General features: G+C 42.7%; 1 protein-coding gene and 2 long non-coding RNA genes across 4 annotated transcripts; 2 read left to right on the top strand and 1 right to left on the bottom strand.

The window, feature by feature from the left end:
* The first annotated feature begins 73,967 nt into the window (after positions 1-73,967).
* On the top strand, positions 73,968-110,959 carry LOC123732521 (low affinity immunoglobulin gamma Fc region receptor II-a). 2 transcript variants are annotated; one of them, XM_045711745.1, is made up of 7 exons: positions 73,968-74,043; positions 83,986-84,030; positions 101,254-101,514; positions 102,683-102,925; positions 109,229-109,342; positions 109,876-109,908; positions 110,328-110,959. In XM_045711745.1, exons 1-7 carry the CDS (start codon positions 74,019-74,021, stop codon positions 110,348-110,350), a joined length of 744 nt encoding a protein of 247 aa, XP_045567701.1. In that variant the 5' UTR covers positions 73,968-74,018; the 3' UTR covers positions 110,351-110,959. The 2 variants fall into 2 exon arrangements, with proteins under 2 accessions (XP_045567701.1, XP_045567700.1); XM_045711744.1 differs by having other exon boundaries at positions 109,208-109,342.
* LOC123732524 (uncharacterized) lies at positions 106,750-107,790 on the bottom strand. Its single transcript, XR_006763193.1, has 2 exons — positions 107,362-107,790; positions 106,750-107,309 (listed from the first exon to the last, which is right to left on the bottom strand). It is a non-coding gene; the product is annotated as an uncharacterized lncRNA (long non-coding RNA).
* Positions 110,960-119,321: 8,362 nt separating the features above from the next.
* LOC123732529 (uncharacterized) lies at positions 119,322-131,286 on the top strand. Its single transcript, XR_006763197.1, has 3 exons — positions 119,322-119,728; positions 119,840-119,932; positions 131,070-131,286. It is a non-coding gene; the product is annotated as an uncharacterized lncRNA (long non-coding RNA).
* The last annotated feature ends 9,565 nt before the right edge of the window (positions 131,287-140,851 follow it).

Raw genomic sequence — 140,851 nt, 5'->3', positions numbered from 1 at the left:
TGATCATCCCCAAAGCCAACACTTCCTTTGGCAGCCTTTCCTTACAATTTCTCTGCTGACAATGACTGGAACGAATTGCAAAAATCACTGAAGCTGGAGTCTTATATAGAGTCTTATGTCTCCCTATCTAACTTTAAACGTCATTGCATTATCTCTTTCATTAAAGCGAAGACTGTTATTTTATCAAATCAATAATAAATTATTCTTTACCTCACGTATCGGCACGAACCCAGTCTTCACTATGAATAATCCATACATCAATTGTCTTAATCATTTATTTACTAACTAAATAATCACAGAAATGCACAAACAACACAGTAGATATGGTTACAATGAACCACAACTAGTTGCCAATGCTATACTTCAATCAAGTGATCTGGATACACTTATTGTGATGGTGGATTTTGTAGAATTTATATCCACAGTGATTAATTGCACAGGACAAGTGTCCAAGAAGTCCAAGAATCTGGACATCATTATATCTGAAGTCGGGAAGTTTTTGGGCCTCCAAGACTTAATGGCAGAAGTACTGCAAGGACTGTCCCTCTATCACATGATCCTTCTGAGCCTGTGTAGGGACCTGATTAAAACAGAAAAGATGATTTAACATTTCGTTACTGATAGTTTGTATGGATTAATTTTTAAATCCTTATTACCCAGCTGTACAGTAGGTGGCGGAATGCACATATCATTGTTGCGTTGTAGGTCAAAACATTTCTCTCCGTCTGGGCTGGAGAAGAGGGAAGATTCACGCAGGTGAAAAAGATGGCGGAAGCGGATGATGAGGTCTGAATCTAATGGCGGTAAAATCAAGGAGAAGTGGAGTCCAAAACAAAGGAAAAAGGAGCAAAGTAGAGAAGACAGAGAAGAGAATGTTACTTCGTATCTTGTAGGAGTACGGTTTGTAAATGAGGAGCAGCTGAACCAATTACCAATCTGGAGGAATCCATTTGAGGTATCCAAACTGGTGGAGAGAGTTCTGGGTAGAGTGAGGATCACTGGAGGCTGTCTTGTTGAGATTTTTTGTGCTTCTGAGGAACAGAAGAAATGTGCGTTGCGTCTCACCAGTTTGAAGTGTCGTGTTTCTTAGGAAAAGGGCACCTCTCAAGGGGGTAATATCTGGAGTCTAGTGGGAAGTCGATGTTGAAGAGATGAAAAATATTCCTGGAGTGATTGATGCACGGCGGATGAATCGCATGGTGAATGAAGAAAAAGTGAAGAGTTGATCTGTTCTTTTGTTTTTTGATATGGAGTCTCTCCAGTGCAGTTAGGGTATATTAACTTCTCTAGGGCCGGCGGGACGAAATCGTCCCACCTACGTAACAGCCAGTGGAATCCTGTGGCGCGTTATTCAAATACCTTAGAAATGCTATTACTTCAATTTCTCAAACATATGACTATTTTACACCATTTTAAAGACAAGACTCTCGTTAATCTAACCACACTGTCCGATTTCAAAAAGGCTTTACAACGAAAGCAAAACATTAGATTGTCAGCAGAGTACCCAGCCAGAAATAATCAGACAACCATTTTTCAAGCTAGCATATAATGTCACAAAAACCCAGAAGACAGCTAAATGCAGCACTAACCTTTGATGATCTTCATCAGATGACACACCTAGGACATTATGTTATACAATACATGCATGTTTTGTTCAATCAAGTTCATATTTATATCAAAAACCAGCTTTTTACATTAGCATGTGACGTTCAGAACTAGCATACCCCCCGCAAACTTCCGGTGAATTTACTAAATTACTCACGATAAACGTTCACAAAAAGCATAACAATTATTTTAAGAATTATAGATACAGAACTCCTCTATGCACTCGATATGTCCGATTTTAAAATAGCTTTTCGGTGAAAGCACATTTTGCAATATTCTCAGTAGATAGCCTGGCATCACAGGGCTAGCTATTTAAACACCCAGCATGTTTAGCACTCACCAAAGTCAGATTTACTATAAGAAAAATGTTATTACCTTTGGTGTTCTTCGTCAGAATGCACTCCCAGGACTTCTACTTCAATAACAAATGTTGGTTTGGTCCCAAATAATCCATAGTTATATCCAAATAGCGGCGTTTTGTTCGTGCGTTCAAGACACTATCCGAAATGTTAAATAAGGGTTACGATCATGGCGCATTTCGTGACAAAACATTTCTAAATATTCCATTACCGTACTTCGAAGCATGTCAACCGCTGTTTAAAATCCATTTTTATGCCATTTTTCTCGTAAAAAAGTGATAATATTCCGACCGGGAATCTGCATTTAGGTAAACAGACGAAAGAAAATAAAGCATGGGGTTGACTCGGGCACGCGCCTAAGCCCATAGTACTCTGATCGGCCACTTGCCAAAAGAGATAATGTGTTTCAGCCAGAGGCTGCCTCGATATCGTTCAGCTTTTTCCCGGGCTCTGAGAGCCTATGGAAGCCGTAGGAAGTGTCACGTTAGAGCAAAGATCCTCAGTCTTCAATAAAAAGAGCCCAGATGAACAACAACTTGTCAGACAGGCCACTTCCCATATAGAATCCTCTCAGGTTTTTGCCTGCCATATGAGTTCTGTTATACTCACAGACACCATTCAAACAGTTTTAGAAACTTTAGGGTGTTTTCTATCCAAAGCCAATAATTATATGCATATTCTAGTTACTGGGCAGGAGTAGTAACCAGATTAAATCGGGTACGTTTTTTATCCGGCCGTGTCAATACTGCCCCCTACCCCCAACAGGTTAACTACAGAGGCAGAGCATTTATCCCAAGACCAATGCAGTGGGATCATTGTGAAGCTTTTGGTCATGTAACAAGTGTTTGCAGAAGGGAGAAGCCGAGATGTCCAAGTTGTGGAAAGGATCATATTATGTGTTATAAAAGTGATGAACATGTGACATGTTGTAATTGTGGTGGGAACCATGAAGCCACGTCTTCCTAACGCCCCACAAGGGGGAAACAGAATGAGGTGGCCAAAGCCAGGGCTGTCCAGAGCATTTCAGCAGCTGGGAAAAGGGTAGAGGGGTTGAATGGTGCATCAGAAGAGCCCATGGTAGTGGATAGGCCTACACTGCAGGATGCAGACATTTTAAAGGTTAAGAAGGTGAACTTTGTGGTTTTTATGGCTATGGTGATTAATGGCACTGCCAAGGTGGAGAGAAGGTCCAGGAAAATTGAAATCATAGTGGATATGGCGGAGCGGTTCCTGGGACTGAAAGATTTCTCAGCGAAGGAGTTACATGGAATATTGGCACAAGCCGTACCACCCTCTCAGGTCCTAGAGCCGTACCACCCTCTCAGGTCCTAGAGCCGTACCACCCTTTCAGGTCCCAGAGCCATACCACCCTCTCAAGCCCTAGAGCCGGACAACCCTCTCAGGCCCTAGAGCCGGACCACCCTCTCAGGTCCTAGAGCCGTACCACCCTTTCAGGTCCTAGAGCCGTACCACCCTCTCAGGTCCTAGAGCCGTACCACCCTCTCAGGTCCTAGAGCCGGACCACCCTCTCAGGTCCTAGAGCCGTACCACCCTCTCAGGCCCTAGAGCCGGACCACCCTCTCAGGCCCTAGAGCCTGAAAAGGGAGATATGGGGAACTACAAGAAGGAAGAAGTGGGAGTTTTGGCAGTGTACTATTTTTATTAGGATGGATTAAGTTAGTTTACCTATTCCTCATGGATTTTACATTTTGGGGTTTCAAACCGTCAATTTGGTGGCATGAGCAGAACTCTGGAAGGGGAAAATGGAGTCCCTAGAGAAAGCAAGTCCAAGATGGGTGTCAGGGATGGAGCAGCAGTATTAACATAAGGAGACGTGAACGTGGAAAACGGAGAAGATGAGGAGGGAAAAGAGAGGGAGAAGAGGCCTAAGAGAGGGAGGGAAGAAGAGGGGGAGCTGGAGTCGTATATACATGGTGAGAAAAAGGGAGATGGTTTGTTAAAGAAGAATGGTAGGAAGTGTAAGCAGAGGGAGCTGAAGACAGGAGGAGAAATGGAAGTGAATGAGGGTGAAGTATCGGAGGTGGTAGGTGTAGTAAAGTTATCAGACACTGAGGTAGTAAGAGTTGGGTCTGGTGTAGCAGTAAATAGAAAAGTTGACCAGCTGAGGGGAAAGAGTCCCGGTGTATGTGATGCTCGTCGTTTGATGCGACGCAGACAGGGTGGGGAGAGTGGGGAAACAGAAGAGTCATTGTCTGTTATTTTGAGTTTTGATGTTGAGTCTTTGCCCGACAAAGTGAAGTTAGGATATATAAGTTATCCTGTAAGAGTGTATGTTCTGAATACATTACGATGTTACAGGTGTCCAGCTGGTGGGCATGTGGCAGCAGTGTGTAGGAGGGAGGGTCCAAGGTGTGAGAAATGTGCAGAAGGGCACGAGACAAAGGAATGTGTAGCCTTGGGGAAAGTAGTGGTATGTGTTAATTGTAGGGGTGCCCATGGAGCTGGGGATCAGAAATGTCCCGTGCGAGAGAGGCAGGTTGAGGTTTCCAGGGTTATAGTAGTGTAGAAGTTGTCATATGCTGAGGCAGTGAAGAAAGTAGAGGAAGATGGGTTAAGGGGGAGGAGTGGTGAGAGTAGTAGAGATATACCAGTACAGAGGGATAGGGCAAAATGTGAAATTCATTTCAGTAAGATTGGATTTTTAGCATTTATAGCAATGGTTATGAACTGTACAGCAGGGATGGATCTGAAGTCTCAGGAAATAGAGGTTGTGGTGGCAGCTGCAGAGAGGGATTTGGGTGTGTGGGAGACTTGACAATAGAAAGAGTAACAGGGTGTGTCAAGTGGTGATGTCCCATCCTTTCAGGGTGATGGCATGAGGTAGGAATAAATACATTTAATTAGTGGAGTAGGGGGGTGTTAATTCTATTCTATATAATTTTGAAATTAGTGAGTATAGTGTTAGATGGTAGGGTATTTATTCAGTACATTTGTTTCTTTTTCAAGTAAAGTATAAGGGAGTTGTACTCCAGGCTAGTAGGTGGCGGTAATGCAACAAATTGGATGCCAACCGCCGTTAAACCTCAGAAGAAGAAGATTGTTTGGAACGTCATTAGACGGAAAAGGAAGAACGTCATTAGACGGAAGAGGAAGGAAAGTGTGTTTTTTTTTTTTTTTTTTGCACAAATCTTTATTTAACTTGTTGTAAATAACAGTAACATGCAGAACATAAACATAACATAACAGCCAGAGGGAATCCAAAGAAATTAGAGAAAAAAAATATATATATTATATCAAATCAAATACAGACATATATCGAATACATTTTTTGGACATATTGTTTTGTATACGTTTTAAAGATTCTAAGTACTGTTCCAAATCAGATAAAAAAATTAAGAAAAGGGGCTTTTTCTTCATAAATTTTGATTTGTGGATGAAAGATTTTCCTAATAAAATAAAGAGATTTATGACATACTCACGTTCAATTGTGGAATCAGTGTAGTAAAATAATATGTCAAACTTAGTAATATCAATGGTTGTATGCAATTTGCGGCTAAGATATAGTTTTACATCAGTCCAAAACACTTCACTATATAAACAATTACAGAATAAGTGTTCAATAGATTCAGTTTCTAGTTCACAAAAACTGCATTCACTGGTAACGTCAAATATATATTTAGAGATCAAGCTATTACACGGATAGCATCTATGGATTATCTTAAAGGAGATGGCATGTGACTGGTTTTCCCCCATCACTTGTCCCATGTTGGCTGGCCTACTATGCAGTTAAATGGAAAGGTTTTTCCCCAGCACTTGTCCCATGTTAGCTGGCCCACTATGCAGTTAAATGGAAAGGTTTTTCCCCAGCACTTGTCCCATGTTGGCTGGCCCACTATGCAGTTAAATGGAAAGGTTTTTCCCCAGCACTTGTCCCATGTTAGCTGGCCCACTATGCAGTTAAATGGAAAGGTTTTTCCCCAGCACTTGTCCCATGTTGGCTGGCCTACTATGCAGTTAAATGGAAAGGTTTCTCCCCACTACTTGTCCCATGTTGGCTGGCCCACTATGCAGTTAAATGGAAAGGTTCTACAGATGTAGACGTGACATGTGAATTGGGATGAGGGGAAATGACAATCAATGACAACTGAAATAGCAAACATTATCTGTATATCGCTATATTTGTTCTTGTAGATGTACTTTGAATATGTTTAATATGTGGGGGAAGCATTTCATTTGTAGTCTTTCTTAATTTGTCGTTTTCAGTGGCCTGTGAATATTTGTACATAATTTGGTCGGATGTCTGTGTAACTAATAACTAATTATCATGATTTCAATTCAGTTTAATGACATCACTCACTTCTCCTGAAGGGTGCACATAATACCATTCACTATTCACCATAAATGTAAAAGCATTAGATTGGCTATGCATTAGTATATATGTTATATATTAGTATATATATATATATGCATTAGTATATATGTTATATAGTATATATGTTATATATTAGTATACCAATTCTCTCAACCAGCTTCATGAGGTAATCACTTGGAAAATATATTTTGATTCGTTTAACACTTTTTTTGGTTACAACTATACAGTATGAGTTATTTCATAGTTTTCATGTCTTTACTATTATTCTGTAGAAAATAGCATAAATGAAGGAAACCCCTTCCCCTCACACATGGTTTAGATGGTAAATATTTATGTTCCCTTAGAGGTTCATCACGTCAGCTAAAGGGAAGATGTTCCATCATCTATGTTTATTTACATTAGTGCAAATGGTCCACTGATATTGGTGTAATTTCTCACCCCTTTTGGCTGGAAGTTAATTTCCCCTCAGGGGGACACATTTGTTATTATGAAGGTAATTTGTGTAGAATGTACTTTTCCCACTCATTCACCCCATCTCTTTACATTGCTGATTTATATGCAGTGGCCCAGACCTCAAACCCAATGAAAGTCATGGGGGAAATGAGGCTGAATGCTACGCACACACACACACACACACACACACACACCCGCGTAAACACACCAGCACACACACACACCAGCGCACACATCTACAGGAAGAGAGAGGGAAAGAGTGTCTGTGTGTTTACACGTGCACTTGTTTTATGTCTGTGCCTTTTCATGTGTGTACACGTGTTAGACTTCCTGTTTGTCCTCGTTCAATGCTGTTGTTTCCCCTTCTAGCAGATACTGTGTGAACTAATTTAAATACTATTGGTATATAAATTAGAGTAGTGTTTAACCAAAATGTGATACAGCACTGTGTGTAATTGCAAACTGTATGGAGAAACAGTCATGTAGAAAACGCTACAGAAACAAACAACTATTTAATAATTGGGATGCACTGCTATCTGGTGGTTTCAAAGAGAACACTAGTGTTTCCCCCAGACATCCCTGTCTGATGCTAGAGGTGATACTATCCTACGTTATATAATCTCTACCAGCTCATTAAATATCTCTGTAAATTGCAGTTGACCAACAAGGCTGTAATTAAGTATATACTAGTTTAATGGCTCTCAATAATATAGTCATCCTCAACCACAGGTACACTCTCATACATGCATAGAACAGCTCAAGCAAACCTATAAACACATACCGTATGTACAATCATGCTGCATACACACATACAAAATGGGAGTCCTGCAGTAGACAGTTAGCCGATACAAATGGGGGCTGGAACGAGCTGCAACAAACACTCAAAACAGGACAGTTTTATCTCCGTCTCTTCATTCAAAGACTCAATCATAGACACTCTTACTGACAGTTGTGGCTGCTTTGCGTGATGTATTGTTGTCTCTACCTTCTTGCCCTTTTGCTGTTGTCTTACATATAGTAAATAACATTTAAAAGACAACACTGACAGGACTCTACACACTGACAGGACTCTACACACTGACGGGACTCTACACACTGACGGGACTCTACACACTGACGGGACTCTACACACTGACAGGACTCTACACACTGGCAGGACTCTACACACTGGCAGGACTCTGACAGGACCCTACACACTGACAGGACCCTACACACTGACAGGACTCTACACACTGACAGGACTCTACACACTGACGGGACTCTACACACTGACGGGACTCTACACACTGACGGGACTCTACACACTGACAGGACTCTACACACTGACAGGACTCTACACTCTGACAGGACTCTACACTCTGACAGGACTCTACACACTGGCAGGACTCTACACACTGGCAGGACTCTGACAGGACCCTACACACTGACAGGACTCTACACACTGACAGGACTCTACACACTGACGGGACTCTACACACTGACGGGACTCTACACACTGACAGGACTCTACACACTGACAGGACTCTACACACTGACAGGACTCTACACTCTGACAGGACTCTACACTCTGACAGGACTCTACACACTGACAGGACTCTACACACTGACAGGGCTCTACACACTGACGGGACTCTACACACTGGCAGGACTCTGACAGGACCCTACACACTGACAGGACTCTACACACTGACAGGACTCTACACACTGACGGGACTCTACACACTGACAGGACTCTACACACTGGCAGGACTCTACACACTGACAGGACTCTACACTCTGACAGGACTCTACACACTGACAGGACTCTACACACTGACACTGGGGATAATGGGGAAGATGGGCGGCACCTGGAGGGGGGGTGGAGACAATCACAAAGACAGGTGAAACAGATCAGTGTGTGACAACGAGAGGAAGAGGAGGAAGTCTTGGCGCCCGTCTGGGCATCTTGGCGCCCGTCGTTATATAGTGGACCTTACTGGTGTTCTATAGTAGACCTTACTGGTGTTCTATAGTGGACCTTACTGGTGTTCTATAGTGGACCTTACTGGTGTTCTATAGTGGACCTTACTGGTGTTCTATAGTGGACCTTACTGGTGTTCTATAGTGGACCTTACTGGTGTTCTATAGTGGACCTTACTGGTGTTCTATAGTAGACCTTACTGGTGTTCTATAGTGGACCTTACTGGTGTTCTATAGTGGACCTTACTGGTGTTCTATAGTAGACCTTACTGGTGTTCTATAGTGGACCTTACTGGTGTTCTATAGTGGACCTTACTGGTGTTCTATAGTGGACCTTACTGGCGTTCTATAGTGGACCTTACTGGTGTTCTATAGTGGACCTTACTGGTGTTCTATAGTAGACCTTACTGGTGTTCTATAGTGGACCTTACTGGTGTTCTATAGTGGACCTTAAACTGGGATAGCTTGGTAACATCAGGGGGGGTGAGTTTAAACAGGGATAGCTTGGTAACAACAGGGGGGTGAGTTTAAACAGGGATAGCTTGGTAACAACAGGGGGGTGAGTTTAAACAGGGATAGCTTGGTAACATCAGGGGGGGGTGAGTTTAAACAGGGATAGCTTGGTAACAACAGGGGGGTGAGTTTAAACAGGGATAGCTTGGTAACATCAGGGGGGTGAGTTTAAACAGGGATAGCTTGGTAACATCAGGGGGGGAGTTTAAACAGGGATAGCTTGGTAACATCAGGGGTGGTGAGTTTAAACAGGGATAGCTTGGTAACATCAGTCAACCACGAGGCCTGCTCCTACATAGTGGACAGGTACAGTACACACCCTACCTAGTACCCTACCTAGCACCCTCACTAATGCACTACCTAGCACAATACCTAGTACTCTATCTAGATACCACTCCATGTCTACTATAGATATCAGACCACTAGAATATCAGACCACTAGATACCACTCCATGTCTACTATAGATATCAGACCACTAGAATATCAGACCACTAGATACCACTCCATATCAACTATAGATATCAGACCACTAGAATATCAGACCACTAGATACCACTCCATGTCTACTATAAATATCAGACCACTAGAATATCAGACCACTAGATACCACTCCATATCAACTATAGATATCAGACCACTAGAATATCAGACCACCAAATACCACTCCATGTCTACTATAGATATCAGACCACTAGATACCACTCCATGTCTACTATAGATATCAGACCACTAGAATATCAGACCACTAGATACCACTCCATGTCAACTATAGGTAAATTCATTAGCATGAAGTTTGATACCCATATGACCCCACTCAACCCCAGGGGCCAAGTGTCAACATTCAATCTAACCTGGGGCCTGACGTATCAACATTCAATCTAACCTGGGGCCTGACGTGTCAACATTCAATCTAACCTGGGGCCTTACGTATCAACATTCAATCTAACCTGGGGCCTGACGTATCAACATTCAATCTAACCTGGGGCCTTACGTATCAACATTCAATCTAACCTGGGGCCTGACGTATCAACATTCAATCTAACCTGGGGCCTTACGTATCAAATCAAATTCAAATCAAATCAAATGTATTTATATAGCCCTTCGTACATCAGCTGATATCTCAAAGTGCTGTACAGAATCCCAGCCTAAAACCCCAAACAGCAAGCAATGCAGGTGAAATAACACGGTGGCTAGGAAAAACTCCCTAGGAAAAACTCCCTAGAAAGGCAAAAACCTAGGAAGAAACCTAGAGAGGAACCAGGCTATGAGGGGTGGCCAGTCCTCTTCTGGCTGTGCCGGGTGGATATTATAACAGAACATGTTCAAGATGTTAAAATGTTCATAAATGACCAGCATGGTCAAATAATAATAATCATAGTAGTTGTCGAGGGTGCAACAAGCACGTCCGGTGAACAGGTCAGGGTTCCATAGCCGCAGGCAGAACAGTTGAAACTGGAGCAGCAGCACGGCCAGGTGGACTGGGGACAGCAAGGAGTCATCATGCCAGGTAGTCCTGAGGCATGGTCCTAGGGCTCAGGTCCTCCGAGAGAAAGACAGAAAGAGAGAATTAGAGAGAGCATATTTAAATTCACACAGGACACCGGATAAGACAAGAGAAATACTCCAGATGTAACAGACTGACCCTAGCCCCCCGACACAAACTACTGCAGCATAAATACTGGAGGCTGAGACAGGAGGGATCAGAAGACACTGTGGCCCCATCCGATGATACCCCCGGACAGGGCCAAACAGGCAGGATATAACCCCACCCACTTTGCCAAAGCACAGCCCCCACACCACTAGAGCGATGTCTCCAACCACCAACTTACCATCCTAAGACAAGGCCGAGTATAGCCCACAACGATCTCAGCCATGGCACAACCCAAGGGGGGGCGCCAACCCAGACAGGAAGACCACGTCAGTGACTCAACCCACTCAAGTGACGCACCCCTCCCATGGACGGCATGGAAGAACACCAGTAAGCCAGTGACTCAGCCCCTGTAATAGGGTTAGAGGCAGAGAATCCCAGTGGAAAGAGGGGAACCGGCAAGGCAGAGACAGCAAGGGCGGTTCGTTGCTCCAGCCTTTCCGTTCACCTTCACACTCCTGTGCCGGACTATACTTAATCATAGGACCTACTGAAGAGATAAGTCTTCAGTAAAGACTTAAAGGTTGAGACTGAGTCTGCGTCTCTCACATTGGTAGGCAGACCATTCCATAAAAATGGATCTCTATAGGAGAAAGCCCTACCTCCAGCCGTTTGCTTAGAAATTCTAGAGACAATAAGGAGGCCTGCGTCTTGTGACCGTAGCGTACGTGTAGGTATGTACGGCAGGACCAAATCGGAAAGATAGGTAGGAGCAAGCCCATGTAATGCTTTGTAGGCTCGCAGTAAAACCTTGAAATCAGCCCTTGCCTTAACCAGCCCGTCTGGTGTTCAACCTTCCCAATTTCTCTCACGTCACCCCGCTCCTCCGCTCTCTCCACTGGCTTCCAGTTGAAGCTCGCATCCGCTACAAGACCATGGTGATTGCCTACGGAGCTGTGAAGGGAACGGCACCTCCATACCTTCAGGCTCTGATCAGGCCCTACACCCAAACAAGGGCACTGCGTTCATCCACCACTGGCCTGCTGGCCCCCTACCTCTGAGGAAGCACAGTTCCCGCTCAGCCCAGTCAAAACTGTTCGCTGCTCTGGCACCCCAATGGTGGAACAAGCTCCCTCACGACGCCAGGACAGCGGAGTCAATCACCACCTTCCGGAGACACCTGAAACCCCACCTCTTTAAGGAATACCTAGGATAGGATAAAGTAATCCTTCTAACCCCCCCCCTTAAAAGATTTAGATGCACTATTGTAAAGTGGTTGTTCCACTGGATATCATAAGGTGAATGCACCATTTTGTAAGTCGCTCTGGATAAGAGCGTCTGCTAAATGACTTAAATGTAAATGTAAATGTAAACCTCTTACATGTAGACGTTCCGCTAGCGGAACACCTGCTCCAATATCCAATGATAGGCGTGGCGCGAATTACAAATTCCTCAAAAATACAAAAACTTCAATTTTTCAAACATATGACTATTTCACAGCATTTTAACCTGTTAGGGCTAGGGGGCAGCATTGACACGGCTGGATAAAAAACATACCCGATTTAATCTGGTTACCACTCCTACTCAGTAACTAGAATATGCATATACTTATTACATATGGATAGAAAACACCCTAAATTTTCTAAAACTGTTTGAATGGTGTCTGTGAGTATAACAGAACTCAAATGGCAGGTCAAAACCTGAGAGATTCCTTTACAGGAAGTGGCCTGTCTGACCATTTCTGGAACTTCTTTGCCATCTCTATCATTTACTAAGGATCTCTGCTCTAACGTGACACTTCCCACGTCTTCCATAGGCTCTCATAGCCCGGGAAAAAGAGAATGTCGTCATTCCAGCCCCAGGCTGAAACACATTATCGCCTTTCTCAAGTGGCCCATCAAGAGACACTAGCTTATGCGCGTGACCCCGACCGCCCCGCCTTTGGGATTTTTTTCCTCTGTTTGCCGAAAAGGAGATTCCCTGTCGGAATTTTATCGCTTTTCTACGAGAAAAATGACGTAAAAATTGATTTTAAACAGCGGTTGACATGCTTCGACGTACGGCAATGGAATACTTTGAATTTTATTGTCAGGAATTGCGCCAAGCGCCGACACTTCTTTACTATTTCGGATAGTGTCTGGAACGCATACGAACAAAACGCCGCTATTCGGATATAACGATGGATTATTTTGGACCAAACCAACATTTGTTATTGAAGTAGACGTCCTGGGTGTGCATTCTGACGAAGACAACAAAAGGTAATGACATTTTTATAATAGTAAATATGATTATGGTGAGTGCTAAACTTGCCGGGTGTCTAAATAAGCGAGCCCGTGATGCCTGGGCTATGTACTTAGAATATTGCAAAATGTGCTTTCACCAAAAAGCTATTTTAAAATCGGACATATCGAGTGCATAGAGGAGGTCTGTATCTATAATTCTTAAAATAATTGTTATGCTTTTTGTGAACGTTTATCGTGAGTAATTTAGTAAAATGTTAGCGAATTCCCCGTAAGTTTGCGGGGGTATGCTAGTTCTGAACGTCACATGCTAATGTAAAAAGCTGGTTTTTGATATAAATATGAACTTGATTGAACAAAACATGCATGTATTGTATAACATAATGTCCTAGGGTTGTCATCTGATGAAGATCATCAAAGGTGAGTGCTGCATTTAGCTGTCTTCTGGGTTTTGGTGACATTATATGCTGGCTTGAAAAATGGGTGTCTGATTATTTCTGGCTTGGTACTCTGCTGACATAATCTAATGTTTTGCTTTCGTTGTAAAGCCTTTTTGAAATCGGACAGTGTGGTTAGATTAACGAGAGTCTTATCTTTAAATGGCTGTAAAATAGTCATATGTTTGAGAAATTGAAGTAATAGGATTTTGAAGATTTTGAAAATCGCGCCACAGGCTGGCAGTGGATGTTACGTAGGTGGGACGAATTCGTCCCGCCGGTCCCATAGAGGTTAAAGACAAGACTCTCCTTTATCTAACCACACTGTCCGATTTCAAAAAGGCTTTACAACGAAAGCAAAACATTAGATTATGTCAGCAGAGTACCAAGCCAGAAATAATCAGACACCCATTTTTCAAGCTAGCATATAATGTCACAAAAACCCAGAAGACAGCTAAATGCAGCACTAACCTTTGATGATCTTCATCAGATGACACACCTAGGACATTATGTTATACAATACGTGCATGTTTTGTTCAATCAAGTTCATATTTATATCAAAAAACAGCTTTTAACATTAGCATGTGACGTTCAGAACTAGCATACCCCCCGCAAACTTCCGTGGAATTTGCTAACAATTTACTAAATTACTCACGATAAACGTTCACAAAAAGCATAACAATTATTTTAAGAATTATAGATACAGAACTCCTCTATGCACTCGATATGTCCGATTTTAAAATAGCTTTTTGGTGAAAGCACATTTTGCAATATTCTAAGTACATAGCCCAGGCATCACAGGGCTAGCTATTTAGACACCCGGCAAGTTTAGCACTCACCAATATCAGATTTACTATTATAAAAGTTTGATTACCTTTTGTTGTCTTCGTCAGAATGCACTCCCAAGACTGCTACTTCAATAACAAATGTTGGTTTGGTCCAAAATAATCCATCGTTATATCCGAATAGCGGCGTTTTGTTCGTGCGTCCCAGACACTATCTGAAATGGTAAATTAGGGTCGTGCGCATGGCGCAATTCGTGACAAAAAAAATCTAAATATTCCATTACCGTACTTCGAAGCATGTCAACCGCTGTTTAAAATCCATTTTTATGCAATATATCTCGTAAAAAGCGACAATATTCCGACCGGGAATCTCCTTTTCGGCAAACAGAGGGAAAATCACAAAGACGGGGGCAGCCAGGGCACGCGCCTAAGCCCACAGTCCCTTGATCGGCCACTTGAGAAAGGCGATAATGTGTTTCAGCCTGGGGCTGGGATGACGACATTCTGTTTTTTCCCGGGCTTTGAGCGCCCATGGAAGACGTAGGAAGTGTCACGTTAGAGCAGAGATCCTTTGTAAAAGATAGAGATGGCAAAGAAGTTCAAGAAATGGTCAGACAGGCCACTTCCTGTAAAGGAATCTCTCAGGTTTTGACCTGCCATTTGAGTTCTGTTATACTCACAGACACCATTCAAACAGTTTTAGAAACTTTGGAGTGTTTTCTATCCAAAGCCAATAATTATATGCATATTCTAGTTACTGGGCAGGAGTAGTAACCAGATTAAATCGGGTACGTTTTTTATCCAGCCGTGAAAATACTGCCCCCTAGCCATAACAGGTTAACTTGTTAGGGCTAGGGGGCAGTATTTGCACGGCTGGATAAAAAAAATGTACCCGATTTAATCTGGTTACTAATTCTACCCAGTAACTAGAATATGCATATACTTATTATATATGGATAGAAAACACTCTAAAGTTTCTAAAACTGTTTGAATGGTGTCTGTGAGTATAACAGAACTCATTTGGCAGGCAAAACCCTGCGACATTTTCTGACAGGAAGTGGATACCTGATGTGTTGTATTACCTTTAAACCTATGCCATTGAAAAACACAGGGGCTGAGGAATATTTTGGCACTTCCTATTGCTTCCACTAGATGTCACCAGCCTTTACAAAGTGTTTTGAGTCTTCTGGAGGGAGATCTGACCGAACAAGAGCCATGGAACAATGATGGCCCATTAGACACCTGGCGCCGAGTTCATGTTGGGTACCCTCGTTCCAACACGTTATAAAAGTGTATGCATTCGTCCACCTTGAATATTATTCATGTTCTGGTTAAAAAAGGCCCTAATGATTTATGCTATACAACGTTTGACATGTTTGAACGAACGTAAATATATTTTTTTCCCCTCGTTCATGAAGTGAAGTCCGGCGGGCTTAGATCATGTGCTAACAAGACGGAGATTTTTGGACATAAATGATGAGCTTTTTTGAACAAAACTACATTCGTTATGGACCTGTGATACCTGGAAGTGACATCTGATGAAGAGAATCAAAGGTAATGGATTATTTACATAGTATTTTCGATTTTAGATCTCCCCAACATGACGACTAGTCTGTATCGCAACGCGTATTTTTCTGGGCGCAGTGCTCAGATTATTGCAAAGTGTGATTTCCCAGTAAGGTTATTTTTAAATCTGGCAAGTTGATTGCGTTCAAGAGATGTAAATCTATAATTCTTTAAATGACAATATAATATTTTACCAATGTTTTCTAATTTTAATTATTTAATTTGTGACGCTGACTTGACTGCCGGTTATTGGAGGGAAACGATTTCCTCAACATCAATGCCATAGTAAAACGCTGTTTTTGGATATAAATATGAACTTGATAGAACTAAAAATGCATGCATTGTCTAACATAATGTCCTAGGAGTGTCATCTGATGGAGATTGTAAAAGGTTAGTGCATCATTTTAGCTGGTTTTATGGTTTTGGTGACCATGTCTTTGAATTGACAAAACATTACACACAACTCTTGTAAATGTACTGTCCTAACATACTCTAAATTTATGCTTTCGCCGTAAAACCTTTTTGAAATCGTAAAACGTGGTTAGATTAAGGAGATGTTTATCTTTCAAAGGGTGTAAAATAGTTGTATGTTTGAAAAATTTGAATTTTGACATTTATTTGGATTCAAATTTGCCGCTCTTGAAATGCACCTGCTGTTGATGGAGTGCACCACGGGTGGCACGCTAGCGTCCCACCTAGCCCATAGAGGTTAAACCATGTGAAGGGATGGTGTGATTAATGGGGAACCAATTACTTGTCTCCACAATGTCTGTGAGCAAGTCACTCCCTCCTTTGGCATTGGGGGAGGTGTATGGCGGTGTCTGGACCATTGGATGTCCTCTGATGTTGCACTTATCCTGGGATAGTGTATGACCTAGAGGCTCACTCTCCTCAGTGAGCTTGTCCAGGAGAGGGGTCAAGAAGGGGTTTTACTTGAGATGGGAGTATCTAGAGTTGACAATTGAGTTATGCCATTGGATGAGTTGGTGTTTTTGTGCTATGAAGTACCAGGAATGAGATTAGAACCTCGTTTTAGGGACCAAACTGAACGATCATTTATAGTGAATGCTATCTGGCTACGGGATACTCCTTTCTCATTATAAAGTCTTCCTTTGTGAACTGTTCATTATATCTGTGGTTTGTTATGTCGACTAGGGGGGGGTGGATCTTTGCTATAAAATATCTCAGTAGCCGTTGTGTTGTCACTCTAAACGGATCATTCGAAATGGTGAATCGTTGAAAGTCATTGCTATTGCAAAGCTCTTCTTATTAAAGATCTAGTTATAAGTATAACTCTGACTGTGTGAAGTTTGTTTCTCCTCATTTGGTAATGCAGAAATGAACCACCACATGTCTCAGAGTAGAAGTGTTCCTCTCGGATCAGTTTTGCAGTTTACAACAAGAATGAGATTATAGACACATCCTAGATCAGCAATTACTGTGAGATGATTTGTGGATGAAGTCCCAGGTCCCCCTCTGTCCATGTTCTGATGTTCATTTGGATCTTAACATGCCTTTTGGGGGCCCTAACTGAGATTTTGTTGGGGTGCCCCCCACCTCACTGGCAAAACATTTTACCTCCCCCTCCCTCCTGACGGTGGAGTGAAATAGACATTTATAATACATTTCATGCAATTAGACTCATTTTGCCATGGAGCAGTATTGCAGGGAATTTCCTGCGATTCTACACATTTTGCCAAGACTTATGTTTGTTAACCATATCTGAGAGTGACTTAACAAAATTGGTATTGGGGCATTATTACCAGAAGTTTAGACAACTGGCTAGACTAACTTACCAATCTAAATGTTTGTAGCTGACATGTGACTCAGTGACTTACACAACTTGTTCTGATATTTATTATATACATTTTTAAGATTGTGTTTTCTATTGTTAGGTATTACTGTGTATGTGGGAGCTACAAACAAACCTTTTGTTGGGTATTACTGTGTATGTGGGAGCTACAAGCCTTTTTGAAATCGGACAATGTGTTTAGATTAACGAGAGTCTTATCTTTCAAATGGTGTAAAATAGTCGTATGTTTGAAATATTGAAATTATAGCATTTTTGAGGTTTCGAATTTCGCGCCACGCTCTACCACTGGCTGTTGAATAGAGTGGGACGCTCACGTCCCACCTAGCCCAGAGAAGTTAAAATGTAACTAAATGACTGCCAGCTCCAATATTTTATTAGCTAGGAGGCTTGTACACAACAGCCTACTCGTACTACAGAAACATACAATGTATTTTGCCAAGTTCTCTCTGTGTTAATCCTGTTGCCCAAATATAGCAGGTAACTTATGTCTGTGTTGAAGATGTTGTTGAGTTGTATTTAATATATGCTTTGACCCATTTCAGGTAACCTCAAGATACTTCACTCACTACAGCTGCTTTTGAAGAACTTTCCAGGTGTTTGTGATTTACATTCCGACTTTTGAAATGTCTCCTTGATTGGACATATTTAGCTAATAAAAAAGAACAATATATAAAGCATGCATCTGTTTTAAGGTTATTGTGTTTGTGTGTGTGAGGTGTAGTTCCTCTTGGTGTCCACTAGGTGGCATTACAGTTTCAATATTGTCACACCAGGTTTTCATGTGTAACAATGTTCCTTTTATGTCCAGTGGTGTAAATTACTGAAGTAAAAATACTTTAAAGTACTACTTAAGTCGTTTTTTGGTGTATCTGTATTTATATTTATAAAATGTATATTTTGACAACTTTTACTTTTGCAAAAATTCTAGATCACCTTTACTCCACACAGAGACGCGTACAAAGCTCTCCCTCGCCCTCCATTTGGTAAATCCGACCACAACTCTATCCTCCTGATTCCTGCTTACAAGCAAAAATTATAGCAGGAAGCACCAGTGACTCTGTCTATAAAAAAAGTGGTCAGATGAAGCAGATGCTAAACTACAGGACTGTTTTTCTATCACAGACTGGAACATGTTCTGGGTTTCTTCCGATGGCATTGAGGAGTACACCACATCAGTCACTGGCTTTATCAATAAGTGCATCGAGGACGTCGTCCCCACAGTGACTGTACCTACATACCCCAACCAGAAGCCATGGATTACAGGCAACATTCGCACTGAGCTAAAGGGTAGAGCTGCCGCTTTCAAGGTGCGGGACTCTAACCCGGAAGCTTACAAGAAATCCTGGTATGCTCTGCGACGGACCATCAAACTGGCAAAGCGTCAATACAGGGCTAAGATTGAATCATACTACACCTGCTCTGACGCTCGTCTTATGTGGCAGGGCTTGCAAACTATTACAGACTACAAAGGGAAGCCCAGCCGTGAGCTGCCCAGTGACACGAGTCTACCAGACGAGCTAAACCACTTCTATGCTCGCTTCAAGGCAAGCAACACTGAGGCATGCATGAGAACATCAGCTGTTCCGGAAGACTGTGTTCACGCTCTCCGTAGCCGACGTGAGAAAGACCTTGAAACAGGCCAACATGCACAAGGCTGCGGTGCCAGACGGATTACCAGGATGTGTGCTCCGGGCATGTGCTGACCAACTGGCAGGTGTCTTCACTGACATTTTCAACATGTCCCTGATTGAGTCTGTTATACCAACATGTTTCAAGCAGACCACCTTAGTCCCTGTTCCCAAGAACACCAAGACAACCTGCCTAAATCACTACAGACCCGTGGCACTCAGGTCCATAGCCATGAAGTGCTTTGAAAGGTTGGTAATGGCTCACATCAACACCATTATCCCAGAAACCCTAGACCCACTCCAATTTGCATACCGCCACAGATCCACAGATGATGCAATCTCCATTGCACTCCACACTGCCCTTTCCCACCTGGACAAAAGGAACACTTATGTGAGAATAATATTCATTAACTACAGCTCAGCGTTCAATACCATAGTACCCTCAAAGCTCATCGCTAAGGATCCTGGGACTAAACACCTTCCTCTGCAACTGGATCCTGGACTTCCTGACGGGCCGCCCTCAGGTGGTGAGGGTAGGTAGCACATCTGCCACGCTGATCCTCAACACCGGAGCTCCCCAGGGGTGCGTGCTCAGTCCCCTCCTGTACTCCTTGTTCACTCACAACTGCATGGCCAGGCACGACTCCAAATCCATCATTAAGTTTGCAGACGACACAACAGTGGTAGGCCTGATCACCGACAACGACGAGGCAGCCTATAGGGAGGAGGTCAGAGACCTGGCCGGGTGGTGTCAGAATAACAACCTATCCCTCAACGTAACCAAGACTAAGAAGATGATTGTGGACTACAGGAAAAGGAGGACCGAGCACGCCCCCATTCTCATCGACGGGGCTGTAGTGGAGCAGGTTGAGAGCTTCAAGTTCTTTGGTGTCCACATCAACAACAAACTAGAATTGTCCAAACACACCGAGACAGTCGTGAAGAGGGCACGACAAAGCCTATTCCCCCTCAGGAAACTAAAAAGATTTGGCATGGGTCCTGAGATCCTCAAAGGGTTCTACAGTTGCAACATCAAGAGCATCCTGACTGGTTGCATCACTGCCTTGTATGGCAATTGCTCGGCCTCTGACCGCAAGGCACTACAAAGGGTAGTGCGTATGGCCCAGAACATCACTGGGGCTAAGCTGCCTGCCATCCAGGACCTCTACACCAAGCGGTGTCAGAGGAAGGCCCTAAAAATTGTCAAAGACCCCAGCCACCACAGTCATAGACTGTTCTCTCTATTACCGCAATGCAAGCAGTACCGGAGTGCCAAGTCTAGGACAAAAAGGCTTCTCAACAGTTTTTACCCCCAAGCTTTAAGACTCCTGAACATGTAATCAAATGGCTTCCTGGACTATTTGCATTGTGAGCATAATGTCAAAGAAAGTAAATTCACGTGAGCACCACAATGCCTTCTACACCCATGCTCTACCAAGGTTTTCCAACACACAGATTTCACCTACTACGGTAGCTATGTTGGTCTATTTTACTTCAAACAATGTGTTGGCAGGTTGCTTAGGATTCAAACCTTCTCAGATCATGCTAATACCCACCAGACATTTCTAAACCAAGAGGCACAATATCGCCAGACTTTGGGGAATGCTTGTGAAACAGACCAATGAGACCAGGTTGGGGTTTGGGGTTAGAGAAGTCACAAAGAGAAGTGAAACATTCTTCCTGAGTTGTTCATTTTCTCTAAATATAAAGGCACAACCTAGATTAGAGCCAATGTCTTCAGTAGTGGAACATGTTATTACTCTAAACTCATGAAAGTGACAAACTGACTGTAACGGCTGTCGTAGAGAGGGGACCAAAGTGCAGCGTGTTGATTGCTCATGATGAATATTTATTTTAACTCAGAACACTAAAGAAAAAATAACGACAAGAAAACAAAAGCACACAGTTCTGTCAGGTACAGAAAACTAAGCAGAAGACAACTACCCAAAAACACAGGTGTAAAAAAAACATACTTAAGTATGATCTCCAATTAGAGACAACGAGGACCAGCTGCCTCTAATTGGAGATCATCCCAAATAAACAACATAGAAATACAAAACATAGAAAAACACAACACCCCTTGTCACACCCTGCTCTAAAAATAACATCTTACTATGGTCAGGACGTGACATTAGTATAGTTGTGACACTGACACATTCTCTAACAAATTTTAGGAAGCTTAATTTGACAAGTTAGCAACCATACAATGGTGTTGCTCAAGGTAAACACACACAATGACATTACATCATGGACATAACACTACAACTTTCCTTCTGTTAGTAGTAATGAAGCCTTTTCATCATGGACATAACACTACAACTTTCCTTCTGTTAGTAGTAATGAAGCCTTTACAACTGATACTGTCAGCTGGTTCCAGTCAGTGGTGTCTGTATGTTCTCATGATAAACTAACTCTAACTCTGTTGATGGAGGTCAAGGCTGCAGCATCTAAAGAGAAGTACATGATAAACTGACTCTAACTCTGTTGTGGAAACTTCACACCTCTCTGTTGCTGATACTGTTGATGGAGGTCAAGGCTGCTGCATCTAAAGATAAGTGTGCTGGTGTGAAAAGGGAAGGGGGAGAGAGAAAATAAGAGAAATGAGAAGTAAAGAGATGGACTGACAGGGTTGTGGTTATTCACCGCTGCTGAAGAGAGCATCTTTTTCCACCCACCATGACGTTCTGATGAACAGGGTCACTAGGTAAAGAGAGAGGAGAGAGAGATGAGTGAGGGACAGAGGAGCTGATCCAGTCTACTACAGTGAAGACCTCCAACACCACAGGAACATTGATACACCCCTACAGGTCTCAGTGTTTAATGTGTAGTTAGATACATTTATACACCCCAACATACAGTCCAATTATAATGACTGATTCAATCAGATGTTTGACTGGTGTTTTAAGTGTTTAGAACTCTGAATGTACATCATACAGAATACGTACAGTTGAAGTTGGAAGTTGACATACACCTTAGCAAACTACATTTAAACTTAGTTTTTCACAATTCCTGACATTTAATCCCAGTAAAACGTTCCTGTCTTAGATCAGTTAGGATCACCACTTTATTTTAAGAATGTGAAATGTCAGAATAATAGTTGAGAGAATGATTTCTTTCAGCTTTTATTTCTTTCATCACATTCCCAGTGTGTCAGAAGTTTACATCCACTCAATTATTATTTGGTTGTTTAAATTGTTTAACTTGGGTCAAACGTTTCAGGTAGCTTCCCACAATAAGTTGGGTGAATTTTGGCCCATTCTTCCTGACAGAAATGGTGTAACTGAGTCAGGTTTGTAGGCCTCCTTGCTCGCACACACTTTTTCAGTTCTGCCTACACATTTTCTATAGGATTGATGGCAGGGCTTTGTGATGGCCACTCCAATACCTTGACTTTGTTGTCCTTAAGCCATTTTGCCACAACTTTGGACGTATGCTTGGGGTCATTGTCCATTTGGAAGACCCATTTGCGACCAAGCTTTAACTTCCTGACTGATGTCTTGATATGTTCAATATATCCACATAATTTTCCCACCTCATGATGCCATCTATTTTGTGAAGTGCACCAGTCACTCCTGCAGCAAAGCACCCTCATAACATGATGCTGCCACCCCGTGCTTCACGGTTGGGATGGTGTTCGTTGGCTTGCAAGCCTCCCCTTTTCCTCCAGACAAAACAATGGTCATTATGACCAAACAGTTCTATATTTGTTTCATCAGACCAGAGGACATTTCTCCAAAAAGTACGATATTTTTCCCCATGTGCAGTTGCAAACCGTAGTCTGGCTTTTTTATGGCGGTTTTGGAGCAGTGGCTTTTTCCTTGCTGAGCGGCCTTTCAGGTTATATCGATATAGGTGTAACGCCCTGGCCATAGAGAGGGTTTTTTGTTCTCTATTTTGGTTAGGCCAGGGTGTTACATGGGTGGGCGTTCTATGTTTATTTTTCTATGTTGGTTTGTTTCTTTGGTTAGGCCGTGTGTGGCTCTCAATCAGGAATAGCTGTAGATCGTTGTTGCTGATTGAGAGTCATACATAGGCAGCCTGTTTTTCCTTTGGGGTTTGTGGGTGATTATTTTCTGTCTAGGTTTGTGTTAATCCTGACAGGACTGTTTGGCTGTCGTTTCTTTTCGTGTTTTGTTTGTAGTGTTCATTCGTTTATTAAAATCCTTTATGATGAACACATCCTCCGCTGCACCTTGGTCTCATTGCGACGACGGTTGTTACAGAATCACCCACCAGAAAAGGACCAAGCAGCGGAGGAAGGAGCTGCACCAGGAGAAGAGCATGGTCTCCAGTGCGCCGTTTCGGTCCAGGTTATCCTGCGCCGGCTCTGCGCACTGTGTCTCCGGGGTGCTGGGAGGGCTCAATTCGCCCTATGCCTGCGCTCCGCCCGTGCCGGCCAAGAGTGGGCATTCAGCCTGGAGTATGGGTGGCAAGCCTACGCACTAGAACTCCAGTGCTCCCCCACAGCCCGGTTTATCCTGTGCCTCCTCCCAGGACCAGGCCTCCAGGGGGTCTCACCAGCCTGGTCTATTGTGTGCCTCCTCCCAGGACCAGGCCTCCTGTGGGTCTCCCCAGCCTGGTGAGTCCTGTGCCTGCGCCCAGAGCCAGGCCTCCTGCATGTCTCCCCAGCCTGGTGAATCCTAGTCCGAGCCGCCAGAGCCGCCCGCCAGTCCGGAGCTGCCAGAGCCGCCCGCCAGTCCGGAGCCGCCAGAACCGCCCGCCAGTCCGGAGCCGCCAGAGCCGCCCGCCTGTCCGGAGCCGCCAGAGCCTCCCGCCAGCCGGGCACAGCCAGAGTCGCCCGCCATCCGTGCGCGGCCAGAGTCGCCCGCCAGCCGGGCGCGGCCAGAGTCGCCCGCCAGCCCGGAGCTGCCAGAGCCGCCCGCCAGCCGGGCGCGGACGAATTTGTCCCACCTACGCATCAGCCAGTGTAATCCAGTGGCGCGATTTTCAAATACCTTAGAAATGCTATTACTTAAATTTCTCAAACATATGACTATTTTATAGCATTTTAAAGACAAGACTCTCGTTAATCTAACCACACTGTCCGATTTCAAAAAGGCTTTACAACGAAAGCAAAACATTAGATTATGTCAGCAGAGTATCCAGCCCAGCCAGAAATAATCAGACACCCATTTTTCAAGCTAACATATAATGTCACAAAAACCCAGAAGACAGCTAAATGCAGCACTAACCTTTGATGATCTTCATCAGATGACACACCTAGGACATTATGTTATACAATACATGCATGTTTTGTTCAATCAAGTTCATATTTATAGCAAAAAACAGCTTTTTACATTAGCATGTGACGTTCAGAACTAGCATACCCCCCGCAAACTTCCGTGGAATTTGCTAACAATTTACTAAATTACTCACGATAAACGTTCACAAAAAACATAACAATTATTTTAAGAATTATAGATACAGAACTCCTTTGTGCAATCGAGGTGTTCGATTTTAAAATAGCTTTTCGGTGAAAGCACATTTTGCAATATTCTCAGTAGATAGCCCAGCCATCACGGCTAGCCATTTAGACACCGACCAAGTTTAGCCCTGACCAAACTCCGATTTACTATTACAAAAGTTTGATTACCTTTGTTGTCTTCGTCAGAATGCACTCCCAGGACTGCTACTTCAATAACAAATGTTGGTTTGGTCCAAAATAATCCATCGGTATATCCAAATAGCGGCGTTTTGTTCGTATGCGTTCCAAGACACTATCCGAAGTGTAAATAAGGGTTACGAGCATGGCGCAAATCGTGACAAAAAAAATTCTAAATATTCCATTACCGTACTTCGAAGCATGTCAACCGCTGTTTAAAATCCATTTTTATGCCATTTTTCTCGTCAAAAAGCGATAATATTCCGACCGGGAATCTGCGTTTAGGTAAACAGAGGAAAGAAAACAAAGCATTCGGTCGACGCGGGCACGCGCCTGAGTCTCACAGTACTGTAACCAGCTACTACCCAAACGCGCTACTTTTTTTCAGCCAGAGCCTGCAAAGCCACGATTCAGCTTTTTTCCTCCTTCTGAGAGGCAATTGGAGCCGTAGGAAGTGTCACGTAACAGCAGAGATCCTTTGTTTTGGATAGAGATGACAAAGAAGGCCAAGAAATGGTCAGACAGGGTACTTCCTGTACAGAATCTTCTCAGGTTTTGACCTGCCATTTGAGTTCTGTTATACTCACAGACACCATTCAAACAGTTTTAGAAACTTTGGAGTGTTTTCTATCCAAAGCCAATAATTATATGCATATTCTATTTACTGGGCAGGAGTAGTAACCAGATTAAATCGGGTACGTTTTTATCCAGCCGTGTCAATACTGCCCCCTAGCCCTAACAGGTTAATCTCTAGGAAACAGAATGTGTCTCCATCCTGAGCGGTATGATGGCTTCGTGGTCCCATTGTGTTTATACTTGCGTACTATAGTTTGTAGAGATGAACGTGGTACGTTCAGGCATTTGGAAATTGCTCCCAAGGATGAACTAGACTTGTGGAGGTCTTAAATTTTGTTTCTGAGGTCTTGGCTGATTTATTTTTATTTTCTCATGATGTCAAGCAAGGAGGCACTGGGTTTGAAGGTAGGCCTTGAAATACATCCACAGGTAATCCTCCAATAGTGTATGTAAACTTCTGACCCACTGGAATTGTGATACAAGTAATTATAAGTGAAATAATCTGTCTGTAAACAATTGTTGGAAAAATTACTTGTGTCATGCACAAAGTAGATGTCCTAACGGACTTGCCAAAACTATAGTTTGTTAACAAGAAATGTGTGGCGTGGTTAAAAAATGAGTTTTAATGACTCCAACCTAAGTGTATGTAAACTTCTGACTTCAACTGTACGTTCCCATTCAGACTAAAATAGACCTGCTGCAACAGTCAGCAAAGGCAAGAAGAGGGAGGTACATGTCTGGGCCTGTGCGTGTGCGTGTGTGTGTGTGTGTGTGTGTGTGTGTGTGTGTGTTTTTGTTTCTCTGCATGTGTGTCCTGTGTGGCTCAGTTGGTAGAGACTGGTGCTTAGAAAAGTACAAAAATGTATCCGCTCACTTCTGTAAGTCTCTCTGGACAAGAGCGTCTGCTAAATGACTCACTAGTGTAAGTCGCTAAATGACAAAAACATATAAAAATACATGTAAAATGTGTGACAGAGGGACAGAGGTGTTTAACAATGGGTGATGTTGTTCACATACAGCTATAACCTCAAACATACACAGATCTCCTGCTCTGATAAGTATCTATATGTGGTGGGGTGGAGACAGCCTCTATTTTTACTAATGCTTTCAGTTGTTCGCCTAGCTTCCTGAAACAGGTCACATCTGTGTGTGACAAAGGGACATTGGTGTTTAACTATGGGTGATGTTGTTCACATAAAGCTACTACTAATGCTCTCAGCTGTAAGCATCATGTTATACTGTTTAAATGTCAGCCACCAGACCAGAGCATCATGTTATACAGTTTAAATGTCAGCCACCAGACCAGAGCATCATGTTATACTGTTTAAATGTCAGCCACCAGACCAGAGCATCATGTTATACAGTTTAAATGTCAGCCACCAGACCAGAGCATCATGTTATACTGTTTAAATGTCAGCCACCAGACCAGAGCATCATGTTATACAGTTTAAATGGAACCAGTTATTACCATTTGGCTCTACTGGCTTTCTACTGGGCCCACCCATAACCACAGCCATAAAATAGACCTGGTTATTACCAAGGGGCTTTCTACTGGGCCCACCCATAACCACAGCCATAAAATAGACCTGTTTATTACCAAGGGGCTTTCTACTGGACCCACCCATAACCACAGCCATACTCTGGACCTGGTTATTACCAAGGGGCTTTCTACTGGGCCCACCCATAACCACAGCCATACTCTGGACCTGGTTATTACCAAGGGGCTTTCTACTGGGCCCACCCATAACCACAGCCATGCTCTGGACCTGGTTATAACCAAGGGTGTTTCTACTGGGCCCACCCATAACCACAGCCATACTCTGGACCTGGTTATTACCAAGGGGCTTTCTACTGGGCCCACCCATAACCACAGCCATACTCTGGACCTGGTTATTACCAAGGGGCTTTCTACTGAACCCACCCATAACCACAGCCATACTCTGGACCTGGTTATAACCAAGGGGCTTTCTACTGGGCCAACCCATAACCACAGCCATACTCTGGACCTGGTTATTACCAAGGGGCTTTCTACTGGGCCCACCCATAACCACAGCCATACTCTGGACCTGGTTATTACCAAGGGGCTTTCTACTGGGCCCACCCATAACCACAGCCATACTATAGACCTGGTTATTACCAAGGGGCTTTCTACTGGGCCCACCGATAACCACAGCCATACTCTGGACCTGGTTATTACCAAGGGGCTTTCTATTGACATATCCTCTATTGTTGATGTTGCTTTCTCTGATCACCACTGGGGATTTTTTACTAGCTTGTTGCCAGTCAACGTTAGTTAAATAAAAACATTGTAAATGAAGGGAAAACATTGATGCCATAGATCCAGTAAAGTTGAAAAAGGAGAGGCCCTTGGATGACTGAGGAAACTAATAAATTAAAGAGAAACTGCAGAAAGACGGAGTGGAATTGGATGAAGTCAAAGTTGCAGGTCCATTATGATATTCTGAGAGAGCATCATATATAACAAGGCCATTAGAAATGAGAGAGCATCATATATAAATCCTCTTACATCTAGACGTTCCGCTAGCGGAACACCTGCTCCAATATCCAATGATGGGCGTGGCGCGAAATACAAAGTCCTCGAAAATCCGAAAACTTCCATTTTTCAAACATATGACTATTTTACACCATTTTAAAGACAAGAATCTCCTTTATCTAACCACACTGTCCGATTTCAAAAAGGCTTTACAGCGAAAGCAAAACATTAGATCATGTCAGCAGAGTACCCAGCCAGAAATAATCAGACACCCATTTTTCAAGCTAGCATATAATGTCACAAAAAACAAAACCACAGCTAAATGCAGCACTAACCTTTGATGATCTTCAGCAGATGACACTCCTAGGACATTATGTTATCCTGTTAGGGCTAGGGGGGCAGCATTGGCACGGCTGGATAAAAAACATACCCGATTTAATCTGGTTACCACTCCTACTCAGTAACTAGAATATGCATATACTTATTACATATGGATAGAAAACACCCTAAATTTTCTAAAACTGTTTGAATGGTGTCTGTGAGTATAACAGAACTCAAATGGCAGGTCAAAACCTGAGAGATTCCTTTACAGGAAGTGGCCTGTCTGACCATTTGTTGAACTTCTTTTCCATCTCTATCATTTACTAAGGATCTCTGCTCTAACGTGACACTTCCCACGTCGTCCATAGGCGCTCAGAGCCCGGGAAAAAACAGAATGTCGTCATTCCAGCCCCAGGCTGAAACACATTATCGCCTTTCTCAAGTGGCCCATCAAGAGACACTAGCTTATGCGCGTGACCCCGACCGCCCCGCCTTTGGGATTTTTTTCCTCTGTTTGCCGAAAAGGAGATTCCCTGTCTGAATATTATCGCTTTCTACGAGAAAAATGTCGTAAAAATTGATTTTAAACAGCGGTTGACATGCTTCGAAGTACGGTAATGGAATACTTAGAATTTTATTGTCACGAATTGCGCCAAGCGCGTGACACTTCTTTACTATTTCGGATAGTGTCTGGAACGCACGAACAAAACGCCGCTATTCGGATATAACGATGGATTATTTTGGACCAAACCAACATTTGTTATTGAAGTAGCTGTCCTGGGTGTGTATTCTGACGAAGACAACAAAAGGTAATGACATTTTTATAATAGTAAATATGATTATGGTGAGTGCTAAACTTGCCGGGTGTCTAAATAGCGAGCCCGTGATGCCTGGGCTATGTACTTAGAATATTGCAAAATGTGCTTTCACCAAAAAGCTATTTTAAAATCGGACATATCGAGTGCATAGAGGAGGTCTGTATCTATAATTCTTAAAATAATTGTTATGTTTTTTGTGAACGTTTATCGTGAGTAATTTAGTAAATTCACCGGAAGTTTGCGGGGGGTATGCTAGTTCTGAACGTCACATGCTAATGTAAAAGCTGGTTTTTTATATAAATATGAACTTGATTGAACAAAACATGCATGTATTGTATACAGAAACTAAAACAGGAAACGCCCGTGCTCAGGTCTGTTCAATGTTGGTCCGACCAATCGGATTCCACGCTTCAAGATTGCTTCAATCACGTGGGCTGGGATATGTTCCGGATAGCTTAAGACAACAATATTGATGTATACGCTGTTTCGGTGAGCGAGTATATTAGCAAGTGCATCGTTGATGTTGTACCCACAGTGAATATTAAAACCTTCCCCAACCAGAAACCGTTTATTGATGGCAGCATTCGCGCAAAACTGAAAGTGCGAACCCCTGCTTTTAATCATGGCAAGGCAACTGGAAACATGACCGAATACAAACAGTGTAGCTATTCCCTCCGCAAGGCAATCAAACAAGCTAAGTGTCAGTATAGAGACAAAGTAGAGTTGCAATTCAACGGCTCTGTCACGCCCTGACCTGAGAGAGACGGTTTATTTCTCTATTTTGTTAGGTCAGGGTGTGGGGTGGGCAGTCTGTGGTAAATTTCTATGTTACATTCTATGTTTTCTTTTTCTTTGTGTTGAGCCGAGTATGGTTCCTAATCAGATGCAGCTGCCTACCAATCATACTTAGGCAGCCCTTTTTCCACCTTCAGTTGTGGATCTTGTGTTTGTACAGCTCAGTAAAGCCTGCAAGACTGCAGTTGTTTCGTTATTTTGCTTTAGTGTTCTGAGTTACAATAAATATAAATATGACAACTTTCCACGCTGCACCTTGGTCTCCTCCTTACGACGTTCGTCCCACCACAAAAGGACCAAGCAGCGTGGTCAGGAGAAATGGACCTGGGAAGACATCCGGGATGGCAAGGGATCCTGGACGTGGGAGGAGATCCAGGCTGGATGGGATCACCTCCCATGGGAACAGGTGGAGGCAGCGAGAGCAGAACGGCAACGTGACGAGGAACTAGCACGGCAACGACGGAAGCACGAGAGGCAGCCCCAAAAAATGGGGGGCACACGGGTAGATTGGCAGAGTCAGGGTGGAGACCTGAGCCAACTCACCGTGCTTACCGTGGGGACCAGGTGAACAGCCAGGCACCGTGTTATGCTATGATGCGCACTATATCTCCAGTGAGCATTCATAGCCCGGTACGCGATGTGCCTGCGCCCCGCATTTGCCATGATAGAGTGGGCATTCAGCCAGGATGGATTGTGCCAGCTCAGCGCTCCTGGTCTCCAGTGCGCCTCCTCGGTCCAGGATATCCTGCTCCAGCTCTACGCACTGTGTCGCCAGTACGCCTTCACAGCCCAGTTCGTTCTGTGCCAGCGCTCCGCCCTTGCCGGGCTAAAGTAAGCATCCAGCCAGGACGGGTTGTGCCAGACCTAAGCTCCAGACCTCCAGTGCGCCTCCACGGCCCAGTATACCCTGTGCCAGCTCTGCGCATCCGGTCTCCAGTGCGTCTCCCCAGTTCGGTGAAACCGGTTCCAGCTCCACATAAGAAGCCTCCAGTGATGATCCATGGTCCGAAGCCTCCAGTGATGATCCATGGTTCGAAGCCTCCAGTGATGATCCATGGCATGAAGCCTCCAGTGATGATCCATGGCCCGGAGCCTCCAGTGATGATCCATGGCCCGGAGCCTCCAGGGATGATCCATGGCCCGGAGCCTCCAGGGACGATCCACGGCCCGGAGCCTCCAGGGACGATCCACGGCGCGGAACCTCCTGAGACGGCCCACGGCGCGGAACCTCCTGAGACGGCCCGCGGTCCGGAACCTCCTGAGACGGCCCGCGGTCCGGAACCTACTGAGACGGCCCGCGGTCCGGAGCCTCCGGCGACGGTCCGCAGTCTTCGGCGACGATCCGCAGTCTTCGGCGACGGTCCGCTGACCGGAGCATCCGGCGGCGGCCTGCAGTACAGAGCCTCTAGCGATGATCTACGGTCCGGTTCCTCCGACAACAATCCACGGTCCGGTGGCACAAAAGCAGAGGGATCAGCGGGCGGAGCGGGAGCTACGCCCCGAACCGGAGCCACCACCATGTGTAGATGTCCACCTTGGTCTCCTCCTTACGACGTTCGTCACAGGCTCAGACACAAGACGTATGTGGCAGGGTCTACAGTCAATCACTGATTACAAAAGAAAACCAGCCCCGTCGCGGGCACCGACGTCTTGCTCCCAGACAAATTAAATTGTTGTTTTGAATTGTTGTGAAATTGTTAGTTAACTTGTTAGATATTACTGCATGGTCGGAACTAGAAGCACAAGCATTTCGCTACACTCACATTAACATCTGCTAACCATGTGATTTGAACAAACGCAACATGCCACATCATTCATACCACAACATGCTACATCATTCATATCAAACACAACATGCTACATCATTTATAACAAACACAACATGCTACATCATTCATAACAAACACAACATGCTACATCATTCATAACAAACACAACATGCTACATAATTTATAACAAACACAACATACTACATCATTAATAACAAACACAACATGCTACATCATTCATAACACAACATGCTACATCATTCATAACACAACATGCTACATCATTCATAACACAACATGCTACATCATTTATAACAAACACTTCATTTTGAAGTTAAGGATGAATTTAGGGTTATATATACATCTGGACCTGGACCTACCTCAGTCTGTACATTAAGGTTAGTGATACAGTGATATGGACCTACCTTAGTTTGTAAATTAGGGTTATTGATACAGTGATCAGGACCTACCTCAGTCTGTACATTAGGGTTAGTGATGCAGTGATCTGGACCTACCTCAGTCTGTACATTAGGGTTAGTGATACAGTGATCTGGACCTACCTCAGTCTGTACATTAGGGTTAGTGATACAGTGATATGGACCTACCTTAGTTTGTAAATTAGGGTTATTGATACAGTGATCAGGACCTACCTCAGTCTATATTACAGTTTGGTGATACAGTGATATGGACCTACCTCAGTCTGTACATTAGGGTTAGTAATACAGTGATCAGGACCTACCTCAGTCTGTACATTAGGGTTAGTGATACAGTGAACTGGACCTGCCTCAGTCTGTACATTAGGGTTAGTGATACAGTAATATGGACCTACCTCAGTCTGTACATTACTTCCCTGGGTCCAGATACAGCTCTACCTATAGGACACATAGATTTAATTAGTTAAACTGGCAATATGTTATTTTTGGGGCGACCTGACAAAATTCACATAGAAATGTGTGTTATAGATCTTATAGTAGCAGTAGATCTGTTCTATGTGAGCAATGATATACGTTCCCTTATGTTTTGTTTTTGCATCTTTTAGAAACAGCTGAAACAACAATATTCTTGGTTATAGAATATATATTTCACAGTGGTTTTGAGGGTACAATGATTCTCTACACTATGCACAGAAACTGATGGGTGTTGCTGAGCCCTCTGGCACAAAATGGCTGCCATGATCTCTACTTCTCATCATCATCATTGAGCCTGACCTGTATCTCTGTCTGTCTGTCTGTCTGTCTGTCTGTCTGTCTGTCTGTCTGTCTGTCTGTCTGTCTGTCTGTCTGTCTGTCTGTCTGTCTGTCTGTCTGTCTGTCTGTCTGTCTGTCTGTCTGTCTGTCTGTCTGTCTGTCTGTCTGTCTGTCTGTCTGTCTGTCTGTCTGTCTGTCTGTCTTCACTGCTGAGTAGACAGGGTCTGGAACGACGTTCTCTGAAAGAAACATATAAACAGGTTACAACTAGTGACATGTTAAAACACTAAAAACATATTTTTTACTTCAGAAAGATGAGCGGAGTGTTGTTGGCCTCTCCCTTCTTCCTACCTCTCCTCCTGTTGTGTTGTCTTTTTGTGTGGTTGACGTCAGCATAGGTCACATCACCTGGACCGGATCCACCTGGAACTAAACACAGGAGAGAGCGAGGATATTAACACAGACTGGACCAGATCCACCTGGAATTATAGTGTTGGAGTGTTTTACAGTAGTACAGTACCTGTGGTGTTATACAGTATTACAGTACCTGTGGTGTTATAGTGTTATTCAGTACTACAGTACCTGTGGTGTTATAGTGTTATACAGTATTACAGTACCTGTGGTGTTAGTGTTATTCAGTACTACAGTACCTGTGGTGTTATAGTGTTATACAGTATTACAGTACCTGTGGTGTTATACTGTCGCAAAGTTAACTAAAAAGCAGCATTCCCCAGGAGAGGATAGCTTTCACTTCAGCAGTGATGAATTTATGAACTTCTTTGAGGAAAAGATCATGATCATTAGAAAGCAAATGACAGACTCCTCTTTAAATCTGCATATTCCTCTAAAGCTCCGTTGTCATGAGTCTGCACAACCCTGCCAGGACCTAGGATCAAGGGAGACACTAAAGTGTTTTAGTACTATATCTCTTGACACAATGATGAAAATAATCATGGCCTCTAAACCTTCAAGCTGCATACTGGACCCTATTCAAACTAAACTACTGAAAGAGCTGCTTTCTGTGCTTGGCCCTCCTATGTTGAACATAATAAACGGCTCTCTATCCACCAGATGTGTACCAAACTCACTAAAAGTGGCAGTAATAAAGCCTCTCTTGAAAAAGCCAAATCTTTACCCAGAAATTATAAAAAATATCGGCCTATATCGAATCTTCCATTCCTCTCAAAAAAATTGAAAAAGCTGTTGCACAGCAACTCACTGCCTTCCTGAAGACAAACAATGTACACGAAATGCTTCAGTCTGATTTTAGAACCCATCATAGCACTGAGACTGCACTTGTGAAGGTGGTAAATTACCTTTTAATGACGTCAGACCGAGGTTCTGCGTCTGTCCTCGTGCTCCTAGATCTTAGTGCTGCTTTTGATACCATCGATCACCACATTCTTTTGGAGAGATTGGAAACCCAAATTGGTCTACATGGACAAGTTCTGGCTTGGTTTAGGTCTTATCTGTCGGAAAGATATCAGTTTGTCTCTGTGAATGGTTTGTCCTCTGACAAATCAACTGTAAATTTCGGTGTTCCTCAAGGTTCCGTTTTAGGACCACTATTGTTTTCACTATATATTTTACCTCTTGGGGATGTCATTCGAAAACATAATGTTAAATTTCACTGCTATGCGGATGACACACAGCTGTACATTTCAATGAAACATGGTGAAGCCCCAAAATTGCCCTCGCTAGAAGCCTGTGTCTCAGACATAAGGAAGTGGATGGCTGCAAACTTTCTACTCTTAAACTCGGACAAAACAGAGATGCTTGTTCTAGGTCCCAAGAAACAAAGAGATCTTCTGTTGAATCTGACAATTAATCTGGATAGTTGTACAGTCGTCTCAAATAAAACTGTGAAGGACCTCGGCGTTACTCTGGACCCTGATCTCTCTTTTGAAGAACATATCAAGACTGTTTCAAGGACAGCTTCTTTCCATCTACGTAACATTGCAAAAATCTGAAACTTTCTGTCCAAAAATGACGCAGAAAAGTTAATCCATGCCTTTGTTACTTCTAGGTTGGACTACTGCAATGCTCTAGTTTCCGGCTACCCGGATAAAGCACTTAATAAACTTCAGTTAGTGCTAAATACGGCTGCTAGAATCCTGACTAAAACCAAAAAATGTGATCATATTACTCAAGTGCTAGCCTCCCTACACTGGCTTCCTTTTAAGGCAAGGGCTGATTCCAAGGTTTTACTGCTAACCTACAAAGCATTACATGGGCTTGCTCCTACCTATCTTTCCGATTTGGTCCTGCCGTGCATACCTACACGTACGCTACGGTCACAAGACGCGGGCCTCCTAATTATTCCTAGAATTTCTAAGCAAACAGCTGGAGGCAGGGCTTTCTCCTATAGAGCTCAATTTTTATGGAATAGTCTGCCTACCCATGTGAGAGACGCAGACTCAGTCTCAACCTTTAAGTCTTTACTGAAGACATATCTCTACAGTAGGTCCTATGATTAAGTGTAGTCTGGCCCAGGGGTGTGAAGGTGAACGGAAAGGCTGGAGCAACGAACCGCCCTTGCTGTCTCTGCCTGGCCGGTTTCCCCTCTTTCCAATGGGATTCTCTGCCTCTACCCGTATTACAGGGGCTGAGTCACTGGCTTACTGGTGTTCTTCCATGCCGTCGCTGGGAGGGGTGCATCACTTGAGTGGGTTGAGTCACTGACGTGGTCTTCCTGTCTGGGTTGGCGCCCCCCTTGGGCTGTGCCGTGGCGGAGATCTTTGTGGGCTATACTCGGCCTTGTCCCGGGATGGTATGTTGGTGGTTGGAGATATCCCTCCAGTGGTGTGGAGGCTGTGCTTTCGCAAAGTGGGTGGGGTTATATCCTACCTGTTTGGCCCTGTCCGGGGTTTCATCGGATGGGGCCACAGTGTCTCCTGACCCCTCCTGTCTCAGCCTCCAGTATTTATGCTGCAGTAGTTTATGTGTCGGGGGCTGGGGTCAGTCTGTCACATCTGGAGTATTTCTCTTGTCTTTTCCGGTGTCCTGTGTGAATTTAAATATGCTCTCTCTAATTCTCTCTTTCTTTCTTTCTCTCTCTCGGAGGACCTGAGCCCTAGGACCATGCCTCAGGACTACCTGGCTTGATGACTCCTTGCTGTCCCCAGTTCACCTGGCCGTGCTGCTGCTCTAGTTCCAACTGTTCTGCCTGCAGATATGGAACCCTGACCTGTTCACCGGACATGCTACCTGTCCCAGACCTGTTGTCCCAGACCTGCTGGAACCCTGACCTATTCACCGGACGTGCTACCTGTCCCAGACCTGCTGTTTTCAACTCTCTAGAAACAGCAGGAGCGGTAGAGATACTCTCAAAGATCGGCTATGAAAAAGCCAACTGACACTTACTCTTGTGTTACTGACTTGTTGCACCCTCGACAACTACTATGATTATTATTATTTGACAATGCTGGTCATTTATGAACATTTGAACATCTAGGCCATGTGCTGTTATAATCTCCACCCGGCACAGCCAGAAGAGGACTGGCCACCCCTCATAGCCTGGTTCCTCTCTAGGTTTCTTCCTAGGTTTTGGCCTTTCTAGGGAGTTTTTCCTAGCCACCGTGCTTCTACACCTGCATTGCTTGCTGTTTGGGGTTTAAGGCTGGGTTTCTGTACAGCACTTTGTGATATCAGCTGATGTAAGAAGGGCTATATAAATACATTTGATATGATGAATGAAACCGGGGATGCAGTAAAGGGGATCTCTGACCAATTATCCGCCACCTCCTTCATGACCTGGCAAAATAGGCTGGCTCTTGATATGTCATTGGCAGAAAAGGGCGGGGTATGTAGAACAATAGGGGTTCGTTGTTGTACGTTTATTTCTAATAAAACTAGAGCTCTAGCAGGGTTAATGGCTCTAAGTGAAGAATGGGCTGAGAACTCAGGGGTTAATACATCTGTGACAGGGTGGTTCGATAGTATGTTTGGGAAGTATGTTTTAGTATGTTTGGGAAATGGAAAAATGTTATAAAAATGTTATAATCACCGTGTTGCCGCTTTAGCCTGTATGAGTGTGTTGATGTGTGTGGATATGTTTGAGAAATTGAAATTATAGATTTTTTGAGGTATTTGTATTTCGCACCATTCGACACCATTGGCTGTTGGCTAGAGGTTCCACTGGCAGAACGGGGTTTAATATCCAAATCTACTAATAATATGCATATCCTACCTCCTGGGCCCGAGTAGCAGGCAGTTTAATTTGGGTAAATTTTTCATCCGGCCATGAAAATACTGCCCGTACCATAGAGAGGATAATGAAGATTATAATGAAAATCCTAAAAAGAAGAGTTATAATTGGATATAGGCCTAGAACAGTCGTTGATGAGTATGTGATGTAAATACATGTATTGGTTTTGTTTGATTTGGTATGACTTTATTTTCTAATAAAGACTGAAGTATCAGTGTGTAATATTTAGTAAAAGGGTGGATTGATAAAGGAATTCATATGTTTAACCTGTTGGGGGTAGGGGGCAGTATTGACACGGCTGGATAAAAAACGTACCCGATTTAATCTGGTTACTACTCCTGCCCAGTAACTAGAATATGCATATAATTATTGGCTTTGGATAGAAAACACCCTAAAGTTTCTAAAACTGTTTGAATGGTGTCTGTGAGTATTACAGAACTCATATGGCAGGCAAAAACCTGAGAAGATTTCATGCAGGAAGTGGCCTGTCTGACAAGGTGTCGTTCTTCTTGTCTCTGTTTATTGAAGAGTGAGGATCTTAGCTGTCCCGTGACACTTCCTACGGCTGCCATAGGCTCTCAGAAGGCGGCAAAATGCTGAATCATGGCTTTGCAGGCTCTGGCTGAAACAAAGTAGCGCGTTTGGGTAGTGGCTGGATACAGTACTGTGAGACTCAGGCTCGTGCCCGCGTCGACCGAAAGCTTTGTTTTCTTTCCTCTGTTTAGCTAAATGGACATTCCCGGTCGGAATATTATCGCTTTTTTTACGAGAAAAATGCAATAAAATGGATTTTAAACAGCGGTTGACATGCTTCGAAGTACGGTAATGGAATATTTAGAATTTTTTTTGTCATGAATTGCGCCATGCGCACGACCCTGATTTACCATTTCGGATAGTTTCTGGAACGCACGAACAAAACGCCGCTATTCGGATATAACGATGGATTATTTTGGACCAAACCAACATTTGTTATTGAAGTAGCAGTCCTGGGAGTGCATTCTGACAAAGACAACAAAAGGTAATCAAACTTTTGTAATAGTAAATCTGATATTGGTGAGTGCTAAACTTGCCGGGTGTCTAAATAGCTAGCCCGTGATGGCTGGGCTATGTACTTAGAATATTGCAAAATGTGCTTTCACCAAAAAGCTATTTTAAAATCGGACATATCGAGTGCATAGAGGAGTTCTGTATCTATAATTCTTAAAATAATTGTTGTGCTTTTTGTGAACGTTTATCGTGAGTAATTTAGTAAATTGTTAGTGAATTCGCCGGAAGTTTGCGGGGGGTATGCTAGTTCTGAACTTCACATGCTAATGTAAAAAGCTGGTTTTTGATATAAATATGAACTTGATTGAACAAAACATGCATGTATTGTATAACATAATGTCCTAGGGTTGTCATCTGATGAAGATCATCAAAGGTTAGTGCTGCATTTAGCTGTCTTCTGGGTTTTTGTGACATTATATGCTAGCTTGAAAAATGGGTGTCTGATTATTTCTGGCTTGGTACTCTGCTGACATAATCTAATGTTTTGCTTTCATTGTAAAGCCTTTTTGAAATTGGACAGTGTGGTTAGATTAATGAGAGTCTTGTCTTTAAATAGCTGTAAAATAGTCATATGTTTGAGAAATTGAAGTAATAGGATTTTTAAGGTATTTGAAAATCGCGCCACTGGATTAGACTGGCTGTTGCGTAGGTGGGACGAATTCGTCTCGCCTAGCCCAGAGAGGTTAAGATAATGAATAAACTCTTCCATCCTGAAACCATATAATTGTATGAAATGTGTGTGTTTGTGACCAGGCCATTGTGTTACTTTGTAGCAATGTGAACTACACATGACCTACTTATAACTCTGAAAACTTACGACAGGAAAGAGGCCCCTTCCAAGGCCCCTCTAATCTAGGTAGGAGAGGAATGGCTAGAAACTGCCAGGCTGGTAGAAAAGTGATAACCTGTTTGGGACAGGGGCAGTATTTTCACGTTCGGATGAAAAGCGTGCCCAGAGAAAACTGCCTGCTACTCAGGCCCAGAAGCTAATATATGCGTATTATTAGTAGATTTGTATAGTAAACACTCTGAAGTTTCCAAAACTGTTTGAATGGTGTCTGTGAGTATAACAGAACTCATTTGGCAGGCAAAAACCTGAGAAATATCCAACCAGGAAGTGGGAAACCTGAGGTTTGTAGTTTTCAAGTGATTGCCTATCCAATATACAGTGTCTTGGGGTCATATTGCACTTCCTAAGGCTTCCACTAGATGTCAACAGTCTTTAGAACCTTGTTTCATGCTTCTACTGTTATAGGGAGAGAATAAGAGCTGTTGGAATCAGGTGTCTGGCAGAATGCAATGAGCTAAGTCACGCGCACAACCGTGAGAGCGAGCTGAGTTCCTTTTCATTTCTAAAGACAAAGGAATTGTCCAGTTGGAATATTATTGAAGATTTCTGATAAAAACATCCTAAAGATTGATTATATACATCTTTTGACATGTTTGTACGATCTATAATATAACTTTTTTGACTTTGTCCGCTCGCGCATTGTGCATTTGGAATAGTGACCTGAACGCGCAAAACAAAAAGGAGGTATTTGGACATAAATATGGACTTTTTCGAAACAAAACTAACATTTATTGTGGAACTGTGATTCCTGGGAGTGCATTCCGATGAAGATCTTCAAAGATAAGTGAATATTTATAAAACTATTTCTGACTTTTGTTGACTCCACAACATGGCGGGTATCTGAATGGCTTGTTTATGTGGATGAGCGCTGTGCTCACATTATTGCAAGGTGTGCTTTCGCCGTAAAGCTTTTTTTAAATCTGACACAGCGGTTGCATTAAGGAGAAGTTTATCTTTAATTCTATGCATAACACTTGTATCTTTTATCAACATTTATGATGAGTATTTCTGTAAATTGATGTGCTCATTCACCGGGTGTTTTGGAGGCAAAACATTTCTGAACATTATGCGCCAATGTAAAATGGGGTTTTGGGATATAAATATGAACTTTATCGAGCAAAACATACATGTATTGTGTAACATTGAGTCCTGGGACTGTCATCTGAAGAAGATCGTCAAAGGTTAGTGATTAACCTCTATGGGCTAGGTGGGACGCTAGCGTGCCACCCGTGGTGCACTCCATCAACAGCAGGTGCATTTCAAGAGCGGCAAATTTGAATCCAAATAAATGTCAAAATTCAAATTTTTCAAACACACAACTATTTTACACCCTTTGAAAGATAAACATCTCCTTAATCTAACCACGTTTTACAATTTCAAAAAGGTTTTACGGCGAAAGCATAAATTTAGAGTATGTTAGGACAGTACATTTACAAGAGTTGTGTGTAATGTTTTGTCAAGTCAAAGACAGGGTCACCAAAACCATAAAACCAGCTAAAATGATGCACTAACCTTTTACAATCTCCATCAGATGACACTCCTAGGACATTATGTTAGACAATGCATGCATTTTTAGTTCTATCAAGTTCATATTTATATCCAAAAACAGCGTTTTACTATGGCATTGATGTTGAGGAAATCGTTTCCCTCCAATAACCGGCAGTCAAGTCAGCGTCACAAATTAAATAATTAAAATTAGAAAACATTGGTAAAATATTATATTGTCATTTAAAGAATTATAGATTTACATCTCTTGAACGCAATCAACGTGCCAGATTTAAAAATAACCTTACTGGGAAATCACACTTTGCAATAATCTGAGCACTGTGCCCAGAAAAATACGCGTTGCGATACAGACTAGACGTCATGTTGGGGAGATCTAAAATCGAAAATACTATGTAAATAATCCATTACCTTTGATTCTCTTCATCAGATGTCACTTCCAGGTATCACAGGTCCATAACGAATGTAGTTTTGTTCAAAAAAGCTCATCATTTATGTCCAAAAATCTCCGTCTTGTTAGCACATGATCTAAGCCAGCCGGACTTCTCGTCATGAACGAGGGGAAAAAATATATTTACGTTCGTTCAGACATGTCAAACGTTGTATAGCATAAATAATTAGGGCCTTTTTAACCAGAACATGAATAATATTCAAGGTGGACGAATGCATACTCTTTTATAACGTATTGGAACGAGGGTACCCAACATGAACTCGCGCGCCAGGTGTCTAATGGGACATCATCGTTCCATGGCTCTTGTTCGGTCAGATCTCCCTCCAGAAGACTCAAAACACTTTGTAAAGGCTGGTGACATCTAGTGGAAGCAATAGGAAGTGCCAAAATATTCCTCAGCCCCTGTGTTTTTCAATGGGATAGGTTTAAAGTCAATACAACACATCAGGTATCCACTTCCTGTCAGAAAATGTCTCAGGGTTTTGCCTGCCAAATGAGTTCTGTTATACTCACAGACACCATTCAAACAGTTTTAGAAACTTTAGAGTGTTTTCTATCCATATATAATAAGTATATGCATATTCTAGTTACTGGGTAGGATTAGTAACCAGATTAAATCGGGTACATTTTTTTTATCCAGACGTGCAAATGCTGCCCCCTAGCCCTAACAGGTTAATTAGAGCTGTATTTCTGGTTTTTGTGACGCCTCTCCTTGCTTGGAAAATGGCTGTGTGGTTTTTCTTGTCTAGGCGCTGTCCTAACATAATCCAATGGTATGCTTTCGCTGTAAAGCCTTTTTGAAATCGGACACTGTGGTTGGATTAACGAGAAGTGTATCTTTAAAATGGTGTATAATACTTGTATGTTTGAGAAATTTGAATTATGAGATTTTTTGTTGTTTTGAATTTGGCGCCCTGCTATTTCACTGGCTGTTGGCGAGGGGTTCCGCAACAGGATAAACTAAGAATGTGAACTGTGGAAAAAGATACGGCCCACCTAAAGAGAGGTGGAGTTTCTACTAATGTGTGTGTGTGTGTGTGTGTGTGTGTGTGTGTGTGTGTGTGTGTGTGTGTGTGTGTGTGTGTGTGTGTGTGTGTGTGTGTGTCTGTGTGTGTGTGTGTGTTATAAATGTATTGTTTTTATTTTGAAGGCATAGGTATAAATAATAGAGAATAAAGAGTAAAGGATGAACCTTTTGCAGAATCTGAGACTAATTATTATTAAACACAGGGTCTTACAAACATCGGGGAATTTGTCAAAGCTTAAATTATTGTTTAGTTATCATCATTGGGATTAAAAATTCTCGTGACAGTTCGCTTCCAAGTTGGGAAATGAGCAAGTATATAAAAATATAAAAATAAAATAAAATAGTGTTATATAGTAATACAGTAGATGTGGTGTTATAGTGTTATACAGTATTACAGTACCTGTGGTGTTATAGTGTTATACAGTATTACAGTACCTGTGGTGTTATAGTGTTATTCAGTACTACAGTACCTGTGGTGTTATAGTGTTATTCAGTACTACAGTACCTGTGGTGTTGGAGGTCTTCACTGCAGAGTAGACTGGATCAGCTCCTGGAGACTTCTCTGGAGGAGACGAGACAATGGGTTAAAGACATAAAGACACTGTACTGTGTGTGTGTGTGTGTGTTTTTTTTTTTGTGTGTGTGTGTGTGTGTGTGTGTGTGTGTGTGTGTGTGTGTGTGTGTGTGTGTGTGTGTACCTCTCCTTCTCCTGGGTTCTGGGTCCTGTGTGATTCTAACGTCAGCATACGTAACATCTCTGGGTTCAGCTGCTACATCTTTGTTCCTCTTCTTGCAGAACAGGACCAGTAGAATGATCAGAGAGATGGAGAGAGCAGCCACCAACCCAGAGACAGACAGAGGGAGGAGGAGAGAGGAGGTAGGAGAGGATGGGGTGGGGGTAGATCCCTTAGCTTGAAAAACACAAGAAGAAACAACACAGTAAATAGTTAGAAACTGTGATCTGATTAATGTTATCAGTATTAATGTACCTACATCTACAGAATTACGTCTATTGTCCATGCAGAGATTATAAGAACTATTATGAATGTAATGTCTCACCCTATGAACCTGGATCCACCCAGTTTATAATGTAGGTTTTAGCACCACTTAACAGTGTAAAGAAGGACCAGATAATCTGAATGTCAAGGTTTCTCATATTCTCACCTGTCACAGTCATCCAGCTCTCTGGTGATTCTCCTTCAGAGTTGGTACACTTGTAGAGTCCTTCATCTGACTTGGATACTGCAGGGATGGTCATCTCTCCTGTAGTCTCAGTCCTGATGAGGGATCCATCTTTGTAGAAATCATCTGTGAGGTTAGAGGGAGTTCCCTGATATCTGCAGCGCAGAGTCACAGAATCTCCCTCAGTCACAGGAAGGGCAGGGCTCTCCAGGATCACAGCTCCAGCTGTATATAATATATAAACATCATATATCAACAGGTCTCTCCAGGATCACAGCACCAGCTGTATATAATATATAAACATCATATATAAACAGGTCTCTCCAGGATCACAGCACCAGCTGTATATAATATATAAACATTATATATAAACAGGTCTCTCCAGGATCACAGCTCCAACTGTATATAATATCTTAACATCATATATAAACAGGTCTATCCAGGATCACAGGTCCAGCTGTATATAATATATAAACATCATATATAAACAGGTCTCTCCAGGATCACAGCTCCAGCTGTATATAATATATAAACATCATATATAAACAGGTCTATCCAGGATCACAGGTCCCGCTGTATATAATATATAAACATCATATATAAACAGGTCTCTCCAGGATCACAGCTCCAGCTGTATATAATATATAAACATCATATATAAACAGGTCTCTCCAGGATCACAGCTCCAGCTGTATATCCTCTTCAGCGTCTCGTCCCGCAAGCGGGATCAAAATCCAGGGAAAACTCCTAGCGACATTAGCATAACGAAATGTAATATATATTTTTTTCAAATATAGGACTGTCTCATATCGTTTTATAGATACACCTCTCCTGAATCGACCCACGTCGTCCGATTTCAAAAAGGTTTTACAGGAAAAGCAAATCATTAGATTATGTTAGAGGAGTCCATCGTAAAAGCAGCAACATGAAAATTTTCCGACCAACCACATGCATCACAAATAACCCAAAAACAGCTAAATGCAGCACTAACCTTTTACAAACTTCATCAGATGACACACCTAGGACATCATGTTACACAATGCATGCATTCTTTTGTTCAATAAAGTTCATATTTATATATAACAACAGCATTTTACATCGGTGCGTAACGTTGACTAACTATTTTCCAGTCAAATGCAATCCGGGGAAACAGAGCTACAATTTACTGAATTACTATTCGAAAACATGTTTAAAATGTAAAATTGTCATTCTAAGATTTATAGATGAATATCTCTTGAAAGCACCTGTCATACCAGATTTAAAAATAACTTTACTGGGTAATCACACTTAGCGATAAAAGGGGATGCGATACTCAGAAAATGAGCTAGTAAATACAGCTCGGCGCCATCTTGGAACAATCGCATATCACATCTAATGTTGTATAATATTGTCAATAATCCCTTACCTTTAGTTGTCTTCATCAGAAAGCACTTCCAGGAATCCCAGGTCAACAACAGATGTATTTTCGGTCGAAAAAAGTCCATCCTTTATGTTCCATTAGCTTGCTGTTGTTAGCGCGTCTGAAGGCTGTATCCAAAAGCTCTGCCGGCCGCGGACAGCCGTTTCGGATTTTTTTTTTTTTCCCATTTAGGTTCGTTCAAACATGTCAAACGTTGTATAACATAAATCTTCATGGCCGGTTTCAACAAGAGAGCCAATAAGATTCGAGGGGGACGATTTCATTGTGTTTCAAAACGTTTCCAAAGGTGGGGGTAGACAGGGCGTCATAATGGTGATGGCCCTCCCCTGTGACCAATTTCCAATGCGTCTCATTCACTGAGTTTCGACAGTAGAAGGCTCAAAACACTTTGTAAAGACTGGCGACATCTTGTGGAAGCAATAGGAAGTGCTCAAATAACGATAGCTCACGGTGTGAAAAATAGGCAACGACGTGAAGTTGAGTCCACAATTCAGAATTCCACTTCCTGTTTCAATCGGTCTCGGGGTTTTGACTGCCATATGAGTTCTGTTATACTCACAGACACCATTCAAACAGTTTTAGAAACTTTAGGGTGTTTTCTATCCACAGGTATTAATTATATGCATATCCTAGCTTCTGAGTTTGATTAGTAGGCCGTTGAAAATGGGCACGAATTTTTTCCAAAATGCGCTGTGGCGCCCCCTATCCTAGGGTAATGTCAAGAGGATATAATATATAAACATCATATATAAACAGGTCTCTCCAGGATCACAGCACCAGCTGTATATAATATATAAACATTATATATAAACAGGTCTCTCCAGGATCACAGCACCAGCTGTATATAATATATTGTAATGACCCGGCTGGGTCATAAAGGGAAAAGAGACGGACTCTAGGTGTGCAGGTCAGAACACAGGTTTATTCCTAAACTGGGCTATTGTTCAGGCCACAGCCCATGCCGCTTAATGCCGAACGTACACAATTATACCATGTCGAGTTAACTGTCTCTGTTGTCTCTCATCCAGACCCTGACAGTTCTTCAGCCACACAGCCTCGACGGCGTCGATAGCTTCCTCCTTCCCCCCGTCGGGCTGATGGGGTGAAGGAGCCAGTGTGTTTTGGGCTACTGAGCTGCCTGTGCTTGCACCATGATGGGGAGTGAAGGCCGTCGCCGCCGGAGACAGCTGCTGGAATGGCACAACGACCAAGGGAGCAGCCGGGATGACCGGTGGAGTTTCTGCAAGCTTGGAGGAAGACGGAGGGACAGCCCTGCCCCCTGCTGGCTCTCCCGAAGGCGACATTCCCACTGTGGGCCCCCCCGACAGCCTCAAAGTGCCCGACGCTAAGTCCAACTGAGCCCCACAGTTTTTCAAAAAGTCCATTCCCAGTATACAGGGGTCCTGCACCGCTGCTACCCACGCCAGACACCCCACAGTTCTCCCCCCACAGTCACAGATAGCTGACACTTCCCTAACATGGGGGCTAGCTCCCCCGTGACAGTCCGTAGCTGGACAAGGGTCGGCTCCACCCGCACCCCAACAGGTAGTATGTCTGGTCTCACCAGGGTTACTGTAGAGCCCATGTCGACCAGGGCCAAACATTCCACCCCCTCTACCTTGACGATGACATTGCAGAAGTCCCCAACGGTGGTACGTCCCACCACAACTACCGGACTAGGAAGCACGGTGGCAGCTACACCCTGGGGGAGCAGGTCCCCACCCTCTTGTCTGCGCTGCTGGGTACCTCTTTTGCTTACAGTGGGTTCGGGCGGGGGGTGGGTCTGCGCTGCCCCCTGCGCGAGAACCCGCCGTCGTTTCCCTGGTGACGGGGGAATCTGCCACACTCCCGCTGAATGTGGCCAGGCTGGCCACAACCCCAGCAGACAATAGGAGTTGAGCTGACACTGCGACGCTGCCTGGAGCCCCTCTCCATGACAAGCGAAGCAGTCTTGACTAGCCCGCCCAACTCGTTGACCCACTCTGGTTTCGTGACCCCTGGCACCCCAGCCACCGCTGCTCTCACCTCTGGTTGACTGGCGACTTCCACTCCCACTCCCTCACCCCAGATCAGTTCCCTCTTCCTGGCTATCTCCACTGCAGCCCGCAGAGATGGTGGGTCCGCCATCTGAACATGCTTACCCAGTTCGGTGGAAGAGAGCGCTCTAATAAAACTGTCCCGTGCCAGCTCGTCTTGCACCCCAATCGGCATAGTTGCATAAGCCCGCCTGGTCAGGCTCAGAATACCACTTGCCAACGCCTTTAATGATTCCCCCTGAAGTCTCTTTTTGTTACTCAGTTCAATCCGCAGCATGTTGGGCTGCGCGTCGCTGCCGAAACGGCCGCCCAATGCCTCCACTAGCGCACCGTAGTCGCCCCTCTTGTCCGGGGCTAGCGTTAACAGGCATTCCGACACCTCCTCTGCCAGGCTCAGGGCAAGCTGTAACGCTTTCGTCTCGTCAGACCACCTCCCGGCTCTAGCCAACAACTCGAATTGAGTGAAAAAAACTTCCCATTTACCTTGTCCATTGAACTTTGGTAGTTTAGCCGCTACCGTGGCTAATGGCAATAGGCCGCTGCCATCTCTGTTTACATAAGCAGGCCTCGCCATTTCCGCACCCGGTGACGTCGATATCCCCGTCGCCGTGACGTCTGCTCTCGAGCGGTGTGAAGGAAAACCCGCCAGTTCTGCCATCTTGCTGACTGACAATTTAACTCCCGCCATGTGGCCCTCCAGCTCTTCTACGGCAGTCGCCGCCCGACACTCCCGACCGGGTACCCCCGAGCCCACAATGGACACATTGTCCGACTCTTCCTTAATTTTCCGCCTCGCCCCAAGCATCATGACCGTAGATGCGAGTCACGCTAAAGCCAACCCAGGCTATACTGAACAGCTAACTCGCCTAGTCTCGATCCCGTAGTTCGAAAGCACTTATGACGCCAATGTAATGACCCGGCTGGGTCATAAAGGGAAAAGAGACGGACTCTAGGTGTGCAGGTCAGAACACAGGTTTATTCCTAAACTGGGCTATTGTTCAGGCCACAGCCCACGCCGCTAAATGCCGAACGTACACAATTATACCATGTCGAGATAAGGGTCACTCCCATAGGAACAGATCAAGGCCCCAAACAGAAAGAAAGAAGATGAGACAGTAATCCCTATTTATGCATTTCCAAATCCTGCGGGATTACCCATCATACCCCCCCAACCTTTCCCTCTGTCCTGACATATTTAACCCCTGCTAGTAGCCATGAGAACCATAACACACCCACAAACACAGAGCACAATACCGGGTCGTTACAATATAAACATCATATATAAACAGGTCTCTCCAGGATCACAGCTCCAGCTGTATATAATATATAAACAGGTCTCTCCAGGATCACAGCTCCAGCTGTATATAATATATAAACATCATATATAAACGTAACATCAGTTTTCTGAAACCAGATGAACCACTAAACACTATAATGTTAGTAGATGGTGTTTGTGGACATACCATGTACTGTGATGTTGACAGCATTGCTGTGTTCTCCAGACCCAGACACACACCAGTACACTCCACTGTCTGATGGTATTAGTGGCACGATGCATGAAGACCCTTGTGGTTTTCCCCAGGTAGTATTACACTCTGAAAGGATTCCTTTCTCTGCATTCCTCACCACTCTCCATCCAGCAGAGTTCCCCTGAACCTCACAGCTCAGAGAGACAGACTCATATTTAAAGAACTGAGATCTGTCTGGGGTGATGCTCAGAGAGGCTGGAGGAGAGAGACAGACAGACAGACAGACAGACAGACAGACAGACAGACAGACAGACAGACAGACAGACAGACAGACAGACAGACAGACAGACAGACAGACAGACAGACAGACAGACAGACAGACAGACAGACAGACAGACAGACAGACAGAGACAGTGAGAAAGAGAAAGTAAGAGAGAGACAGAGACAGAGAGAGAGAGAGAGAGACAGAGAGACAGAGAGACAGAGAGAGACAGAGACAGAGAGAAAGACAGAGAGAGAGACAGAGAGAGACAGACAGAGAGAAAGACAGAGAGAGAGACAGAGACAGAGACAGAAAGTAAATGATTAAATATAGGCCCTCAAGAGCAGTAAAGCCTTTATTGGAACAGAGATGCTGAAACACAGGAGAGAGAGGCTATTCTCTAGCTGTTTAACGTGGTGATGAGGGTAGGATACTATCCTGAGATCTGGAGACAAGGCTTTATCACACCTAGATACAAAATGATGACATGTTTGACCCGGTAACTGTAGAGGAATCTCTGTTAGTAGTAACTTAGGAAAGGTTTTCTGTAGCATAATAAATGAGACAGGTAGCGGCAGGAGGCGACCTCAATCCCATAGAACATTTGTGGGAAGAACTGAAAAAGTGTGTGCGAGCAAAGAGGCCTACAAACCTGACTCAGTTACACCAGCTCTGTCAGGAGGATTGGCAGGGTTAGTGTAGGGGTAGGTAGGGTTAGTGTAGGGTAGGTAGGGTTAGTGTAGGGGTAGGTAGGGTTAGTGTAGGGGTAGGTAGGGTTAGTGTAGGGTAGGTAGGGTTAGTGTAGGGGTAGGTAGGGGTAGTGTAGGGTAGGTAGGGTAAGTGTAGGGTAGGTAGGGTTAGTGTAGGGGTAGATAGGGTTAGTGTAGGGCTAGGTAGGGTAGGTAGGGTTAGTGTAGGGGTAGGTAGTGTTAGTTTAGGGTAGATAGGGTTAGTGTAGGGGTAGGTAGGGTAGGTAGGGTTAATGTAGGGGTAGGTAGGGTAGGTAGGGTTAGTGTAGGGGAGGTAGGGTTAGTGTAGGGTAGGTAGGGTTAGTGTAGGGGCAGGTAGGGTTAGTGTAGGGTAGGTAGGGTTAGTGTAGGGGTAGGTAGGGTAGGTAGGGTTAGTGTAGAGGTAGGTATGGTTAATGTAGGGGTAGGTAGGGTTAGTGTAGGGGCAGGTAGGGGTAGTGTAGGGTAGGTAGGGTTAGTGTAGGGGTAGGTAGGGTTAGTGTAGTATAGGTAGTGTTAGTGTAGGGGTAGGTAGGGTTAGTGTAGGGGTAGGTAGGGTTAGTGTAGGGGCAGGTAGGGTTAGTGTAGGGCTAGTTAGGGTTAGTGTAGGGTAGGTAGGGTTAGTGTAGGGGTAGGTAGAGTTAGTGTAGGGATGGTTGGGGTAGGTAGGGTTAGTGTGGGGTAGGTAGGGTTAGTGTATGGGTAGGTAGTGTTAGTGTAGGGGTAGGTAGGGTTAGTGTAGGGGTAGGTAGGGGTAGTGTAGGGTAGGTAGGGTTAGTGTAGGGTAGGTAGGGTTAGTGTAGGGGTAGGTAGGGTTAGTGTAGGGTAGGTAGGGTTAGTGTAGGGGTAGATAGGGTTAGTGTAGGGGTAGGTTGGGTTAGTGTAGATTAGGTAGGGTTAGTGTAGGGGTAGGTAGGGTTAGTGTAGGGGTGGGTAGAATTGGTGTAGGGTAGGTGGGGTTAGTGTAGGGTAGGTAGGGTAGGTACGGTTAGTGTAGTGTAGGTAGGGTTAGTGTAGGGTAGGTAGGGTTAGTGTAGGGTAGGTAGAGTTATTGTAGGGGTCGGTAGAGTTAGTGTAGGGTAGATAGGGTTAGTGTAGGGTAGGTAGGGTTAGTGTAGGGTAGGTAGGGTAGGCAGGGTTAGTGTAGGGTAGGTAGGGTTAGTGTATGGTAGGTAGGGTTAGTGTAGGGTAGGTAAGGTTAGTGTAGGGGTATGTAGGGTTAGTGTGGGGTAGGTAGGGTTAGTGTAGGGGTATTTAGGGTTAGTGTAGAGGTATTTAGGGTTAGTGTAGGGGTAGTGTAGGGCAGGTAGAGTTAGTGTTGGGGTAGGTAGGTTTAGTGTAGGCTAGGTAGGGTTAGTGTAGGGTAGGTAGGGATAGTGTAGGGTAGGTAAGGTTAGTGTAGGGGTAGGTAGGGTTAGTGTAGGGTAGGTAGGGTTAGTGTAGAGGTAGGTAGGGTTAGTGTAGGGGTAGGTAGGGTTAGTGTAGGGGTAGGTAGGGTTAGTGTAGGGGTAGGTAGGGTTAGTGAAGAGGGTAGGTAGGGTTAGTGTAGGGTAGGTAGGGTTCGCGTGGGGTAGGTAGGGTTAGTGTAGGGTAGGTAGGGTTAGTGTAGGGTAGGTAGGGTAGGTAGGGTTAGTGTAGGGTAGGTAGGGTTAGTGTGGGGTAGGTAGGGTAGGTAGGGTTAGAGTAGGGTAGGTAGGGTTAGTGTAGGGGTAGGTAGGGTTAGTGTAGGGGTAGGTACGGTTGGTGGCAGGGTAGGTAGGGTTAGTGTAGGGTAGGTAGGGTTAGTGTAGGGGCAGGTAAGGTTAGTGTAGGGGATTTAGGTTAGGCATAGGGTAGGTAGGGTTAGTGTAGGGGTAGATAGGGATAGTGTAGGGGGAGGTAGTGACAGTGTAGGGGTAGGTAGGGTTAGTGTAGGGGTAGGTAGGGTTAGTGTAGGGGTAGGTAGGGTTAGTGTAGGGTTTGGTAGGGATATTGTTGGGGTAGGTAGGGTTAGTATAGGGGGATGTAGGGTTAGTGTAGGGTAGGTAGGGTTAGTGTAGGTTAGGTAGGGTTAGTGTAGGGTAGGTAGGGCTAGTGTAGGGTAGGTAGGGTTAGTGTAGGGTAGTTAGGGTTAATGTAGGGTAGGTAGGGTTAGTGTAGGGTAGGTAGGGTTAGTGTAGGGTAGGTAGGGTAGGTAGGGTTAGTGTAGGGTAGGTAGTGATAGTGTAGGGGTAGGTAGGGTTAGTGCAGGGGTAGGTAGGGTTAGTGTAGGGGAGGTAGGGTTAGTGTAGGGTTTGGTAGGGATAGTGTTGGGGTAGGTAGGGGTTAGTATAGGGGATGTAGGGTTAGTGTAGGGTAGGTAGGGTTAGTGTAGGTTAGGTAGGGTTAGTGTAGGGTAGGTAGGGGTAGTGTAGGGTAGGTAGGGTTAGTGTAGGGTAGGTAGGGTTAATGTAGGGTAGGTAGGGTTAGTGCAGGGTAGGTAGGGTTAGTGTAGGGTAGGTAGGGTAGGTAGGGTTAGTGTAGGGTAGGTAGGGTTAGTGTAGGGTAGGTTGGGTTAGTGTTGGGCAGGTAGGGTTATTGTAGGGTAGGTGGGGGTTAGTGTAGGGTAGGTAGGGTTAGTGTAGGGTTAGTTAGGATAGTGTATGGGTAGGTAGGGTTAGTATAGGGGATGTAGGGTTAGTGTAGGGTAGGCAGGGTTAGTGTAGGTTAGGTAGGGTTAGTATAGGGTAGGTAGGGTTAGTGTAGGGTAGGTAGGGTTAGTGTAGGGTAGGTAGGGTTAGTGTAGGGGTAGGTAGGGTTAGTGTAGGGGAGGTAGGGTTAGTGTAGGGTAGGTAGGGTTAGTGTAGGGTAGGTAGGGTTAGTGTAGGGTAGGTAGGGTTAGTGTAGGGGAGGTAGGGTTAGTGTAGGGTAGGTAGGGTTAGTGTAGGGGTAGGTAGGGTTAGTGTAGGGTAGGTAGGGTTAGTGTAGGGTAGGTAGGGTTAGTGTAGGGTTAGTGTAGGGTAGGTAGGGTTAGTGTAGGGTAGGTAGGGTTAGTGTAGGGGTAGGTAGGGTTAGTGTAGGGTAGGTAGGGTTAGTGTAGGGGTAGGTAGGGTTAGTGTAGGGTAGACCATTTAAAAATATATACTTAAAATGTATTTTAGAAAACAATAGAAAACATGAAAAATAGACAGAATAAAACCTTTACTAGTAATCATTCACATTAGACACATTTCTATAAAACACAAAGGGCATATTCTACTTGCCGTTGCAATAATAAATAGATTTCACACAGAGTTAATATTAAAGAAAAGAGTTCTTAATAACAGGTGTGATACCACATCTGAGAGAGCCTGGTTCACTACAGCACCGAGGACAGTTACCAGCTGATCATGAGGCTGTGATGATGAAGACCCTTATTATCCCCATTCTTGTGAACACCACTGACACCCATCTACAAAAGGACCTGGTTGATGAATCTTATGATATCCCCTATCACGTAACCGTCAGATTTTGGCAGACAAACATCGGCCAATAGCACACTAGATAACCTGGATGAGGCTGAGAAATAACCACAACTCCCACTATTGGAACTCCCACTACTGGAACTCCCGCTACTGGAACTCCCGCTACTGGAACTCCCACTATTGGAACTCCCACTATTGGAACTCCCACTACTGGAACTCCCACTATTGGAACTCCCACTATTGGAACTCCCACTATTGGAACTCCCACTATTGGAACTCCCACTACTGGAACTCCCACTATTGGAACTCCCACTATTGGAACTCCCGCTATTGGAACTCCCACTACTGGAACTCCCACTATTGGAACTCCCACTATTGGAACTCCCACTACTGGAACTCCCACTATTGGAACTCCCACTATTGGAACTCCCACTATTGCAACTCCCACTATTGGAACTCCCACTATTGGAACTCCCACTACTGGAACTCCCACTATTGGAACTCCCACTATTGGAACTCCCACTATTGGAACTCCCACTACTGGAACTCCCACTATTGGAACTCCCGCTACTGGAACTCACACTATTGGAACTCCCACTATTGGAAGTATGATGCTCCCCAAAAAACTTCCCCATGTACCGAATGTGGAAGACAACCACATGACTAAGACTAAATCATCTGGATCGTAATCATGATATTTAACGCCTTCAGTCCTGATCTTTTGGATAAGGTCAGTTATTTCCTCAGAATGATCAGGAATGTATGTACAGCATTCAGCACAAGTTTGGTCACCAGGAATAGACATAGGATCCACAGATAAGGTAAGTTCCATTAGGAGCTCTCATACCATTATTGATGATATTACCGAGAGTCAATTCAACAGACATTAGACATTCCACAACCTTAGACCTGTCCCAGACAGATGGGTCTGTTGTCTGCTCACACTTACTCTGTCCTACTTTGACAAACGCGTCCTGGTGCAGTTGAGACAGATCCCGAGCGAGTGACCTATTAAAACATACCCACCCAACAGGGGCATGTGTAATAACTAGGTCAGGTGGTCTCTGATTAGTGTCATTGTTAATCTCAAGTGAAGGAAGGTACCTGTCACTCCAGGGTGTCAGCTCCACCCCCAACTCATCCACATGTTGTTGAATGGACACACTTCCAGGAGTATCAGGCCTCCTCCAGCACCTATCTGCAGAACCAGGTACTCTCGCATGTTGATGATCAACATTCACACCCCAATTAGTGACCCAGTCTGTAATATCGACCTGTTTCAAGCAGACCACCATAGTCCCTGTACCCCAAAACACCAAGGTAACCTGTCTAAATGACTACTCACATCTGTAGCCATGAAATGCTATGAAATGCTGGTCATGGCTAACATCAACACCATCATCCCAGAAACCCACTCCAATTTGCATACCGCCCCAACAGATCCACAGATTACACAAATTCTATTACACTCCACACTGTCCTTTCCCATCTGGACAAAAGGAACAGAATGCTATTCATTGACTACAGTTTAACGTTCAACACCATAGTGCCCTCCAACCTTATCACTAAGCTAAGGACCCTGGGACTAAACACCTCCCTCTGCAAATGTATCCTGGACTTCCTGATGGGCCACCCCAGGTGGTAAGAATAGACAACAACACATCCGCCACGCTGATCCTCAACACCGGGGCCCCTCAGGGGTGCATGCTCAGTCCCCTCCTGTACTCCTTGTTCACCCATGACTGCATGGCCAAGCCCGATTCCAACACCATCACCTAAACTATTTACACTGACCTCCTTTTGCCAACTAACTATCTAGTACAGGCTCCACCCACACTACGCCGCACTCTACCCACACGCTACACTGGACTCCACCCACACTACACGGACTCTACCCACAATACACGGACTCTACCCACAAACTACACTGGACTCTACCCACAAACTACACTGGACTCTACCCACAAACTACACTGGACTCACACAATCATACAAACTAACTACTCACACACACTACAGTGGATAATGCCCACTCATAGACAATACACTGGACTCTACCCACACACTAAACTGGATAGTGCCCACTCACAGACGCCGCACCAGACTCACGTGCTCACAGACGCCACACCGGACTCTACCCTCGCGCCACACCGGACTCTACCCACACGCCACACCGAATCCTACCCACACGCCACACCGGACTCTACCCACACGCCACACCGGACTCTACCCACACGCCACACCGGACTCTACCCACACGCCACACCGGACTCTACCCACACGCCACACCGGACTCTACCCACATGCCACACTGGACTCTACCCACACTAGACTCGTCTCTACCCACACACTCACACTATATTATTACACATAGCACAGACCCTCTCCAAAAAGCTTTCGGAGCAATCATCGACTCAGTGGGTTTTGTCCAGCATGTCTCTGGACCTACTCACTGCCACAGTCATACTCTGGAGCTAGTTTTGTCCCACGGAATAAATGTTGTAGATCTTAATGTTTTTCCTCGTAATCCTGGACTATCGGACCACCATTTTATTACATTTGCAATCGCAACAAATAACCTGCTCAGACCCCAACCAAGGAGCATCAAAAGTCGTGCTGTAAATTCTCCGACAAACCAAAGATTCCTTGATGCCCTTCCAGACTCCCTCTGCCTACTCAAGGACGTCAGAGGACAACAATCAGTTAACCACCTAACTAAGGAACTCAATTTAACCTTGTGCAATACCCTAGATGCAGTTGCACCCCTAAAAACTAAAAACATTTGTCATAAGAATCTAGCTCCCTGGTATACAGAAAATACACGAGCTCTGAAGCAAGCTTCCAGAAAATTGGAACGGAAATGGTGCCACACCAAACTGGAAGTCTTCCGACTAGCTTGGAAAGACAGTACCGTGCAGTATCGAAGAGCCCTCACTGCTGCTCGATCATCCTATTTTTCGAACTTAATTGAGGAAAATAAGAACAATCCTAAATTTCTTTTTGATACTGTCGCAATGCTAACTAAAAAGCAGCATTCCCCAAGAGAGGATGGCTTTCACTTCAGCAATAATAAATTCATGAACTTCTTTGAGGAAAAGATGATGATCATTTGTCAGGATCGTCAAAAGGAGTAAGATGTACTTAGAGTTCCATTTAATAAATACAGACGAAAACGAAACGCAACGTTCTTCTACACAAAAACAAGATCCACAACTGAAGGTGGAAAAAAGGGCTGCCTAAGTATGGTTCCCAATCAGAGACAACGATAGACAGCTGCCTCTGATTAGGAACCATACTCGGCTCAACACAAAGAAATATAAACCATAGAATGCCCACACTAAGGATTTTTTTTCTTGCCACTGTGCTTCTACACCTGCATTGCTTGCTGTTTGGGGTTTTCGGCTGGGTTTCTGTACTGCACATTGATATATCAGCTGATGTAAGATGGGCTTTATAAATACATTTGATTTGATTTGATATGCTCATACAACCTTATTTTCTAAGAGATTTGAATAAGGACTGCAGATTGACATCAAGTCAAAACCAATAAAGAGACCAGAAAGAAATGATGAATATAGAGAGATGTTACTATTATAGAACAGGTGATGAATATAGATAAATGTTACTATTATAGAACAGGTGATGAACATAGAGAAATGTACTCACCTCCACCTTGAACTATCACTATGGTACATGATGTAAACACTGAAACACACAGAGAGAACTATCACTATGGTACATGATGTAAACACTGAAACACACAGAGAGAACTATCACTATGGTACATGATGTAAACACTGAAACGCACAGAGAGAACTATCACTATGGTACATGATGTAAACACTGAAACACACAGAGAGAACTATCACTGTGGTACATGATGTAAACACTGAAACACACAGAGAGAACTATCGCTATGGTACATGATGTAAACACTGAAACACACAGAGAGAACTATCGCTATGGTACATGATGTAAACACTGAAACACACAGAGAGAACTATCACTGTGGTACATGATGTAAACACTGAAACACACAGAGAGAACTATCACTATGGTACATGATGGAAACACTGAAACACACAGAGAGAACTATCACTATGGTACATGATGTAAACATGATGTAAACACAGGGCTGTACAACAGATACTAACACAGATAATAATGTCCTTATTAAGAGTCTATTGACGCATGTATGTGTCAATCTAACTAACATAATACAAAAATCCCCAACCAAATCCTCCAGTTTAAGAGAGATCTGTTTTTCAATCCACATCCACCAATGTCTTCCGCATCTGTGGTGGAAAGTTTTTCTCCACAAGTGTCAAGGGAAAATTCTGAAGTTAACCCATACAAATTAATGGAAGTATGGAGATATATATAGACATTAAACCTTCATCTGAAGGTAACCCATACAAATGAATGGAGGTAGGGAGGTAGTTTTGGGCCAACAAAAAAAGTTAAATATGTTTCCAAAAAACCAAAATGTGTAACGCCCTGGCCATACAGAGGGTTTTTGTTCTCTATTTTGGTTAGGCCAGAGTGGGAGGGCGTTCTGTGTTTCTTTTTCTATGTTGGGGTTATTACTTTGGTTCGGCAGTGTGTGGCTTTCAATCAGGAACAGCTGTAGATCGTTGTTGCTGATTGAGAGTCATACATAGGCAGCCTGTTTTTCCTTTGGGGTTTGTGGGTGATTATTTTCTGTCTAGGTTTGTGTTAATCCTGACAGGACTGTTTGGCTGTCGTTTCTTTTCGTGTTTTGTTTGTAGTGTTCATTCGTTTATTAACCTGTTAGGGCTAGGGGGGCAGTATTTGCACGGCTGGATAAAAAAAATGTACCCGATTTAATCTGGTTACTAATCCTACCCAGTAACTAGAATATGCATATACTTATTATATATGGATAGAAAACACCCTAAAGTTTCTAAAACTGTTTGAATGGTGTCTGTGAGTATAACAGAACTCATTTGGCAGGCAAAACCCTGAGACAGATTCTGACAGGAAGTGGATATCTGATGTGTTGTATTACCTTTAAACCTATGCCATTGAAAAACACAGGGGCTGAGGAATATTTTGGCACTTCGTATTGCTTCCACTAGATGTCACCAGCCTTTGCAAAGTGTTTTGAGTCTTCTGGAGGGAGATCTGACCGAACAAGAGCCATGGAACGATGATGTCCCATTAGACACCTGGCGCGCGAGTTCATGTTGGGTACCCTCGTTCCAATACGTTATAAAAGAGAATGCATTTGTCCACCTTGAATATTATTCATGTTCTGGTTAAAAAAGGCCCTAATGATTTATGCTATACAACGTTTGACATGTTTGAACGAACGTAAATATATTCTTTCCCCTCGTTCATGAAGTGAAGTCCAGCGGGCTTAGATCATGTGCTAACAAGACGGAGATTTTTGGACATAAATCATGAGCTTTTTTGAACAAAACTACATTCGTTATGGACCTGTGATACCTGGAAGTGACATCTGATGAAGAGAATCAAAGGTAATGGATTATTTACATAGTATTTTCGATTTTAGATCTCCCCAACATGGCGGCTAGTCTGTATCGCAACGCGTATTTTTCTGGGCGCAGTGCTCAGATTATTGCAAAGTGTGATTTCCCAGTAAGGTTATTTTTAAATCTGGCAAGTTGATTGCGTTCAAGAGATGTAAATCTATAATTCTTTAAATGACAATATAATATTTTACCAATGTTTTCTAATTTTAATTATTTAATTTGTGGTGCTGACTTGAATGCCGGTTATTGGAGGGAAACGATTTCCTGAACATCAACGCCACAGTAAAACGCTGTTTTTGGATATAAATATGAACTTGATAGAACTAAAAATGCATGCATTGTCTAACACAATGTCCTAGGAGTGTCATCTGTTGGAGATTGTAAAAGGTTAGTGCATCATTTTAGCTGATTTTATGGTTTTAGTGACGCCTGTCTTTGAATTGGCACAACATTACACACAACTCTTGTAAATGTACTGTCCTAACATACTCTAAATTTATGCTTTCGCCGTAAAACCTTTTTGAAATCGTAAAACGTGGTTAGATTAAGGAGATGTTTATCTTTCAAAGGGTGTAAAATAGTTGTATGTTTGAAAAATTTGAATTTTGACATTTATTTGGATTCAAATTTGCCGCTCTTGAAATGCACCTGCTGTTGATGGAGTGCACCACGGGTGGGACGCTTGCGTCCCACCTAGCCCATAGAGGTTAAAATCCTTTATGATGAACACATCCTCCGCTGCACCTTGGTCTCATTGTGACGACGGTCGTTACAGAAGGACCAAGCAGCGGAGGAAGGAGCAGCACCAGGAGAAGAGCATTCAGGATCCCTGGAATTGGGAGGAATTACTGGACGGAAAAGGACCATGGGCTCAAGCTGGGGAGTATCGCCGCACGCAGTGGGAGATCGAGGCAGCGAAAGCTGAGAGGCGCTGGTATGAGGCAAGGGAGCGCAACATTCACGAGAGGCACCCCCCCAAAAAAATAGGGGGGGCACACGGGGAGTGTGGCAGAGTCAGGTTGGAGACCTGAGCAAACTCCACCTGCTTACCGGAAGCAGCGTGGTACTGGTCAGGCACCGTGTTATGCTAGGAGGCACACGGTGTCTCCAGTGCGCACTCATAGCCCGGTGCGCTATAGGCCAGCCCCCGCAAGTGCCATGCGAGTGTGGGTATCGAGCCAGGGCGGATTGTGCCAGCTCAGTGCGTCTGGTCTCCAGTGCGCCGTTTCGGTCCAGGTTATCCTGCGCCGGCTCTGCGCACTGTGTCTCCGGGCGCTGGGAGGGCTCAGTTCGCCCTATGCCTGCACTCCGCCCGTGCCGGTCAAGAGTGGGCATTCAGCCTGGAGTATGGGTGGCAAGCCTACGCACCAGAACTCCAGTGCTCCCCCACAGCCCGGTTTATCCTGTTCCTCCTCACAGGACCAGGCCTCCAGTGAGTCTCTCCAGCTTGGTCTATCCTGTGCCTCCTCCCAGGACCAGGCCTTCAGGGGTCTCTCCAGCCTGGTCTATCCTGTGCCTCCTCCCAGGACCAGGCCTCCTGTGGGTCTCCCCAGCCTGGTGAGTCCTGTGCCCAGAGCCAGGCCTCCTGCATGTCTCCCCAGCCTGGTGAATCCTAGTCCGGAGCCGCTAGAGCCGCCCGCCAGTCCGGAGCCACCAGAGCCGCCCGCCTGTCCGGAGCCGCCAGAGCCGCCAGAGACGCCCGCCAGTCCGGGAGCCGCCAGAGCCGCCCGCCAGTCCGGAGCCGCCAGAGCCGCCCGCCTGTCCGGAGCCGCCAGAGCCGCCCGCCTGTCCGGAGCTGCCAGAGCCGCCCGCCAGCCGGGCGCAGCCAGAGTCGCCCGCCAGCCGGGCGCAGCCAGAGTCGCCCCCCAGCCGGGCGCAGCCAGAGTAGCCCGCCAGCCGGACGCAGCCAGAGTCGCCCGCCAGCCGGGCGCAGCCAGAGTCGCCCGCCAGCCTGGAGCTGCCAGAGCCGCCCGCCGGCCGGGCGAGGCCTGGGTCGCCCACCATCCGGGCGAAGCCAGGGTCGCCCGCCAGTCCTCTGGCGCAGCCAGGGGCGCCACCTAAGTGGGCCAAGCAGAGGGTGGAGCGTGGTCCACGTCCCGCACCAGAGCCGCCGCCATAGGAAGGCCCACCCGGACCCTCCCCTTTAGAGTCAGGTTTTGCGCCGGAGTCCGCACCTTTGGGGGAGGGTACTGTAACGCCCTGGCCATAGAGAGGGTTTTTTGTTGTCTATTTTGGTTAGGCCAGGGTGTTACATCGGTGGGCGTTCTATGTTTATTTTTCTGTTGGTTTGTTTCTTTGGTTAGGCCGTGTGTGGCTCTCAATCAGGAACAGCTGAGGATCGTTGTTGCTGATTGAGAGTCATACATAATCAGCCTGTTTTTCCTTTGGGGTTTGTGGGTGATTATTTTCTGTCTACGTTTGTGTTAATCCTGACAGGACTGTTTGGCTGTCGTTTCTTTTCGTGTTTTGTTTGTAGTGTTCATTTGTTTATTAAAATCCTTTATGATGGACACATCCTCCGCTGCACCTTGGTCTCATTGCGACGACGGTCATTACAATAGGTCTCGTTTTACTGTGGATATAGATACTTTTGTACCTGTTTCCTCCAGCAACTTCACAAGGTCCTTTGCTGTTGTTCTGGGATTGATTTGCACTTTTCGCACCAAAGTACATTAATCTCTAGGAAACAGAATGTGTCTCCATCCAGAGCGGTATGATGGCTTCGTGGTCCCATTGGGTTTATACTTGCGTACTATAGTTCGTAGAGATGATCGTGGTAGCTTCAGGCATTTGGAAATTGCTCCCAAGGATGAACTAGACTTGTGGTCTTCAATTTTGTTTCTGAGGTCTTGGCTGATTTATTTTTATTTTCTCATGATGTCAAGCAAGGAGGCACTGGGTTTGAAGGTAGGCCTTGAAATACATCCACAGGTAATCCTCCAATAGTGTATGTAAACTTCTGACCCACTGGAATTGTGATACAATTAATTATAAGTGAAATAATCTGTCTGTAAACAATTGTTGGAAAAATTACTTGTGTCATGCACAAAGTAGATGTCCTAACGGACTTGCCAAAACTATAGTTTGTTAACAAGAAATGTGTGGCGTGGTTGAAAAACGAGTTTTAATGACTCCAACCTAAGTGTATGTAAACTTCCGACTTCAACTGTACGTTCCCATTCAGACTAAAATAGACCTGCTGCAACAGTTAGTAAAGGGAAGAAGAGGGAGGTACATGGCTGGGCCTGTTTGTGTGTGTGTGTGTGTGTGGGTCTCTGTGTGTTTGCATGTTTGTGCGTTTGTGTGTGTGTGTGTGTGTGTGTGTGTGTGTGTGTGTGTGTGTGTGTGTGTGTGTGTGTGTGTGTGTGTGTGTGTGTGTGTGTGTGTGTGTGTGTGTGTGTGTGTGTGTGTGTGTTTGTTTCTCTGCATGTGTGTCCTGTGTGGCTAAGTTGGTAGAGACTGGTGCTTAGAAAAGTACAAAAATGTATCCGCTCACTTCTGTAAGTCGCTCTGGACAAGAGCGTCTGCTAAATGACTCACTACTGTAAGTCGCTAAATGACAAAAACATATAAAAATACATGTAAGATGTGTGACAGAGGGACAGAGGTGTTTAACAATGGGTGATGTTGTTCACATACAGCTCTAACCTCAAACAGACACAGATCTACTGCTCTGATAAGTCTCTATGTATATCCGTGTGGTGTGTGGGGGAAACAGCCTCTATTTTTACTAATGCTGTCAGTTGTAAGGACATTTGGCTTGATGACTTTGGGTCTTTTGAGCATCATGCTATACTGTTTAAATGTCAGCCACCAGACCAGAGCATCATGTTATACTGTTTAAATGTCAGCCACCAGACCAGAGCATCATGTTATACTGTTTAAATGTCAGCCACCAGACCAGAGCATCATGTTATACTGTTTAAATGTCAGCCACCAGACCAGAGCATCATGTTATACTGTTTAAATGTCAGCCACCAGACCAGAGCATCATGTTATACTGTTTAAATGTCAGCCACCAGACCAGAGCATCATGTTATACTGTTTAAATGTCAGCCACCAGACCAGAGCATCATGCTATTCTGTTTAAATGTCAGCCACCAGACCAGAGCATCATGTTATTCTGTTGTATCATAACCCCGCGTTACTAATTTATCTGAACTATTGTCTGTTGTCCTTGAAAACTATGATAAAATCATTGTGTTGGGTAATTTTGATATTCATGTTGACAGAGACTGACTCCAAGGCCATAGCATTTATAAATATTTTGCGCTCTATGGACTTTAACCACAGCCATACTCTGGACCTGGTTATTACCAAGGGGCTTTCTACTGGACCCACCCATAACCACAGCCATACTCTGGACCTGGTTATTACCAAGGGGCTTTCTACTGGGCCCACCCATAACCACAGCCATACTCTGGACCTGGTTATTAGCAAGGGGCTTTCTACTGGACCCACCCATAACCACAGCCATACTCTGGACCTGGTTATTACCAAGGGGGCTTTCTACTGGGCCCACCCATAACCACAGCCATACTCTTAACCTGGTTATTACCAAGGGGCTTTCTACTGGGCCCACCCATAACCACAGCCATACTCTGGACCTGGTTATTACCAAGGGGCTTTCTACTGGGCCCACCCATAACCACAGCCATACTCTGGACCTGGTTATTACCAAGGGGCTTTCTACTGGGCCCACCCATAACCACAGCCATACTCTGGACCTGGTTATTACCAAGGGGCTTTCTCCTGGGCCCACCCATAACCACAGCCATACTCTGGACCTGGTTATTACCAAGGGGCTTTCTACTGGGCCCACCCATAACCACAGCCACTTTCTATTGACATATCCTCTATTGTTGATGTTGCTTCATCTGATCGCTACTTGTCATGGTTGTAAAGGAGTGAACCAAAGTGCAGCGGATAGAAAAGACTCTAAAGTTTCTAAAACTGTTTGAATGGTATCTGTGAGTATAACAGAACCCATATGGCAGGCCAAAACCTGGAGAAGATTCCATACAGGAAGCGCCCTCTCTGACAATTTAGTGTTTTCTGTTTAGTTTGTTCCTGACAGAACTGTTACTGGTCGTTTTTTTGGTTATTTTGGTATAGTGTTCATTCGGTTATTAAAATCTTGTAAGATGAACACATCCTCCACTGCACCTTGGTCTCATTTGAGCGACGGACGTTACAAAATGTTTCCATAACCTGAAAGCAAGGAAGAAAGCCACTGCTCCAAAACAATAACCACCATAAAAAAAGCCAGACTACGGTTTGCAACTGCACATGGGGACAAAGATCGTACTTTTTGGAGAAATGTCCTCTGGTCTGATGAAACAAAAATAGAACTGTTTGGCCATAATGACCATCGTTATGTTTGGAGGAAAAAGGGGGAGGTTTGCAAGCTGAAGACACCATCCCAATCGTGAAGCACGGGGGTGGCAGCATCATGTTGTGGGGGTGCTTTGCTGCAGGAGGGAATGGTGGGCAGAACTGAAAAAGCGTGTGCGAGCAAGGAGGCCTACAAACCTGACTCAGTTACACCAGCTCTGTCAGGAGGAATGGGCCAAAATTTACCCAACTTAAGCTTGTGGAAGGCTAGCCGAAACATTGAACAAAGTTATACAATTTAAAGGCAATGCTACCAAATACTAATTGAGTGTATGTAAACTTCTGACCCACTGGGAATGTAATAACAGAAATTAAAGCTGAAATAAATTATTCTCTCTACTATTATTCTGACATTTTACATTCTTAAAATAAAGTAGTGATCCTAACTGACCTAAGACAGGGAATTTTTAATCTGATTAAATGTCAGGAATTGTGAAAACTGAATTTAAATGTATTTGGCTAAGGTGTATGTAAACTTCCGACTTCAACTGCAAGTATTACAGACTCGGTCTTTTTGAAAATATCAGTGAAGACACTTGCCAGTTGGTCCGCGCATGCTTCGATTAGTACACGTCCTGGTAATCCATCTGGCCCTGCGGCCTTGTTGCTATTGACCTGTTTAAAGGTCTTGCTCTCATCGGCTAACGAGAGCATTATCACACAGTCATCCAGAACAGCTGGTGCTCTCGTGCATGCTTCAGTGTTGCTTGCCACAAAGTGAGCATAAAAGGTATTTAGCTTGTCTGATAGACTCATGTCACTGGGCAGCTCGCGTCTGTGTTTCCCTTTGCAGTTTCCCTCAGGATAGGCTGAGTGCACATATTTATAATTTACCTGAACGAGAGCCAGTCAGCCTGAGTATGCGTGTGCCGAGCCTTTCGCCAAATGCATTTCTTGAGGTGGATCAACTCACGGTCGAACTGAATGGGCTGAAGCTTTTTTTTTTATTCTATTTTTTTCATGGCCGATAAAAAAAATTACTTTCAATTAATAAGCTTCTAATGTTAATGTGCAGAAAACCCAGGCTTTTACGAGTGACACAGATATCAGAGACCAAGTCAGAATTGGGGCCTAGCAACAGTAAATGGGTGTACATGCACATTTCCAGATATCATCAACATTAATACAATCAGGGAGAGCTCTGCAGTGTTGATTTATAATCCAAATATATATACAAAAATTTGCAGATATTAAATAATATAGATATTAACTATATCGATATTAAACCATACAGATATGAAACTATACAGAAATTAAAACATAAAGATATGAAAATATACAGTTATTAAACAATACTGATATTAAACTATATAGATATTAAACCGTACATATATTTAACCATATAGATATTAAACTACACAGATATTAAACCATATAGATATTAAACCATATAGATATTAAACTATATAGATATTAAACCATATACCATATAGATATTAAACTACATAGCTAATAAACAACATATAGATATTAAACTATATAGCTATTAAACTATATATGCATTAAACTACTATATATAGCCATTGAACTATTCAGACTTTTTACTTTTTTTTTATTTAACCAGGTAAGTTGACTGAGAACACATTCTCATTTACAGCAACGACCTGGGGAATAGTTACAGGGGAGAGGAGGAGGATGAATGAGCCAATTGTAAGCTGGGGATGATTAGGTGACCGCGATGGTATGAGGGACAGCTTAGGAATTTAGCCAGGACACCGGGGTTAACACCCCACTCTTACGATAAATGCTAATGCTAATCTAATGACCTCAGATAGTCAGGACACCCATTTAACATCCGAGGGCAATGTCCCCAATCACTGCTCTGGGGGATTGGGATATTTTTTTTGACCTGCGGAAAGAGTGCCTCCTATTGGCCCTCCAACACCACTTCCAGCAGCATCTGGTCTCCCATCCAGGGACTGACCAGGTACAACCCTACTTAGCTTCAGAAGCAAGCCAACAGTGGGATGCAGGGTCATATGATATTAAAGTATACAGACATTCTACAAAACATATATTAAACCATACAGATATTAATCTATATATCTATATCTATATCTATATATATATAAAAGTATACAAATATTAAACTATACAGATATTATACCACACAGATATTAAATTATACAGATATTTAACTATTTCGATATTAAACCATACAAATATTAAACTATACTGATATCAAACAATATAGTTATTAAACCATATAGATATTAATGTATACATACAATAAACAACATATATATATACACAACCATACATATATGAAACTGTATAGATATTAAACCATATAGATATTAAACTATATAGATTTTAAACTATATAAATATTTAACCATATAGATATTAAACTATACAGATATTAAATTATACAGATATTTAACTGTTTTCGATATTAAACTATACAGATATTAAACCATATAGATATTAAACCATATATGTTTTAAACCTGTCATGACTTCCGCCAAAGTGTCATAATACAACATGTAATTACTGGGATAAGAAACAGGTGTGTAAGGGGACCAGACAAAACCAATGGAAAATGAAAAACTGATCAATGGTGGCTAGAAGACCGGTGATGTCGATCGCCGAGCACCACCCGAACAAGGAGGGGCATCAACTTCGGTAGAAGTCGTGACAGTACTCCCCCCCCTGACGCGCGGCTCCAGCAGTGCGTCGACATCGGCCTCGGGGACGGCCCGGAGGACAAGGCGCAGGATGGAGACGATGGAAGAAGAAGATAGCTCCGTCTTGTTAGCGCATCCCATAGGCTACTCAAAATGGCCGTGGCGCGCGGGACTTGTCTTCACGAAAATTATTTTTTATTTATTTAGGTTCGTTCAAACATGTCAAACGTTGTATAGCATACATCTTTAGGGCCTTTTTTAATCAGAACTTCAATAATATTCAAGGCGGACGATTGCATTCTCTTACAAAACGTTTCGGAATGAGAGTGTACCAATGGCCAGGCGCGTCATAGTCAAAATGGACTTCCCCCTATGACAAACTTTCCAGGCTTCTCGTTCGGTCAGTTTTCACAGGAGAAGACTCAAACCACTTCGTAAAGACTGTTGACATCTAGTGGATGGCGTAGGAAGTGCGAAATGAATCCTAACCCACTGTGTGTTTCTATGGCCAAGCTTTGAAAGTCATTTCACACATCAGATTTTCATTTCCTCTTTGAATTTCGCTCAGGGTTTTGACTGCCATATGAGTTCTGTTATACTTACAGACACCATTCAAACAGTTTTAGAAACTTTAGAGTTTTTTTTATCCAAATCTAATAATAATATGCATATCCTAGCTTCTGAGTTTGTGTAGGACGCCGTTTAAAATGGGCACATATTTTTTTTGAAATGTTCAATACTGCCCCCTAGCCCGAAGTACCCGTAAGAGGCTAATATGGTCATACATTTGGCAGGAGGATAGGAAGTGCAGCTCAGTTTCCACCTCATTTTGTGGGCAGTGTGCACATAGCCTGTCTTCTCTTGAGAGCCAGGTCTGCCTTCGGTGGCCTTTGTCAATAGCAAGGCTATGCTCACTGAGTCTGTACATAGTCAAAGCTTTCCTTAAGTTTGGGTCAGTCACAGTGGTCAGGTATTCTGCCACTGTGTACTCTCTGTTAAGTGCCAAATAGCATTCTAGTTTGCTCAGTTTTTTTGTAAATTCTTTCCAATGTGTCAAGTAATTATCTTTTTGTTTTCTCATGATTTGGTTGGGTGTAATTGTGTTGCTGTCCTGGGGCTCTGTGGGGTCTGTTTGTGTTTGTGAACAGAGCCCCGAGACCAGCTTGCTCAGGGGACTCTTCTCCAGCTTCATCTCTCTGTAGGTGATGGTTTTGTTATGAAAGGTTTGGGAATCTCTTCCTTTTAGGTGGTTGTAGAATTTAACGGCTCTTTTCTAGATTTGGAAAATTAGACGGTATCAGCCTAACTCTGCTCTGCATGCATTATCTGTCTCTTTCTGTCTCTCTATCTGTCTCTCTCTCTCTCTCTCTCTCTCTCTGTCTCTCTCTGTCTCTCTCTGTCAACGGTGGGTGAAGCTGGTGCATGGAAGTCAGGAGAGCAGAGATGAGTGGACAAAGCACTATACTTAGGCAATCATAACAAACAGAACGCAATCGCGTCACAAAAAAACAAATGCCCAAAGAACAAGTGAGGCAGCACAAAGTACCACAAACAAAATACAAAGTACCGGCTGCCACAAAGTATGGGTAATCAACAAAAACCGGCACAAACCAGCTGGAAGCTGCCAACCTGACAATAAACAATACCCCACACAGACATGGAGGGAACAGAAGGCTAAATACACATAGTAATTAGTAGGAGATGAAAACCAGGTGTGCAGGAAAACAAGACAAAACAAATGGAAAATGAAAGGTGGAGCGGCGATGGCTAGAAGACCGGTGACGTCGACCGCCGAACGCCACCCGAACAAGGAGAGGAACCGACTTCGGCGGAAGTCGTGACAGTACCCCCTCTTGACGCGCGGCTCCAGCAGGACGAGGCGCAGGGCGATCCAGACGGAGATGGTGGAACTCGCTCAGCATTGAAGGGTCCAACACGTCCTCCACCGGAACCCAGCATCTCTCCTCTGGACCGTACCCTTCCCAGTCCACGAGGTACTGAAGGCCCCTCGCCCGACGCCTCGAATCCAGTATGGAGCGAACGGAGTATGCCGGGGGCCCCCTCGATGTCCAGAGGGGGCGGAGGAACCTCCCACACCGCAGACTCCTGGAGTGGACCAGCCACCATCAGGGGGAAGCTGTAACCTGTAACTCACCTCGTTCAGTCTCCTCAGGACTTTAAATGACCCACAAACCGTGGAACTGCAGGAGGGGCAGTTTTCTAGTTTTCTAACACCGGGGCCGTCTGACTCTCACGAAGATAAGCTAGAAGACAACTATGCTTGGCAACACTGGTGCACCAGGAGGCTGGGACCAGCCTGTGCGCCTACGATAGGCTGAGTAAGTCTAAACCACACAGCCTCTACACTGACAGGCCGGCTCTGAAGCAGGAACTATCTCTGTCAGAGTATTAAAGAAGAACTTTGGATGTGACACTTAGTTCTCTGTCTGCCCTGCATGGTGTTTCAGTGAGCCCGAATATACGAACTTCATATTTACCATTTATATATCATTGCATTAATTAAAGTAGAAAGAAATCAGAAGTTACTCTGTGCTGACTATTTTGTTCTAATACCAGATTCGAATTGACGCAACCTAACAATTGGTGACCGTGATGGTCTGCGCTGGCTTTCTGGTGCAGCACGGTGCGCTGAAGGTGAACATGGGCGGTGTCCCAGGTCTCCTCCGAGCGCTTATACCATTCGTCCACCGCAGGACCGGCTGATACCCCAGTACGCACTGGAAGGGGGAGAGGCTAGTGGAGGAGTGGCAGAGCGAGTTCTGGGCCATCTCTGCCCAGGGCACGAACGCCTTTCACTCCCCCAGGCCGGTCCTGGCAATAAGACCTCAGAAACCTACCCACATCCTGGTTAACTCTCTCCACCTGCCCGTTTCTCTCAGGGTGAAAACCCAAGGTCAGGCTGATCGAGACCCCCAGACGTTCCATGAACGCCTTCCAGACCCTCGAAGTGAACTGGGGACCCCGATCAGACACTATGTCCTCAGGCACCCCGTAGTGCCGGAAGACTTGTGTAAACAAGACCTCCGCAGTCTGTAGGGCCGTAGGGAGACCGGGCAGCGGGAGGAGACGGCAGGACTTAGAGAACCGATCCACAACGACCAGGATCGTGGTGTTACCCTGAGAGGGAGGAAGATTGGTAAGGGAAATCCACCGAGAGGTGGAATGGGTAAGAGGTGTAGCTTACCTCTGGGCAGGTGCCTAGGAGCCTTACACTGGGCGCACACCAAGCAGGAGGAAACATAAACCCTCACGTCCTTAGCCAAGGTAGACCACCAGTACTTCCCACTAAGACAGCACACCGTCCGACCGCTGCCTGGATGACCAGAGGAGGGTGACGTGTGGGCCCAATAGATCAAACGGTCGTGGACAGCAGACAGAACATACAGACGCCCAGCTGGACACTGGAGGGGAGTGGGCTCTGCACGTAATGCCCGCTCGATGTCCGCGTCCAGCTCCCACACTACCGGTGCCACCAGGCAAGAGGCCAGGAGTATGGGAGTGTGATTCATGGACCGCTCCTCCGTGTCATACATCCGGGACAGTGCGTCTGCCTTAGCGTTCTGGCAACCTGGTCTGTAGGACAGGGTGAAAACAAAACGGGTAAAGAATAGGGCCCACCTTGCCTGGCGGGGGTTCAGTCTCCTCGCTGCCCAGATGTACTCCAGATTACGGTGGTCAGTCCAGATGAGAAAAGGGTGTTTAGCCCACTCAAGCCAATGCCTCCACGCCTTCAAAGCCTGGACGACAGCCAACAGCTTCCGGTCCCTCACGTCATAGTTTCGCTCCGCCGGGCTGAGCTTCTTCGAGAAAAAGGCACAGGGGCGGAGCTTTGGTGGCGTACCCGAGCGCTGAGAGAGCACGGCTCCTATCCCAGCCTCGGACGCGTCCACCTCCACTATGAACGCCAAAGAGGGATCTGGATGGGATAGCACGGGAGCCGAGGTAAACAGAGCCCTCAGGTGACCAAAAGCCCTGTCTGCCTCAGCCGACCACTGCAAACGCATCGGGCCCCCCTTCAGCAATGAGGTAATGGGAGCCACTACCTGACCAAAACCCCGGATAAACCTCCGGTAGTAATAGGCAAACCCAAGAAAACCGCTGCACCTCCTTTACCGTGGTGGGAGTTGGCCAATTACACACGGCTACAATGCGGTCACTCTCCATCTCCACCCCCACAGTGGAAATGCGGTACCTAGAAGGAGACTGACTGCTGGAAGATCAGGCACTTCTCAGCCTTCTCAATCCCACTGTCGATGGGGTGGTAATTGGGTCGACCTCTTCTTAGAGAAGGTGAGAGCCAAATCGGGATATTCAGGGGGAATGCGCACGATGGAGACCTGGTCTGGACTTTCCACCATGGTAGCACCAACAGAAACCCCTAAACACCTCCCTGTTGTGACCACCCCGTGAGAGCATTGCCAAGAAACAGTGGGGTCATGACAAGCTAACCAGGTTAGGCCTAGCACCACGGGAAACACAGGAGAGTAAATGAGGAAGAGACTGATTTTCTCCTTGTGACCCCCCTGCGTCACCATACCCAGAGGAGCGGTGACCTCCCTGATCAACCCTGACCCTAATGGTTGACTATCTAAGGCGTGAACGGGGAAGGGCACATCCACGGGAACAATGGGGATCTAAACTATGGGCGAACGATCTATCTTTTAAATTCCCAGCCGCACCTGAATCGACAAGCGCCTTATGCTGGGAATGCGGGGAAAACTGCACAGCAGTGTGACCTCTGCGGCCACAGAGGGTGCATGAGCTGGAACCGCAGGACACCCTCTCACGGCCCGAAGGAGCCAGGTATAGGTCTAGCTGCAACAGGAACCCCCGGCAGTTTGCAGCCGTCCCATCGTATTCCTGGAGACGAACCCCACTGGGACCAGAAGAAGGGGGAGTGAGTTGTAGAGACCCCGGTTGTGCTGATGGACCTCCCTGTTTCTCCCAGCGGAGTTGTCTGGTCAACGCGGTCCATGGCGGTGCCGAGATGGTGGAGCAGTTTAATAATAAAAACCACCGGAAACAGAACAAACAATAGTACAAAACCCGTCGCAGACCAGATAGACGTGCACATGCACTTACAATAAACAATTCCGGACAAGGACATGGGGGGAACAGAGGGTTAAATACACAACATGTATTGATGGAATTGAAACCAGGTGTGTGGGAAGACAAGACAAAACACATGGAAAATGAAAAGTGGATCGATGATGGCTAGAAGACCAGTGACGCCGACCGCCGAACGCCAAACACCGCCCGAACAAGGAGAGGAACCAACTTCGGTGGAAGTCGTGACAGATTAACAGCAACCAGGGAATAAGAAAAAGGTATTTGCTTTTCTGGGAATAACCGGTTATTACAGACATTTCATCCAGGAATATGCCTTCATTTCAGGACCCCTGTGTGACCTGACCTGACCTGGAAGGCCCAACCTGTCATGGTACAGTGTCTGTCTGTGTGTGTCTGTGTGTGTTTGTGTGTCTGTGTGTGCGTGTGCGTGTTTGTTTATCTGTCTGTATGTGTGTGTCTGTGTATATGGCTCAGTGTGTGTGTCTGTTTCCCGTGTGGCTCAGTTGGTAGAGCATGGCCCTTGCAACGCCAGGGATGTGGGTTTGATTCCCACGGAGGACCAGTACAGGAAAAGTACAATAATGTTTCAACTCACTACTGTAAGTCTCTCTGGACAAGAGCTAAATGATCTAAACATACATGTAAAATGTGTGACAGAGGGACAGAGGTGTTTAACAATGGGTGATGTTGTTCACATACAGCTATAACCTCAAACAGACACAGATCTCCTGCTCTGATAAGTATCTATATGTGGTGGGGTGGAGACAGCCTCTATTTTTACTAATGCTTTCAGTTGTTCGCCTAGTATCTTGAAACGGGTCACATCTGTGTGTGACAAAGGGACATTGGTGTTTAACTATGGGTGATGTTGTTCACATAAAGCTACTACTAATGCTCTCAGCTGTAAGCATCATGTTATACTGTTTAAATGTCAGCCACCAGACCAGAGCATCATGTTATACTGTTTAAATGTCAGCCACCAGACCAGAGCATCATGTTATACTGTTTAAATGTCAGCCACCAGACCAGAGCATCATGTTATACTGTTTAAATGTCAGCCACCAGACCAGAGCATCATGTTATACTGTTTAAATATCAGCCACCAGACCAGAGCATCATGTTATACTGTTTAAATGTCAGCCACCAGACCAGAGCATCATGTTATACTGTTTAAATATCAGCCACCAGACCAGAGCATCATGTTATACTGTTTAAATGTCAGCCACCAGACCAGAGCATCATGTTATACTGTTTAAATGTCAGCCACCAGACCAGAGCATCATGTTATACTGTTTAAATGTCAGCCACCAGTGCTGGCCATAACCTGTATAGGCCACCAAACCACTGCCCCACTTTCTTTACTGATTTATCTGAACTGATGTCTGTTGTCCTTGAGAACTATGATAAAATCATTGTGTTGGGTGATTTTAATATTCATGTTGACAAAGAGACTGACTCTAAGGCCATTGAAATTCTGAATCATTTTAGATCTATGGACATTATCCAACATGTTGCTAGGCCCACCTATAACCACAGCCACACTATAGACCTGGTTACTAACAAGGGCTTTCTATTGACATATACTCTACTGTTGATGTTGCTTTTTTCTGATCACCACTGGGGATTTATACTACCTTGTTGCCCACAGAACAGGGTAATACTGAACTCATTATTAACTTCTATGGGCTAGACGTCCCACCCTAGTCAACAGCCAGTGGAATCGTGTGGCGCGAAATACAAATACCTCAAAAATGCTATAACTTCAATTTCTCAAACATATGACTATTTTGGCTGCAGTTCGACACAACTTTTACAGGAAGAACCACTGTGGCAAGCTTGGTAGCCTTAACTTAGCATTCAGTCCTTATAAAGTAAAATATATTATTGTAATGTATTTTCTTCTTGGCTTTAATAATAGTAGCTTCAGACTAAACATTACTCACTCAGTTCCAGGATGGACTTCAGATTAAACATGACTCATTCAGTTCCTGGTTGGATGGTGCTTCGGGTTTCTGTTGTTTGTTTGCCAGACCATTTGCTGTAAATCTTGGAAATAAGAATCTTTGGTAGTAGGAATCCTTCTGGGTAGTTTTGTCCAAAATCAGGTGGTAGGTTTGGAGTTTTGATTTGGAGTGAAGGTTATGTTGTAGAGGGTAGTATCCTGTATATCTCCTTGTGGAAAAATCCAAGTTCATCTATCTCTAAAATTATCTTTTTGTAAAAACATTGAAAAATGTGTGAGCTCACATGCAGCTGTGTCTGTTTCTATCTCTCTCTCTCTCTCTCTCTCTCTCTCTCTCTCTCTCTCGCACACTCGTTCTCTCTGTCTCTCTCTCTCTCTCTCTCTCTCTCTCTATGTCTCCCCTCTCTGTATCTATGTCTCTCACTCTCTCTCCCTCTACCTATCTCTCTCTCCCTCTACCTATCTCTCTATCTCTCTATCTATCTATCTGTCTGTCTGTCTGTCTGTCTGTCTGTCTGTCTGTCTGTCTGTCTGTCTGTCTGTCTGTCTGTCTGTCTGTCTGTCTGTCTGTCTGTCTGTCTGGCTGGCTGGCTGGCTGGCTGGCTGGCTGGCTGGCTGGCTGGCACGCTCTCTATCTCTCTATCTCTATCGCTCTCTGTCTCTCTTCTCTCCGTCCCTCTGTTCTATATATTTCTCTCTCTCTCTATCTCTCTCTCTGTGTCTCTCTTCTCTCTATCTCTGTCTCTCTTCTCTCCCTCTCTCTCTTTGTCTCTCTCTTCTCTCGCTCTCTCTATCTCTCTCTCTCTTTCTGTGTTTCTCTTCTCTTCTCTCTAGGGCCCCTCATTCTGTCACACACATCTTTCACACCTCTCAGTCCTTCTCAAGAGGAAGTATAGATGGGTAGAGAGGAGAGGTGGGTGGGGGGGATGGACAGGCTACAAGTCACTAGAGTTTAGATACAGTTAGTGATCGACACGTTGAGATGGAACGCACCTGTCTTCTACTCTGTGAGTTGAATATTATCTAAATGGTTAAATATATATATATATATGGTTCATTGTCTAGATATATGTAAATACTTATTTTAATATCTGTATGGTTTAATATCTGTATGGTTTAATATCTATATGGTTATATATATATACATGGTTCAATGTCTAGATATAATTTTAATATATATATGGTTTAATATCTATATGGTTTAATATCTATATAGTTTAATATCTGTATAGTTTAATATCTATATAGTTTAATATCTATATAGTTTAATATCTATATAGTTTAATATCTATATATTTTAATATCTATATGGTTTAACATCTATATAGTTTAATAACTGTATGTTTTAATATCTATATGGTTTAATATCTATATAGTTCAATATCTGTATGGTTTACTATCTATATGGTTTAATATCTGTATGTTTTGATATCTATATGGTTTATTAAGTATATGATTTATTATCTATGTGTTTAATATCTATATAGTTTAATATCTATATGGTTTATTATCTATATGTTTAATATCTATATAGTTTAATATCTATATAGTTCATTATCGATATGGTTCAATATATATATATATATATATATATATAGTGTTTAATATCTATATAGTTTAATATCTATATTGTTTAATATCTACATAGTTTAATATCTGTATGGTTTAATATCAATATAGTTTAATATCTATATGGTTTAATACCTACATAGTTTAATATATATGGGGTGGCAGGGTAGGCTAATGGTTAGAGCGTTGGACTAGCAAGTTCAAATCCCCGAGCTGACAAGCTGATCTGCCTGTCTGGAAACTGAACGCTGATCTACCTAACTCTCTGGACACCAGAAACTAAAGGCTGATCTATCTAACTCTCTAGACACCAGAAACTAAAGGCTGATCTACCTAACTCTCTGGACACCAGAAACTAAAGGCTGATCTACCTAACTCTCTAGACTCTAAAGGCTGATCTACCTAACTCTCTAGAAACTAAAGGCTGATCTACCTAACTCTTTAGACACCAGAAACTAAATGCTGATCTACCTAACTCTCTGGACACCAAAAACTAAAGGCTGATCTACCTAACTCTCTAGACACCAGAAACTAAAGGCTGATCTACCTAACTCTCTGGACACCAGAAACTAAAGGCTGATCTACCTAACTCTCTAGACACTAAAGGCTGATCTACCTAACTCTCTAGAAACTAAAGGCTGATCTACCTAACTCTCTAGACACCAGAAACTAAAGGCTGATCTACCTAACTCTCTAGACACTAAAGGCTGATCTTCCTAACTCTCTAGACACTAAAGGCTGATCTACCTAACTCTATAGACACCAGAAACTAAAGGCTGATCTATCTAACTCTCTAGACACCAGAAACTAAAGGCTGATCTACCTAACTCTCTGGACACCAGAAACTAAAGGATGATCTACCTAACTCTCTAGACACTAACGGATGATCTACCTAACTCTCTAGACACCAGAAACTAAACGCTGATCTACCTAACTCTCTGGTCACCAGAAACTAAAGGCTGATCTACCTAACTCTCTAGACACCAGAAACTAAAGGCTGATCTACCTAACTCTCTAGACACCAGAAACTAAAGGCTGATCAACCTAACTCTCTAGACACCAGAAACTAAAGGCTGATCTACCTGTCTGGAAACTAAAGGCTGATCAACATAACTCTCTGGACACCAGAAACTAAAGGCTGATCTACCTAACTCTCTAGACACTAAAGGCTGATCTACTTAACTCTCTAGACACTCAAGGAGTCTCCAGAGTTAACCAACCCTGTGAACTGTGTGATGATGTGATCTACGTGACTTCAGAGGTCCAGCCCACCAGTGATGAATAATCAAACTGTCTGCTGTGATTAAATGAAAACAGCTTCTAGGGGTTTAAGGTTAGATAAACTTTGATAAATAGCATCACCATAAATCAACAACAGGTAGACAGGTTGATAAATAGTATCACAATAATCACAATCTGCTTCCTGCTGACTGGAGAGAGAAGATCTGTTTCTGTGAAACAATCCCACTTTAAATCCTTTCTCAACAAGCTCAGGAGTAGATTCTCAACAAGCTCAGGAGTAGATTCTCAACAAGCTCAGGAGTAGATTCTCAACAAGCTCAGGAGTAGATTCTCAACAAGCTCAGGAGTAGATTCTTAACAAGCTCAGGAGTAGATTCTCAACAAGTTCAGGAGTAGATTATTTATTTATTTATTTTTATTTCACCTTTATTTAACCAGGTAGGCTAGTTGAGAACAAGTTCTCATTTGCAACTCCAACCTGGCCAAGATTAAGCAATTCGACACATACAACAACACCGAGTTACACATGGAATAAGCAAAACATACAGTCAATAATGCAGTAGAAGAAAATAAAACAAAAAGTCTATATACAGTGAGTGCAAGCTCAGGAGTAGATTCTCAACAAGCTCAGGAGTAGATTCTCAACAAGCTCAGGAGTAGATTCTCAACAAGCTCAGGAGTAGATTCTCAACAAGCTCAGGAGTAGATTCTCAACAAGCTCAGGAGTAGATTCTCAACAAGCTCAGGAGTAGATTCTCAACAAGCTCAGGAGTATGTTTTTTAAACGATAAATCATTGTCAATTCAAACACCAAGGTATTGGTATGCAGAGATGTGTAATTACAGTAATTAATGAGTTCTAAAGCAGGGGAGGTAATGGGACTGTAGTCTTGTCTCAGCCAGGTCAGCAGGGGGGGTAATGGGACTGTAGCCTTCTCTCAGCCAGGTCAGCAGGGGGGGTAATGGGACTGTAGCCTTGTCTCAGCCAGGTCAGCAGGGGGGGTAATGGGACTGTAGCCTTCTCTCAGCCAGGTCAGCAGGGGGGTAATGGGACTGTAGTCTTGTCTCAGCCAGGTCAGCAGGGGGGGTAATGGGACTGTAGCCTTGTCTCAGCCAGGTCAGCAGGGGGTAATGGGACTGTAGCCTTCTCTCAGCCAGGTCAGCAGGGGGGGTAATGGGACTGTAGTCTTGTCTCAGCCAGGTCAGCAGGGGGGGTAATGGGACTGTAGTCTTGTCTCAGCCAGGTCAGCAGGGGGGTAATGGGACTGTAGCCTTCTCTCAGCCAGGTCAGCAGGGGGGTAATGGGACTGTAGCCTTGTCTCAGCCAGGTCAGCAGGGGGGGTAATGGGACTGTAGCCTTCTCTCAGCCAGGTCAGCAGGGGGGGGTAATGGGACTGTAGTCTTGTCTCAGCCAGGTCAGCAGGGGGGGTAATGGGACTGTAGTCTTGTCTCAGCCAGGTCAGCAAGGGGGGGTAATGTGACTGTAGCCTTCTCTCAGCCAGGTCAGCAGGGGGGGTAATGGGACTGTAGTCTTGTCTCAGCCAGGTCAGCAGGGGGGGTAATGGGACTGTAGCCTTCTCTCAGCCAGGTCAGCAGGGGGGGTAATGGGACTGTAGCCTTCTCTCAGCCAGGTCAGCAGGGGGGTAATGGGACTGTAGCCTTGTCTCAGCCAGGTCAGCAGGGGGGTAATGGGACTGTAGTCTTGTCTCAGGCAGGTCAGCAGGGGGGGGTAATGGGACTGTAGTCTTGTCTCAGCCAGGTCAACAGGGGGGTAATGGGACTGTAGCCTTGTCTCAGCCAGGTCAGCAGGGGGGGTAATGGGACTGTAGCCTTGTCTCAGCCAGGTCAGCAGGGGGGGTAATGGGACTGTAGCCTTGTCTCAGCCAGGTCAGCAGGGGGGGTAATGTGACTGTAGTCTTGTCTCAGCCAGGTCAGCAGGGGGGGTAATGGGACTGTAGCCTTGTCTCAGCCAGGTCAGCAGGGGGGGTAATGGGACTGTAGCCTTGTCTCAGCCAGGTCAGCAGGGGGGTAATGGGACTGTAGCCTTGTCTCAGCCAGGTCAACAGGGGGGGTAATGGGACTGTAGCCTTGTCTCAGCCAGGTCAGCAGGGGGGGTAATGTGACTGTAGCCTTCTCTCAGCCAGGTCAGCAGGGGGGGTAATGGGACTGTAGCCTTGTCTCAGCCAGGTCAGCAGGGGGGGTAATGGGACTGTAGCCTTCTCTCAGCCAGGTCAGCAGGGGGGGTAATGGGACTGTAGTCTTGTCTCAGCCAGGTCAGCAGGGGGGGTAATGGGACTGTAGCCTTCTCTCAGCCAGGTCAGCAGGGGGGGGTAATGGGACTGTAGTCTTGTCTCAGCCAGGTCAGCAGGGGGGGTAATGGGACTGTAGTCTTGTCTCAGCCAGGTCAGCAGGGGGGTAATGGGACTGTAGCCTTCTCTCAGCCAGGTCAACAGGGGGGTAATGGGACTGTAGTCTTGTCTCAGCCAGGTCAGCAGGGGGGTAATGGGACTGTAGTCTTGTCTCAGCCAGGTCAGCAGGGGGGTAATGTGACTGTAGCCTTGTCTCAGCCAGGTCAGCAGGGGGGTAATGGGACTGTAGCCTTGTCTCAGCCAGGTCAGCAGGGGGGGTAATGGGACTGTAGTCTTGTCTCAGCCAGGTCAGCAGGGGGGGGTAATGGGACTGTAGTCTTGTCTCAGCCAGGTCAACAGGGGGGGTAATGGGACTGTAGTCTTGTCTCAGCCAGGTCAGCAGGGGGGGTAATGGGACTGTAGCCTTGTCTCAGCCAGGTCAGCAGGGGGGGTAATGGGACTGTAGTCTTGTCTCAGCCAGGTCAGCAGGGGGGTAATGGGACTGTAGTCTTCTCTCAGCCAGGTCACCAGGGGGGGTAATGGGACTGTAGCCTTCTCTCAGCCAGGTCAGCAGGGGGGGTAATGGGACTGTAGCCTTGTCTCAGCCAGGTCAGCAGGGGGGGTAATGGGACTGTAGTCTTGTCTCAGCCAGGTCAGCAGGGGGGTAATGGGACTGTAGCCTTCTCTCAGCCAGGTCAGCAGGGGGGGTAATGGGACTGTAGCCTTCTCTCAGCCAGGTCAGCAGGGGGGGTAATGGGACTGTAGCCTTGTCTCAGCCAGGTCAGCAGGGGGGTAATGGGACTGTAGCCTTCTCTCAGCCAGGTCAGCAGGGGGGGTAATGGGACTGTAGTCTTGTCTCAGCCAGGTCAGCAGGGGGGGGTAATGGGACTGTAGTCTTGTCTCAGCCAGGTCAGCAAGGGGGTAATGGGACTGTAGCCTTCTCTCAGCCAGGTCAGCAGGGGGGGTAATGGGACTGTAGTCTTGTCTCAGCCAGGTCAGCAGGGGGGGTAATGGGACTGTAGTCTTGTCTCAGGCAGGTCAGCAGGGGGGGGTAATGGGACTGTAGTCTTGTCTCAGCCAGGTCAACAGGGGGGGTAATGGGACTGTAGCCTTGTCTCAGCCAGGTCAGCAGGGGGGGTAATGGGACTGTAGCCTTGTCTCAGCCAGGTCAGCAGGGGGGGTAATGGGACTGTAGCCTTGTCTCAGCCAGGTCAGCAGGGGGGGTAATGTGACTGTAGTCTTGTCTCAGCCAGGTCAGCAGGGGGGTAATGGGACTGTAGCCTTGTCTCAGCCAGGTCAGCAGGGGGGTAATGGGACTGTAGCCTTGTCTCAGCCAGGTCAGCAGGGGGGGTAATGGGACTGTAGCCTTGTCTCAGCCAGGTCAACAGGGGGGGTAATGGGACTGTAGCCTTGTCTCAGCCAGGTCAGCAGGGGGGGGTAATGTGACTGTAGCCTTCTCTCAGCCAGGTCAGCAGGGGGGGTAATGGGACTGTAGCCTTGTCTCAGCCAGGTCAGCAGGGGGGGTAATGGGACTGTAGCCTTGTCTCAGCCAGGTCAGCAGGGGGGGTAATGGGACTGTAGTCTTGTCTCAGCCAGGTCAGCAGGGGGGGTAATGTGACTGTAGCCTTCTCTCAGCCAGGTCAACAGGGGGGTAATGGGACTGTAGTCTTGTCTCAGCCAGGTCAGCAGGGGGTAATGGGACTGTAGTCTTGTCTCAGCCAGGTCAGCAGGGGGGTAATGTGACTGTAGCCTTGTCTCAGCCAGGTCAGCAGGGGGGGTAATGGGACTGTAGCCTTGTCTCAGCCAGGTCAGCAGGGGGGGGTAATGGGACTGTAGTCTTGTCTCAGCCAGGTCAGCAGGGGGGGGTAATGGGACTGTAGTCTTGTCTCAGCCAGGTCAACAGGGGGGGTAATGGGACTGTAGTCTTGTCTCAGCCAGGTCAGCAGGGGGGTAATGGGACTGTAGTCTTGTCTCAGCCAGGTCAGCAGGGGGGGTAATGGGACTGTAGTCTTGTCTCAGCCAGGTCAGCAGGGGGGGTAATGGCGTACATGATAGTATAGTCCTCGTGTACACCACATGGTCAAAAGTATGTGGACACCCCTTCAAATTAGTGGATTTAGCTATTTCAGCCACATCCGTTGCTGACAGGTGTGTAAAATCGAGCACATGGCCATGCAATCTCCATAGACAAACATTGGCAGTAGAATGGCCAATACTGAAGAGCTCAGTGACTTTCAACTTGGCACCATCACAGGATGCCACCTTTCCAACAAGTCCGTTCATCAAATTTCTGCCCTGCTAGAGCTGCCCTGGTCATCTGTAAGTGCTGTTATTTTGAAGTGGTACCGTCTTTGGAGCAACAACGGCTCAGCCGCAAAGTGGTAGGCCACACAAGCTCACAGAACCGCACCGGTGAGTGCTGTAGCGCGTAAAAATCGTCCTCGGTTGCAACACTCCACAAATCAAGTCCTGCAGACTCTAGTTTTATTTTATCTTGATTATTGTCCAGTCAAATGGTAAAGTGCTGCAATGAAATAACTAGTTAAACTGCAGCTGGCCCAGATCAGAGCAGCATATTTTGCTCTTCATTGTAATCAGAGGGCTAATATTAATACTATGCATACCAGTCCCTCTTTGCTAAGAGTTGTGGAGAGACTGATTGCATCAATTCTTGTTTTTATAAGAAACATTCCTGTGATGAAAATCCCAAATTGCTTGCTTTGTCAACTTACACACAGCTCTGACAAACACACTTACCACACCAGACATGCCACCAGGGGTCTTTTCACAGTCCCCAGGTCCAGAACAAATTCAAGCAAATCGTACGTTATTCTAGAGAGCCATGAGTGCATGGAACTCCCTTCCATCTAATATACAGTATTATACAGAGCCATGAACTCCCTTCCATCTAATATACAGTATTATACAGAGCCATGAACTCCCTTCCATCTAATATACAGTATTATACAGAGACATGGACTCCCTTCCATCTAATATACAGTATTATACAGAGCCATGAACTCCCTTCCATCTAATATACAGTATTATACAGAGACATGAACTCCCATCTTATAAAGCGTAAGTGAACAGCAAACCTGGTTTCAAAAAACTAAAATGCCAAGGCAAATGGTGGCTACTTGTAACGCCTGTCGTTAGAAGTAGACCAAGGTGCAGCGGAGGATGTGTATTCATTATTAAAGATTTTAATGAACATAAACACTCTATACAAAACACGAAAAGAAGCGACAGCAAAACAGTCCTGTCTGGTCCCAAAATGAACACAACAGAAAACAATCACCCACAAAAACCCAAAGGAAAAACAGGCTACTTATGTGTGACTCCCAATCAGCAACAACGAACTACAGCTGTGCCTGATTGGAAGCCACACGGCCAAACCAACGAAAACAGCCAACATAGAAAAATGAACATAGAACGCCCACCCAATGTAACACCCTGGCCTAACCAAAATAAAGAACAAAAACCCCTCTCTATGGTCAGGGCGTTACACTACTTTGAAGAATCTAAAATATTAAATACATTTTGATTTGTTTAACACTTCTTTGGCTACTACATGATTCCATGTGTTATTTCATAGTTTTGATGTCTTCACAATTATTCCACAATGTAGAAAATAATAAAAATAAAGAAAAACCTTTGAATCAACGTGGTACATAGTGATAGTTCTCTCTGTGTTTCAGTGTTTACATCATGTACCATAGTGAAAGTTCTCTCTCTGTGTTTCAGTGTTTACATCATGTACCATAGTGAAAGTTCTCTCTGTGTGTTTCAGTGTTTACATCATGTACATTTACATTACATTTAAGTCATTTAGCAGACGCTCTTATCCAGAGCGACTTACAAATTGGTGCATTCACCTTATAATATCCAGTGGAACAACCACTTTACAATAGTGCATCTAAATATTTTAAGGGGGGGGTTAGAAGGATTACTTTATCCTATCCCAGGTATTCCTTGAAGAGGTGGGGTTTCAGGTGTCTCCGGAAGGTGGTGATTGACTCCGCTGTCCTGGCGTCGTGAGGGAGCTTGTTCCACCATTGGGGTGCCAGAGCAGCGAACAGTTTTGACTGGGCTGAGCGGGAACTGTGCTTCCTCAGAGGTAGGGAGGCGAGCAGGCCAGAGGTGGACGAACGGAGTGCCCTTGTTTGGGTGTAGGGCCTGATCAGAGCCTGAAGGTACGGAGGTGCCGTTCCCCTCACAGCTCCGTAGGCAAGCACCATGGTCTTGTAGCGGATGCGAGCTTCGACTGGAAGCCAGTGGAGAGAGCGGAGGAGCGGGGTGACGTGAGAGAACTTGGGAAGGTTGAACACCAGACGGGCTGCGGCGTTCTGGATGAGTTGTAGGGGTTTAATGGCACAGGCAGGGAGCCCAGCCAGCAGCGAGTTGCAATAATCCAGACGGGAGATGACAAGTGCCTGGATTAGGACCTGCGCCGCTTCCTGTGTGAGGCAGGGTCGTACTCTGCGAATGTTGTAGAGCATGAACCTACAGGATCGGGTCACCGCCTTGATGTTGGTGGAGAACGACAGGGTGTTGTCCAGGGTCACGCCAAGGCTCTTAGCACTCTGGGAGGAGGACACAAGGGAGTTGTCAACCGTGATGGCGAGATCATGGAACGGGCAGTCCTTCCCCGGGAGGAAGAGCAGCTCCGTCTTGCCGAGGTTCAGCTTGAGGTGGTGATCCGTCATCCACACTGATATGTCTGCCAGACATGCAGAGATGCGATTCGCCACCTGGTTGTCAGAAGGGGGAAAGGAGAAGATTAATTGTGTGTCATCTGCATAGCAATGATATGAGAGACCATGTGAGGATATGACAGAGCCAAGTGACTTGGTGTATAGCGAGAATAGGAGTGGGCCAAGAACAGAGCCCTGGGGGACACCAGTGGTGAGAGCACGTGGTGCGGAGACAGATTCTCGCCACGCCACCTGGTAGGAGCGACCTGTCAGGTAGGACGCAATCCAAGCGTGGGCGGCGCCGGAGATGCCCAGCTCGGAGAGGGTGGAGAGGAGGATCTGATGGTTCACGGTATCAAAGGCAGCAGATAGGTCTAGAAGGATGAGAGCAGAGGAGAGAGAGTTAGCTTTAGCAGTGCGGAGAGCCTCCGTGACACAGAGAAGAGCAGTCTCAGTTGAATGCCCAGTCTTGAAACCTGACTGATTAGGATCAAGAAGGTCATTCTGAGAGAGATAGCAAGAGAGCTGGCCAAGGACGGCGCGTTCAAGAGTTTTGGAGAGAAAGGAAAGAAGGGATACTGGTCTGTAGTTGTTGACATCGGAGGGATCGAGTGTAGGTTTTTTCAGAAGGGGTGCAACTCTCGCTCTCTTGAAGACGGAAGGGACGTAGCCAGCGGTCAAGGATGAGTTGATGAGCGAGGTGAGGTAGGGGAGAAGGTCTCCGGAAATGGTCTGGAGAAGAGAGGAGGGGATAGGGTCAAGTGGGCAGGTTGTTGGGCGGCCGGCCATGTACCATAGTGATAGTTCTCTCTGTGTTTCAGTGCTTACATCATGTACCATAGTGATAGTTCTCTCTGTGTGTTTCAGTGTTTACATCATGTACCATAGTGATAGTTCTCTCTGTGTGTTTCAGTGCTTACATCATGTACCATAGTGATAGTTCTCTCTGTGTGTTTCAGTGTTTACATCATGTACCATAGTGATAGTTCTCTCTGTGTATTTCAGTGTTTACATCATGTACCATAGTGATAGTTCTCTCTGTGTGTTTCAGTGTTTACATCATGTACCATAGTGATAGTTCTCTCTGTGTGTTTCAGTGCTGTTGAGTACACTGGTATACTGTAGCCTTGGACAAGGTGGAGGTGAGTACATTTCTCTATATTCATCACCTGTTCTATAATAGTAAAATTTCTCTATATTCATCACCTGTTCTATAATAGTAACATTTATCTATATTCATCACCTGTTCTATAATAGTAACATTTATCTATATTCATCACCTGTTCTATAATAGTAACATTTATCTATATTCATCACCTGTTCTATAATAGTAACATTTCTCTATATTCATCACCTGTTCTATAATAGTAACATTTCTCTATATTCATCACCTGCTCTATAATAGTAACATTTATCTATATTCATCACCTGCTCTATAATAGTAACATTTATCTATATTCATCACCTGTTCTATAATAGTAACATCTCTCTATATTCATCACCTGTTCTATAATAGTAACATTTATCTTTATTCATCACCTGTTCTATAATAGTAACATTTATCTATATTCATCACCTGTTCTATAATAGTAACATTTCTCTATATTCATCACCTGTTCTATAATAGTAACATTTATCTATATTCATCACCTGTTCTATAATAGTAACATTTATCTATATTCATCACCTGTTCTATAATAGTAACATTTATCTATATTCATCACCTGTTCTATAATAGTAACATTTATCTATATTCATCACCTGTTCTATAATAGTAACATTTATCTATATTCATCACCTGTTCTATAATAGTAACATTTATCTATATTCATCACCTGTTCTATAATAGTAACATTTCTCATCACCCTCTTTTTATTTTTTTATTATTATTATTTTATTTATTTTATCCGTTATTTTACCAGGTAAGTTGACTGAGAACACATTCTCATTTACAGCAACGACCTGGGGAATAGTTACAGGGGAGAGGAGGGGGATGAATGAGCCAATTGGAAACTGGGGATTATTAGGTGACCATGATGGTTTGAGGGCCAGATTGGGAATTTAGCCAGGACACCAGGGTTAACACCTCTACTCTTACAATAAGTGCCATGGGATCTTTAATGACCTCAGAGAGTCAGGACACCCGTTTAACGTCCCATCCGAAAGACAGCACCCTACACAGGGCAGTGTCCCCAATCACTGCCCTGGGGCATTGGGATATGTTTTAGACCAGAGGAAAGAGTGCCTCCTACTGGCCCTCCAACACCACTTCCAGCAGCATCTGGTCTCCCATCCAGGGACTGACAAGGACCAACCCTGCTTAGCTTCAGAAGCAAGCCAGCAATGCCCCAGCGGATAGGGATGGGAGACCACAATGCCCCAGCATTCACCATCCCCATCCACAATGCCCTAGCATTCACCATCCCCATCCACAATGCCCTAGCATTCACCATCCCCATCCACAATGCCCTAGCATTCACCATCCCCATCCACAATGCCCTAACATTCACCATCCCTATCCACAATGCCCTAGCATTCACCATCCCCATCCATAATGCCCTAGCATTCACCATCCCTATCCACAATGCCCGAGCATTCACCATCCCCATCCATAATGCCCTAGCATTCACCATCCACAATGCCCCAGCATTCACCATCCCCATCCACAATGCCCTAGCATTCACCATCCACAATGCCCTAGCATTCACCATCCACAATGCCCCAGCATTCACCATACCAATCCACATTTTACATTTACATTTTAGTCATTTAGCAGACGCTCTTATCCAGAGCGACTTACAGTAGTGAATGCATACATTTCATACATTTTTTTTTTCTGTGCTGGCCCCCCGTGGGAATCGAACCCACAACCCTGGTGTTGCAAACACCATGCTCTACCAACTGAGCTACAGGGAAGGCCCACAATGCCCTAGCATTCACCATCCCTATCCATAATGCCCTAGCATTCACCATCCCTATCCATAATGCCCTAGCATTCACCATCCCTATCCATAATGCCCTAGCATCCACCATCCCTATCCATAATGCCCTAGCATCCACCATCCCTATCCATAATGCCCTAGCATCCACCATCCCTATCCACAATGCCCTAGCATTCACCATCCCCATCCATAATGCCCTAGCATTCACCATCCCTATCCACAATGCCCGAGCATTCACCATCCCCATCCATAATGCCCTAGCATTCACCATCCACAATGCCCCAGCATTCACCATCCCCATCCACAATGCCCTAGCATTCACCATCCACAATGCCCCAGCATTCACCATACCAATCCACAATGCCCTAGCATTCACCATCCCTATCCATAATGCCCTAGCATTCACCATCCCTATCCATAATGCCCTAGCATTCACCATCCCTATCCATAATGCCCTAGCATTCACCATCCCTATGGTAAGCTAAGCTTAGCTTCAGATTGTCCCTCTATCTGTCCCTCTATCTGAAGATGAAAGCACTAACTGCAAGTCTCTCTGGATAAGAGTGTCTGTTAAATGACGACAAATGTCAAATGTAAATGTACAAATATGTCCTTGATGGTTTTCTGTGACCCTGCAGCCTCTAGTTCTGTATCCCACTACTAGCTAGTATGTCTGTGTTGTGTGTTTCCTTGTCACGTGGTTTGGCATGCCTGATGAAACTGTGTCCCAAATGGCACCCTATTTACACATGGGCCTTGGTCAAAGGTAGTGCACTAAAATTGGGAATAGGGAGCGATTTGGAAACTCTATTGTGGTCTCATTTCAAAGAAGTGAATCATATATCATCATCAGTTATATTACTGTAGCTTACAATTGGCTCATTCATCCCCCGCCTCTCCCCTGTAACTATTCCCCAGGTCGTTGCTGTAAATGAGAATGTGTTCTCAGTCAACTTACCTGGTAAAATAACCGTACTCCATTTTCACCCAGTGGCATAATCAGTTATATTACTGTATTCATCACTACTGTTCTATTTTCACCCAGTGGCATCATCAGTTATATTACTGTATTCATCAGTTATATTACTGTATTCATCAGTTATATTACTGTATTCATCAGTTATATTACTGTATTCATCAGTTAAATTACTGTATTCATCAGTTAAATTACTGTATTCATCAGTAATATTACTGTATTCATCAGTTAAATTACTGTATTCATCAGTTATATTACTGTATTCATCAGTTATATTACTGTATTCATCAGTTATATTACTGTATTCATTAATACTGTTCTATTTTCACCCAGTGGCATCATCAGTTATATTACTGTATTCATCACTACTGTTCTATTTTCACCCAGTGGTATCAGTTATATTACTGTATTCATCAGTTATATTACTGTATTCATCAGTAATATTACTGTATTCATCAGTAATATTACTGTATTCATCAGTTAAATTACTGTATTCATCAGTAATATTACTGTATTCATCAGTTAAATTACTGTATTCATCAGTTATATTACTGTATTCATCAGTTATATTACTGTATTCATTAATACTGTTCTATTTTCACCCAGTGGCATCATCAGTTATATTACTGTATTCATCAGTTATATTACTGTATTCATCAGTTATATTACTGTATTCATCAGTTATATTACTGTATTCATCACTACTGTTCTATTTTTACCCAGTTGCATCATCAGTTCTATTACTGTATTCATCAGTTATATTACTGTATTCATCACTACTGCTTTATTTTCACCCAGTGGCATCATCAGTTATATTACTGTATTAATCAGTTATTTTACTGTATTCATCACTACTGCTCTATTTTAACACAGTGGCATCATCAGTTATATTACTGTATTCATCAGTTATATTACTGTATTCATCAGTAATATTAATGTATTCATCAGTTAAATTACTGTATTCATCAGTTATATTACTGTATTCATCAGTTATATTACTGTATTCATCAGTAATATTACTGTATTCATCAGTAATATTACTGTATTCAACAGTTAAATTACTGTATTCATCAGTTATATTACTTTATTCATCAGTTATATTACTGTATTCATTAATACTGTTCTATTTTCACCCAGTGGCATCATCAGTTATATTACTGTATTCATCACTACTGTTCTATTTTCACCCAGTGGTATCAGTTATATTACTGTATTCATCAGTTATATTACTGTATTCATCAGTTATATTACTGTATTCATCAGTAATATTACTGTATTCATCAGTTAAATTACTGTATTCATCAGTTATATATTACTGTATTCATCAGTTATATTACTGTATTCATTAATACTGTTCTATTTTCACCCAGTGGCATCATCAGTTAAATTACTGTATTCATCAGTAATATTATTGTATTCATCACTTCTGTTCCATTTTCAACCAGAGGTATCATCAGTTATATTACTGTATTAATCAGTTATATTACTGTATTCATCAGTTATGTTACTGTATCCATCACTTCTGTTCTATTTTCAACCAGTGGCTTCATCAGGTATATTATGGTATTCATCAGTTATATTACTGTATTCATCAGTTATATTGGTTGTATTCATCAGTTAAAATACTGTATTCATTAATACTGTTCTATTTTCACCCAGTGGCATCATCAGTTATATTACTGTATTCATCAGTTATATTACTGTGTTCATCAGTTATATTACTGTATTCATCAGTTATATTGGTTGTATTCATCAGTTAAAATACTGTATTCATTAATACTGTTCTATTTTCACCCAGTGGCATCATCAGTTATATTACTGTATTCATCAGTTATATTACTGTATTCATCAGTTATATAACTGTATTCATTAATTCTGTTCTATTTTCACCCAGTGGCATCATCAGTTATATTACTGTATTCATCAGTTATATCACTGTATTCATCAGTTATATTACTGTATTCATAAGTAATATTACTGTATTCATCACTACTGTTCTATTTTCAACTAGTGGTATCATCAGTTATATTACTGTATTCATCAGTTACATTACTGTATTAATCAGTTATATTACTGTATTCATTAATACTGTTCGATTTTCACCCAGTAGTATCAGATATATTACTGCATTCATCACTACTGTTCTATTTTCACCCAGTGGCATCAGTTATATTACTGTATTCATCAGTTATTTTACTGTATTCATCAGTTATTTTACTGTATTCATCAGTTATATTACTGTATTCATCACTACTGTTCTATTTTTACCCAGTTGCATCATCAGTTATATTACTGTATTCATCAGTTATATTACTGTGTTCATTACTACTGTTCTATTTTCACACAGTGGCATCATCAGTTATATTACTGTATTCATCAGTTATATTACTGTATTCATCACTACTGCTCTATTTTCACCCAGTGGCATCATCAGTTATATTACTGTATTCATCAGTTATATTACTGTATTCATCAGTTATATTACTGTATTCATAAGTAATATTACTGTATTCATCAGTTATATTACTGTATTCATTAATACTGTTCGATTTTCACCCAGTAGTATCAGATATATTACTGCATTCATCACTACTGTTCTATTTTCACCCAGTGGTATCAGTTATATTACTGTATTCATCAGTTAAATTACTGTATTCATCAGTAATATTATTGTATTCATCACTTCTGTTCCATTTTCACCCAGTGGCATCATCAGTTATATTACTGTATTAATCAGTTATTTTACTGTATTCATCACTACTGCTCTATTTTAACCCAGTGGCATCATCAGTTATATTACTGTATTCATCAGTTATATTACTGTATTCATCAGTAATATTACTGTATTAATCAGTTATTTTACTGTATTCATCACTACTGCTCTATTTTAACCCAGTGGCATCATCAGTTATATTACTGTATTCATCAGTTATATTACTGTATTCATCAGTTATATTACTGTATTCATAAGTAATATTACTGTATTCATCAGTTATATTACTGTATTCATTAATACTGTTCGATTTTCACCCAGTAGTATCAGATATATTACTGCATTCATCACTACTGTTCTATTTTCACCCAGTGGTATCAGTTATATTACTGTATTCATCAGTTAAATTACTGTATTCATCAGTAATATTATTGTATTCATCACTTCTGTTCCATTTTCACCCAGTGGCATCATCAGTTATATTACTGTATTCATCACTACTGTTCTATTTTCACCCAGTGGTATCAGTTATATTACTGTATTCATCAGTAATATTACTGTATTCATCAGTAATATTACTGTATTCATCAGTTAAATTACTGTATTCATCAGTAATATTACTGTATTCATCAGTTATATTACTGTATTCATCAGTTATATTACTGTATTCATTAATACTGTTCTATTTTCACCCAGTGACATCATCAGTTATATTACTGTATTCATCACTACTGTTCTATTTTCACCCAGTGGCATCATCAGTTATATTACTGTATTCATCAGTTATATTACTGTATTCATCAGTTATATTACTGTATTCATCAGTTATTTTACTGTATTCATCAGTTATATTACTGTATTCATCAGTTAAATTACTGTATTCATCAGTTATATTACTGTATTCATCAGTTATATTACTGTATTCATCAGTTAAATTACTGTATTCATCAGTTATATTACTGTATTCATCAGTTATATTACTGTATTCATCACTACTGCTTTATTTTCACCCAGTGGCATCATCAGTTATATTACTGTATTCATGAGTTAAATTACTGTGTTCATCACTACTGTTCTATTTTCACCCAGTGGCATCATCAGTTATATTACTGTATTAATCAGTTATTTTACTGTATTCATCACTACTGCTCTATTTTAACCCAGTGGCATCATCAGTTATATTACTGTATTCATCAGTTATATTACTGTATTCATCAGTAATATTACTGTATTCATCAGTTAAATTACTGTATTCATCAGTTATATTACTGTATTCATCAGTTATATTACTGTATTCATCAGTAATATTACTGTATTCATCAGTAATATTACTGTATTCAACAGTTAAATTACTGTATTCATCAGTTATATTACTGTATTCATCAGTTATATTACTGTATTCATTAATAATGTTCTATTTTCACCCAGTGGCATCATCAGTTATATTACTGTATTCATCACTACTGTTCTATTTTCACCCAGTGGTATCAGTTATATTACTGTATTCATCAGTTATATTACTGTATTCATCAGTTATATTACTGTATTCATCAGTAATATTACTGTATTCATCAGTTAAATTACTGTATTCATCAGTTATATATTACTGTATTCATCAGTTATATTACTGTATTCATTAATACTGTTCTATTTTCACCCAGTGGCATCATCAGTTAAATTACTGTATTCATCAGTAATATTATTGTATTCATCACTTCTGTTCCATTTTCACCCAGTGGCATCATCAGTTATATTACTGTATTCATCACTACTGTTCTATTTTCACCCAGTGGTATCAGTTATATTACTGTATTCATCAGTAATATTACTGTATTCATCAGTAATATTACTGTATTCATCAGTTAAATTACTGTATTCATCAGTAATATTACTGTATTCATCAGTTATATTACTGTATTCATCAGTTATATTACTGTATTCATTAATACTGTTCTATTTTCACCCAGTGGCATCATCAGTTAAATTACTGTATTCATCAGTTATATTACTGTATTCATCAGTTATATTACTGTATTCATCAGTTATATTACTGTATTCATCAGTTAAATTACTGTATTCATCAGTTATATTACTGTATTCATCAGTTATATTACTGTATTCATCAGTTAAATTACTGTATTCATCAGTTATATTACTGTATTCATCAGTTATATTACTGTATTCATCACTACTGCTTTATTTTCACCCAGTGGCATCATCAGTTATATTACTGTATTCATGAGTTAAATTACTGTGTTCATCACTACTGTTCTATTTTCACCCAGTGGCATCATCAGTTATATTACTGTATTAATCAGTTATTTTACTGTATTCATCACTACTGCTCTATTTTAACCCAGTGGCATCATCAGTTATATTACTGTATTCATCAGTTATATTACTGTATTCATCAGTAATATTACTGTATTCATCAGTTAAATTACTGTATTCATCAGTTATATTACTGTATTCATCAGTTATATTACTGTATTCATCAGTAATATTACTGTATTCATCAGTAATATTACTGTATTCAACAGTTAAATTACTGTATTCATCAGTTATATTACTGTATTCATCAGTTATATTACTGTATTCATTAATAATGTTCTATTTTCACCCAGTGGCATCATCAGTTATATTACTGTATTCATCACTACTGTTCTATTTTCACCCAGTGGTATCAGTTATATTACTGTATTCATCAGTTATATTACTGTATTCATCAGTTATATTACTGTATTCATCAGTAATATTACTGTATTCATCAGTTAAATTACTGTATTCATCAGTTATATATTACTGTATTCATCAGTTATATTACTGTATTCATTAATACTGTTCTATTTTCACCCAGTGGCATCATCAGTTAAATTACTGTATTCATCAGTAATATTATTGTATTCATCACTTCTGTTCCATTTTCAACCAGTGGTATCATCAGTTATATTACTGTGTTAATCAGTTATATTACTGTATTCATCAGTTATGTTACTGTATCCATCACTTCTGTTCTATTTTCAACCAGTGGCTTCATCAGTTATATTATGGTATTCATCAGTTATATTACTGTATTCATCAGTTATATTGGTTGTATTCATCATTTAAATTACTGTATTCATTAATACTGTTCTATTTTCACCCAGTGGCATCATCAGTTATATTACTGTATTCATCAGTTATATTACTGTATTCATTAATTCTGTTCTAATTTCACCCAGTGGCATCATCAGTTATATTACTGTATTCATCAGTTATATTACTGTATTCATCAGTTATATTACTGTATTCATAAGTAATATTACTGTATTCATCACTACTGTTCTATTTTCAACTAGTGGTATCATCAGTTATATTACTGTATTCATCAGTTATATTACTGTATTCATTAATACTGTTCGATTTTCACCCAGTAGTATCAGATATATTACTGCATTCATCACTACTGTTCTATTTTCACCCAGTGGTATCAGTTATATTACTGTATTCATCAGTTATATTACTGTATTCATCAGTTATTTTACTGTATTCATCAGTTATATTACTGTATTCATCACTACTGTTCTATTTTTACCCAGTTGCATCATCAGTTCTATTACTGTATTCATCAGTTATATTACTGTGTTCATTACTACTGTTCTATTTTCACCCAGTGGCATCATCAGTTATATTACTGTATTCATCAGTTATATTACTGTATTCATCACTACTGCTCTATTTTCACCCAGTGGCATCATCAGTTATATTACTGTATTCAACAGTTATATTACTGTATTCATCAGTTATATTACTGTATTCATAAGTAATATTACTGTATTCATCAGTTATATTACTGTATTCATTAATACTGTTCGATTTTCACCCAGTAGTATCAGATATATTACTGCATTCATCACTACTGTTCTATTTTCACCCAGTGGTATCAGTTATATTATTGTATTCATCAGTTATATTACTGTATTCATCAGTTATATTACTGTATTCATCAGTAATATTACTGTATTCATCAGTAATATTACTGTATTCATCAGTTAAATTACTTCATTAGTAATATTACTGTATTCATCAGTTAAATTACTGTATTCATCAGTTATATTACTGTATTCATCAGTTATATTACTATATTCATCACTACTGTTCTATTTTCACCCAGTGGCATCATCAGTTATATTACTGTATTCATCGGTTATATCAATGTATTCATCAGTTATTTTATTGTATTCATCACTACTGTTCTACTTTCACCCAGTGGCATCATCAGTTATATTACTGTATTCATCAGTTATATAACTGTATTCATTAATTCTGTTCTATTTTCACCCAGTGGCATCATCAGTTATATTACTGTATTCATCAGTTATATTACTGTATTCATCAGTTATATTACTGTATTCATCAGTTATATTACTGTATTCATTAATACTGTTCGATTTTCACCCAGTAGTATCAGATATATTACTGCATTCATCACTACTGTTCTATTTTCACCCAGTGGTATCAGTTATATTACTGTATTCATCAGTTATATTACTGTATTCATCAGTTATTTTACTGTATTCATCAGTTATATTACTGTATTCATCACTACTGTTCTATTTTTACCCAGTTGCATCATCAGTTCTATTACTGTATTCATCAGTTATATTACTGTGTTCATTACTACTGTTCTATTTTCACCCAGTGGCATCATCAGTTATATTACTGTATTCATCAGTTATATTACTGTATTCATCACTACTGCTCTATTTTCACCCAGTGGCATCATCAGTTATATTACTGTATTCATCAGTTATATTACTGTATTCATCAGTTATATTACTGTATTCATAAGTAATATTACTGTATTCATCAGTTATATTACTGTATTCATTAATACTGTTCGATTTTCACCCAGTAGTATCAGATATATTACTGCATTCATCACTACTGTTCTATTTTCACCCAGTGGTATCAGTTATATTACTGTATTCATCAGTTATATTACTGTATTCATCAGTTATATTACTTTATTCATCAGTTATATTACTGTATTCATCAGTAATATTACTGTATTCATCAGTAATATTACTGTATTCATCAGTTAAATTACTTCATCAGTAATATTACTGTATTCATCAGTTAAATTACTGTATTCATCAGTTATATTACTGTATTCATCAGTTATATTACTATATTCATCACTACTGTTCTATTTTCACCCAGTGGCATCATCAGTTATATTACTGTATTCATCAGTTATATTACTGTATTCATCAGTTATATTACTGTATTCATCAGTTATATTACTGTATTCATTAATACTGTTCTATTTTCACCCAGTGGCATCATCAGTTATATTACTGTATTCATCAGTTATATTACTGTATTCATCAGTTATATTACTGTATTCATCAGTTAAATTACTGTATTCATCAGTTATATTACTGTATTCATCAGTTATATTACTGTATTCATCAGTTATATTACTGTATTCATCAGTTAAATTACTGTATTCATCAGTTATATTACTGTATTCATCAGTTATATTACTGTATTCATCAGTTAAATTACTGTATTCATCAGTTATATTACTGTATTCATCAGTTATATTACTGTATTCATCACTACTGCTTTATTTTCACCCAGTGGCATCATCAGTTATATTACTGTATTCATGAGTTAAATTACTGTGTTCATCACTACTGTTTTATTTTCACCCAGTGGCATCATCAGTTATATTACTGTATTAATCAGTTATTTTACTGTATTCATCACTACTGCTCTATTTTAACCCAGTGGCATCATCAGTTATATTACTGTATTCATCAGTTATATTACTGTATTCATCAGTAATATTACTGTATTCATCAGTTAAATTACTGTATTCATCAGTTATATTACTGTATTCATCAGTTATATTACTGTATTCATCAGTAATATTACTGTATTCATCAGTAATATTACTGTATTCAACAGTTAAATTACTGTATTCATCAGTTATATTACTGTATTCATCAGTTATATTACTGTATTCATTAATAATGTTCTATTTTCACCCAGTGGCATCATCAGTTATATTACTGTATTCATCACTACTGTTCTATTTTCACCCAGTGGTATCAGTTATATTACTGTATTCATCAGTTATATTACTGTATTCATCAGTTATATTACTGTATTCATCAGTAATATTACTGTATTCATCAGTTAAATTACTGTATTCATCAGTTATATATTACTGTATTCATCAGTTATATTACTGTATTCATTAATACTGTTCTATTTTCACCCAGTGGCATCATCAGTTAAATTACTGTATTCATCAGTAATATTATTGTATTCATCACTTCTGTTCCATTTTCAACCAGTGGTATCATCAGTTATATTACTGTGTTAATCAGTTATATTACTGTATTCATCAGTTATGTTACTGTATCCATCACTTCTGTTCTATTTTCAACCAGTGGCTTCATCAGTTATATTATGGTATTCATCAGTTATATTACTGTATTCATCAGTTATATTGGTTGTATTCATCATTTAAATTACTGTATTCATTAATACTGTTCTATTTTCACCCAGTGGCATCATCAGTTATATTACTGTATTCATCAGTTATATTACTGTATTCATTAATTCTGTTCTAATTTCACCCAGTGGCATCATCAGTTATATTACTGTATTCATCAGTTATATTACTGTATTCATCAGTTATATTACTGTATTCATAAGTAATATTACTGTATTCATCACTACTGTTCTATTTTCAACTAGTGGTATCATCAGTTATATTACTGTATTCATCAGTTATATTACTGTATTCATTAATACTGTTCGATTTTCACCCAGTAGTATCAGATATATTACTGCATTCATCACTACTGTTCTATTTTCACCCAGTGGTATCAGTTATATTACTGTATTCATCAGTTATATTACTGTATTCATCAGTTATTTTACTGTATTCATCAGTTATATTACTGTATTCATCACTACTGTTCTATTTTTACCCAGTTGCATCATCAGTTCTATTACTGTATTCATCAGTTATATTACTGTGTTCATTACTACTGTTCTATTTTCACCCAGTGGCATCATCAGTTATATTACTGTATTCATCAGTTATATTACTGTATTCATCACTACTGCTCTATTTTCACCCAGTGGCATCATCAGTTATATTACTGTATTCAACAGTTATATTACTGTATTCATCAGTTATATTACTGTATTCGTAAGTAATATTACTGTATTCATCAGTTATATTACTGTATTCATTAATACTGTTCGATTTTCACCCAGTAGTATCAGATATATTACTGCATTCATCACTACTGTTCTATTTTCACCCAGTGGTATCAGTTATATTATTGTATTCATCAGTTATATTACTGTATTCATCAGTAATATTACTGTATTCATCAGTAATATTACTGTATTCATCAGTTAAATTACTTCATTAGTAATATTACTGTATTCATCAGTTAAATTACTGTATTCATCAGTTATATTACTGTATTCATCAGTTATATTACTATATTCATCACTACTGTTCTATTTTCACCCAGTGGCATCATCAGTTATATTACTGTATTCATCGGTTATATCAATGTATTCATCAGTTATTTTACTGTATTCATCACTACTGTTCTACTTTCACCCAGTGGCATCATCAGTTATATTACTGTATTCATCAGTTATATAACTGTATTCATTAATTCTGTTCTATTTTCACCCAGTGGCATCATCAGTTATATTACTGTATTCATCAGTTATATTACTGTATTCATCAGTTATATTACTGTATTCATCAGTTATATTACTGTATTCATTAATACTGTTCGATTTTCACCCAGTAGTATCAGATATATTACTGCATTCATCACTACTGTTCTATTTTCACCCAGTGGTATCAGTTATATTACTGTATTCATCAGTTATATTACTGTATTCATCAGTTATTTTACTGTATTCATCAGTTATATTACTGTATTCATCACTACTGTTCTATTTTTACCCAGTTGCATCATCAGTTCTATTACTGTATTCATCAGTTATATTACTGTGTTCATTACTACTGTTCTATTTTCACCCAGTGGCATCATCAGTTATATTACTGTATTCATCAGTTATATTACTGTATTCATCACTACTGCTCTATTTTCACCCAGTGGCATCATCAGTTATATTACTGTATTCATCAGTTATATTACTGTATTCATCAGTTATATTACTGTATTCATAAGTAATATTACTGTATTCATCAGTTATATTACTGTATTCATTAATACTGTTCGATTTTCACCCAGTAGTATCAGATATATTACTGCATTCATCACTACTGTTCTATTTTCACCCAGTGGTATCAGTTATATTACTGTATTCATCAGTTATATTACTGTATTCATCAGTTATATTACTGTATTCATCAGTAATATTACTGTATTAATCAGTAATATTACTGTATTCATCAGTTAAATTACTTCATCAGTAATATTACTGTATTCATCAGTTAAATTACTGTATTCATCAGTTATATTACTGTATTCATCAGTTATATTACTATATTCATCACTACTGTTCTATTTTCACCCAGTGGCATCATCAGTTATATTACTGTATTCATCAGTTATATTACTGTATTCATCAGTTATATTACTGTATTCATCAGTTATATTACTGTATTCATCAGTTATAAATGACTGTATTCATCAGTTAAATTACTGTGTTCATCACTACTGTTCTATTTTCACCCAGTGGCATCATCAGTTATATTACTGTATTAATCAGTTATTTTACTGTATTCATCACTACTGCTCTATTTTAACCCAGTGGCATCATCAGTTATATTACTGTATTAATCAGTTATTTTACTGTGTTCATCACTACTGTTCTATTTTCACCCAGTGGCATCATCAGTTATTGTCACAGGTGTAGCCGTGTTGAATAGACCAAAACGCAGCCGGGATGTGAATATTCATCTTTATATTTTAATAAAGATAACACGAAACAAAAAAACAAGAACGACTCGAGACATTTTAACAGGCTATACTTACAATAGCAGTGCTAAAGAAAACAACCCACAACCCCAAGAGAAAAACACACACCTAATATATGACTCCCAATCAGGAACAACGATAACCAGCTGTTCCTGATCGAGAGCCACACAGACTAACACAGAAACAGAAAACTAGAAAAGCACATACAACACAAATCTCCTGCCACGTCCTGACCAAATACTAAACAACTACTCCCTCCGCTGGTAACGACGTGACAGTTATATTACTGCATTCATCAGTTATATTACTGTATTCATCAGTTATATTACTGTATTCATCAGTTATTTTACTGTATTCATCAGTTATATTACTGTATTCATCACTACTGCTCTATTTTCACCCAGTGGCATTATCAGTTATATTACTGTATTCATCAGTTATATTACTGTATTCATCAGTTATATTACTGTATTCATCAGTTATTTTACTGTATTCATCAGTGATATTACTGTATTCATCAGTTATATTACTGTATTCATCACTATTGTTCTATTTTCACCCCACTGGACCTGTCCTGCAGACACTAGTTTTTTCTCTATAGACACCATGTAACAGACACAAGCTAGTTGTTTCTCTCTAGACACCTTCTCTCTCTAGTGTGGTCCAAGGGTCAAATCAAAGGGTAGAAAGTGTTTCATATTGAATCTGGTGTAGACAGGTAGAACAAAGGGTAGATTACGAGTTGTTGTTTGTCCCATTTTGTGAATACTTGGTTGGTGAGCGGACCCTTCTAGCCTTGTCTCTCAGATAATTCACAGCTTTTTTTAGGCCGAGGTATGTTTGGTTTAGAAAATGGTGTCTAGATTGAATTTGTGGACCTTTTATGGAACACCATTATTTTTGTCTAAATGAGCTTTACTGTCAGGGCCCCGACCGGACAAAATCTGTGCAGAAGATGTCGGTGCTGCTGCTTAGGCCCTCCTTGGTTGGGGACAGAAGCACCAGATCATCAGCAAATAGAAGGCATTTTACTTTAGATTCTAGCAATGTGAGGCCGGGTGCTGCAGACTGTTCTAGTGCCCTCGCCAATTCATTGATATGTTGAAGAGGGTGGGGCTCAAGCTGCATCCCTGTTTCAAACCACAGCCTCGTGGAAAGAAATGTGTGTGTTTTTGCCAATTTTAACCACACATTTGTTGTTTGTGTACATGGATTTGATAATGTTGTATGTTTTTCCCCCAACACCGCTTTCCATCAATTTGAATAGCAGACCCCCCAAATTTACTAAAAATCTTTTTGGAAATCAACAAAGCATGAGAAGACTTTGCCTTTGTTTTGGTTTGTTTGTTTGTCAATTAGGATGCGCAGAGTGAATACATGGTCTGTCATACAGTAATTTGGTAAAAAGCCAATTTGACATTTGCTCAGTACATTGTTTTCACTGAGGAAATGTATGAGTCTGCTGTTAATGATAATGCAGACGATTTTCCCAAGGTTGCTGTTGACGCATATCCCACGGTAGTTATTGGGGTCAAATTTGTCTCCACTTTTGTGGATTGGGGTGATTAGTCCTTGATTCCAAATATTGGGGAAGATGCCAGAGCTAAGGATGTTAAAGAGTTTAACCCTTGTGTAGTCTATTCTGTATACTCCCCTTGTCCTAAAGGTAAAAAATGACCCGCATTTAATAAACCACTAAAAAAGAACTCTAAAAGAAAACAGCTTAATGGAATTTTAAACCCCAAATCTATTTTGCATGAAGAAACAACCTGTCATTCATCACAAACTTTGTGAATATCTGGATTTTCCCTCAGAAAGACTGGATTTTGTCAGTGGACAACACTAGTTTTAATTACAACACATGTCACATCCTGACCATAGTAAGTTGTTATTTTCTGTGGTAGAGTAGGTCAGGGTGTGACAGGGGGTGTTTGTCTATGTTTTGTATTTCTATGTTCAGTCTCTAGTTTTGTATTTCTATGTTGGTTTTGTTTGGTATGATCTCCAATTAGAGGCAGCTGGTCGTCCTTGTCTGTAATTGGAGGTCATATTTAAGCTGATGTTTGTCCCACCTGTTGTTGTGGGTGATTATATTTTGAGTAGTGTTTGTTTCGCTCTACGTCACGGTTTGTTGTTTTGTAAATTCAGTTATTTATGTATTGCAAAGTTTCACGGATTTAATAAAATGTGGAACTACAACCACGCTGCACTTTGGTCCGATCCTTCCGACAGCCGTGACATACACACCTGTCATAATTGTTTTCTTTACTAAAGTAGAGGTTTATTATTATTATTGCTAAAGGTACTGCAAAGGTATAAACATACATTTTTGGGGGGGATAATCCAGGTTCTGGAAGTCTTTAAAAGCTGATTCAAAGATTTGTATTTGATCATGTACATGTTTTTGCGGTTTGATCTTTATTATAGAGCCAAAAACATTGGAGAAGTGGTTTATCCAAACATCTCTCTGTGTTATTTGTTTTAGTGTTTTCCAATTTTCCCAGAAGTGGTTAGATTCAATGGATTCTTAAATTACATTGAGCTGATTTCTGATGTGCTGTTTTTCTGATGTGTATTTCTGTATTGTTTTAGTGATTCACTGTGGTGAACGTGAAGGCTTAGTTCTGTGTTCTGTGTTTTTAGTGTGATAGGTTTCTCAATTTCTTTCTTAGGTTTTTGTATTCTTCATCAAACCATTTCTCAATGTTTCTATGTCTCTCTCTCTCTCTCTTCTCTGTCAAATCTCTCTCCTCCAGCCTCTCTGAGTGTCAGTCCTGACAGATCTCAGTTCTTTAAATATGAGTCTGTCTCTCTGAGCTGTGAGGTTCAGGGCAACTCTGCTGGATGGAGAGTGGTGAGGAACACATCGAGAGGAAACTTTTCAGAGTGTAATACTGACTGGGGAAAACAACTAGCGTCTTCATGCAATGTGTCACTAATACCATCATACAGTGGAGTGTACTGGTGTGAGTCTGGGTCTGGAGAACACAGCAATGCTGTCAACATCACAGTACCTGGTATGTCCACAAACACCATCTACTAACATTATAGTGTTTAGTGGTTCATCTGGTTTCAGATAGCTGATGTTATGTTTATATATGATGTTTATATATTATATACAGCTGGAGCTGTGATCCTGGAGAGACCTGTTTATATATGATGTTTATATATTATATACAGCTGGAGCTGTGATCCTGGAGAGACCTGTTTATATATTATATACAGCTGGAGCTGTGATCCTGGAGAGACCTGTTTATATATGATGTTTATATATTATATACAGCTGGAGCTGTGATCCTGGAGAGACCTGTTTATATATTATATACAGCTGGAGCTGTGATCCTGGAGAGACCTGTTTATATATGATGTTTATATATTATATACAGCTGGAGCTGTGATCCTGGAGAGACCTGTTTATATATGATGTTTATATATTATATACAGCTGGTGCTATGATCCTGGAGAGACCTGTTTATATATGATGTTTATATATTATATACAGCTGGAGCTGTGATCCTGGAGAGACCTGTTTATATATTATATACAGCTGGAGCTGTGATCCTGGAGAGACCTGTTTATATATGATGTTTATATATTATATACAGCTGGTGCTATGATCCTGGAGAGACCTGTTTATATATGATGTTTATATATTATATACAGCTGGAGCTGTGATCCTGGAGAGACCTGTTTATATATGATGTTTATATATTATATACAGCTGGTGCTGTGATCCTGGAGAGACCTGTTTATATATGATGTTTATATATTATATACAGCTGGTGCTATGATCCTGGAGAGACCTGTTTATATATGATGTTTATATATTATATACAGCTGGAGCTGTGATCCTGGAGAGACCTGTTTATATATGATGTTTATATATTATATACAGCTGGAGCTGTGATCCTGGAGAGACCTGTTTATATATGATGTTTATATATTATATACAGCTGGACCTGTGATCCTGGATAGACCTGTTTATATATGATGTTAAGATATTATATACAGTTGGAGCTGTGATCCTGGAGAGACCTGTTTATATATGATGTTTATATATTATATACAGCTGGAGCTGTGATCCTGGAGAGACCTGTTTATATATGATGTTTATATATTATATACAGCTGGAGCTGTGATCCTGGAGAGACCTGTTTATATATGATGTTTATATATTATATACAGCTGGAGCTGTGATCCTGGAGAGCCCTGCCCTTCCTGTGACTGAGGGAGATTCTGTGACTCTGCGCTGCAGATATCAGGGAACTCCCTCTAACCTCACAGCTGATTTCTACAGAGATGGATCCCTCATCAAGACTGAGACTACAGGAGAGATGACCATCCCTGCAGTATCCAAGTCAGATGAAGGACTCTACAAGTGTACCAACTCTGAAGGAGAATCACCAGAGAGCTGGATGACTGTGACAGGTGAGAATATGAGAAACCTTGACATTCAGATGATCTGGTCCTTCTTTACACTGTTAAGTGGTGCGTTATAAACAGGGTGGTTCCAGCCCTGAGTGCTGATTGGCTGGAAGCCCTCAGTCACAGGAAGGGCAGGGCTCTCCAGGTGTCATATCAATTCTTGTTAATCTAACTGCATTGTCCAATTTAGCTATTACAGTGCAATAATACCACGCTATTGTTTGAGGAGAGATCACAATTTTGAACATGAAAAGTTATCCAGGCGTCGTGCGTAGAAACAGCCATAAACCCCCGGAGGTTCCTTACTGGGCGTACTACTACAACGTAATTAGAAAAATAAAACTTTTGTCATACCCGTGGTATATGATATTGGCCCTTATACCACACCTCCTGGGGCCTTAATGCTTCAATATCTACTGACGTGGTAGTTACATGTCTAACACTGTATTGGCTGTAACCATGAAAATATACAGAACATTTACATTATGAACAGAATAACATGAAAATATACTGAATATTTACATAATGAACAGGTGAGCCATCTACTGTGACTGGTCTTATTCGCTCCCCTTTCATATAGAAGCCTGAAACAACTTTCTAAAGACTGGTGACATCTAGTGGAAGCCTTAGGAAGTGCAATCTGACCCCATTTACACTGTATATTGGATAGGCAATCACTTGAAAAACTACAAACCTCAGATTTCCCACTTCCTGGTTGGATTTGTCTCAGGTTTTCACCTGCCATATGAGTTCTGTTATACTCAGACATCATTCAAACAGTTTTAGAAACTTCATTGTTTTCTATCCAAATCTACTAATAATATGCATATCCTAGCTTCTGGGTCTGAGTAGCAGTCAGTTTACTCTGGGCACACTTTTCATCCAGACGTGAAAATACTGCCCCCTATCACAAAGAAGATAACAGGTGGCAACAGTGAGAGACTTATTTCTGGAGAGATGCAGGGCCTGGGTTAACCTCTACATCACCAGAGGAACAGAGGAGGAGTAGGATAAGGGTAGGGCTAAAGGCTATAAGAACTGGTCGTCTAGTGCGTTCGGAGCAGAGAGTAAAAGGAGCAGACTTCTGAGCATGGTAGGAAAGATTCAGAGCATAATGCACAGACAAGGGCATGGTAGGATTCGAGTACAGTGAAGGTAAACCTTGGCATAGAGTGACAATGAGAGAGGCTGCATCTCTGGAAGCGCCAGTTAAGCTAGGTGTGGTCTCCGCATATGTGGGGGGTGGGCCAAGGGAGCTTACCGAGGCATGTAGAGCGGGACTAGGGGCTCCGCAGTTAAACAAAACAATGAGAGCTACCCTAAACAACAGTATACAAGGCATATTGACATTAGAGGTAGGCATATAGCAATCACAGGTGTTGATTGGGAGGGATAAGACAACAACGGGTAAACAGCTAAGACAACAACAACAACGGGTAAATGGAGATGAATGTGCAGAGAGGGTAAGTTAGCTACACACAGGGCCTGAGTTCGAGGCTGGGGCCGACAGATAAACAAAATGAGGTACCGTGTTAATGAACAGTCCTGTAGGCATCAGCTGTGTAGCCGAGTGATCATAAGGTCCAATAAGCAGCAATGGACAAAACAGGGAGCCGCTCGGCAGTCCTCACTACGCTAGGCGAGCAGGAGACACAATGCTCAGAGAGCTAGCAGGCCGGGGCTAGTAGCTGGGTCCTCACCGACATCAACGACGCAGAGGCCGGTTGAGAGCACATCGGCCGAAATACGTCAGCAGACCAGCAGACCAGTTGGTTCAGGCCAATTGGCAAGAGAGGTATTGTAGTTGGTGTACTTCGTTTGCTAGCCGGGGAAATGGGCCTAGCTAAAGCGGCTGGTGTCCGAGCTAAAGGTAAAGACCGCTAGCAGTGGCTAACAATGACTAAATAGCTGGCTAGCTTCTGATGGAGGTTCTGTTTATAAGGTTAAAAAAATTGCAGAACCGTGCCACGTTGGGTGAGGCGGGTTGCAGGGAGGTATATTTCATTTGAAAATGGAAAAAGAGATTGAAATGTATACAGAAAATACTAAGTGTTTACACGGGATAATAACAGGACAAAAACAAACACGTCTTGTTGCTACACCATCTTGGATCATCGATTATGAAGTGCTTTGAGAGACTAGTCAAGGATCATATCACCTCCACCTTACTGGTCACCCGAGACCTTCAATTTGCTTACCGCCCCAATAGTTTAACTTAGTTTAGTTTAATTTAGTTTAACAGACGACGCAATCGCCATCACACTGCACACTTCCCTATCCCATCTGGACAAGAGGAATACCTTCGTAAGAATGCTGTTCATTGACTACAGCTCAGCATTCAACACCATAGTACCCTCCAAACTCATCATTAAGCTTGAGACCCTGGGTCTTGACCCTGCCCTGTGCAACTGGGTCCTGGACTTTCTGACGGGGCGCCCACAGTTGGTGAAGGTAGGAAATCTCCACTCATGCTGATCCTCAACACTGATGCCCCACAAGGGTGCATTCTCAGCCCCCTCCTGTACTCCCTGTTCACCCATGACTGCGTGGCACGCCTCCAACTCAATCATCAAGTTTGCAGACAACACAACAGTGGTAGGCTTGATTACCAACAACAACAACGAGACAGCCTACAGGGAGGAGGTGAGGGCCCTCGGAGTGTGGTGTCAGGAAAATAACCTCACACTCAACATCAACAAAACAAAGGAGATGATCGTGGACTTCAGGAAACAGCAAAGGGAGCACCCCCTATCCACATTGATGGGACAGCAGTGGAAAAGGTGGAAAGATTTAAGTTCCGCAACAGCGCCTCTTCAACCTCAGGAGACAACCGCAAGGCTCTCCAGAGGGTGGTGCGGTCTGCACAACGCATCACCAGGGGCAAACTACCTGCCCTCCAGGACACCTACAACACCCGATGTCACAGGAAGGCAAAAAGATCATCAAGGACAATGACCACCTGAGCCACTGCCTGTTCACCCCGCGTCCATCCAGAATGCAATGTCAGTACAGGTGCATCAAAGCTGGAACAGAGAGATTAAAAAACAGCTTCTATCTCAAGGCGATCAGATTGTTTAACAGCCATCACTAGCCCAGAGAGACGGCTGCCTACCTACAGACTTGATATCATTGGCCACTTTAATTAATGGAACACCTGTCACTTTAATAATGTTTACATATCCAACATTACTCATCTCATGTGTACTTACTGTATCCTTCACTATCTATTCTTTACTATCTATTGCATCTTAGCCGCTCTGTCACAGCTCATCCATATTGTTTCATATTTATATATTCTCATCCCATTCCTTTACTAGATTGTGTGTATTAGATTGTGATCCACATACGAACCTATTCTACATAGTTTTATGTCTGGTGTGATCCGCAGCAGGCTCCGTAGCCGATCATTCTCCTCCTGGTATTCCACTACAATTTTCTCTACTTCCCCGAAAATCTCCACAGCAGCCGCCGTTAAACGATCATTTAAAAACACACTCAACAACTGTAGTTTATACATTTTAAGTCGAATGAGAGTTGGGTAGTATGTTCAGATCTGTCAATGGGTCTTTCTTTACTCCAATTCTTACTTCCGTGTTTTAATCAAGGAATCTTAGAAAATACGTTGTGCTATTGGCTGGCGAACCCGGAACCACACAACAGCGCTGCCAGCTGGATGGGAGTTACTACTGTGGAAGGCAGCGTACATAATCAATGATTCATCAGGAGTCGACTGTTTATCATTACTCTACACAGCATTACATCAATAATCATGAATGAGCAGCATTATGTCAGAATTGACGAGAAATACTTTTGGACAAATGCAAGGAGACCTTTTCTGGAATTTTATTTCATTTCATGTATCGATAACATCCGTCCGACTATTATCTCATCACCCTGAGAGACATTCTGAATCAAACGATCAGATATTCCTATTTGTAATGATATAAAAACATGATAAAGACTTTGTACAGCTTGTCCATGCCTTTATCTCTTCAAGGCTTGACTACTGCAACGTACTCTTCAACAGGATCCCTGTCAGGAGTCTCCAGAACTACAACACAGTCTTCACCAGGATCCCTGTCAGGAGTCTCCAGGACTACAACACAGTCTTCACCAGGATCCCTGTCAGGAGTCTCCAGAACTACAACACAGTCTTCACCAGGATCCCTGTCAGGAGTCTCCAGGACTACAACACAGTCTTCACCAGGATCCCTGTCAGGAGTCTCCAGGACTACAACACAGTCTTCACCAGGATCCCTGTCAGGAGTCTCCAGGACTACAACACAGTCTTCACCAGGATCCCTGTCAGGAGTCTCCAGAAGCTCCAGTACTTCCAGAACAGCCCTGCCAGAATCCTGATGAGAGTGCGGAAACACCATCACATCACCTCCATCCTGGCATCTCTGTACTGGCTCCCCATCTCAACACCACCACATCACCTCCATCCTGGCATCTCTGTACTGGCTCCTCGTCTCAACACCACCCCATCACCTCCATCCTGGCATCTCTGTACTGGCTCCCCATCTCAACACCATCACATCACCTCCATCCTGGCATCTCTGTACTGGCTCCCCGTCTCAACACCACCACATCACCTCCATCCTGGCATCTCTGTATTGGCTCCCCATCTTATTCCAGACTGAATTAAAAACCCTCCTGCTGACTATTCATGGTAATATCCCTCCTGCTGACTTTCCAGTGTATTCATGGTAATATCCCTCCTGCTGACTATTCATGGTAATTTCCCTCCTTGTCCATGTCCCTTGTAGCGTCATCTGTGTAATTGTTTCCATTAATATATATTTTGGGGGTTTTCATTTTATGCACTTTGAGATTATTCTGTATAATTAAAAGCGCTTTACAAATGTAATCAATAATTATTATTAGGTTTTGTTGTGGGATTGTGAGATATTACCTGTTAGATACTGCTGCACTGTCTCGTCTAGAAGCATAAACATTTCACTACACCCGCAATAACATCTGCTAACCACGTGTTCAGTATGTGACCAATAAAATTTGATTTGATTTGATATGAGAAACCTTGACATTCAGATTATTTGGTCCTTCTTTACTCTGTTAATTGGTGCTAAAACCTGCATTACAAACTGGGTGGTTCCAGCCCTGAATGCTAATTGGCTGACAGCTGTGGTATATCAAACCATATTCCACGGGTATGACAAAACATGTCACGCCTGTCGTAGGAGAGAGAGGACCAAGGCGCAGTGGGTTGCATGCTCATCATTATAATTTATTAAATAAACGTGAACACGGAAAACAAAGAACGACAGACCGACAGTTTCACAGACTACAAAAATAACAGCAGTGCGAAATACAACTTCCCACAAAATACAAACAAAACCTATAACTATATATAGGACTCTCAATCAAAGGCAACTACAAACACCTGCCTCCAATTGAGAGTCCAACACCCAATTACCTAACATAGAACTACTAAACTAGAGATAACATAGAAATACAGAAAAACATAGAACATAACCCAAAACCCGGAAATAATAAAACAAACACCCTTCTACTCATACCACCACCCCGAACCAACCAAAACAAATATACCTCTGCCACGTCCTGACCAAATATAATACATATAATACCTAAATACTGGTCAGGACGTGACAAAACATGTATTTTTTCTGCTCTAATTACGTTGGTAACCAGTTTATAATAGCAATAAGGCACCTCGGGGGTGTTGTGGTATATGACCAATATACAACGGCTAAGGGCTGTTTCAGGTTGTATACTCCACGTTGTGACGTGCTTAATTAAACAGCCCTTTCTGGTGTCTAGGTCACCAGGCGTTATGACGCACACCTGTCACCATGGTTACGCGCATTATGACACTCACCTGGACTCCATCACCTCCTTGATTATCTTCCCTTTATGTCCCTCCCTTTGGTTCCTTTCCCAGATGTCATTGTTTCTTGTTTTGTATTATTGGTATATTGGCCATATAACACACCTCCTGATGCTTCAATATGTACTGACGTGGTAGTAACATGTCTTACACTGTATTTGCTGATACCATGAAAATGTACTGAACATTTACATAATGAACAGAATAACATGAAAATATACTGAACATTTACATTATGAACAGAATAACATGAAAATATACTGAACATTTACATTATGAACAGAATAACTAACTATGAAAATATACTGAATATTTACATTATGAACAGAATTCTAAATGAGTGTGTATTTTCTTGCCACATACATCCATGTTTCTCTCCAGTGTTTTATATTTTCTTTCTCCCACTGCTGTTCCAGCTCCCATTCCATCTCCACCAGTCCCAGTGTTGTCCATGTCTCTACCCAGGCTGCTGTGTAGTCTACTGGTGGGGTCTCCCTACCTGCTGGTGACCATCATACTGCTGGTGAAATACTGCAGGAGCAGGGCTCAAGGTGAGAACCTGAGTTTATACAGGATCACCTCATTCCAACCTCATTCCAACAGAATACCTGTTGTAAATCTGAAATATATCACAAGGACTGACAATACTGCAGTAGCTCTGACTGATTCATGTTGTAAAGTGTTGATAACTGTATCTCTGATTGAACCATGTTGTAAAGTGTTGATAACTGTATCTCTGATTGAACCATGTTGTAAAGTGTTAATAACTAGCTCTGATTGAACCATGTTTAAAGTGTTGATAACTGTATCTCTGATTGAACCATGTTTAAAGTGTTGATAACTGTATCTTTGATTGAACCATGTTGTAAAGTGTTGATAACTGTATCTCTGATTGAACCATGTTGTAAAGTGTTGATAACTGTATCTCTGATTGAACCATGTTGTAAAGTGTTGATAACTGTAGCTCTGATTGAACCATGTTTAAAGTGTTGATAACTGTATCTCTGATTGAACCATGTTTAAAGTGTTGATAACTGTAGCTCTGATTGAACCTTGTTTAAAGTGTTGATAACTGTCTGTTTAGGGGGAACCAGGAAGACCCACCAAGACCAATTAGGTGAGTTTCTACCTTACAACACAACAGCTGCAAGGGCACAATATGGTATTCTGAACACAGTGTGTACTATATTATGTTACCTCTTAGTAGTAGTAGAAAGTAGGATGGATTAGAGTCAACTACCACAATATGTCACTGATATTAATTAATGCATTTAGGAGTAAATAGCCTGCATATTGGTGCGAAGTAAATATCATATCCCAGGTATTGATGAGAAGTAAATAGCCCTGGAATTGAAAAGGATTAAATATCTCAGGTATTGATAAGGAGTAGATAGCCCACAAACTGACAAGAAGTAAATCGCCCTGGTATTGATAATGAGTAAATAGCCAGGTATTGATGTCGGAGATGTCTAAGTGGTTCTGTATTGGATAAGTAAATACATGGCCACACTGATGAACTACTTCTGTGTTGAACAGGTGATCATGTTGAAGAAGAGTGAGGCTGAGATCACCTGATCACCATAACAACCATCAGAATGGAACTCATGGAATTCTAATATAGAACTGTGAGTCACAATGCTGTATGTTGTTACATTGTAGCTCCACCTGCTGGAACAATAGTGGCATTTGATCAAATGTGATCTATTAACTGATACATGTATTATTCTGATTGGAATGTGTTTTAATATAATGTGTGTTGTATTATTCATTCAGCAGCTGTCCTTTAACATCAGTCATATACTGGTCATATACTGTATAGCATTATGGTTGATATATTGTAAATGCCTTCACTTTTCATGTCTATACAGATAAACTGATAGGTGTTGTGGTTCAGGCATTATTGTTACAGGTTCAGTATAATGTTACATGTTACAGAGATAGAAAACATACAGGAGAGGAGAATTCAATTATTATAATTATTTACTTTATTTTCCCATTTTGTTCTCTATAATAGTTAATCATTATTTTATTTAAACATGAAACTAATGTAGTCCTTTTGTTTTATTGTGGTTGTTTTGTGCAAAACCATTATTTGTCAATGAATCATCCAGGTAAGATATTGCTTTTGTCTTTGTAGCATATAGAATGAAATAAATGATTTCCCTCAATCATGTAGCCTGTTTTTAATCTGTTCTGAATGACATCACAACCACTCTGTTTTTAATTTCATTCACTTCCCTTCATGTATCTTCTAAATGCTCCATTCCAGGTTTCCCCTACAGCCCCCAGGGCCTTGAGTATCTTCTAAACACTCCATTCCAGGTTTCCCCTACAGCCCCCAGGGCCTTGAGTATCTTCTAAATGCTCCATTCCAGGTTTCCCCTATAGCCCCCAGGGCCTTGAGTATCTTCTAAATGCTCCATTCCAGGTTTCCCCTATAGCCCCCAGGGCCTTGAGTATCTTCTAAATGATCCATTCCAGGTTCCCCCTACAGCCCCCAGGGCCTTGAGTATCTTCTAAATACTCCATTCCAGGTTCACAACACAACTGACTGGCTCAAACACATTAAGAAAGTAAGAAATTCCACTTTAACTTTTAACAAGGCAGACCTGTTAATTGAATTGCATTCCAGGTGACTACTTCATGAAGCTAGATTAGAGAATGCCAAAAGTGTGCAAAGCTGTCATCAAGGTAAAGGGTGGCTATTTGAACAATCTCAAATATAACATGTTTCGATTTGTTTAACACTTATTTGGTTACCACATGATTCCATATGTGTTATTTCATACTTTTGATGTCTTCACTATTATTCTACAATGTAGAAATTAGTAAAAATAAAGAAAACCCCTTGAATGAGTACATTTTCTAAAACTTATGAATTGTAGTGTGTGTATATAGGTAAACAGGTAGTGTTCAACCCACCTGCCCAGAATGACGGGTCGCCACTGTTGTCATGTTTATTTCACGATTCACATTTGTGCTCCTATGTGTTTTAGGACATTTGACACAAAGTTAATGTCCATATCAGACTATCCTACCGATCCTTGATTTCAGATATGTCATTTACAAAATAGCCTCCAACACTCTACTCAGCAAACTGGATGTAGTCTATCACAATGCCATCCGTTTTGTTTTGTTACAATGAACCACAACTAGTTGCTATACTTCAATCAAGTGATCTGGATACACTTATTGTGATGGTGGAGTTTGTAGTATTTATATCCACAGTGATTAATTGCACATGACAAGTGTCCAAGAACTCAGAGAATCTGGACATCATTATATCTGAAGCCGAGACGTTTTTGGGCCTCCAAGACTTAATGGCAGAAGTACTGCAAGGACTGTCCCTCTATCACATGATCCTTCTGAGCCTGTGTAGGGACCTGATTAAAACAGAAAAGATGATTTAACATTTCGTTACTGATAGTTTGTATGGATTAATTTTTAAATCCTTATTACCCAGCTGTACAGTAGGTGGCGGAATGCACATATCATTGTTGCGTTTTAGGTCAAAACATTTGTCTCCGTCTGGGCTGGAGAAGAGGGAAGATTCACGCAGGTGAAAAAGATGGAGGAAGTGGAGGATGAGGTCTGAATCTAATGGCGGTAGAATCAAGGAGAAGTGGAGTCCAAAACAAAGGAAAAAGGAGCGAAGTAGAGAAGACAGAGAAGAGAATGTTACTTCGTATCTTGTAGGAGTACGGTTTGTAAATGAGGAGCAGCTGAACCAATTACCAATCTGGAGGAATCCATTTGAGGTATTCAAACTGGTGGAGAGAGTTCTGGGTAGAGTGAGGATCACTGGAGGCTGTCTCATTTAAATGTTTTGTGCTTCTGAGGAACAGAAGAAATGTGTGTTGCGTCTCACCAGTTTGATACGTTTGAAGTGTCGTGTTTCTTAGGAAAAGGGAACCTCTCAAGGGGGTAATATCTGGAGTCTAGTGGGAAGTCGATGTTGAAGAGATTAAAAATATTCCTGGAGTGATTGATGCACGTCGGATGAATCGCATGGTGAATGAGGAAAAAGTGAAGAGTTTATCTGTTCTTTTGTTTTTTGATATGGAGTCTCTCCAGTGCAGTTGGGGTATATTAACTACAGAGGCAGAGCATTTATCCCAAGACCAACGCAGTGGGATCACTGTAAAGCTTTTGGTCATGTATCAAGTGTTTGCAGAAGGGAGAAGCCGAGATGTCCAAGTTGTGGAAAGGATCATATTATGTGTTATAAAAGTGATGAACATGTGACATGTTGTAATTGTGGTGGGAACCATGAAGCCACGTCTTCCTAACGCCCCACAAGGGGGAAACAGAATGAGGTGGCCAAAGCCAGGGCTGTCCAGAGCATTTCAGCAGCTGGGAAAAGGGTAGAGGGGTTGAATGGTGCATCAGAAGAGCCCATGGAGTTACATGGAATATTTGCACAAGCCGTACCACCCTCTCAGGCCCTAGAGCTGTACCACCCTCTCAGGTCCCAGAGCCGTACCACCCTCTCAGGTCCCAGAGCCGTACCACCCTCTCAAGCCCTAGAGCCGTACCACCCTCTCAGGCCCTAGAGCTGTACCACCTTCTCAGGTCCCAGAGCCGTACCACCCTCTCAGGCCCTAGAGCCGTACCACCCTCTCAGGCCCTAGAGCTGTACCACCCTCTCAGGTCCCAGAGCCGTACCACCCTCTCAGGTCCTAGAGCCGTACCACCCTCTCAGGTCCCAGAGCCGTACCACCCTCTCAGGTCCCAGAGCCGTACCACCCTCTCAAGCCCTAGAGCCGGACAACCCTCTCAGGCCCTAGAGCCGGACCACCCTCTCAGGCCCTAGAGCAGTACCACCCTCTCAGGCCCTAGAGCCGGACCACCCTCTCAGGTCCCAGAGCCGTACCACCCTCTCAAGCCCTAGAGCCGGACAACCCTCTCAGGCCCTAGAGCAGTACCACCCTCTCAGGTCCCAGAGCCGGACCACCCTCTCAAGCCCTAGAGCCTGAAAAGGGAGATATGGAAAACTACAAGAAGGAAGAAGTGGGAGTTTGTTTGTTTTGGCAGTGTACTATTTTAATTAGGATGGATTAAGTTAGTTTCACTATTCCGCATGGATTTTACATTTTGGGGTTTCAAACCGTCAATTTGGTGGCATAAGCAGAACTCTGGAAGGGGAAAATGGAGTCCCTAGAGAAAGCAAGTCCAAGATGGATGTCAGGGATGGAGCAGCAGTATTAACATAAGGAGACGTGAACGTGGAAAACGGAGAAGGAAAGGAGGGAAAAGAGGGAGAAGAGGTCTAAGAGAGGGAGGGAAGAAGAGGGGGAGCTGGAGTTGTATAAAAATGGTGGGAAAAAGGGAGATGGTTTGTTAAAGAAGAATGGTAGGAAGTGTAAGCAGAGGGAGCTGAAGACAGGAGGAGAAATGGAAGTGAATGAGGGTGAAGTATCGGAGGTGGTAGGTGTAGTAAAGTTATCAGAGACCGAGGTATGCACCGAGGATCAGGAAAAAGATGAGTCTGTGACAGTAGGAGTGAAGTTTATGGAAAAAGTGGACTCTTGCCTTTTGGCTGATCCATTTGTGGTTTCACGGTGGGTGAGAAAAGAGTTGGGTCATGTGGAGTCGGTGAGGGTAACTAGAAGTGGTCTAGTGATAATTGTTTGTGATTCTGTTGGGCAGAGGAAGAATGTGCTCGAAGTAAAATGAATGGAGGCAAGAAATGTGAATTGTTTCTTTCTCAAGAAAAGGGCACCAATGAAAGGAGTGATAACTGGGGTAGCAGTAAATAGAAAAGTTGACCAGCTGAGGGGAAAGAGGCCCGGTGTATGTGATGCTCGTCGTTTGATGCAACGCAACAGGGTGGGGAGAGTGGGGAAACAGAAGAGTCATTGTCTGTTATTTTGAGTTTTGAAGTTGAGTCTCTGCCTGACAAAGTGAAGTCAGGATATATAATTTATCCTGTAGGAGCGTATGTTCCGAATACATTACGATGTTACAGGTGTACAGCTGATGGGCAGGTGGCAGCAGTGTGTAGGAGGGAGGGTCCAAGGTGTGAGAAATGTGCAGAAGGGCATGAGACAAAGGAATGTGTAGCATCAGGGAAAGTAGTGGAATGTGTTAATTGTAGGGGTGCCCATGGAGCTGGGGATCAGAAATGTCCCGTGAGAGAGAGGCAGGTTGAGGATTCCAGGGTTATAGTAGCGCAGAAGTTGTCATATGCTGAGGCAGTGAAGAAAGTAGAGGAAGATGGGTCAAGGGGGAGGAGTGGTGAGAGTAGTGGAGATATACCAGTACAGAGGGATAGGGCAAAATGTGAAATTCATTTCAGTAAGATTGGATTTTTAGCATTTATAGCAATGGTTATGAACTGTACAGCAGGGATGGATCTGAAGTCTCAGGAAATAGAGGTTGTGGTGGCAGCTGCAGAGAGGTATTTGGGTGTGTGGGAGACTTGACAATAGAAAGACTAACAGGGTGTGTCAAGTGGTGATGTCCCATCCTTTCAGGGTAATGGCATGTGGTAGGAATAAATACATTTAATTAGTGGAGTAGGGGGGTGTTAATTTTCTTCTATATAATTTTGAAATGAGTGAGTATAGTGTTACATGGTAGGGTATTTATTCAGTACATTTTTTCTTTTTCAAGTAAAGTATAAGGGAGTTGTACTCCAGGCTAGTAGGTGGCGGTTAAGCAACAAATTGGATGCCAACCGCCGTTAAACCTCAGAAGAAGAAGATTGTCGGACCATCAACGGAAAAGGAAGAACGTCATTATACGGAAGAGGAAGGAAAGTGTGTTTGAAACTAAAATCGCTAGTAACAACCAGCATCAAACGTAACATTGCTTGTCAAATGGATATCATTTCTCGTTATGGTTTGTAGTTATGCTGGCTTTGCTTCTGCTGTCTTTCTACAACATCCGAAGGTGGGTTGTTCACACCATCGCTTAGCTAGCTTCAGAAAGCTCAGCTACCTAGCTAGCTAAGTTAGCTAGTAAACACAATGTAAGCTGGCTAGCAAAGATACATCCTGAAGTGATATAACGTTGTTAGCAATACGATGTGAAGTTATATGGTGTTATTCTCAACTTGCTATCATCTTAGATCATCCAGATGCAGGTTTACGTAGCTAACGTTAACCAGTTAACTGGGTCAGCATGTCATTACGTTAACTAGTTAACTGGGTCAGCATGTCATTACGTTAACAAGTAATGTTGACATTATGGTCAACTGTGGCTCCCGAGTGGTGTAGCGGTCCGGGTTTGGCCCGTGTAGGCCGTTCATTGTAAATAAGAATTAGTTCTTAACTGACTTGTCTAGTTAAACAAAGGTCACAAAAAATGACAATTTCCAGTGACACAGTAGCCAGCTAGCTCTGCAGACCCTGTTCTACTTCAGTAGCCAGCTAGCTCTGCAGACCCTGTTCTACTTCAGTAGTCAGCTAGCTCTGCAGACCCTGTTCTACTTCAGTAGCCAGCTAGCTCTGCAGACCCTGTTCTACTTCAGTAGCCAGCTAGCTCTGCACACCCTGTTCTACTTCAGTAGCCAGCTAGCTCTGCAGACCCTGTTCTACTTCAGTAGCCAGCTGGCTCTGCACACCCTGTTCTACTTCAGTAGCCAGCTAGCTCTGCAGACCCTGTTCTACTTAAGTAGCCAGCTAGCTCTGCAGACCCTGTTCTACTTCAGTAGCCAGCTAGCTCTGCAGACCCTGTTCTACTTCAGTAGCCAGCTAGCTCTGCAGACCCTGTCCTACTTCAGTAGCCAGCTAGCTCTGCAGACCCTGTTCTACTTCAGTAGCCAGCTAGCTCTGCAGACCCTGTTCTACTTCAGTAGCCAGCTAGCTCTGCCGACCCTGTTCTACTTCAGTAGCGAGTATCAAGTGTATGAGTGTGTCCTCATTGCACGTCTGTTATTTTATGTCGCACCTCAAATGATGAGCTGGTGGACTGAGACCAGATGGGGGGGTGTAATAGGTGGTGACATGACAGTGTGTTATCAGAGGACTGAGACCAGATGGGGGGTGTAATAGGTGGTGACATGACAGTGTGTTATCAGAGGACTGAGACCAGATGGGGGGTGTAATAGGTGGTGCCATGAAAGGGTGTTATCAGAGGACTGAGACCAGATGGGGGGTGAAATAGGTGGTGACATGACAGTGTGTTATCAGAGGACTGAGACCAGATGGGGGGTGAAATAGGTGGTGACATGACAGTGTGTTATCAGAGGACTGAGACCAGATGGGGGGGTGTAATAGGTGGTGACATGACAGTGTGTTATCAGAGGACTGAGACCAGATGGGGGGTGTAATAGGTGGTGACATGACAGTGTGTTATCAGAGGACTGAGACCAGATGGGGGGTGTAATAGGTGGTGACATGACAGTGTGTTATCAGAGGACTGAGACCAGATGGGGGGGTGTAATAGGTGGTGACATGAGGGTGGGTATAATTTGTGTAACGTTACAACAAAAAAAAAAAACTTCGTAAATATCAAGGTTGCCAACAAACAACACAAACAAAGTCGTATAACGGTAGAATGAGATACCGGGTAGAGAGTGAACAATGTAATAACGTTTTTCAACCACCACGTTTATTCTGAAAAATGTCTCTCTTCGTTCTGGTAGCCTCCACCATTCCTCGTTCGTTGGTTTAGTTATTATTTCCGGGGTTCCTGCATTCGTAAGGTGAACTCTGTTGCGCCTCAATTAGGGAATCGCTATGGTTGAAATGTAACTAATCACTGCCAGCCCCAGTATTTTATTAGCTAGGTGGCTTGGACACAATTGTTACCGATGATACTGTATACACCAGCCTACTATTATTACATAAACATACATTGTATTTTACCAAGTTCTCTCTGTGTTAATCCTGTTTCCCAAATATATCAGCTAACTTGTGTCGATGTTGTTTAGTTCAACTTGCCTAGTTAAATAAAGATTAAATAAATTAGAACATATAAAATATATGCTTTGACCTATTCCAGGTAACCTAAAGATGCTTGATTCACTACAGCTGCTTTTGAAGAACTTTCCAGTCGTATTTGCTTTACATTCCGACTTTACATTCCGACTTTTGAACGTGTGTTTATTGGACATATATATTAGTGTCTAATAAAACAGAGCATCCCATCTGTTTTAAGGTTATAGTTTGTGTGATGTAGTTCCTCTTGATGTCCACTAGGTGTCAGCACAGTTTCAATAATGTCACACCAGGTTACTACATGTTTTCATGTTGTGAATGCTACATGTGTAGACCTTACAGTGAAATGTTGACTTACAAGCCCTTAACCAACAATTTAGTTTTAAGAAAAATATGTGTTAAGTAAAAAATAAGAAATAAAAGTAACAAATAATTAAAGAGCAGCAGTAAAATCAAAATAGCGAGGCTCGATACATGGGGTACCGGTTAGTCGAGGTAATTGAGGTGTTCCTTTCAAGTCCAGTGGTGTAAATTACTTAACAAAAATGTATTTAAACTACTCCACTACATTCCGTTTATATATCTGGTTATTTTGTATCTGTACTTTTACTCTCCCTACTGCCTCTGATCTGGAGGACTCACTAAACAGAGAACATCCCTGGTCATCCCTACTGCCTCTGATCTGGAGGACTCACTAAACAGAGAACATCCCTGGTCATCCCTACTGCCTCTGATCTGGAGGACTCACTAAACAGAGAACATCCCTGGTCATCCCTACTGCCTCTGATCTGGAGGACTCACTAAACAGAGAACATCCCTGGTCATCCCTACTGCCTCTGATCTGGAGGACTCACTAAACAGAGAACATCCCTGGTCATCCCTACTGCCTCTGATCTGGAGGACTCACTAAACACATGCTTCATTTGTAAATGATGTCTGATTGTTGGAGTGTTCCCCTGGTTATTTCTTAAATAAAATAACAAGAGAATCGTTCTGTCTGGTTTGCTTAATGTATGGAAGGTCAAATCATTTATACTTTTACCACTGATACTTAAGTATATTTTAGCAATGACGTTTACTTAGTATTTTACTGGGTGACTTTCACTTTTACTTGAGTCATTTTCTATTAACATCATCTTATTATTGTACCTTTTTCCCTTCATTTGCCTCCTACTGTCTATAAGCTGTCATAACATGTGGGTTTTTTCATGGGGACCAGGTATCGGAAAGCCTTTGAAGGATCTACAAAGCCCCCAGGTAAAAGTTGGCTTTTGCAGACAAGGATTGTATTGTTTCTCCACGACATAATATGTTATCACAACTCTATTAAAATTACATTCTACACAAGGTGTCACTTCATTCCTTCTATTTGATGGGAACTCCTGGTTAGGAATGGGGAACGAGTGCTATCTCTCTGGGGAATAAAACATGTTTATACCTATGCAGTACCTTTAGCATTAATAATAATAAACCTCTACTTTAGTAAAGAAAACAATTATGACAGGTGTGTTGTAATAAAAATGAGTGGTGTCCACTGACTAAATGCAGTCTTTCTGGAAAAGCCAGATATTCACAAAGTGTTTGATGAATGACGTTGTTTCTTCATGCAAAAATAGATTTGGCCTTTAGAATTCAATTAAGCTGCTTTATTTTCAGGGTTTAGTGAAGGTGGGTCATTTTTTACCCTTGGGACAATGGGAGTAAACAGACTGCTAAGACTACACAAGGGTTAAGTCAAGTATTTACAAGGTGTCTAGTCATTTCTGGTGGTTAATGTCTAATTGACCACACATTAGTGCAAGTTGAAGTGTTGTCAGTGCTACACAGGTGTCTGTAGTCTAGGTGCTCGTTATAAGTGCTTGAAATCATAGATTGCTGTGTTCCAGAGCATCAAGACCGTGATCGAAGGGTCAATTGTGACTGAATTACTGAGCTACTAATAATATTAAGTAGTTATTTATAAGTCAAGGTTACTCTAAATCACTCTCGACTCGCCTTAAAAGTCATCTGCAATGTGGAACGTCCAACAATTCATTGACACAGTTGTGACTGGTAAGGTTTATTTGTTATAGCATCACATTTTACACTAAACATGCCAAAATTCATATAAAGATAATTGTAACATACACATGCCATTGTCATGTCTCATTGTGCCTCCTCCAGACTCCTTCATAGCCGTCGGCCAGCTCTTTCACATCCACCATCTAATTGAAGTGAAAGGACAGAAATGTTGAAAGTGTGTTTTCTGCAGCACCAGTAAGGACCGTTCTCCTATGATGTAGTCGACCCTATCAGAAAACATTTACTCACTTTTTGCTTTTATACAAAAAAACATGCCATTTCTCCATTTTGGTGAAAAGTGGGCCATTAGCTAAACCACAACCTTCCTGTCCAAAGACCTTCATGAACTACTGAAACTATATCTGACAGTTTGGGGAGGAATTCATTCTAACGGGTGAAAATGAACCAGGTCTTTTCTGTGTATGTGCCGGTCTTTAAGCATAAATGTAAATATATAAAATATACTAATAATGCATATAGTCTCTGGTTATCGGTGATACTTCCCATTCTGCACAATTGTGACCTTTGACCCCTTGCACGTGGTCTTAAATGTCCACATTCTGGATGACATCCTGCCAGACTTTGTTGGTATTTCACTGTTTGATCTAGCATGTGACTGTTTTTCCCCCCCAGCACTTGTCCCATGTTGGCTGGCCTACTATGCAGTTAAATGGAAAGGTTTCTCCCCAGCACTTGTCCCATGTTAGCTGGCCCACTATGCAGTTAAATGGAAAGGTTTTTCCCCAGCACTTGTCCCATGTTGGCTGGCCCACTATGCAGTTAAATGGAAAGGTTTTTCCCCAGCACTTGTCCCATGTTAGCTGGCCCACTATGCAGTTAAATGGAAAGGTTTCTCCCCAGCACTTGTCCCATGTTGGCTGGCCTACTATGCAGTTAAATGGAAAGGTTTTTCCCCAGCACTTGTCCCATGTTGGCTGGCCCACTATGCAGTTAAATGGAAAGGTTTTTCCCCAGCACTTGTCCCATGTTGGCTGGCCCACTATGCAGTTAAATGGAAAGGTTTTTCCCCAGCACTTGTCCCATGTTGGCTGGCCCACTATGCAGTTAAATGGAAAGGTTTTTCCCCAGCACTTGTCCCATGTTGGCTGGCCTACTATGCAGTTAAATGGAAAGGTTTTTCCCCAGCACTTGTCCCATGTTGGCTGGCCTACTATGCAGTTAAATGGAAAGGTTTTTCCCCAGCACTTGTCCCATGTTGGCTGGCCTACTATGCAGTTAAATGGAAAGGTTTCTCCCCACTACTTGTCCCATGTTGGCTGGCCCACTATGCAGTTAAATGGAAAGGTTTTCCCCAGCACTTGTCTCATGTTAGCTGGCCCACTATGCAGTTAAATGGAAAGGTTCTACAGATGTAGACGTGACATGTGAATTGGGATGAGGGGAAATGACAATCAATGACAACTGAAATAGCAAACATTATCTGTATATCGCTATATTTGTTCTTGTAGATGTACTTTGAATATGTTTAATATGTGGGGAAGCATTTCATTTGTAGTCTTTCTTAATTTGTCGTTTTGAGTGGCCTGTAAACATTTTTACATAATTTGGTCGGATGTCTGTGTAACTAATAACTAATGATGATCATGATTTCAATTCAGTTTAATGACATCACTCACTTCTCCTGAAGGGCGCACATAATACTATTCACTATTCACCATAAATGTAAAAGCATTAGATTGGCTATGCATTAGTATATATGTTATATATTAGTATATATATATATATGCATTAGTATATATGTTATATAGTATATATGTTATATATTAGTATACCAATTCTCTCAACCAGCTTCATGAGGTAATCACTTGGAAAATATATTTTGATTTGTTTAACACTTTTTTGGTTACAACTATACAGTATGTGTTATTTCATAGTTTTCATGTCTTTACTATTATTCTGTAGAAAATAGCATAAATGAAGGAAACCCCTTCCCCTCACACATGGTTTAGATGGTAAATATTTATGTTCCCTTAGAGGTTCATCACGTCAGCTAAAGGGAATATGTTCCATCATCTATGTTTATTTACATTAGTGCAAATGGTCCACTGATATTGGTGTAATTTCTCACCCCTTTTGGCTGGAAGTTAATTTCCCCTCAGGGGGACACATTTGTTATTATGAAGGTAATTTGTGTAGAATGTACTTTTCCCACTCATTCACCCCATCTCTTTACATTGCTGATTTATATGCAGTGGCCCAGACCTCAAACCCAATGAAAGTCATGGGTGGAAATGAGGCTGAACGCTACGCACACACACACACACACCCGCGTAAACACACCAGCACACACACACACCAGCGCACACATCTACAGGAAGAGAGAGGGAAAGAGTGTCTGTGTGTTTACACGTGCACTTGTTTTATGTCTGTGCCTTTTCATGTGTGTACACGTGTTAGACTTCCTGTTTGTCCTCGTTCAATGCTGTTGTTTCCCCTTCTAGCAGATACTGTGTGAACTAATTTAAATACTATTGGTATATAAATTAGAGTAGTGTTTAACCAAAATGTGATACAGCACTGTGTGTAATTACAAACTGTATGGAGAAACAGTCATGTAGAAAACGCTACAGAAACAAACAACTATTTAATAATTGGGATGCACTGCCACCTGGTGGTTTCAAAGAGAACACTAGTGTTTCCCCCAGACATCCCTGTCTGATGCTAGAGGTGATACTATCCTACGTTATATTATCTCTACCAGCTCATTAAATATCTCTGTAAATTGCAGTTGACCAACAAGGCTGTAATTAAGTATATACTAGTTTAATGGCTCTCAATAATATAGTCATCCTCAACCACAGGTACACTCTCATACATGCATAGAACAGCTCAAGCAAACGTATAAACACATACCGTATGTAAAATCATGCTGCATACACACATACAAAATGGGAGTCCTGCAGTAGACAGTTAGCCGATACAGATGGGGGCTGGAATGAGTTGCAACAAACACTCAAAACAGGACAGTTTGATCTCCGTCTCTTCATTCAAAGACTCAATCATAGACACTCTTACTGACAGTTGTGGCTGCTTTGCGTGATGTATTGTTGTCTCTACCTTCTTGCCCTTTTTGCTGTTGTCTTACATATAGTAAATAACATTTAAAAGACAACACTGACAGGACTCTACACACTGGCAGGACTCTACACACTGACGGGACTCTACACACTGGCGGGACTCTACACACTGACGGGACTCTACACACTGACGGGACTCTACACACTGACGGGACTCTACACACTGACGGGACTCTACACACTGACGGGACTCTACACACTGACGGGACTCTACACACTGACGGGACTCTACACACTGACGGGACTCTACACACTGGCAGGACTCTACACACTGGCAGGACTCTGACAGGACTCTACACACTGACAGGACTCTACACACTGACAGGACTCTACACACTGACAGGACTCTACACACTGACAGTGGCGATAATGGGGAAGATGGGCGGCACCTGGAGGGGGGTGGAGACAATCACAAAGACAGGTGAAACAGATCAGTGTGTGACAGCGAGAGGAAGAGGAGGAAGTCTTGGCGCCCGTCGTTCTATAGTGGACCTTACTGGTGTTCTATAGTGGACCTTACTGGTGTTCTATAGTGGACCTTACTGGTGTTCTATAGTGGACCTTACTGGTGTTCTATAGTGGACCTTACTGGTGTTCTATAGTGGACCTTACTGGTGTTCTATAGTAGACCTTACTGGTGTTCTATAGTGGACCTTACTGGTGTTCTATAGTGGACCTTACTGGTGTTCTATAGTGGACCTTACTGGTGTTCTATAGTGGACCTTACTGGTGTTCTATAGTAGACCTTACTGGTGTTCTATAGTAGACCTTACTGGTGTTCTATAGTGGACCTTACTGGTGTTCTATAGTGGACCTTACTGGTGTTCTATAGTAGACCTTACTGGTGTTCTATAGTGGACCTTACTGGTGTTCTATAGTGGACCTTACTGGTGTTCTATAGTGGACCTTACTGGTGTTCTATAGTGGACCTTACTGGTGTTCTATAGTGGACCTTACTGGTGTTCTATAGTGGACCTTACTGGTGTTCTATAGTAGACCTTACTGGTGTTCTATAGTGGACCTTACTGGTGTTCTATAGTAGACCTTACTGGTGTTCTATAGTGGACCTTACTGGCGTTCTATAGTGGACCTTACTGGCGTTCTATAGTGGACCTTACTGGTGTTCTATAGTGGACCTTACTGGTGTTCTATAGTGGACCTTACTGGTGTTCTATAGTGGACCTTACTGGTGTTCTATAGTGGACCTTACTGGCGTTCTATAGTGGACCTTACTGGTGTTCTATAGTAGACCTTACTGGTGTTCTATAGTAGACCTTACTGGTGTTCTATAGTGGACCTTACTGGTGTTCTATAGTAGACCTTACTGGTGTTCTATAGTGGACCTTACTGGCGTTCTATAGTGGACCTTACTGGTGTTCTATAGTAGACCTTACTGGTGTTCTATAGTAGACCTTACTGGTGTTCTATAGTGGACCTTACTGGTGTTCTATAGTAGACCTTACTGGTGTTCTATAGTGGACCTTACTGGTGTTCTATAGTGGACCTTACTGGTGTTCTATAGTAGACCTTACTGGTGTTCTATAGTGGACCTTACTGGTGTTCTATAGTGGACCTTACTGGCGTTCTATAGTGGACCTTACTGGTGTTCTATAGTGGACCTTACTGGTGTTCTATAGTGGACCTTACTGGTGTTCTATAGTGGACCTTACTGGTGTTCTATAGTGGACCTTACTGGTGTTCTATAGTGGACCTTACTGGTGTTCTATAGTGGACCTTACTGGTGTTCTATAGTAGACCTTACTGGTGTTCTATAGTGGACCTTACTGGCGTTCTATAGTGGACCTTACTGGCGTTCTATAGTGGACCTTACTGGTGTTCTATAGTGGACCTTACTGGCGTTCTATAGTGGACCTTACTGGCGTTCTATAGTGGACCTTACTGGCGTTCTATAGTGGACCTTACTGGTGTTCTATAGTGGACCTTACTGGTGTTCTATAGTAGACCTTACTGGTGTTCTATAGTAGACCTTACTGGTGTTCTATAGTGGACCTTACTGGTGTTCTATAGTGGACCTTAAACTGGGATAGCTTGGTAACATCAGGGGGGGTGAGTTTAAACAGGGATAGCTTGGTAACAACAGGGGGGTGAGTTTAAACAGGGATAGCTTGGTAACATCAGGGGGGGTGAGTTTAAACAGGGATAGCTTGGTAACATCAGGGGGGTGAGTTTAAACAGGGATAGCTTGGTAACATCAGGGGGGGTGAGTTTAAACAGGGATAGCTTGGTAACATCAGGGGGGGTGAGTTTAAACAGGGATAGCTTGGTAACATCAGTCAACCACGAGGCCTGCTCCTACATAGTGGACAGGTACAGTACACACCCTACCTAGTACCCTACCTAGCACCCTCACTAATGCACTACTTAGCACAATACCTAGTACTCTATCTAGATACCACTCCATGTCTACTATAGATATCAGACCACTAGAATATCAGACCACTAGATACCACTCCATGTCTACTATAAATATCAGACCACTAGAATATCAGACCACTAGATACCACTCCATATCAACTATAGATATCAGACCACTAGAATATCAGACCACCAAATACCACTCCATGTCTACTATAGATATCAGACCACTAGATACCACTCCATGTCTACTATAGATATCAGACCACTAGAATATCAGACCACTAGATACCACTCCATGTCAACTATAGGTAAATTCATTAGCATGAAGTTCGATACCCATATGACCCCACTCAACCCCAGGGGCCAAGTGTCAACATTCAATCTAACCTGGGGCCTGACGTATCAACATTCAATCTAACCTGGGGCCTGACGTGTCAACATTCAATCTAACCTGGGGCCTTACGTATCAACATTCAATCTAACCTGGGGCCTGACGTATCAACATTCAATCTAACCTGGGGCCTTACGTATCAACATTCAATCTAACCTGGGGCCTGACGTATCAACATTCAATCTAACCTGGGGCCTTACGTATCAAATCAAATTCAAATCAAATGTATTTATACAGCCCTTCGTACATCAGCTGATATCTCAAAGTGCTGTACAGAAACCCAGCCTAAAACCCCAAACAGCAAGCAATGCAGGTGAAATAACACGGTGGCTAGGAAAAACTCCCTAGGAAAAACTCCCTAGAAAGGCAAAAACCTAGGAAGAAACCTAGAGAGGAACCAGGCTATGAGGGGTGGCCAGTCCTCTTCTGGCTGTGCAGGGTGGATATTATAACAGAACATGTTCAAGATGTTCAAATGTTCATAAATGACCAGCATGGTCAAATAATAATAATCATAGTAGTTGTCGAGGGTGCAACAAGCACGTCCGGTGAACAGGTCAGGGTTCCATAGCCGCAGGCAGAACAGTTGAAACTGGAGCAGCAGCACGGCCAGGTGGACTGGGGACAGCAAGGAGTCATCATGCCAGGTAGTCCTGAGGCATGGTCCTAGGGCTCAGGTCCTCCGAGAGAAAGACAGAAAGAGAGAATTAGAGAGAGCATATTTAAATTCACACAGGACACCGGATAAGACAAGAGAAATACTCCAGATGTAACAGACTGACCCTGACTGACCCCCCGACACAAACTACTGCAGCATAAATACTGGAGGCTGAGACAGGAGGGATCAGAAGACACTGTGGCCCCATCCGATGATACCCCCGGACAGGGCCAAACAGGCAGGATATAACCCCACCCACTTTGCCAAAGCACAGCCCCCACACCACTAGAGGGATGTCTCCAACCACCAACTTACCATCCTAAGACAAGGCCGAGTATAGCCCACAACGATCTCAGCCATGGCACAACCCAAGGGGGGGCGCCAACCCAGACAGGAAGACCACGTCAGTGACTCAACCCACTCAAGTGACGCACCCCTCCCATGGACGGCATGGAAGAACACCAGTAAGCCAGTGACTCAGCCCCTGTAATAGGGTTAGAGGCAGAGAATCCCAGTGGAAAGAGGGGAACCGGCAAGGCAGAGAAAGCCCTACCTCCAGCCGTTTGCTTAGAAATTCTAGAGACAATAAGGAGGCCTGCGTCTTGTGACCGTAGCGTACGTGTAGGTATGTACGGCAGGACCAAATCGGAAAGATAGGTAGGAGCAAGCCCATGTAATGCTTTGTAGGCTAGCAGTAAAACCTTGAAATCAGCCCTTGCCTTAACCAGCCCGTCTGGTGTTCAACCTTCCCAATTTCTCTCACGTCACCCCGCTCCTCCGCTCTCTCCACTGGCTTCCAGTTGAAGCTCGCATCCGCTACAAGACCATGGTGATTGCCTACGGAGCTGTGAAGGGAACGGCACCTCCATACCTTCAGGCTCTGATCAGGCCCTACACCCAAACAAGGGCACTGCGTTCATCCACCACTGGCCTGCTGGCCCCCCTACCTCTGAGGAAGCACAGTTCCCGCTCAGCCCAGTCAAAACTGTTCGCTGCTCTGGCACCCCAATGGTGGAACAAGCTCCCTCACGACGCCAGGACAGCGGAGTCAATCACCACCTTCCGGAGACACCTGAAACCCCACCTCTTTAAGGAATACCTAGGATAGGATAAAGTAATCCTTCTAACCCCCCTTAAAAGATTTAGATGCACTATTGTAAAGTGGTTGTTCCACTGGATATCATAAGGTGAATGCACCATTTTGTAAGTCGCTCTGGATAAGAGCGTCTGCTAAATGACTTAAATGTAAATGTAAATGTAAACCTCTTACATCTAGACGTTCCGCTAGCGGAACACCTGCTCCAATATCCAATGATAGGCGTGGCGCGAATTACAAATTCCTCAAAAATACAAAAACTTCAATTTTTCAAACATATGACTATTTCACAGCATTTTAAAGACAAGACTCTCCTTTATCTAACCACACTGTCCGATTTCAGAAAGGCTTTACAGCGAAAGCAAAACATTAGATTATGTCAGCAGAGTACCAAGCCAGAAATAATCAGACACCCATTTTTCAAGCCAGCATATAATGTCACAAAAACCCAGAAGACAGCTAAATGCAGCACTAACCTTTGATCTTCATCAGATGACACACCTAGGACATTATGTTATACAATACGTGCATGTTTTGTTCAATCAAGTTCATATTTATATCAAAAAACAGCTTTTAACATTAGCATGTGACGTTCAGAACTAGCATACCCCCCGCAAACTTCCGTGGAATTTGCTAACAATTTACTAAATTACTCACGATAAACGTTCACAAAAAGCATAACAATTATTTTAAGAATTATAGATACAGAACTCCTCTATGCACTCGATATGTCCGATTTTAAAATAGCTTTTGAATGGTGTCTGTGAGTATAACAGAACTCAAATGGCAGGTCAAAACCTGAGAGATTCCTTTACAGGAAGTGGCCTGTCTGACCATTTGTTGAACTTCTTTTCCATCTCTATCATTTACTAAGGATCTCTGCTCTAACGTGACACTTCCCACGTCTTCCATAGGCTCTCAGAGCCCGGGAAAAAACTGAATGTCGTCATTCCAGCCCCAGGCTGAAACACATTATCGCCTTTCTCAAGTGGCCCATCAAGAGACATTAGCTTATGCGCGTGACCCCGACCGCCCCCGCCTTTGGGATTTTTTCCTCTGTTTGCCGAAAAGGAGATTCCCTGTCGGAATATTATCGCTTTTCTACGAGAAAAATGACGTAAAAATTGATTTTAAACAGCGGTTGACATGCTTCGACGTACGGTAATGGAATACTTTGAATTTTATTGTCAGGATTTGCGCCAAGCGCGTGACACTTCTTTACTATTTCGGATAGTGTCTGGAACGCACAAACAAAACGCCGCTATTCGGATATAACGATGGATTATTTTGGACCAAACCAACATTTGTTATTGAAGTAGCTGTCCTGGGTGTGCATTCTGACGAAGACAACAAAAGGTAATGACATTTTTATAATAGTAAATATGATTATGGTGAGTGCTAAACTTGCCGGGTGTCTAAATAGCGAGCCCGTGATGCCTGGGCTATGTACTTAGAATATTGCAAAATGTGCTTTCACCAAAAGCTATTTTAAAATCGGACATATCGAGTGCATAGAGGAGGTCTGTATCTATAATTCTTAAAATAATTGTTATGCTTTTTGTGAACGTTTATCGTGAGTAATTTAGTAAAATGTTAGCGAATTCCCCGGAAGTTTGCGGGGGGTATGCTAGTTCTGAACGTCACATGCTAATGTAAAAAGCATGTTTTTGATATAAATATGAACTTGATTGAACAAAACATGCATGTATTGTATAACATAATGTCCTAGGGTTGTCATCTGATGAAGATCATCAAAGGTGAGTGCTGCATTTAGCTGTCTTCTGGGTTTTGGTGACATTATATGCTGGCTTGAAAAATGGGTGTCTGATTATTTCTGGCTTGGTACTCTGCTGACATAATCTAATGTTTTGCTTTCGTTGTAAAGCCTTTTTGAAATCGGACAGTGTGGTTAGATTAACGAGAGTCTTATCTTTAAATGGCTGTAAAATAGTCATATGTTTGAGAAATTGAAGTAATAGGATTTTTAAGGTTTTGAAAATCGCGCCACAGGATAGCCGTGGCTGTTACGTAGGTGGGACGAATTCGTCCCGCCTAGCCTAGAGAGGTTAAACCATGTGAAGGGATGGTGTGATTAATGGGGAACCAATTACTTGTCTCCACAATGTCTGTGAGCAAGTCACTCCCTCCTTTGGCATTGGGGGAGGTGTATGGCGGTGTCTGGACCATTGGATGTCCTCTGATGTTGCACTTATCCTGGGATAGTGTATGACCTAGAGGCTCACTCTCCTCAGTGAGCTTGTCCAGGAGAGGGGTCAAGAAGGGGTTTTACTTGAGATGGGAGTATCTAGAGTTGACAATTGAGTTATGCCATTGGATGAGTTGGTGTTTTTGTGCTATGAAGTACCAGGAATGAGATTAGAACCTCGTTTTAGGGACCAAACTGAACGATCATTTATAGTGAATGCTATCTGGCTACGGGATACTCCTTTCTCATTATAAAGTCTTCCTTTGTGAACTGTTCATTATATCTGTGGTTTGTTATGTCGACTAGGGGGTGGATCTTTGCTATAAAATATCTCAGTAGCCGTTGTGTTGTCACTCTAAACGGATCATTCGAAATGGTGAATCGTTGAAAGTCATTGCTATTGCAAAGCTCTTATTATTAAAGATCTAGTTATAAGTATAACTCTGACTGTGTGAAGTTTGTTTCTCCTCATTTGGTAATGCAGAAATGAACCACCACATGTCTCAGAGTAGAAGTGTTCCTCTCGGATCAGTTTTGCAGTTTACAACAAGAATGAGATTATAGACACATCCTAGATCAGCAATTACTGTGAGATGATTTGTGGATGAAGTCCCAGGTCCCCCCTCTGTCCATGTTCTGATGTTCATTTGGATCTTAACATGCCTTTTGGGGGCCCTAACTGAGATTTTGTTGGGGTGCCCCCCACCTCACTGGCAAAACATTTTACCTCCCCCTCCCTCCTGACGGTGGAGTGAAATAGACATTTATAATACATTTCATGCAATTAGACTCATTTTGCCATGGAGCAGTATTGCAGGGAATTTCCTGCGATTCTACACATTTTGCCAAGACTTATGTTTGTTAACCATATCTGAGAGTGACTTAACAAAATTGGTATTGGGGCATTATTACCAGAAGTTTAGACAACTGGCTAGACTAACTTACCAATCTAAATGTTTGTAGCTGACATGTGACTCAGTGACTTACACAACTTGTTCTGATATTTATTATATACATTTTTAAGATTGTGTTTTCTATTGTTAGGTATTACTGTGTATGTGGGAGCTACAAACAAACCTTTTGTTGGGTATTACTGTGTATGTGGGAGCTACAAGCCTTTTTGAAATCGGACAATGTGTTTAGATTAACGAGAGTCTTATCTTTCAAATGGTGTAAAATAGTCGTATGTTTGAAATATTGAAATTATAGCATTTTTGAGGTTTCGAATTTCGCGCCACGCTCTACCACTGGCTGTTGAATAGAGTGGGACGCTCACGTCCCACCTAGCCCAGAGAAGTTAAAATGTAACTAAATGACTGCCAGCTCCAATATTTTATTAGCTAGGAGGCTTGTACACAACAGCCTACTCGTACTACAGAAACATACAATGTATTTTGCCAAGTTCTCTCTGTGTTAATCCTGTTGCCCAAATATAGCAGGTAACTTATGTCTGTGTTGAAGATGTTGTTGAGTTGTATTTAATATATGCTTTGACCCATTTCAGGTAACCTCAAGATACTTCACTCACTACAGCTGCTTTTGAAGAACTTTCCAGGTGTTTGTGATTTACATTCCGACTTTTGAAATGTCTCCTTGATTGGACATATTTAGCTAATAAAAAAGAACAATATATAAAGCATGCATCTGTTTTAAGGTTATTGTGTTTGTGTGTGTGGTGTAGTTCCTCTTGGTGTCCACTAGGTGGCATTACAGTTTCAATATTGTCACACCAGGTTTTCATGTGTAACAATGTTCCTTTTATGTCCAGTGGTGTAAATTACTGAAGTAAAAATACTTTAAAGTACTACTTAAGTCGTTTTTTGGTGTATCTGTATTTATATTTATAAAATGTATATTTTGACAACTTTTACTTTTGCAAAAATTCTAGATCACCTTTACTCCACACAGAGACGCGTACAAAGCTCTCCCTCGCCCTCCATTTGGTAAATCCGACCACAACTCTATCCTCCTGATTCCTGCTTACAAGCAAAAATTATAGCAGGAAGCACCAGTGACTCTGTCTATAAAAAAGTGGTCAGATGAAGCAGATGCTAAACTACAGGACTGTTTTTCTATCACAGACTGGAACATGTTCTGGGTTTCTTCCGATGGCATTGAGGAGTACACCACATCAGTCACTGGCTTTATCAATAAGTGCATCGAGGACGTCGTCCCCACAGTGACTGTACCTACATACCCCAACCAGAAGCCATGGATTACAGGCAACATTCGCACTGAGCTAAAGGGTAGAGCTGCCGCTTTCAAGGTGCGGGACTCTAACCCGGAAGCTTACAAGAAATCCTGGTATGCTCTGCGACGGACCATCAAACTGGCAAAGCGTCAATACAGGGCTAAGATTGAATCATACTACACCTGCTCTGACGCTCGTCTTATGTGGCAGGGCTTGCAAACTATTACAGACTACAAAGGGAAGCCCAGCCGCGAGCTGCCCAGTGACACGAGACTACCAGACGAGCTAAACCACTTCTATGCTCGCTTCAAGGCAAGCAACACTGAGGCATGCATGAGAACATCAGCTGTTCCGGAAGACTGTGTTCACGCTCTCCGTAGCCGACGTGAGAAAGACCTTGAAACAGGCCAACATGCACAAGGCTGCGGTGCCAGACGGATTACCAGGATGTGTGCTCCGGGCATGTGCTGACCAACTGGCAGGTGTCTTCACTGACATTTTCAACATGTCCCTGATTGAGTCTGTTATACCAACATGTTTCAAGCAGACCACCTTAGTCCCTGTTCCCAAGAACACCAAGACAACCTGCCTAAATCACTACAGACCCGTGGCACTCAGGTCCATAGCCATGAAGTGCTTTGAAAGGTTGGTAATGGCTCACATCAACACCATTATCCCAGAAACCCTAGACCCACTCCAATTTGCATACCGCCACAGATCCACAGATGATGCAATCTCCATTGCACTCCACACTGCCCTTTCCCACCTGGACAAAAGGAACACTTATGTGAGAATAATATTCATTAACTACAGCTCAGCGTTCAATACCATAGTACCCTCAAAGCTCATCGCTAAGGATCCTGGGACTAAACACCTTCCTCTGCAACTGGATCCTGGACTTCCTGACGGGCCGCCCTCAGGTGGTGAGGGTAGGTAGCACATCTGCCACGCTGATCCTCAACACCGGAGCTCCCCAGGGGTGCGTGCTCAGTCCCCTCCTGTACTCCTTGTTCACTCACAACTGCATGGCCAGGCACGACTCCAAATCCATCATTAAGTTTGCAGACGACACAACAGTGGTAGGCCTGATCACCGACAACGACGAGGCAGCCTATAGGGAGGAGGTCAGAGACCTGGCCGGGTGGTGTCAGAATAACAACCTATCCCTCAACGTAACCAAGACTAAGAAGATGATTGTGGACTACAGGAAAAGGAGGACCGAGCACGCCCCCATTCTCATCGACGGGGCTGTAGTGGAGCAGGTTGAGAGCTTCAAGTTCTTTGGTGTCCACATCAACAACAAACTAGAATTGTCCAAACACACCGAGACAGTCGTGAAGAGGGCACGACAAAGCCTATTCCCCCTCAGGAAACTAAAAAGATTTGGCATGGGTCCTGAGATCCTCAAAGGGTTCTACAGTTGCAACATCAAGAGCATCCTGACTGGTTGCATCACTGCCTTGTATGGCAATTGCTCGGCCTCTGACCGCAAGGCACTACAAAGGGTAGTGCGTATGGCCCAGAACATCACTGGGGCTAAGCTGCCTGCCATCCAGGACCTCTACACCAAGCGGTGTCAGAGGAAGGCCCTAAAAATTGTCAAAGACCCCAGCCACCACAGTCATAGACTGTTCTCTCTATTACCGCAATGCAAGCAGTACCGGAGTGCCAAGTCTAGGACAAAAAGGCTTCTCAACAGTTTTTACCCCCAAGCTTTAAGACTCCTGAACATGTAATCAAATGGCTTCCTGGACTATTTGCATTGTGAGCATAATGTCAAAGAAAGTAAATTCACGTGAGCACCACAATGCCTTCTACACCCATGCTCTACCAAGGTTTTCCAACACACAGATTTCACCTACTACGGTAGCTATGTTGGTCTATTTTACTTCAAACAATGTGTTGGCAGGTTGCTTAGGATTCAAACCTTCTCAGATCATGCTAATACCCACCAGACATTTCTAAACCAAGAGGCACAATATCGCCAGACTTTGGGGAATGCTTGTGAAACAGACCAATGAGACCAGGTTGGGGTTTGGGGTTAGAGAAGTCACAAAGAGAAGTGAAACATTCTTCCTGAGTTGTTCATTTTCTCTAAATATAAAGGCACAACCTAGATTAGAGCCAATGTCTTCAGTAGTGGAACATGTTATTACTCTAAACTCATGAAAGTGACAAACTGACTGTAACGGCTGTCGTAGAGAGGGGACCAAAGTGCAGCGTGTTGATTGCTCATGATGAATATTTATTTTAACTCAGAACACTAAAGAAAAAATAACGACAAGAAAACAAAAGCACACAGTTCTGTCAGGTACAGAAAACTAAGCAGAAGACAACTACCCAAAAACACAGGTGTAAAAAAACATACTTAAGTATGATCTCCAATTAGAGACAACGAGGACCAGCTGCCTCTAATTGGAGATCATCCCAAATAAACAACATAGAAATACAAAACATAGAAAAACACAACACCCCTTGTCACACCCTGCTCTAAAAATAACATCTTACTATGGTCAGGACGTGACATTAGTATAGTTGTGACACTGACACATTCTCTAACAAATTTTAGGAAGCTTAATTTGACAAGTTAGCAACCATACAATGGTGTTGCTCAAGGTAAACACACACAATGACATTACATCATGGACATAACACTACAACTTTCCTTCTGTTAGTAGTAATGAAGCCTTTTCATCATGGACATAACACTACAACTTTCCTTCTGTTAGTAGTAATGAAGCCTTTACAACTGATACTGTCAGCTGGTTCCAGTCAGTGGTGTCTGTATGTTCTCATGATAAACTAACTCTAACTCTGTTGATGGAGGTCAAGGCTGCAGCATCTAAAGAGAAGTACATGATAAACTGACTCTAACTCTGTTGTGGAAACTTCACACCTCTCTGTTGCTGATACTGTTGATGGAGGTCAAGGCTGCTGCATCTAAAGATAAGTGTGCTGGTGTGAAAAGGGAAGGGGAGAGAGAAAATAAGAGAAATGAGAAGTAAAGAGATGGACTGACAGGGTTGTGGTTATTCACCGCTGCTGAAGAGAGCATCTTTTTCCACCCACCATGACGTTCTGATGAACAGGGTCACTAGGTAAAGAGAGAGGAGAGAGAGATGAGTGAGGGACAGAGGAGCTGATCCAGTCTACTACAGTGAAGACCTCCAACACCACAGGAACATTGATACACCCCTACAGGTCTCAGTGTTTAATGTGTAGTTAGATACATTTATACACCCCAACATACAGTCCAATTATAATGACTGATTCAATCAGATGTTTGACTGGTGTTTTAAGTGTTTAGAACTCTGAATGTACATCATACAGAATACGTACAGTTGAAGTTGGAAGTTGACATACACCTTAGCAAACTACATTTAAACTTAGTTTTTCACAATTCCTGACATTTAATCCCAGTAAAACGTTCCTGTCTTAGATCAGTTAGGATCACCACTTTATTTTAAGAATGTGAAATGTCAGAATAATAGTTGAGAGAATGATTTCTTTCAGCTTTTATTTCTTTCATCACATTCCCAGTGTGTCAGAAGTTTACATCCACTCAATTATTATTTGGTTGTTTAAATTGTTTAACTTGGGTCAAACGTTTCAGGTAGCTTCCCACAATAAGTTGGGTGAATTTTGGCCCATTCTTCCTGACAGAAATGGTGTAACTGAGTCAGGTTTGTAGGCCTCCTTGCTCGCACACACTTTTTCAGTTCTGCCTACACATTTTCTATAGGATTGATGGCAGGGCTTTGTGATGGCCACTCCAATACCTTGACTTTGTTGTCCTTAAGCCATTTTGCCACAACTTTGGACGTATGCTTGGGGTCATTGTCCATTTGGAAGACCCATTTGCGACCAAGCTTTAACTTCCTGACTGATGTCTTGATATGTTCAATATATCCACATAATTTTCCCACCTCATGATGCCATCTATTTTGTGAAGTGCACCAGTCACTCCTGCAGCAAAGCACCCTCATAACATGATGCTGCCACCCCCGTGCTTCACGGTTGGGATGGTGTTCGTTGGCTTGCAAGCCTCCCCCTTTTCCTCCAGACAAAACAATGGTCATTATGACCAAACAGTTCTATATTTGTTTCATCAGACCAGAGGACATTTCTCCAAAAAAGTACGATATTTTTCCCCATGTGCAGTTGCAAACCGTAGTCTGGCTTTTTTATGGCGGTTTTGGAGCAGTGGCTTTTTCCTTGCTGAGCGGCCTTTCAGGTTATATCGATATAGGTGTAACGCCCTGGCCATAGAGAGGGTTTTTTTGTTCTCTATTTTGGTTAGGCCAGGGTGTTACATGGGTGGGCGTTCTATGTTTATTTTTCTATGTTGGTTTGTTTCTTTGGTTAGGCCGTGTGTGGCTCTCAATCAGGAATAGCTGTAGATCGTTGTTGCTGATTGAGAGTCATACATAGGCAGCCTGTTTTTCCTTTGGGGTTTGTGGGTGATTATTTTCTGTCTAGGTTTGTGTTAATCCTGACAGGACTGTTTGGCTGTCGTTTCTTTTCGTGTTTTGTTTGTAGTGTTCATTCGTTTATTAAAATCCTTTATGATGAACACATCCTCCGCTGCACCTTGGTCTCATTGCGACGACGGTTGTTACAGAATCACCCACCAGAAAAGGACCAAGCAGCGGAGGAAGGAGCTGCACCAGGAGAAGAGCATGGTCTCCAGTGCGCCGTTTCGGTCCAGGTTATCCTGCGCCGGCTCTGCGCACTGTGTCTCCGGGGTGCTGGGAGGGCTCAATTCGCCCTATGCCTGCGCTCCGCCCGTGCCGGCCAAGAGTGGGCATTCAGCCTGGAGTATGGGTGGCAAGCCTACGCACTAGAACTCCAGTGCTCCCCCACAGCCCGGTTTATCCTGTGCCTCCTCCCAGGACCAGGCCTCCAGGGGGTCTCACCAGCCTGGTCTATTGTGTGCCTCCTCCCAGGACCAGGCCTCCTGTGGGTCTCCCCAGCCTGGTGAGTCCTGTGCCTGCGCCCAGAGCCAGGCCTCCTGCATGTCTCCCCAGCCTGGTGAATCCTAGTCCGGAGCCGCCAGAGCCGCCCGCCAGTCCGGAGCTGCCAGAGCCGCCCGCCAGTCCGGAGCCGCCAGAACCGCCCGCCTGTCCGGAGCCGCCAGAGCCTCCCGCCAGCCGGGCACAGCCAGAGTCGCCCGCCATCCGGGCGCGGCCAGAGTCGCCCGCCAGCCGGGCGCGGCCAGAGTCGCCCGCCAGCCCGGAGCTGCCAGAGCCGCCCGCCAGCCGGGCGCGGACGAATTTGTCCCACCTACGCATCAGCCAGTGTAATCCAGTGGCGCGATTTTCAAATACCTTAGAAATGCTATTACTTAAATTTCTCAAACATATGACTATTTTACAGCATTTTAAAGACAAGACTCTCGTTAATCTAACCACACTGTCCGATTTCAAAAAGGCTTTACAACGAAAGCAAAACATTAGATTATGTCAGCAGAGTATCCAGCCCAGCCAGAAATAATCAGACACCCATTTTTCAAGCTAACATATAATGTCACAAAAACCCAGAAGACAGCTAAATGCAGCACTAACCTTTGATGATCTTCATCAGATGACACACCTAGGACATTATGTTATACAATACATGCATGTTTTGTTCAATCAAGTTCATATTTATAGCAAAAAACAGCTTTTTACATTAGCATGTGACGTTCAGAACTAGCATACCCCCCGCAAACCTCCGGTGAATTTACTAAATTACTCACGATAAACGTTCACAAAAAACATAACAATTATTTTAAGAATTATAGATACAGAACTCCTTTGTGCAATCGAGGTGTTCGATTTTAAAATAGCTTTTCGGTGAAAGCACATTTTGCAATATTCTCAGTAGATAGCCCAGCCATCACGGCTAGCCATTTAGACACCGACCAAGTTTAGCCCTGACCAAACTCCGATTTACTATTACAAAAGTTTGATTACCTTTGTTGTCTTCGTCAGAATGCACTCCCAGGACTGCTACTTCAATAACAAATGTTGGTTTGGTCCAAAATAATCCATCGGTATATCCAAATAGCGGCGTTTTGTTCGTAGCGTTCCAAGACACTATCCGAAGTGTAAATAAGGGTTACGAGCATGGCGCAAATCGTGACAAAAAAAATTCTAAATATTCCATTACCGTACTTCGAAGCATGTCAACCGCTGTTTAAAATCCATTTTTATGCCATTTTTCTCGTCAAAAGCGATAATATTCCGACCGGGAATCTGCGTTTAGGTAAACAGAGGAAAGAAAACAAAGCATTCGGTCGACGCGGGCACGCGCCTGAGTCTCACAGTACTGTAACCAGCTACTACCCAAACGCGCTACTTTTTTTTCAGCCAGAGCCTGCAAAGCCACGATTCAGCTTTTTTCCTCCTTCTGAGAGGCAATTGGAGCCGTAGGAAGTGTCACGTAACAGCAGAGATCCTTTGTTTTGGATAGAGATGACAAAGAAGGCCAAGAAATGGTCAGACAGGGTACTTCCTGTACAGAATCTTCTCAGGTTTTGACCTGCCATTTGAGTTCTGTTATACTCACAGACACCATTCAAACAGTTTTAGAAACTTTGGAGTGTTTTCTATCCAAAGCCAATAATTATATGCATATTCTATTTACTGGGCAGGAGTAGTAACCAGATTAAATCGGGTACGTTTTTATCCAGCCGTGTCAATACTGCCCCCTAGCCCTAACAGGTTAATCTCTAGGAAACAGAATGTGTCTCCATCCTGAGCGGTATGATGGCTTCGTGGTCCCATTGTGTTTATACTTGCGTACTATAGTTTGTAGAGATGAACGTGGTACGTTCAGGCATTTGGAAATTGCTCCCAAGGATGAACTAGACTTGTGGAGGTCTTAAATTTTGTTTCTGAGGTCTTGGCTGATTTATTTTTATTTTCTCATGATGTCAAGCAAGGAGGCACTGGGTTTGAAGGTAGGCCTTGAAATACATCCACAGGTAATCCTCCAATAGTGTATGTAAACTTCTGACCCACTGGAATTGTGATACAAGTAATTATAAGTGAAATAATCTGTCTGTAAACAATTGTTGGAAAAATTACTTGTGTCATGCACAAAGTAGATGTCCTAACGGACTTGCCAAAACTATAGTTTGTTAACAAGAAATGTGTGGCGTGGTTAAAAAATGAGTTTTAATGACTCCAACCTAAGTGTATGTAAACTTCTGACTTCAACTGTACGTTCCCATTCAGACTAAAATAGACCTGCTGCAACAGTCAGCAAAGGCAAGAAGAGGGAGGTACATGTCTGGGCCTGTGCGTGTGCGTGTGTGTGTGTGTGTGTGTGTGTGTGTGTGTGTGTGTGTTTTTGTTTCTCTGCATGTGTGTCCTGTGTGGCTCAGTTGGTAGAGACTGGTGCTTAGAAAAGTACAAAAATGTATCCGCTCACTTCTGTAAGTCTCTCTGGACAAGAGCGTCTGCTAAATGACTCACTAGTGTAAGTCGCTAAATGACAAAAACATATAAAAATACATGTAAAATGTGTGACAGAGGGACAGAGGTGTTTAACAATGGGTGATGTTGTTCACATACAGCTATAACCTCAAACATACACAGATCTCCTGCTCTGATAAGTATCTATATGTGGTGGGGTGGAGACAGCCTCTATTTTTACTAATGCTTTCAGTTGTTCGCCTAGCTTCCTGAAACAGGTCACATCTGTGTGTGACAAAGGGACATTGGTGTTTAACTATGGGTGATGTTGTTCACATAAAGCTACTACTAATGCTCTCAGCTGTAAGCATCATGTTATACTGTTTAAATGTCAGCCACCAGACCAGAGCATCATGTTATACAGTTTAAATGGAACCAGTTATTACCATTTGGCTCTACTGGCTTTCTACTGGGCCCACCCATAACCACAGCCATAAAATAGACCTGGTTATTACCAAGGGGCTTTCTACTGGGCCCACCCATAACCACAGCCATAAAATAGACCTGTTTATTACCAAGGGGCTTTCTACTGGACCCACCCATAACCACAGCCATACTCTGGACCTGGTTATTACCAAGGGGCTTTCTACTGGGCCCACCCATAACCACAGCCATACTCTGGACCTGGTTATTACCAAGGGGCTTTCTACTGGGCCCACCCATAACCACAGCCATGCTCTGGACCTGGTTATAACCAAGGGTGTTTCTACTGGGCCCACCCATAACCACAGCCATACTCTGGACCTGGTTATTACCAAGGGGCTTTCTACTGGGCCCACCCATAACCACAGCCATACTCTGGACCTGGTTATTACCAAGGGGCTTTCTACTGAACCCACCCATAACCACAGCCATACTCTGGACCTGGTTATAACCAAGGGGCTTTCTACTGGGCCAACCCATAACCACAGCCATACTCTGGACCTGGTTATTACCAAGGGGCTTTCTACTGGGCCCACCCATAACCACAGCCATACTCTGGACCTGGTTATTACCAAGGGGCTTTCTACTGGGCCCACCCATAACCACAGCCATACTATAGACCTGGTTATTACCAAGGGGCTTTCTACTGGGCCCACCGATAACCACAGCCATACTCTGGACCTGGTTATTACCAAGGGGCTTTCTATTGACATATCCTCTATTGTTGATGTTGCTTTCTCTGATCACCACTGGGGATTTTTTACTAGCTTGTTGCCAGTCAACGTTAGTTAAATAAAAACATTGTAAATGAAGGGAAAACATTGATGCCATAGATCCAGTAAAGTTGAAAAAGGAGAGGCCCTTGGATGACTGAGGAAACTAATAAATTAAAGAGAAACTGCAGAAAGACGGAGTGGAATTGGATGAAGTCAAAGTTGCAGGTCCATTATGATATTCTGAGAGAGCATCATATATAACAAGGCCATTAGAAATGAGAGAGCATCATATATAAATCCTCTTACATCTAGACGTTCCGCTAGCGGAACACCTGCTCCAATATCCAATGATGGGCGTGGCGCGAAATACAAAGTCCTCGAAAATCCGAAAACTTCCATTTTTCAAACATATGACTTTTACACCATTTTAAAGACAAGAATCTCCTTTATCTAACCACACTGTCCGATTTCAAAAAGGCTTTACAGCGAAAGCAAA

Source organism: Salmo salar, unplaced genomic scaffold (genome assembly GCF_905237065.1).
Source record: "Salmo salar unplaced genomic scaffold, Ssal_v3.1, whole genome shotgun sequence".
Lineage (NCBI taxonomy): Eukaryota > Metazoa > Chordata > Actinopteri > Salmoniformes > Salmonidae > Salmo > Salmo salar.
Note: the sequence above shows the minus strand (reverse complement) of the source record. Positions and strands in the feature narration are given on the sequence as shown.

Bases quoted from the DNA above. Each gene is read 5' to 3' on its own strand.
- LOC123732521 (XM_045711744.1), top strand. From the start codon at position 74,019: ATGGAACGCACCTGTCTTCTACTCT. The intron at 74,044-83,985 runs GTGAGTTGAATA...TGTGTGTTTCAG, and splicing joins ACGCACCTGTCTTCTACTCT to TGCTGTTGAGTACACTGGTA. The intron at 109,909-110,327 runs GTGAGTTTCTAC...TGTGTTGAACAG, and splicing joins GACCCACCAAGACCAATTAG to GTGATCATGTTGAAGAAGAG.